This window comes from Acipenser ruthenus, chromosome 21 (genome assembly GCF_902713425.1).
Source record: "Acipenser ruthenus chromosome 21, fAciRut3.2 maternal haplotype, whole genome shotgun sequence".
In the NCBI taxonomy this organism is placed as follows: Eukaryota; Metazoa; Chordata; class Actinopteri; order Acipenseriformes; family Acipenseridae; genus Acipenser; species Acipenser ruthenus.
Window position 1 is genome coordinate 4,269,332 of NC_081209.1, and position 144,179 is coordinate 4,413,510.

General features: G+C 41.2%; 6 protein-coding genes across 8 annotated transcripts; 4 read left to right on the plus strand and 2 right to left on the minus strand.

The window, feature by feature from the left end:
* Nucleotides 1–1,766: 1,766 nt before the first annotated feature.
* Nucleotides 1,767–38,812, plus strand: LOC117428268 (coronin-1C). Of its 3 annotated transcripts, none has more exons than XM_058994416.1 (11): nt 1,767–3,563; nt 18,447–18,646; nt 29,375–29,497; nt 31,093–31,222; nt 31,681–31,862; nt 32,093–32,212; nt 32,414–32,518; nt 34,184–34,329; nt 34,901–34,958; nt 35,263–35,511; nt 36,461–38,812. In XM_058994416.1, the coding sequence occupies exons 1-11, from the start codon at nt 1,775–1,777 to the stop codon at nt 36,578–36,580; spliced, it is 3,222 nt and encodes a 1,073-aa protein (XP_058850399.1). In that variant the 5' UTR covers nt 1,767–1,774; the 3' UTR covers nt 36,581–38,812. The 3 variants fall into 3 exon arrangements, with proteins under 3 accessions (XP_058850399.1, XP_058850400.1, XP_058850401.1); XM_058994417.1 differs by lacking the exon at nt 1,767–3,563 and adding an exon at nt 7,710–7,858; XM_058994418.1 differs by lacking the exon at nt 1,767–3,563 and adding an exon at nt 8,099–8,198.
* Nucleotides 38,813–44,549: 5,737 nt separating this feature from the next.
* LOC117427758 (P-selectin glycoprotein ligand 1-like) lies at nt 44,550–51,808 on the plus strand. Its single transcript, XM_034046020.3, has 2 exons — nt 44,550–44,715; nt 49,141–51,808. Exon 2 carries the CDS (start codon nt 49,161–49,163, stop codon nt 50,301–50,303), a length of 1,143 nt encoding a protein of 380 aa, XP_033901911.3. The 5' UTR covers nt 44,550–44,715; nt 49,141–49,160; the 3' UTR covers nt 50,304–51,808.
* A 5,276-nt stretch (nt 51,809–57,084) lies between these two features.
* On the plus strand, nt 57,085–69,179 carry LOC117427979 (transmembrane protein 119-like). The gene is made up of 2 exons (XM_034046446.3): nt 57,085–57,561; nt 67,036–69,179. The coding sequence occupies exon 2, from the start codon at nt 67,051–67,053 to the stop codon at nt 68,089–68,091; it is 1,041 nt and encodes a 346-aa protein (XP_033902337.3). The 5' UTR covers nt 57,085–57,561; nt 67,036–67,050; the 3' UTR covers nt 68,092–69,179.
* A 9,519-nt stretch (nt 69,180–78,698) lies between these two features.
* LOC117426462 (iron-sulfur cluster assembly scaffold protein IscU-like) lies at nt 78,699–81,513 on the minus strand. Its single transcript, XM_034044042.3, has 5 exons — nt 81,358–81,513; nt 80,022–80,135; nt 79,802–79,912; nt 79,560–79,638; nt 78,699–79,271 (listed from the first exon to the last, which is right to left on the minus strand). Exons 1-5 carry the CDS (start codon nt 81,454–81,456, stop codon nt 79,195–79,197), a joined length of 480 nt encoding a protein of 159 aa, XP_033899933.2. The 5' UTR covers nt 81,457–81,513; the 3' UTR covers nt 78,699–79,194.
* Nucleotides 81,514–81,933: 420 nt separating this feature from the next.
* LOC131699032 (squamous cell carcinoma antigen recognized by T-cells 3-like) lies at nt 81,934–93,428 on the plus strand. Its single transcript, XM_058994419.1, has 19 exons — nt 81,934–82,407; nt 83,637–83,763; nt 84,589–84,693; nt 84,835–85,019; nt 85,171–85,276; nt 85,470–85,594; nt 86,175–86,330; nt 86,637–86,775; nt 86,926–87,033; nt 87,431–87,508; nt 87,610–87,668; nt 87,934–88,043; nt 88,358–88,470; nt 88,668–88,744; nt 88,943–89,099; nt 89,224–89,657; nt 90,179–90,331; nt 90,849–91,036; nt 91,409–93,428. Exons 1-19 carry the CDS (start codon nt 82,204–82,206, stop codon nt 91,596–91,598), a joined length of 2,814 nt encoding a protein of 937 aa, XP_058850402.1. The 5' UTR covers nt 81,934–82,203; the 3' UTR covers nt 91,599–93,428.
* Nucleotides 93,273–99,486, minus strand: LOC117428066 (protein adenylyltransferase FICD-like). The gene is made up of 3 exons (XM_058994421.1): nt 99,319–99,486; nt 97,753–98,087; nt 93,273–96,723 (listed from the first exon to the last, which is right to left on the minus strand). The coding sequence occupies exons 2-3, from the start codon at nt 98,015–98,017 to the stop codon at nt 95,648–95,650; spliced, it is 1,341 nt and encodes a 446-aa protein (XP_058850404.1). The 5' UTR covers nt 98,018–98,087; nt 99,319–99,486; the 3' UTR covers nt 93,273–95,647.
* Nucleotides 99,487–144,179: the final 44,693 nt, after the last annotated feature.

Sequence of the window (144,179 nt, forward strand, 5' to 3'; positions counted from 1 at the left end):
GTGACAGCCAAAGGCAAAAAAGGAAAGATTCCTCCACTGATAAACCAGAAACAAAAGGAAAGCTGATTTCCGTAGGCAAATGAATTCTGACGTCACGGTAGGGCTGAACATTAAGGATCACAAGCCTGACACTGGTGAAGACACAGCTCAACAAAAGGGCTCTGTGCTCCTGGACCGCTCAGTGTACGGTTGCATCAAGAAGGCTGGTAAGTGCATTCATACTGGACTATTGAATCATAACATGCTGATGGAGAGGTTGATGTCGTCCGCTTGGCTAATGTTGTTTATTCACTCAAGGATGTCATTTGCCTTTTTTATCTGCTTGTCTCCAGTGTTACAGGCTGGGTGGGACTGAAGCACATGAAGATCAAGTGATTTGCCTGAAGCTGACGATCACGCAATATAATTAGTCAGGGTAGCTAAACTAGGATTTTGAACCAGGCTATAGCATGAAGTCTTCCAATCTTCAGATATATCATGTAGAACTTCCTATGGCTCACAAAGGAAAGCAGGCGTTTAGGTCTGGGGGAATGTAAACAAACTGGACTGACAACAAGGTCTTTAAATAAGCACAGAAGGCTTAACAATTGAAGAATGCGCTAAAGCAGACAGCATGTAATCATGTTTCACTGAGAGTGAGCGAGCGAGAGAGAGAGAGTTAGCTGCTAAGCCCCACAGATCCTGTTGATTTGAAGAGATACTAAATGACCAGAATCATTGTAAGCTCATGTAGTGTGACACCCTCTGGTTTTACAGCTGAGCGCTGAGCTGCAGCAAGAAGTAGACAACAGTGTGAAAAAGCAGTTCAGGGAGTAAGTGTTTCTTTATAGAACCACTCAAGCCTGAAATGATTGGCTTTAGGAGAGGTAACCTGGAGTTACATTCTCTGCATTGGAGACTTGTAGCAAGATGCACACAACAATATGTTTAATATGTACATAAAGATAACCCTATGTACAGTAAATTGGTGGAAACCAATTGTGGAGTTCTATCCAGCTGTGAGGTTTGTCTGCACAGTGCAATAAAACCTAGCTAGTGCTTGTGCCAAATTTCAATTAACTTGCATTTTCTTCAGTAGTTAACAGTAAAAATAAATTGAAAAAGTAAAAAAAGCTGGCAGTAATTTCTTGGTAAATTGCGCGGGTCTCCCCTGAGTTCCTGTTTTTGTCATGGAAGTATGGGATCAGATACTGTATGCCAGCAGTGTCTGAGGGAGTGCTGTAAAAAGTGAACGGAGGCACACAGTTAGAGCTGTCTCGGGGGGGGGGGCTGTCTCATGCAAGGAGACAGCATGTTATACTTATAGCATGCTTTTTTTTTTTAATCACAGGACAATTATAGACAACCAGTGAGGTTTTTTGAAGGAGTGTTAGTTCTGGATCACCCTGCTTAGGTTAATGTTAAGAAAGAGTTTCAAATTAACATACAGCTAGTGGAATAAATAGATGAAATCATGTCTTAGTGCATTCATACTGTAGGTGTTTTGGTTTGCTTCCACGTATTTTCTTTCCGCTGCTGATAAAAAAAAAAAGCATCATTCACACATTGGAGACAGATCAAACCCTGTACCAGTTCCATGCATCCCACCGAAACATTCCCTCTTGCATTCTGGGTGGAGGTGCAGCAGTGGGAGTGAGTGTAAGGCGGTGAGGGGCATGTGGGGTCTGTACAACAGTCATTGCAGAGAAGCATGCATGCCTGACACATAGCATCACAGGGAGGGTGGCTACTTTATGTAAAGTGTAATGTAATCCCTGTTTTCATAGGATTGAAAATGGGCCAACAACTGGATACCGTCCACGCAGTCGGACAGATCCTTGAGGAGGCAGCAGCCACAGACTTTCAGGCAGAGATGAACGACGAGAAGCTGGAGGGCAGTTCAACCCAGGGGGACCCTGCTGGAGAGTGGGGCGGCCAAGTCGGAGAGGATGTGAGGCAGGAGAGTCTGGGGCATTTAGATACTGCAGACAGCATCCGTCAGGCTGAGAAAACAAACACTGAGGTCATGGAAACCAAACCAGGCTGTGAGCCAATAGGAACTGCTCAGGAGCAAGAGGAGAGGGAGGAGAGCTCTGATAGAGCCATGCACATGGAACGAAGGCCCCCCGCCAGTGATGGAATGGGAAAGGAAGGAGTGAAGGCAAGCAATGCTGCTCATGAAACGCCAGAGGAGATCGAGAGTTGTCGAACTGACTTGGAGGAACAAGACGTGGAAGCAATGGAGAGTGCTGGTTTGATGACTAGTGCTGTTCTGCATTCAATGGATGGCAAGGAGGTGACTGACTCTGAAGCAGATCATGCTGGAGCTGAAACTCAGGAGGAGGCAAATCAGAATAAAGGGGACAGCATGTGTGGAAAAGGAGAAGATCAGGCATCAAATGAGGACGTGAATACAGAAAACGTGGATCAGCTTCAGAACAGCCCCACACTAACTGGGCTGGTGCCGGTCCATCCTCCAATAAAATGTTCCAGAGAGGAGGAGAATGTGAAGAGCTGGCTATTGGAGCTGGCTGCTGAAGAGGATGTGCCTCGTTCAGGATTTGAGGTTAAATTTCCTCTGCAGGGGAAAAGTGAACCAGTGGTGGCTAGAGATCAAGAGGTGGTTTGTCTTCCCGCTTTGCAGGTCCACCAAGGGAAGTCCAGACTCAAGGATGACAAGGAATCTGACGAGGGTTCTGGGGTGCTTGAGAAGGTGGAAAGTTATGAAGAAGGTCCTCAATTTCAAGAAAGCAAGGAGATCCACAAGGACCTCCTTGGTGCTCCTCAGGTTGAGAAAATCAATAATATTTGTTTCAGTGGAACCCTTGAAGAATCCAGCTTAAATCTAGTTATAGACCAAATAGCAAACCCAGAGCATATACAAGTTACAACTGAGAACACCAAAGAAGTTGAATCTGAACAACATATCCAGGGGGCCCAAAGCATTACAGAGGCAGGGGACAACAGCTGGGCCTCCCTTGCCAAAGAGAAGCCAATTGAGCACCTGGAACAGCAGAGTGGGGGGAGCCCTAAAGATGCCAATGCTGATGAAGTGCTTTTCCAGAGTTGCAAAGACAAAGCTGAAGAGGATGCCAGTGCACAATGTTTAAAAGACAAAAATGATGTTAAAGCTGGAGGAGACCAGCTCAACAGCATCAAAGCCAGCCCATGTCCTTCACGAGCTCCAGAGGCTGGAGGTAGCGGTGCACAAGCTTCCTCCCAGTTTAGAAACGAGCAGCAAGGGGACAGGAACAAATCAGGAACGCACCCACCGAAAACAGTGAAGAGCACGTTGAAAGAAAGTGATCTGCGTTCAATGGGGGAGGAACCCCAACACCGGGCAGAGGCCACGCTGTCCTCCGGCAAGGCTGATCTGGGATTCGGGAAGGGGGCAGGCCAGCCTGTGGATGTGGAGGTCACTGTTACTGAAAATCCAAAGCTACTGGCTTCTCCGAATCCTAGGGAGAGAAAGCAGGGGCTCACGGCAGAACAAGGTCAAGCAGTGAAAGTGGCTTTGATGAAAATGGCATTCGACACCCCAAAAAAAACCAAGGCAGCAGAGGTGAAGAGCACACCGAAGAAAGGTAAGCACACAGACCGACTGCTGATAATTACAGTTAAACATTAATAATGTACGCATTTATTAACCCTAAACGTATGCATTGTGGGTATAGACAGATAAGAATGTGCTATTAAAGATGCAAATCTATTATGTCACCAGCTTTCCCATTGTCGTTAATTAACTGCATTTTCCATACACAAGTGTAACCACATTACCATTCGTTTTAGTCACATTTTATTTTGAATATGTGTATGTTTATTTCAGGTATGTTCCTAAAGTGATTTGATTTCAAATTCAATGATGTTTTGCTGTCAGATGGGGGTTAATGATTTAAAATATCAATTAAGAAATTGCATTAGAAATCGAAGGTTCGTATCTGAACAAGAAAAAAAGAGAAAACGTCACTCTAGTCTGTACCGATATTGAAAAGCAACATTAAACACTCTGACAGCTGGAGTGCTAATTTGTCATCAAAGTACTTGTCGCTGAAAAGAAAGAATGTTTCATATAATCAGCTGAAAGTGTTTTTCTAAAATAAAAACAGAAACAGCAGGCCTTCTTGAAACGCTGCCTTAACGGGTATTCTTTCATGAAGGATTAGCAGTCTTTTGACGCACATCATGACATTTAAAACTCGGAAGTGGTTGTTTCCAAAATCCGTTCGTCTTGAGCCAATGAACCAAGAGGCACGGTTGTAACAGGGGATATCTCTTAAGTGCATTCACTCCTCATGCTGGTTGAACGGAATATGATTTATTATTTAGACGGAGTGCACCAGTTTACTTAACATATTCTGTCATGGAGCTTTCTTTCGATATACTGATTTTTAGATATACTGTATGTTATTATTCTACGTCAAAATAATACGACATTTAAATATTGTTTAGTAAAATGTACAATATTTATGGCAGAACAGTAGTCTAGTTATAAATAAAGTCCAGCGTATTACTTTATTATATTTTCTCATTCTTATTGTGACGTCATAACATGTGACGTCATAACATGTTGGAATGCACATCAATTTACAAACGGCAGACAATAAAGCTATAGTTTACAATTATAAGGGGCTGATATGATTTCCCCTAAAGCAACTAGTGATCTCCCAATGAACGTAAATTGATCTATGTAAGCAGTCATATATATTTTTTTTTTATATATAACTCATTATGGTTTATATAACTTTATAAGGAAATATATAGATCAGTGACTGCAACTTGAAGTACATTGGAAATAAAGCAGACTACAAATATTGTTCAATTAATATTGATAACCTATTGCAATGCCGTTTTTTTTAAACAACATATATTATAGCTCTATAGCCCCGCCTAGTGGTTACAAAATCAATCCCACTGTAATTTGTGCACATGTAAAGGATTACACCATTTAACAAAGTGGATTTAATTTTTGCTGGGAAGCCTATGTAAAATATTACAACTAACTACTATTACGGCAACGGCACTGCTTAAAATAATAGCTGCACGTGTGATACGTGTAGTAGACAATATGAAGCAAAACTAAAGGCATTTAAACTGATACTCTTTTCTAGGACTATTTATCATGTATCATTAAAAACAAACAAGAAATAAAATCTGCACTTAATAACTAAGTGCTTCATTTAAATCATGTTCTAGTTTCAGGTGGTTAAATGTATTTGGGATGGGCCTAACACTGTCCCTAGTGGTAAAGCCTCTAAATACACGGGGCGGTGCAGCCAGTATGTCATGAACTGTCTTTGCTATGAGTGCCATCACCGCGTGCCACAGGAAGAGGTCGTTACCCATCTAACCCAGTAGAGAAGTGAGTAAGGAAACCCACAAGCCGTGAGGAAACCAGATACCCTGGCCTGCTGATGCACCTGCGCGTGGGAACAGAGCTAACCTGATTTATTTCTCAGTGGTTGTTTATTTAGCAGACGCCTTTATCCAAGGCGACTTACAGAGACTAGGGTGTGTGAACTATGCATCAGCTGCAGAGTCACTTACAATTACGTCTCACCCGAAAGACGGAGCACAAGGAGGTTAAGTGACTTGCTCAGGGTCACACAATGAGTCAGTGGCTGAGGTGGGATTTGAACCGGGGACCTCCTGGTTATAAGCCCTTTTCTTTAACCACTGGACCACACAACCTTGTGTGTGAAAGTGAAACACATTTGTTCAAATGCATCTAGAAGTATGATATGATTCTGACCCATTGGTTTGTCAATAACACTGACCACCTGGTAATAATGTCACATAATGGGACACTGTTTGCTATGCAAGTAGTTTGCTATGGGAAAGCAATATTGGAAACAAAATATGAGAACACCAGCCATAGCATTCAGGCTTTGCACTTTCCAGGTGGTTAGAGAAAGCAATGTTACGAAGTGGGTGTTGTGTTTGAGGTCGGGTACAATTATAAGTCCTGTTCAAGCTAATCGGTTCAATTAATCAGAGATGTGGGACTGTCTCTGTATGTATTGCAAAATGTATACACAGCCCAGCATATGTAGCTCAAGGTAATGCATTTTGAATATGTATTCCTTTCATAGAGATGCCTAATTGTCTTATATAAGGACCTGAATTTGCAATCTGGGTAGATTTTCTCAGTCATAGCAGATGGCATTCTCAATTAAAGTTGCATCCGCCCCTTAAAAATTATTAATAGAAGCCATTGCTCACTCAGATTACAATTATTTTGAGTAATCATGGGTGGATTCAGCGATTGATTCACCTGATATAACTGATTTGGTCGGTATATTCTAATGAAGCAGGCATTTTTAAATGTGTTACAAATTAATCTTTGATATAATTTGTGTACTCACTTAGCTGCAAACTGTTAATAACGGTGAAAAAAGCCACTGGCAGAAAATACTTTATGTGCATGTCAGCAAAGACGTGTCATTCAGATTTTTATACCTCCTATGAAATTGCTATTGAAGAGCAAGAGTTTGCTTTAGAGCCTATGCTGCAGTCCTTTTGTTTTCCATTGTGGCCTGGGGTGGTTGGTTGTCTGGCCTGTGTAGCGTGTAATTGAAAATATACAAAACAGTATTTTGCATGGTAAAGATATCCCTCCGTCCCTCATTCCAGATTCCTCATCTCTAAAACCTTGAATAATTGTGCAATTAACATCATGGGTTGAAAATTAAAAACAAAAACATAAGTTACAATGTGTAATTATCCCTCAGCTAAATACAACAGCCATTATAATCACTCAAAATCAATACAGAAAATGAGATCAGGGGATAGAAACACATACAAGTCATTGCACAGGCTGACCAGTAAGATGGAATTGGCTTCACACAGTTTCACTGGTGGCAATTTTAAAAGTTGCATTTAAATGCCCTCAAAGAGATTGCTATCTGACCACACGCTAAGTTTAAAATAGCACACTTTACGCCTAGCCTATATCACCTTCAGAGTGGCTGTTGGGATATATTTGCATTATGCAGAATAAAAACAAATTGCTTGGTTGAAGATAGATGCAAAAAAGTAAAACAATTTTACTTAATCTGGCATGGCAGATTGCAATGAGTCATTATATAAATACACATTTCAGATCTACTCAGGAAACGAAACTGCGGTTTGCGTGGCCGTCAGGGCATATAAATGAGCAGGACAGACCTGGGCTGGGCTGGGCTGGATCAAACCGAGGAGTCCCACACACTGCTGAGTCTGGGACTGGAAAAATAAACAGGAAGGAAGTGAGTGAGTCGTCAGTGAGACAGTTATTTTCTGGGTTACTGTTTAATGCACTTCTCCATGGTTTACCAGTTCATACCTTATTCGCTTTCCAGTTTGTTTGCATTCCCCCAAAGATGGTTTCACTTCCTACTAAAGTTTTCTTGACCTACATGAACTAAACAGACACATCCTTAAAAGGCGTTTCAGGTAAGATGTATACTGCTATATTTAGAGACACCTCATAACCACTGAAATGTGATGGCCGTCACGTCTGGAGGACAATGGGAATCAAATGCATTGCACACTAACTCTCATTTTAAACCAGCACTACAACAGGGTTACGTGTTTGGAGCGCCCATCCATGCTCATACACCAGTTCCCCAAACCATCAGGGTTCAAATCCCGCTAAATTATCATTGGCCAGTTAGGCTGTATGTCCCATGCCTGCCAATCGGATTTCGGCAAAGGGTAGGCGGGGGCGGGTTGCAGGCAGGGCGTTGCATCCGGCACTAGTGATCCGGAGAGAAAAGAAAAGGCGAGCGAGCAGTAACTGCGGCAGGGAGGTAGAGAGTGGAGAAGAGCGGTGTTGGGGAAAGTTATATGATTTTAAATTTATAAAAAACTCTTGGCAGGGATTATTATTATACGCAACCAGGTAAGGTTTGACGCCTTTTATGAAATCGTTTTTGTGTGGGTCTGGGAGACCGTTGTATATGTTAGGTTTTGATATGAAGGGATGCTGTCACGTTACATTCATTATGACTGAGATCCAGATCGTTTTGTGGAAACGGTTTATTAAACGCGTAAATTATATACCGGGTTTAGTTTAGGAAGTATCGTAGTCGCGGAGGGTGTACATTGAATGCATTGGTGACTTTTAAGCACACCGGGTGGTGTGAATCTAATGATTAACTAGCCGGACCTTGCTTTTTTTCAATTTTTTGGCAGAGATTCATTCACGTAGAGACGAGGGAATTCGCAACGTTTCCAGTCGAGTAAGTTGCTTATTTTAAAGAGAGAGAACAACACTCGTGGCGTGCTAGCTTGGGTTGTACATTTGTGTGGGAGACGGTAGGATCGTTCGAGTTGAAGAAATTCAGAATTGTTGAATGGACCTGTGAATCCTGTGCAATATGGAATGCGTGATCGGCATGTGGGTGTCTGCATGGACTGAGTCAGTGTGTGTGTTGTACCGTAAAAACTGAAATGGTCGTTTACGGTCTAACTAGTAGTATTAATGAATGCGTGAACATGGTATTTTTATTAAGCTAGATCGCTTATTAAAATGCAAGTACAGTATGCAGTTTGTAACCTAAGGCGGTCTAGTGGTGTAGAATTGAATAATACAGGCATGCTGTCAAGCGAATGCCCTGTAGCCTCTTTTTGATGTCGTGATAGTAAGGCAGGGGACTCTCTTTAGGCGAGCGCATGATTATTGATGTTGGTTGAGGTGGGTGTACTCTATAGCTGCATTCACACACCCAGCAGAATGAACGCTTATGTAATGGAACCGCCTAGGCTACATGCATTTCTGATATTGCATCTGCCAGCAAAATATGCCAGGAAGTCTCACACTGTCGTATGATCTACACAGCAACTTGCAGCGATTTATTGGAGCGGGTTTATATAGAGGCATGGTTCATTAGGGAACTCTAAAGCTGGAGGCAGAAGAGGAATACTCAAGACCAGCGTGGCCACTAAATGGTGTTTAGTTTTTCGGATTGGCAGTGGGAATATAACGAAAAGAACCACGGTATTCACAATGGACTGCATGCATGACAACCAAACCGAAACTAGCGATGCTGTATGGGCATCATATAAAATGATTTATTATTAAAAGGACCTTCCCTCTTAAATTTTATGTCGGTGTTTATTCAGCTAATGCTGATCTAGAGACTCTGCTAGGAAAATGTCATGGAGCTATGTAGCTAGACTCGAGACCATTTATATGCGAAGCGTTGTGGGAGCAGTAATTCTTAAATAAACACACTCAATTTAAATGGTTTCGTACTGCTAGGCACATGAGCCATAGAACTATTACATATTTAATAAAGAAAATCATGGGTTTCGTTTTTCCCCACTGTGTTGTGTGCACGGAATATACAGACCCCTCTCTCAAGCGTGATTGCTGCTGACCCTGAGCAGACCATCATTATTACTATGGTCTATCTATTACGAGCGCCATCGGACAAGCGCATTGGCGAGGCAGTTCGGTGGAAATAAAGATTATTGTATAATGAATCATTCCAAGGGCAGCACCTGTCATTGTATGCCGTGGAATACGTACAGAGGATTCCACCACAGTTTTATTGTTCCTCCTTGATTATTGTGTCTCCCTATTCATTTCCAGATGCGCTTGAACAAGGAAGGCTTTTGAAAAACCTTCACGGGGAAACTCCCAATAACAAAACACTTGTGTTGAGCAGTATATGGCACTGGGGGTGTGATGCTCAGTTTTTGCAGTATGTGAGACTGGGTGTGTGCTGCTCCGCTTTTGCTTTGAACGTTCCCATTGTGTTTTAATTCCAATAACAGTAATCTTTACTATGGCTTTTACAGTGGTTGTCTGGAGATGTTATGTATTCCAGAACCTCTGCTGCTCAAACAAATGACTGTTCTTTTAATTCAAGCATGAACTCCTGGTCACCTCACGTGCTTACACTATTTTTAGTAGCCTACAGCCTCAAAGCGCTGCACTGTTTTTTGTTTCTTTGTTTAGTCTACCTGGCATCATCATTCGTGAATAGATCCCGTCCTACTACCAATCCTAAAAAAGGGAAAGCAAGTTTAATCTTTATTCGCCCAACGCTTATTCCAAACCACTGCGACCTTTATTTTTGTTCGGATATCCTGCGCTGTCTGTCTGAATGGTGTTTGCGTATGAAGATCTGCTTGATCTCTGTTCTGATGGAGCCTGCTTAGATGACATCCGTGGGAGATGTATCGTATTCATCGTGGTCACAGCAGATCTAGACTTGCAGTGAAATGCTATTACAAGAAGAGAATATTCAGCTGTTCAAGTCGGCATTTTAAAAAGTCACGTCATATATGTAATGAAGCCTGTGCTGATGGAAACAGTGTAGGTGTCTGTAAGAGTAATACCGCTGTAGAAGCAAGTGTGGATTGATAGTAACTTTCACTGAAGAAACAAACCCACAGGGCTCCCCAGCCCTAAAGCACGTGCGCTGCTGTCTGCTAAGCATTTGTTTGTCGCTGTTTGCTATACTGTGCTTGTATACAAGGCAAGGTTTAAAAAATGCATATTCAATCTGACCTCCTAATGCAAGTCCTGCTTTAAATGGTTCTTGAGGGATCTTCCGGGATAGGTTTCTGCATTGCTGGATTTAAAGGGATCTACACACTGAGATTCTCAAGTCAAAGTTAGAGTGATGGAAGTAATTTTTCATTTTAAGTGGTTAATTTGACTTGGGATTAAGTTGTCTGTGCTGAATTACATCAAAGTGGGTTTGAGCCTCTTGTTTAAACATTGCCCGTCTTGATTAAAGCCACAGACGTGTTGAGCTGAAAATGTTCACAGGCGCTCCCTTTGAGGCAACCCAAGAGAGGCGTTGCACAAGTTCATTTCACACTGTTGTCCATTTCAATGCTGTGGGCATCTGCTGACCATCTAAACTGTATGACCTTAAATGGCAAATCCCTTGTGCAGCCTGGATTGAAGCAGTAGGGTGCTGATTAATGGCAGGTGTTTCTTTCTTGAAAATGTAGAAGGACCGGTGAAGAAGAAAATGACAATGTGGTTTACTTGTGAAAAGGGCTGCTATTAGCCATTTAGAGACTTTTCCTTGCTTGGTTGAACTCTGTTCTCTTCAATGTAACTATTTATTTCTTAGCAGACGCCCTTATTAGGGCGACTTACAGTTGCTACAAGTTATCACAGTACGAAGTATCGCATTATAAAATATCACCCAGGGGCTAATGGTCAGATGAGCATCTCCGGGCCCTTTCCAACTAGAGACGGGAGGTCCTTAAAAGCCAGGGTGAAACTGATGACCTTTGAGACTTGAGCTTCTTAACTGTGTCCTCATCACATGCTTTACTTGGGGTATTGTGTAGCATGGTTTGGGAGCATATGACGAGAAGCCCCTCTACACTTGGGTCTTGTGGGCTGATAGATAGATAGAAGAAACTGGGGGTGTAGTCTAATAGCAAATGGTAATGCAGTGCTAGCGAATGCTGGATGCAGGAATCTCGGCAGTTCTTTTTATTTTTTATATTCCTTGCTTATCGGTTCATATTCAGGCGTGTAGCAGTCAGGCTGGGATTTGCCTAGCACTCCTCCCACAGTGTGGGAGTGCCTGTATGTGTTGAGAGATCAGACTGGCAGATAAGGACATCTAGTTTGAGATGATCTGTCTGGATCAGGCCAAAGGGAAATCTTTAAGTGTTGTGTGAGTGATTGGCAGGACTGAGAGGCATGATTCAAGCAAGAGCACTCGCAGGGTCATAAACACAAGCAAGCCCACACCTATGATGGTATTTTTCTACTTGTGAGGACCTGCCATAGTGTGTTACCCAGTGCTGTATTATCATCATACAACCTGCTATAGCTTTTTACTGTAAACAAACTGAATTGATTTGAAAGTCACTTGCTTTATGATGGGCCATTATTTTTCATTACCTTCCCTCTTCTGTGATTTGATCAGCCTCTGATGCCAAACACACAATTGGGTTTATTTTTTGAATAACAGATGAGCGCCTGTGCCTCTCTTCAGAACTGGCAGGTGCATACATGAATGTCCATGTAAGGTAACACTACTGTAGCTGAAATCCGCTCGCTTCTTTTCTAATGTTGCAATGCTAGGCATTTCTGGGTTCAAGTTCCCAGACGTTTTCTGATCCTGAACTGAGCTATTGGCCTTTCTTGCAGAAATATACCGAGGAATGCTTGTATTTCTGTTTGTTGCAATGTAAAATGACAGATATGAAATTTTCAGAGTTAGGCTCGTTTTGCTTTTGAGTGATTCCATCCACCTCGCGACCTGCTGTTTTTGTACCCATGTGGAACAGAATGGTGCACTCGCTCAGATGATGTGTAGCTGGTATAATCCACCTGTCTGGCAGCAGACAACCGCTTGCTTTCCTCCAAGACTGGTTTATAAATAGCTCTTCACTGCCCATGGGATAACCGGCCATGCTGGGAGTGAGTCATACATGAGCTGTCGCTGAGAGCTGGCTGCATCAAAGATAAGGGGCTGTTATTTGTGTGTGTGTGTGTGATGGCATCCATGCTTGACTGAAAAACAAAACCTAAAAGTGTAATAGTGTGACTTGCATGTCTTCTAGATTTTTGAGCAATCAGGCACTTGAGGAATATGCTGTTTCAGGTAACTGGTTTGTCCTTCGTGATTGCTTGGATCCTGTACAGCAGTCAAATTGCTTTATAATACTGTGCAGACTGGAGGGAGACCTTTTCACTGTCTGGACAGCTCTTGTAGGCAGTCTGAACTTCAGCACCCTCTGTGCTAGCACTGTGATGGAAATTGAGAATCCGAGACAGAGTGTTTAAGAAGCCCTCTTGTAGATGTTGCAAGGCCTCTTTTGGAAAGTGTTAAAACTGCATCTTGATCTCTGCACTGTACGTAATCGCTCTTGGATTTGATTTCTGTATAACAGGTGGTGAGTGGGAGGTTCGCTGGATTTTCTAGCAGAACGTTTTTAAGACTGACCTCGTTGAGTGTAGTTTTTGAGTTTCTCTGCTTGTCACATTTGTCAGTTCTGGGTTCCTGTCCAAAAGACCAGGCTGGGATTCACCGCTAAAGGGAAAGGAGGAGCGTCTTGCTTCCGGAAGAGATGAGATCCCAATGAAGGGTGTACTGTAGAGGAAGAGAGATTGTGCTGGAATGTCAAGTTACAGGCTGTTTAAGGTAGTGTTGAGGACAGGGTATATATTGCCATGCAACTGTACTTTAATTGACTATTGTGAGCATGGCTTTAAAGGTGAAGTCCACCTCCTGTGGAAGGATTTACTCAGAATCCCCCATATATCACCTGGATATAATAATCTTACATTTCAAAACATGTTTGAATCCAGCTTCTGCGCTGTGTTGCAGTCACTCTAAAAATGACAATGGTGTGACTATAATACTAGTACACAGTACAAGGTGTGGGTGGGTGTGTGTGTGCGCTTCATCTAGAAACCAACTTGGTGTTGGAGTTGTTTTCTGGTATGTACCTTGAATGCTGATTAGTTCAAATTGGACAATTTTTTGCATTATTTTTGTAATGTTTTTTGTGGTCTTGGTCAATAAACAGTTTGCGTTCTGTTTCCACGCTCGTCTCTCTAATGCGGTTTGCAACAGGGGTCTCGCATGGAAACACACTGTACTCCATATGGCTGCTATTACCCTTTGCATTACGTGTACAGTCCATGTGTTAGATTATCCTTTGAAGTAAGGCAGATTCACCAAACGGGTTCAGACTTCCGCCTGCTTGAAACACTGGCTCGTCTAAATAGAGCCACAGTATCTTTGTCTGATTTGACAGGAGACTGAAAAGGACTTGGGAGGTTGCCTTCTTACTGTAGGTCAGTCCATAGGATTTGACATGCGATTTTACTTCCTGCTTATTCAAAGATGTTCTGCCACAAACACTAGTTTGTAAAGGTGGTTGCATTAGAAGTCAATGTACATGTTTCTAGTAAAATCAGTCTGAAAACACCATCTGCTTCCTGATCCAGCAGACTGATGTAAACACACTAAATCAAGGCATTCTCATTTGAGGTGAAGTGAAAGAGGATCATGGGGCAGCTCTCGGCAGAAACCCTTTGTACTGCAAGCACGACCAGCAGTATGTGAATTGTTGATTTATGGGTTCGCCTCGTACGGTCTTCAGAAGCTGCGTTCTGTGCACATCATTAGTAGGCTTCCTGGTGTTGCGCACGTCTGCATTGTTAACTTCAAAAGACTTCGAGTCTGGAGCACATTGCCTACACATGTAGTTCTCTGTTTTGGTGGGCTTGGAGTCAAGTGAACCACCTTTCCCTTTTTTTTTTAAATAAAGGAACGATCCAGCTTGTCGCCAGATCCAAGCAAGTTTGACCCGACCTCCTTGGTCCCATCCAGCTGTAAAATACTTGGTACAAGCTTTGATGGAAGCTCTTCAATGAGTTGCTGAAATGTTTGTGTGCCAAGACTGTCTTCAATGAAGCTCCTAGCAATCGTAATTATATTGTCCTGGTCCCCTCTGCGCTACACATTCTCGTAATCTAATTTCAATTTTTTAAATCTTCTGTCAAATAATTTGGATGCTTAAGAGTCTTTTGCCTTTTGTTTTCTAATGATTGAGCTTACTGTCACTTTCACCCCCTCAGCTAAGTCATGCTCTGATTCCTTCGATATCCCGCTAATCCCCCAGTGATATTAATTACGGCCGTCTCAACCAGGAGCAATCTGTGTGCTTTATCCAGGCTGTGACGCGTGGCTGCTCCTGCTGGTGATTTACTCTGATGCAAGTTCCTGGGTTTTAAAGGGGGTGGGTACTGGTGCACTCCCCGATCAGAATGTGGAGCCTGCTAATCGTACTGTGTGTAACGTGGATCTCGGAGCTGTACACTCACACAGTCTGCAAACCCTTCCAGAGAAGTGATAGTGTGTCGGCTAAAAGGGAGACCGTTTCTGACATGGCGTCTAGCGTTGGGCAAACTGTCCCAGCTACTTTTCTTTTTATAGCATTTGCAGAAGTGCCCCGCAGTAAACCAGACATCTGTGGGCCGGCTGTGGGTGATTTTCCATGCTAGCAGTATTGTGGAAGATGTTTGATGTGGCATCTTTTTAATGTGCCCTCTATTTGTTAAAGATGTCTCTCTGTTTTTTTCTTTCTTTTTTTGAAGTGAAAGCAGGTAGACCTGATGCTTTTAAACATGTTGTGGTAATGTAGTTCACTTTAATCTGCTTAACTCTGCCCCTAGTTCTGCTACTTTTGGGCTGAAGTGTTTCACTTGATTCATTCTCAAAGAGCACTAACTGTTCTCTCCCCCGATAACAAATCCGTACAGTGCTGTGAAGCATTAGCTGATCTTTGTTGTGAATGCAAACCTGCAGTACATGGAAAAGAATGGGGATGCGCAGTAGTGTCATCATGATTGAGAGATGTCTCTTTCCCGGTGAGATTTGCGACACATTAACTGTAAGTTGTTGCATTTCTTCTGTGCTGATCCGTTCTAAGATACCGTCGGTATACTGACTCTGCTGCTGAGTGGTAATTCAGGGGTTGGATTAATTGGGTTTCCCTGGAAACAGCAGTGTTTTGTTTTATTTTCTTTAACATTTTCCTGTTACATTTCCATTTAAGGAGTCCACTCTCCTAGAAATCCAGCCCTGGTTCTGGATGTAAGTGTTCTCATAGCATGTTTAGCAGGTTTTAAATAGCTGCATTTGTACGTACGTTACAACATGGAACTGTAGTGTTATCTGTTGGTTTTAATGGGCAGTTCCCTCCCCACATCCCACAGTTCTGTCTTTTTGTAGCTAAAGCCCTAATTATTGTGTTACTTCAAGGGAAAGTCCTTTTTAACCATTCTCTTGTTTGACTTGCCCCCTAGCAAAGAACCTCAGTTTCAAAGACATGAATGTTGGTCATGGCTTCTCTGTAAGCATGCTATAGTCCAGCTGGCTCAATACCTTTCATACTGTACAGAACTGGAGAAACCAGTTTCCTTTGTGATTTTAGTCTTCACTGTTTTTGTGTGCTTTTTAAAATGTCTTCACTACTGTAAATATTCTGATAGATGCCAAACATCTTGTGAAGTGTTACCCGGCTCTCCTCGTAAAACTGGCAGTGAGATTTAACGTCATTCTCGCTTCTGTGACGATTGCTATGCAGCCTGGAAAAGGAAGCCAACCTACAGTACTTACCTGCCTAGCTACCCACGTGAGGCATTGGGAGGGGTATTCTGGGGAATATGCTTAATAGTCTTTGCAGTACCACCCCTTTGCACAACTTTCCAGAGGGCAATTGAACAGGTGTAATTACCATTGACGTGAGCTTTGAACTTCCTGAGTAATGGCAGTAAAAATGAAGGCTAATCCTAAATTGGACATTTTGGTTTCCTGGTACAAAAAAGTATTCTGGTTTTATGATCCTGCCATGCACAAGATATGACACACTGTGATAAAAAGCAGCAAATTGTTATTGGTAAACTACGATAAATGCTACACGCATCTATTTATTGCCATTTATAATGCACGCTATGAACTGACTCACTTTGAGCAGATTCCAGGCTGTGGAGATCAGAATGAGGAAACGGGTCTACAGTATTTCAGTCTGTTTTGCACCACACTGGCCTCCAGTAGAGGAATGGGTATTTTATTTGGGTGACCTCCAGATTCTGTAATTGTTACAGTTCACAACTGTGCTGGAGCCAGAGAGTCTGTTAGAAAACCTTTAGTCTGCAGGGGTACTGTTCTGTAAGACAGGAAAGCAGCATGGCTTAAACAGATAGCTCCAGATAAGACTCCCAGATAAACAGCACTTCTAGTCCTCCTGCTAGGTGGCTCGCTCTGGCTGAATGAATGAACCTTGTCCCGGTCGCTTCTTCTCTCCCGCTGGAAGCCATTAGTTTTAGCTGAGTGACTGGGAAGGGAATCAGTCACCACATATGCCAGAGAAAGATTCTCTGCTCATTTCCAGGGCTTTCCTGTCCGGTCTCCCTCTGCAGGATATGTTTCCTGCAGCGTAAACTGACTGCAACCCCCCCACCCCCAGTAAAGTCTAGCCAGGACTAAAGATATTTATTTATATATTTATTTTAACTGTGCCCTGGTTTGAGGTGAGCAGATCATGCAATCCATAAACAAATACGCCTCTGCTTTACAAGAGCGACGGCGCTTTGTGTTTTAAAGTTTCATTCATGTAGTTTTAAACTTGTCTGGTGTTTTCACGGTGTTTGCCCAATGGCCCGTCATTCCGCCAGACTGTTGAACACAATGTACGAGAATCTTCAGCTATTTTGTTGTTTCATGCTGATCTTCAGGGGCAGTTGCGCGCTGGACTGAAAATATGTTCTGCACGTCCCTTTAAATAAGGTTTTTAGAATGTTTGTTAATATTTGTCCCATCCATGATTCCTGCTAAACTGACATTCCTAGTTGAAATCCTTGCTTTGTTGTCCCGGTCTGTCCTGTGCTCGATTTGCATGTGTCTCTGTGTGTACAGTATTTGCTCATGAAATATGGTTTGCAAAGCAGGCCTGCCCAAACTGACTAAGCCAGTGCCTCCCCCTGTTGAAGCTGAAAGTCAAAAATTGTTTTATGAGGCGGTGCCGCGGCAGCAAACTTTAAATAACTTTTTTTTTTAAGTGTGTTTATTCTAGTAGGGATGTGACCAAACTTTTTTTTTTAAAAGCAGGGAAAAAAAGCCGATGCAATATTGGAAATAATTCTTCACTTCCTAAAAGGTTGCTTTCAATTTCACGAAGTGGTTGCGTATTAAATGGGCTGTACATTTTTACATTGAACTGAGAAGCTGCACCTCATTGCTTTTTTATGTGGGCGTACATTAAGATAAAATCCTATTCTGGTGGTGTTTGAACCGTGTATAATGGGGCCATATTGTACATGTACAATTCCTCTCACTTAATTCCTGTAGCTAGCTCTTTCGCAAACTACTTAATAATGCACTGCACCATATGAATCCTAGTCTGTTTAATAAGCTATTTTCTCTGAGTGAATGAAAAGAACTGAGAACTAATTAAGCAGCTTGTGGCCGTCCCCTGGTCCAGTGGTTAAAGAAAGGGGCTTGTTACCAGGAGGTTCCAGGTTCAATCCCAGCCACGGTCTCACTGTGTGTGACCCTGAGCAAGTCACTAAACCTCCTTGTGCTCCATCCTTCGAATAAGACGTTAAACCGAGGTCCTATTGGAAGCGACTCTGCAGCAGCAGTTGTGATGCATAAATATGTAACTTATTATAGTATCTGTAAGTTGCTTTTGGATAAAAGCGTCTGCTAGGTGACTAAATAATAGTAAGCTGTAGTACTACAGTACCCGTATAACTCATTTCAGGTCATGCACTGCTTTAAGCATCCCAAATGAAAGCATCCAGGCATTCTCTTCCTGTCAAATTCCAACTCTCTATAAATACTGCATATTGATTCAAGAAAGGGGTATTGTACTGTCTGCATGCAGGCTGCACTAGCCTGTTTTCCCTCTGTTTTACTTGCCCTTACAGTTATTCAAATGTTGCTTCTAGATTAGTGCTGTGTCTCACCCCTGTCTCTCCCCTGCAGATATGTTCAGGCGAGTTGTGCGACAGAGCAAATTCCGTCATGTCTTTGGCCAGGCGGTGAAGAACGACCAGTGTTACGATGACATCCGGGTCTCGCGGGTCACCTGGGACAGCTCCTTCTGCGCAGTCAACCCCAAATTCGTTGCCATAATCATTGAGGCCAGTGGCGGCGGCGCCTTCTTGGTGCTCCCTTTGCACAAGGTAAGCACGGGCTCTTTATACAGTACAGCACCATTCTCACTCCCAGCTCACTGCCACCACACTGAATTGCACTGAATCAAATGCCTCGTTCCTGATCTACAGCTGCTTGCGTGGCCTTGGGCACGTTTTGAACACGGCCAAGCCAAAGCCTCTACTTTAAACAGGGCTGCATGCTTTGTTTGTTTATTGCTGAGATTGCTCCTCTGAAAGGACTCAATCATAAGCTGGCGAGACTCGAATCGCTGCTCAGGCTGTATTAGTTTCCTCCCATCTGCTGTGTAGTTTGACCACATGGGTAGCTGTTGGATCTGAGGGGGAAAAAACAAACAAAAAAAAACTTGATTTCTAATATAAATGTTGTCATTAAGGGTATGCATAAAGTCAGATTAACTAAGTTTACTATTTCTCTTATTTGAATCCTACTAAGTTTTAAAGTCCTATTGGCTTTAGCCAGTGACTGTAAATGTGGATAATGTCCCTTGTGAACACTGTAATGAACCCTGCATAATCGCTTGTTGCATACGAAAGGCAGCAAATCTTTTCAAGGGGAGCCTTAACTGTGGGATTTCCTTAACAGAAATGTGTAATGCTACAGGAAACGGACTGCCCTATTTAGTTTACTGTGTGTACAAAAAAAAAAACCCATTAAAGGATTAACAATATATTTAGCCACTTGCTTCCCAAAGTGTGCGTTTGTTTATATATAAAGTAAATATAGTGAAACTGCCAGGACAAAATGACAGCATCCTTATTTAGAATTCAAATTCCCGTTTTGTATTTTTTGACCTGCGTTGCTGTCAGTTTTTTGGATCGTGTGACATCGCTGCCCCTAATCCCTGCTCCCATGACAGTACGTCTCTGGTAATGAGTCTTGTCACAGAAGGTTTTAGCATGTGTATCTAAATCTTACTAATTTAATACAGCATGTAAACTGGAAATAAAACACAATGAGATACAATTTGCCTTTAACCTGCGTGTCGTGGGTCATCTGCAGCAACAAAACAAAACACTCACGAGAGAGATGATTTAAACATCTCTCTTGATTTGTCTTTTTAATAACAGTTACATATTTTCATAGGTTATTAAAATGTCTTCCACAGAATAGAGATTCCTGGAATGCTTTGGAGGGGAGGTGACAGAGTGAAGATAGTCGGTTCTGAATCATGTGTCAATTAAAGGGATCTAATCTAGAGGCAGTGTAAAGTCTTGCATTAGGGTGCTGTTTGCTCATTGTTTTTTGTACAGCTGGTATGTCCTTGAACACAATGATGGATAATAAGACACATACTTTTTGTGTATTGCTTTAGTTGTATTGTTAGGCTGTTAGAATAAACTTCCTGTGCTAGGGTGCAACTTGACTAATGAATAATATTTCCACTGGTGCAATATACTGCTGTCCAAATACAGCCACAGTAACAATTCCTTACTGTCCATGCTGCCGATAGCTGTTTGCATTTCTTCCCAGTCTACAGTAGAATCTAAATGATGCCTGTCGTAGATTGTAAGTTGCACTGCATACATGCTTTTTGCTGTTTGGTTCCCTCCTTTTTGTATTGCTTTCCTGCCTCTCCTCTGCCTATGGGCTGTAGATAATGTGAGCTGCTGGTTGGGTCAGATGACCTCACAAGCGCATTATTTGAGTAAGCATCTGGAAGCTGAAGATAATGCACATTAGGGACTTGTAGTATTCCTTCCTCCATGTGAAAGACATTTTAATTAGTATAGCAGAGCAGGTTCAGAAAGGGGAAGAATAGGTCTGTTGTAGTGCTGTACGTTTTCAGTGCAGCCTCCCTCTCCTCAGAGCAGGGCATTCATTTGTGTTCCTTTTTTTAAATGTGTTCTTGGATGCTCGGAACTCGTCTGTGTTTTTGTGACATTGTTCTGTCCCAGAGTCCTGTTCTGTTATTTACTGTACCTCCAGCACCTTCTGTTAGTGTCACATCTGAGCCTTCTGGCCCCTAACCTCTAGCAAGAGCAGCTTGTAGCTGCCTTATTACACATGCCTTTTGTTCTTAAGCCAGAATGTCGAGCCTTTTGTTGGGCTTCCCTGCAGCGAGCTTGTTGTATTTTGGGATGAGTGTTTGGGTTACCAGTACAGGTTTTGTTTGTAGGAATTTGCAAAAGTAACATTGTGTTTTAAATTAAAAAAAAAAAAGCTCCAGCTGTGTTGCTCGAAATGCACTCTGTGTACAGAGTGTTGCACAGAAAAGAGGAATTGGGCATTGTGTTGCAAGACCTGCTGACCAGCCGTGCCACGTCGCATTCAGCAGAACCCTTTGTTCTGCCTTTTAAAATTGCCATGTTCTGTCGCTGGTTCCACACAGTGGTGTGTTATTAGTGAGTGAGGCGGCTGTCTCATCTGGTCTGGTCTCTTGATTTGGGGTGTAGAAGGAGCATGTCACAATCGGTATGAGTCAAGGCTGTATTGTAAAGGCTCCTTGTAATCCAACAGGGAAACGGAATAAGAAACGGGCATCAGGTGCCTGTGTATAATCGTGTATTGTGTCGGGTGCCTCCGTTTGCTGCATTCTGACTCATTTGTCACATATGGGGGTGGGGGTGGGGGTGGGGGTGGGGGGGGGGGAGGGTATGTGTGGTGCAGAATGCATTGCAGACTGTGGTTCCAGTAATCCTGTTCAGACTGCAGTGGTTGTGTGCGTTTCAATGGAAACCAACCACACAATGTGTGAACAGGTCAGCTGTTTTTTATTATTATTAAAGCTGCCCATTATTGTACCCACTGTACTGAGCTGCATTAGAAACACTGAATGCTTTGGTGGATGACGTGTGTGTTCGTGAGTTTTGTTTATTTATTTCTTTCCTGAAGGCAGATCAGATTTGCTTTTGCATACAGTACTGATCTCCTATTCTGCTTTTTGTTGCTATTATGAAGATAATTAATTAAAATTGGATTTGTTCTCGGAGCAGGAGCCCACACTTCGGCTCCTGCCTGGGGATTTTAAATGTTGGCAGATGCCTAACTATACAACCCCCAGCCCCTAAGACATGCTGCTGTGTCTCTATTGTGTCCCCTCCCTGAGTGCTGCTTGATTCTCCCCAATCTGTATTCAAGTGGCCTGCTGCTACACTGGAGAGCCCTGCTGACAGCAGATTTTACCATATATGGCCATTCAGAGCTCTCGCCTGTCAGCTTTCCAGAGCAGTTTCCTCCCTGCGCCGCCATTGGCTGTGAGCAGGGCCGGGGCCCAGTGGATTCTGGGAGGTGTGGATACTGCACAAGGAGGAAAGTGTAAAAAGCAGCATTTCAAAGAGTCCAGTGTTAAATCCTCATTGTAGATGCTGGATTCTAACCTCTACAGAACATGCATGCATTTTGTTTTTACACCCTATTGAATTAAGTGTTAGATATGCATGCTTCCCTTCTCCTGGCTTTACAAGGTTTCATTTGAACAGCACATTGTCAGCCGTGAAATAGAATTGCATTATTTTTTTTTATTATAATTGGACACATTTTAAAATGACATGCGAGGCTGTTGAGAAGCTTTGTGCCTCCATGCACATTAGGACCTTTTTTTCTCAAATGAATAATACAAAGGAGCTGATGTTTGAATAGACCGATCCTTCATCTGCACATACATGCTAAACTGGAACGTACTGTTTCCACTGCATAAGAACCTTCATGAACTCTCCTCCCCTCAGGTGCCACAGAAACCTGTATTGTGTATTGGTGGTGTGAGCATTGCATAACACTGGAGATGGTGCTGACCTGTCTAATCCCAGTCCTCTCACTGCTGTGATACTTTATGTTGTGGTGCAATCGAGATGAGAATTTCTTGCATTCTGAAGAGTGTAGATCAAGTTCAAGCCTAGAATAGGAAGTTGCAGATCTAGAAGGATGAAGTTGAGTGCTCCTGTGCCATGCGCTGTAGTACTGTGTCCTGTTTTGTCTGAACACACTTACTTCCTTTACTTTTTAGCTGGCATACTTTTACACTTTGCTGAAACTGGTTGGAGAGATTCTCTCTCTTTTTTGGCCCAACAACAAAAGCAAGTTGCATAGCGAGGAGGAAGGCTGCCTGTAGCTGCTGCTGAATTGACCATGCCCTGTGTTCCCTTTTGCCACGAGGCGGGCACAAAGATTGAGGAAGTGGAATTTTCCATTACCGTTTATGGTATTGTTACCAGGAGCTCACGTGGTGACCGGGCATCCTGATCTTCCTCAATCCTCTGGGCTTTGCTGTGTGGAACAGTTTCAGCAAGCCTAGGATCTGCTGCTGTGCTAGAATATAGCTGGTTAGAGATTTGAAGATATATTAACATAGATACAGGTATATAGGCGATCTAATTCCCTTGTGTAAAATTAGCTTTTCCGACTGTGGTCTGCTTAACTGAAGCGGGCAGGGATAGAATTTTGCAGTTTTAATTGTGCAAATATGAAGCACTTGGACTTGGGTTGCGTGGCGATAGCCCTGCCGTGATGGATAGCTGTTTTTAAAGCCATTTCAAGTGAGCGCTTGGCTGCTGTAGTACAGATGGCACGCTGCCTCCTGAACCTGATACTTTAGTAGTTTTTCTAGTTTCTTTTCTTGGAATTTTCAAGGTTGGAGAAGTGAGCTTCGCACCAAAACATTTAAGGTTATGCCCCTCCAAGCAGAATCTCGCTTTGTATATTTTTACTGCTGCTGCTACAATAAGACAGATGTCTTTTGTCAGTTTTTCTGGGATTTGGTTCAAAACAATTCATGCAGTTTTATTTTTAATAATTTTTTTGCCTTTTTTAATGTTTATTCAGCGTGTTGACGCACAAACCAGATCAAATGCCTCTTTTAATGTGTTTCATGCTCCAGGTCCAAAAATAATGTCGTTTTCAGTTAGCTGGCTAGCACTTCAGCTGTGGCTGGGTTTGGAAGCTTATTGATGCACCTAAAAACATTTAGTGTTCTCAGGGAAGTGCGCTTTTCCCAGAGAGCTGTGTGCAGATCCGAGTGGAATGTAATGTCATTACTTTAATTGAAATGGATGCTACTGTATATTCAAGCATGAGCCACTCCATGGTGCTAATGTGTGCCTTGGATGTTCTTATTCATCAAATGGAAGTGGTGTGTCCTGCTTCTGTAGTTTCAGAAGAGGGCTGGGAACCTGGCATGAATCCCAGCTCTGCTACTGTCCTAAACTGTACTCTGACCCAGGAGATTTCCACATGCTGCAGCCTCACCCAGCTGTGAGATCAGGTGCAGGAAAGACCCAGTGGAAAGTGAATGTATTGCAGTGTCTGGGAGGGTGCAGTGCAATTAAACAGCTGGTGCTCCCCCGGCATTGCTCTAATGTCTAATGTGCAGCACCACAGGTAGTGCAGATATCTCCCCCTGCCTACAGTTGTATTACTAGCTGTTCATCACAGTGATTTGACAGTTGTATTCGATGTTTTTTGTGAATTTTGTAGTACGTGCTTTTATCCTGAGATTGTAAGCGCTGGCTTTTATTTTAATCTTTTGTTTTGTAGTGTATTCTGCTTTTTTAGAATTGAGTGTTAACTAATGATTTGTTTTCCCCGCAGAATAGCTGCGGTCTCCTATACAGGTGCACAGATGTGTGTTGTGTTCATCCAGGTGCCTGGTCGTGAATTTTTAATGATGGCTCTTTAGACCTCTAACAGATTGCAGCATGTTGCAAGGTAGAAGTGGATGGATTGTGTTCAACTTAATTTGCTCTCCTCAATGCCCCTGGAGACGTTGGTCCTGCCAGTGTCTATCAGTAACATTGACACCACGGAGAATCCAATAAAGTTTTGGTGCCTGAGGCATATGGCGGACACTGTTGTATACGTTATAGGTAATATACTGTATGCTTGTGGCTGTTTTTTTCTCTCTCTCGTCATTCTCATTGAATTCCCCAATTGGAGAACAGCGCTATAAATGATAGTCTTTCCAAGCCTGGCGGGAATCTTCTAATTTCCAACCATGGAACTGAACTGCAGATGCTGAATGCAAACAGACAGCACTTAATAGTTCTAGGAAGGGTTGAGCCAATGCTTTCACACTCTCTCTCGCTTTCCTGTGCCAGAACATAATCGCACACAGTGTGGTTTGTGGAACAATTTGCTCACAGATCTGCAGAAGCCTGGTGGCCTGGCAGGGTGTTAAGCTTGCCAGATTCTTCTGTAGTACAAGGTTTTCTTTTTTGTTTCCTTTAAATCTGCTTCATTAGATTCTCCTGTGACCTCTTTAAGAAGTCATGCATCATCTGACGTCTGCCAGGAAGCTTCACAAGACTGGTACAGTGTGCCAGTGTAACTGAATCCCTGTCGATCAGCGCTTTCACAAGACTGGTACAGTGTGCCTCTCAAACTGAATCCCTGTCGATCAGTGCTTTCACAAGACTGGTACAGTGTGCCAGTGTAACTGAATCCCTGTCGATCAGTGCTTTCACAAGACTGGTACAGTGTGCCTCTCAAACTGAATCCCTGTCGATCAGTGCTTTCACAAGACTGGTACAGTGTGCCAGTGTAACTGAATCCCTGTCGATCAGCGCTTTCACCAGACTGGTACGGCGTGCCTCTCAAACTGAATCCCGTCGATCAGTGCTTTGTTACACACCGTGATTGTGTTCCTACAAGCTTGCTGGGTAGCAATGGGGAAGAGGCCTCATAGCCCCTTACCTGTGAGGCTTCCCAGCAACAAAAGATTGAATCAAACCAAGTGTAGCAGAGCAGATGTTGGGGGGCGAACCGGCGACCCCCCCCCCCCCCCCCCCCGCCATCCTCTTAATCACTGTGTGAAAGAGCTGGACTCGCCTGACTTGGTGGTTTTAAGCCTCAACCTTCACCCCCCCCCCCCCACCCAGCGATCGGCAGCAGAAAATTTGAGATCAGAGCACCAATGTAACAGGCCACAGGCTGGAAGAGAACCAGCGATTCCCCACACACGGCAAGCAAGTGTCTTAACCGTAATACAAAAGAGCCGGGGGTCTTCTGCATTTGTGGTTCGAGAGCTTTTAACCTCCCCAGCAGGGAGGCTGTGTGACGGATTAACTCCCAGATTGAGTGTTTTTTTTTTTTTTTTCTTCTTTCTTGAAAGTAAGCTGCAATTCTGCTGGGATGCTTCAGGACAGGTCTGGGTGTAAAAAAATGCTTTTAACATTTGTGTTCTGTGCCGTGGAGTTCTTTATACTCTGCTGCGGCTCTTGTCCCTGTGCCATAAAATACTAAGCAAACACGTATTGAACCCTGCCTTTAGGGCCTGACCCTGGGGTTGATCACACAGCTGTATCCCCAGCAGGAATGACATTGTGTGTCTCCGGCTCTTCAGCATTCGTTCTGGATGCCTTGCACAGCTGAGAGGTTGACTAATGGCTAATTATCATGGCCATGAGTGAATGGTAAATGTGTCTGTATTATTGCTTGTTATTTCCAGCATAACACAGTGAAGTTTATGACCATCTGGGGCTGAGCGCTAATAGTCCACTTGATTTACCCTCCTGTAGTCTGTCTGTGTTGGTCTGGTAATGGAAATGTTAGTCGTGTCTTCCAGGCATGCTCTGCCCTTTTGGGGGAAAAAAAGACCATTAATCGCAGAGCAATGAAAAGAAATAGCAACCCACCGTCTAACTCTTTCAAAATGTGCATTGATGCTGTGGTTATCCCTCCTTTTGAAACCTCAGAAAGAAACAGCAAACATGAGCTTCTTTTTATCCTGCTCAATTGAGAATTTCCTTGTCCAATAAATATTGTAGTATTTAAATCCTACTTGAGTTTTTTATTTTTTTGTGTATTGTATATATGGCCAGACCTGCCACACAGCCCTAATTTGAATACATGAAAAGTAACTGCTGAAACAAAATCCTTCAAATATAAAGAGCAACATTTTGAAGGTTTTCTGTACATTCGGTCAAGGAGATTAGCTGGTATCCTGTTTACTCCAGACTTCCTCCAAGGTCTTTTACACTTCCTCCTTTCAAATGTGACCCCACTCCCAGCAGGGGGAGTGGGCACTGCACAGGCTGCAGTTACTCCCAGCACGGGGAATGGGCACTGCACAGGCTGCAGTTACTCCCAGCACGGGGAATGGGCACTGCACAGGCTGCAGTTACTCCCAGCAGGTGGAATGGGCACTGCACAGGCTGCAGTTTGATATCTGGGGCATCGCTACTGGATCCTAGCCACTTCATTTGCATAATGGAATTGCGCTGAATAGGCCTTGAAGCTGAACTGCCTTAAAACACAACCGCCTTTCCAAACTGCTTGGGGCAAAAGCTGGGGGATGGGCTAGGCGTTCAGAGACACTAGCAACTCCTTTCTTTTTTTTTCCCTAAATGAAGACGATTGCGTGAGGGACAATGGCACGGTAGGGTGTGGGGAGTGCTACAGAGTGCTGTGGTGTTCTCCACCAATGCACCTCTCCAAGTCCTGACTCACTCGGGCTCCTCCCCTGAGCAGACATCAGCAATAGTGCTGAACTGCAAGGTGGTTTTGTGATGCAGATTAGTTTTGGGAAGTCTATACTGTGTAAAGATGTGATTTTATTACTTTTTTTTTTTTTTTGCTGGACTTTGAGCTCCAATCTTGTAACCCACCCATGTTTTTAAAGCTTGTCCTACAATGTACACTAGATGTCATTTTTAGACTTCTGAATTGTTAGGTGTTGGCTGTATTGCAACATGTGATAGTGCTGTGGGTAATAAAGGTAGAGAGGTAGTTATAGTTACTCAGATTGTTTGTGTACACACACACACACACACACACACACACACACACACACACACACACACACAGTTGTGTTTTTAAACATTTTCAATGTCCATTTTCATGTTCACAAACGTCCAGGACATTGAGTCATTTCCTCGAATAATTCTCAAAGGAAGTTAGACAAAAGACTCTGAATGACTGATTTTGTTTTTCCTTGTAAAACTCAATGGCACGTTTCAGTACATACAGACCAAACAAATGTGAAGTTATGAAAAACAAATGCGAAGCCACATTGATTACGTCAGGCTCTACAGTCATCTGCACATGTTCTTTGTGATGTAAGAAATGCCGCGATTTGATTGTCTTGTTTGTTTAGTAACCAACACCACAAAAAATGTGTTGCCCTTTTTAATAGAATTGCTCTCGTTCGTACACACACAAAGTGTGTAATGCAGAACACTGGGCCTTCAAAAAAAAGTCGTGCTATGTGGTAGTGACTGTACTGCTGTGAACAGCGTGGTTGCTTTGTGGGTTATAGGCGGTCTGTCTCTCTGGTTGCTGTGATTCTTTTTTGATTTTTTTTTTGTTAAAAAGCTGCTTCATTCTAGACTTTTGTTGGTCACCTTTTTTAAATATATATCATGTACAAAAACCTAACTTTTGTTCCATCTGTTTATATTTGTATTTATTGTATACTGTTGCAAGTAGATTGCTTGCCTGCAGACCATTGAATTGGTAAATACTGATCTAACCAGAAGTGGATCTGTCTGTCATTGCATCAGTGCCCAACGTACAAAAAGCAGCAAAAGTAAGAATGGTAAAGTTGCAGAGTTCTGTAGTTTTTAATATCTTACATACAGAATGGTGTGACCCATGTATGCCGATACGGTTCACTGGTGCTTGTGCCCAGCTCCCTTGGTTAATTACTTCATCATTCCTTAAGAAAAAGATTTGATGCATTGAGAAGCAGCAGTTAAATTGGTTTGCACAATGAAACATGCATTCCTCATACTGAGAGTTTGCAATCTGCATTGTGATCAGATGAATGGCACCAACATGCATGTCCACACACCCTACTAGATTTACTTGCTGTACACAGTAATGTGTTCTACCTTGCTGTCAAACACCATTGCATGAAACAATGAACAGACTTTCTAGAATGGAGAGGGTGTGGAATAAGGGGCAGCTGGTACAAACGAGGACCGCCCTGTCCTCATGACAGGCTTTTGTAATGTCAGGCTCAAGTGATGAAGTATTTTGTGGTGAAGGTTGCATGGCTAATGGAATTGGCCAGAGAAAGAAGGGCCCTCTTTTCTATTAATCTAATTTCAGTGATGCTGTTGGGGTCACCAGTCCCTCTGCGGGGGTCAAGGGTCAGGAACAGCCTTCTGGCTGGCTGATGTCATCGCGCGGCAGCTGAATGGGGGGGGGGGGGGGGGGGTGAATAAGCCTCTGTTTGAAACATGGTTTGAATTTTGAAAGACTATTCTAGTATGAAAACCATAATAGTTTAATTTTGAACAGGCTGTAATTTTATTATGTAATTTAGTAAATTTAGACTTTTTTTTTTTTTTAAATGGTACCCCATCTATTTTCCTGGAATTAGCTTGCCAAGTAGTTTTGTTTCAGGAACATTACATCAGGCCTCTCTTGATATTGGCTAATGTATGTGTTTCCATGCTAGGTCGTGTGTGTGTGTGTGTGTGTGTGGAAAAATAATTGAAAACCTACATTTGGAAGCCTGTTGGCATTCTGTTTGCATGTGTCATTTACACCAAGCATTGAATGCTGAAATGCTCGTGTGCTGGCAAACCATATAACAAGAGCCCAAGGGTCTGCTTGGAATATGTGGAAAAGGCTTTGCTGTGATGCGTTTTATCCTGCATGCCTGCTGTAAGAACCAGCGCCTTTGTGTAAACGAGTAGCCCAGCTCAATATCCAGCCCTGCAGTGCATGTCCTGCATACAGATTGAACAGAAATAGGTTGTGCCTGTTCTGTGTGGAGTGTAGTCTAGCTCTGGGTTAGATCTACATATCTTCTGAATTGATGGTTTATTTTTTTTCCTTTTCTTTTTCTCTTGCAGACTGGTCGAATTGACAAATCCTACCCTACAGTATGTGGCCACACGGGGCCCGTGCTGGACATTGACTGGTGTCCACACAATGATCAAGTCATTGCCAGTGGATCGGAGGACTGCACCGTCATGGTACGTGAGTGGCGAGGTTTGCTTTTGTTTCTGTGTACACTGTATACATGCTATATAGGCTGGTGCTCAGAGCCAGGAGGATCACATTAAATAAAGGGTCATTTGCAGCCTTCAGTAGATTGGATGAAGTAGTGTGAGTGTGCATTGGTGTGAAGGGTCTCTCTTTAGGAGTGTGTTTGTGTGATGGTACTAGTGTGTGGACACATCTCTGCTTGGCAGGCCAGGCTGTGTCTGCAGCCAGTTAGTTCTGCTGAATTCCTCCTCCTGTTCCGTTTCACTGGCAGTGTCGTCACCCGTTTGGAATTCCCTCTGCCAGAGCATCAGCTCTGCGAGCTTTGCAGTTTCACACGGCGGAGCTCAGCCACAAATCTCACCGGGCAACACAGACTGACTACAGTAGCAATACAGGCTGAGCGCAGGCCATTCTTCCCATGTTCTGTGAAACCGGAGCTCATCTCCACATTTTGTTCATTTCATCACTTCTGTTTTTTTTTTTTCTAATGCTGCAACCCCTCCCCTCCCCCTGTTTCTCTTCAGAATTCCAGCTACAGTACACTGGTACATTGTGAAATGACATCATACTTGCACCTGTTTCTCTTTGACCTTCCACTGAATTGTTAATGTAAAACCCCTGTTTTATTTCTTATTTTTTGTTTTGTGCTAGAGTTTCATTAATGCTTTAGTGGGTAATTCAATGGAAGGCTGACGATTTTCCAGAGATACAGCGATCCTGCAGGTGTAGATTGTTCCTTACATGTCCCACACACCAATCACAGTTTATTAGGTCACTTTCTTTGGCTCTGATTTGCAAAGTGTAGTAGTGTGGAATCTATTGGAACACTCGCTTTCAGTGTGTTTGCCTTATTTGGCCTGGCAGCTGTGAATGACAGAACCATGGAAGGTATGAGGGCTTCAGAAAGGAGGGAGGGAGGGAGTGCTGGTGCTAGATGGTTTAATCCTGCCTCCTGAACTAAACCTGTGCACAGATAATTGATGGGTGACCTTTTAAAGGCGTGGTGATTTTGGCCACAATATTGCACAATGCTGCTGATACTTGCACATACTGCAGTATATTTTTAGCAAATGGAACAGATCAAGGTTTTGTTCAGCAACCCAAGGTTCCTCAAAAGTGAATGGGGCCCTTTTGTCTGACACTTCCTCAAAGTCTGCAGCAAAGATGCTTTAGTTCTCTAAGACTTAATTATGCAGAATGTATTTCCTATTTTTTGATTCCTGTTTTGAATCGAGCTGTAATGTAAACCCTTATTCTCGGCTACATTTGTTTAATAAGCAGTTCTCTTATGCCACCTACAGATTCTCCTTTGGAACTGCAGTTTATCATGATCGCAGCTTCACTGAAACACTCCTGCACAGTGCATCGGCTATTTGAAACTATTAATACAAGGAATGTGGTTTTTAATGGAGTTTGACTGATTTCGTTAGTTGTCGAGGTTGAACCTGTAATTCTGCAAGTACACAAGTTAATGTGCTTTACCTTTGGAGGCTGAAACATGAAATGGATGCTGCTAGAGTAACACCCATTACTTGTCTATGTGCTGTTGGTGCTGAGCCTAGTCCTGGTTTCTCTGTTGCAGGTGTGGCAGATCCCTGAAAACGGCCTTGCGCTCCCCTTGTCCGAGCCGGCCGTGGTTCTGGAGGGTCATTCCAAGAGAGTGGGCATTGTGTCATGGCACCCCACCGCACGCAACGTCCTCCTCAGTGCTGGTGGGTCTTCTACTGCCTCTCTGTTAGTGCTGTGCGAGCTGTCGGGCTGGGATTTCATTGATATATCACTGTGTAGCACAATGGCCAGAAAGCTACCCAAGAGATTTCATCAGCTGGCTATACCGGTAACCTTCAAACGCGCCCCTGTGTTCTTTTACTCAGCCTGAGCGTGGTTTTGCTTATCGCTGTTTTAATTAAAATCACCTTACAAGCAGAGTAACACACTTTCATTTGTGTGGAATAAAACTTTCATTGGATACAAGAATATATTCCACACTGTCAGTGTAGGTACAGACTCCTGGCTCGGCTGCTGAAGGCGATCTCTTGAGAACCCTGACATCTCTCCAGTTTGTTATGATTGGATATTCTACATTGTGAGTAAGATGTGTTGCTGACTTGCCTCACCTTGTTTTGTTGTCGTTCGTCCCGTCCCGTCCCGTCCCTGTCCCCCCCCACAGGCTGTGACAATTTGATCATTGTGTGGAATGTGGGGACCGGGGAAGCTATGATCAATCTGGAAGACATGCACCAGGACATGATCTACAGCGTGTGCTGGAACCGCAACGGCAGCCTGATCTGCACAACCTCCAAAGACAAGAAGATCCGCGTCATTGACCCCAGGAAGGAGAAGATCACTGTTGTGAGTCCCCTTGATTTTTATTTAGCTTCCTCCACTCAATCCGGGAGCGGCTGTATGGGTATTGGTGAAATTTAATAATGGCAACTGAAGAAATAGGAGGAATTGGTATAATTAAGTTGCAGTGATGCCGGAGTTTAACCTGAGGTCCAAGATGAGTAAGTGACCAGTGCATTGATTGCCTTGTGCCCTGGCCATGTACTTCCTTGACCGGATTCCTCCTCTTGATGCAGGAGAAAGACAAAGCCCATGAAGGAGCCCGCCCCATGAGAGCCATCTTCCTCTCCGACGGGAACATCTTCACCACAGGATTCAGCCGCATGAGCGAGCGACAGGTCGCGCTCTGGAACCCGGTGAGAACCAGCAGGCCGGCCTCTAGAAAGGATCCTTTCCAGGCTCTTATCCTGACCTGCTTGTGGGCCAGCTCCCCCTTCATCTGTAGCAGTAGTGGGGTGGGATGGAGAGGAGATGGTTGGCAGAAGTGTTTTTACACCAGTTTATTGGGCTAAACCTGTAGAGTTTTATGATGAAACCAATGTTAAAATGTCTTGCAGCAAAACATGGATGAACCGATTGCACTACATGAGTTGGACAGCAGCAATGGAGTGCTCCTTCCTTTCTATGACCCGGACACCAATGTGGTTTACCTGTGTGGGAAGGTAAGGGATCAGCTTGGGTTGCTGCCGTTTTCCTGATCACAGATTATATGTCTTGAGGTACGGCTAAGAAAAGGCTTTAAAAATGAACAATTTTTTTTTTCCCCCCATTTTCTGACCAATCATTATTTAAAATATCTAAAATAAATTGCCTACAATTCATTAAGATTGGGTCATTTTTATATGCATTCTGGAACCAAAAAAAAGGTCAGTCAGCACACTGATTTCTCCTACAAGAATTCCTCCTAAGGAATTAATGTTCTCTGTCTGTGTCCCTCATAGTTACTCTGTTTTAGAAGCAGTGTTAGCCCAACTAGTCAATTTTTGACCACTTACATGCAGCACATGTCGTGTTCACATCGTAGCAGGATTTCTGAGAACTGCCTGCTGTAGATGGTGTGTTTCCCGTGTGTTTTTTTTTTTTTTGCATATACAGGATATGATCGCTCGTTGTGATCACGTTTACTTAATCTGCTGGTACATGTGTGATCGAGGAAGTTTTTCTAAATGGAATGAGGTTTAAAAAACATTTGGAAGCAAACTTTCCTTTCACTCTGGGCGCCGACTTCTTCACGCAGTGTCAGAAGTGCCGTAAATGATACAAAACCTGACGAAAAACGGTAATGATTCGTCACCCACACACATGTCCGTTCCTTAAGCAATAACCCGTTCCTCTGGTGAAACAGGATCATGCCAGGTGTGTGTGCGCAACAGACAAGCCCCTCTGGTTCAGATCTCGAATATCCATATATTCAGACATGCCTAGACTGGGAAAGCTTTCTACACATTGGAACTGAAGTCCTTTTCCTTTCACCAACATGACCGCGGAGTAACCCCACTGCTTCAGTGGGACGCAATCCCAAATTAAAGAAGTTCAAAGGGACGACTTGCGCTGCTTCCCTTCGTACTCCCTGATCGTCCAGATTACCTTTTGAGTCGTTTCCACTACAAATAGGGTTTTGTTGCCAGGTTAAGTAAATCGCTGAAATCCAGATGTTGAGGCCAGCTGGTGCCAGGTACTTTTACTGCTGCAGTGCTACCAAGAAGTATAATGGATATAACTGCTGCTTTGTTTTAACCAGAACAAAAGATCTTACTGCAGTGTTTTTGCTACACAAAGCTTACGACCAGTGTTAAAATATGGTGCATGAAACAGATGCAGTTTTCTGAATTCCTTCCGTGAGGCCACTAAAGATTTTACACAGCGACACACTGAAGCTTCACTAGGATCGTGAGTTCATGCCTCCTGATGCAGAAAGTTCCCTGATTTTTTGGGATGCCTTCAGGTCTCCCGAATACAAATGCCAGGCAACCACGCTAACTGTGTGCATGGAATCCAAGCTTGACTTGTTTCAGGCAGGGCTTAGTTATTGTGCAAAGGGCCCTGAAGGGGTTACATGAATGCTGTACCAGGTGTAATGACCTGTTTAGGTTGCTATTGGAAGGCAAATGGAAGCTTCATGTACAGCTGTTTTGCACAGTAGCAGCCACTAGGTGGTACACAATAGCAGCACTGTGTGTAGGTTTTTATTTGAATTGTCTCCATGTGTAGCTCACACATGATCGATCTAAACCCTCTCCGCTTACTATACAGTAAATGGGAGCAGAACTAAACGGTGAGCAGTTTTAATCTGATTTCTCACATTGTATTGCTAATGTTTTCCACAGGGGGATAGCAGCATTCGCTACTTTGAGGTAACAGAAGAAACCCCTTATGTTCATTTCCTCAACACCTACAGCAGTAAGGAGCCTCAGAGAGGGATGGGCTACATGCCAAAGAGAGGGCTGGACGTCAACAAGTGTGAGATTTCCAGGTAACTGCAGGAATTCCAACCCTGCACTTCCCAGCATTCTTTTCTTCCCCCAGGGTCCCCTGCATCCTGTTGACTACTGATCACATTCCCTCGACGATCCCCTAGGGGGCAGTCTTGCACTGGCACTAATCCCTGGCTGCTGAAGCATCTCAAAGTCAGAAATGACAAGTATTTGATCCTGCAGGAACGTAGCAAAGAAATGCAAGAGGCATTCTTTGATGGACAAGAAAAGCTACCGCGGTTCCATTTTTATTTGAGTCACAGTTTTTAGAAGCCATTTTAATGACGGAAACACTGACTGTACATGTATTCAGTCACAGAAATTTGAGACAGAAATGAAATGATCGGTTTCAAGCATCCTGCTTCATAACAGGAGTCGTGTCATTGTTAGCATTTTGATGAGCAGTTTATAAATACTGTCAACCTGTGTGTGGGTGGAGAGGGGTTCTAAACAAGCAGCTAAGTGAGATGGAGAGGAAGGAACAACTGCAGAGATAACTTTGTGCAATAGTTTAGTGCATGTCAAATCTGCCTGGCTACTAGATTGATCCTCTTTTCTCTTCCTACTCAGGTTCTATAAACTGCAGGAGAGGAAGTGTGAACCTATTATCATGACTGTACCCAGAAAGGTAAGCAGGAAACTCAGACTAGAGTTGTGTGGTACAACCCTTCTCTGCGGTACATGGATACCACAGTGATCCTGTTGTCCCATCCAAGCTATCAATTTTATATAGACAACAAAGCAAGGCGTGGTGTGTGTTCTTTCAAAAATAGAAGACTTGGAAATAAGGTTTTTGCATGTCCCTTCAGTGGTATAGATGTGAAGTACTGTGCAAGTTGCAGGTTTGTTCCCCATGCATGTAGTGTATGTTGGGACCTGGCAGTTAAAGCAGCCTCACACTCCTGGTTTACAGCTCTTGCCCTTCCTTGCAGTCTGACCTGTTCCAGGATGACCTGTACCCGGACACGGCCGGCCCCGACGCTGCCCTGGAGGCAGAGGACTGGTTCGAGGGCAAGAACGCAGACCCCATCCTCATCTCCCTGAAGCACGGCTACATCCCCGGCAAGAACCGCGACCTCAAGGTGGTCAAGAAGAACTTCCTGGACAACAAGCTGACCGTCAAAAAGAAGACTGAGAACTCCGTCCCTGGGAGCAAGCCTGCAGCCGCGACACCCTCCATAGTAAGCACTGCAGCTCTTTACTGCTGGAGGAGCGTGCTGCTTCAAATGAAGACATCCAGACATGTAGCCAGACATCGGCTCACCTCTCTATTCTATATTTAACTATTGTGTGTTTTTATTATTCATTTCCTTCTAGTTCCAGTACAGTAGGGTAGAACTACATACCATTATTTGCGGCAAACAGCATTTGCAGATTATGCACTCCGCCTGTATTGTTCTGGTGCTGACTCTTACTGTAATGTGACTTTTTTTTTTTTTTTTTTTTTTTTTTTTTGCTTATTGGAATGCAAAGGCTTCCAGTACATAACCCTGTTTGATCAGCAAGCCAGCCTTGTGATGCAAGTTGAATTATACAGTTCATACATATGGCTGAAACAGAAAATCCTACTTTTGCAACATAGATTTATAAAGTGTCCCACATGCTTTGGGGTTGTAGCTGTGCTTGAGAATTGAAAAGACCACCCTGCTGCTGGTCTGCACTGTACAGCAGTGTTTCACCAGCCTGCCCCACCTCAAGCATGTCGGTTATAGGGTTTGGAGAGACCCAGCCCTCCTTAATCTCCACATACAGTTTGTAACTGTAACCCTTCATCATATGTCATGTGACCAATCCTGCTAGTTCAGAAGGGAGAATTGATCTGAACCCTTTCCCAGCTAGAAATAGCACAGCTGCTTGAGTTTTATTAAAGACTTTTCCATAGAGCCAACCTTAACTGCAATTGCTGGTTTTGTGTGTAGGTTGGATACCTTATTTAAACACGAAAGACACATTGATGAATAAGATCCTTGAGCACCAGACTTTATTTTTTACATTTAAATATAATATAAAATCTCTAGGGGACTTCCATAGTTAAATGAAAAAAATAAGCTAAATGGTGAGAAAATAAAGATTGAATCTGAATCCTCTGAACTGCTGTCCATTAAACAAATGCATTCTTGTCTTTACCAGCAAAACGAAGCCAAGCTGGATGAGATCCTGAAAGAAATCAAAACCCTTAAAGACCTTATTGGCAGCCAAGACAAGCGAATCGCCAAATTAGAAGAGCAAATGGCAAAGATTGCAATCTAATGACCAACAGCACCTGTCGCTATTTTGGGACGTTTCATTGGCTGGGATTGCGCCAGGTGGGCAGGACACGTCACTGCCAATCTTGATGACTGCGTTCCACCTGTGGCTTGTTGCCTAGCAATGATTCCAAACCACATTCCGATATGAACTTTCTTATCCCCACTAATACAGAGAAAAGAGAAATTCTTGCAATTGATATTCCAGCTTTTTATTGAAAGTTTTAATACGTGGCAATTTGACTGTCCTTTTTGTCAAGAGAATCTTCAAAAACTTTTTTTTTTAAATTTGTGACCAAGAAAATTGTTAGTGAAAAGTTTGTATTTACTGTGTTATACCCAAATGTTTTATATATAGTAATCCATCAGTATTGCATTTTTCTCTTCCTTTTTTGTTGCCAAATCTACAAGGAGTTCTGTTTTACATACCTCCTTGACAGTGTTTGTTTTTTTAATGCATTCAAAGAACACAAACTGGAGGACAATGCAATCAGACCGTATTGTTCAATAAAACAGAGGGAGAAGTGGACTTTTAATACAGAATGAATCTATTAAAAGTTTAAAAATACAAGATTTTATCATTTCAACCAGAATGTGCATGTTTACAAGAGTACTGAATAGAAAGAGGGTTACATCGTAGAATTTTCTTTTGCCCTGGTCATTTTCAGGTGAGTTTAAACATGAACAGATTCGCTGGTAAAGTCTGTGCTGTAGCTGTAAATGTGTTTTTGCCATTTCTCTAGTAGGCCACTTCAGTGCATCATGGACATCTTTATCGCAGACGTGTTTTTTCAATCACATATCGCATTTCATGTCGTCTCCATAGAGAGGGATCTACCTCTCTGTTTGGGCAAACAGCTTCTCTAGAAATCGCTAGCAAAGTCTTGCAGGAGGATCTTTACTCGCTAGCAAGATCTAATCCGAAAAATAAAATCTGCCAAAAAAAAAAAAAGTTTGTATTGAAATGTGTGTCAGTCAGCTTTGTTCTTTCACAGCTGTGTGATCAGGTGTGAAGGCTAAAGAACTGGTAGCCAGGCAGTGATCTTCTGAATTCTTGTTTTTTAGCTATTGCATTTTACCTCTATTTTAAAGGTCAGTTAAATGTATCCTTTTTACAATTGGTGGAGGAGAGAGTATATTACAGTGTCTGTTCTGAGGGAGATGTGGTTGGAGGGAAAGCCGTTAACACAGAGTGTATTGTCGCCCTTTTTTTTGGGGGGGGTCCCTGAGATGCTGTTCAGCCAATCACACACTCCTCTGCTTTGGATTGCGCGCGCACACACACACACACACACACACACACACACACACACACACACACACACACACACACACACACACACACAATACCAGCACTGATCCAAACTGCAAAGTCCCTACATTCTGTTCAGAATGTATTTAAAGGAGACCAGGGTAGAGACCATCCTAATTACCAGTAGTTCTGAACCTATTGTTCTACTGAGCCTTTTTTAAAATGTGTTTAATATAAAAGGAGGCTGCTGGCTGCTCTTCAGCCAGACCTGGGACCCTGCATCATACAGATGAATTGCATTTAAAAAAGGAAGACAAAATAATGCTGATCCTCTGAAAGAGTGGTGTTGTTTTTTATATATTTTGATAAATGATTAAACTGATGGGTGTTGGTTTTAATTTATTTTTGTCCAAATGTGTTCTATTTCTAGCCTGAACTGAAGTCGATGTCTTATTGCAACATGGAAGAGAATAGTGCTTGTGTAATGTTACATTTGCTTGGTGAGAGAAATAGCAGGTTATTGAGGATGGATGACATTTTAAAATGAGAAGCAACAGCTCCCCCCCCCAATAGTGCACGACTTACTAGTTATGCATTTGATCAATTTTATATGCATAGTCAAATAAAGAAGGCACACAGTATTAGCCACATACTGTGCCCGTGTTTTAGCTGCATAAATATACTTTGCATTGTGCTTGATGCATAGCATTAAATAAATGCACAAAGAACGGGTTTTATATTGCATAAGTACTGGTTTTGCAGTAAGACTGACTGATAAAGTGGTGAGCAGAACAGGAAAATGATGGGCATGAAACAGACTTGTATCTCAACTGAAAACATGAATTTGCGGGGGATAGGAGCAGGAGGGACTGGGTGAACAGAAAGGAATGTGTTTGTGTTTAAATATAGTGAAGCTGTCCTCCAATTGTGATGAAACTTAGAACACTAGAACAAACTGGGAGAATTGGAATGTGGAGCAGCGCTTCTCCGCTTGTCATAACTTTGTTACGACACCCTGTAGCTTGTGAGGGTGACGGACTATGTAGAAGGAGATTGCATGGTGGTCTGCTTTTCATGCATGGCTCTGGCTTAGTGTTTACAGCCATGGTGTGGGATGTGAGGAGGAAGAAAGGATTTGAACCCTGTGGGTTCTAGAACCAATAACTAGGGCTCTGCCTGAAGGAGTTTGTTTAATCAATACTGGAAGCGAGTAAAGGAACTGAAAGGGTTGGGGGGGGGGGGGGGGGATATTTTATTTTATTTTTTTTGGACTGTGTCAAATTCCGTTCCTACTCCTGAGAACTGTATGTCCCACTAAACTCTGCTACACAATACCCAGTTTTCCTTTGTTGGAGTTGTTCACCCTCGTTGGGGTAATAGATTCATGATGTCTTTGGTAGTGGATTAGAGCAATGCCATAGGAGGGTAATGCTTGTGTTGTGGGTGAAGGAAATGTTAAGTATAGAGAGAGATGGGTGTTTCAGTGCAATACGATAAGTAGGTTGAAAGGGGGTATATTGTTTTAAAAGAATGTTTCTTGTCTAGAAGGAAAGGGTTTAACTCAGAGGGATCAGACCGTTGTGTTTTTTTTTTATTTTTTTATTGCAATTCCTTGCATTGATGATTTAGTAGAGAACTGAAAAGCCAAACTGTGTTTTTAAAACAAATTAGAATCTGCTCATAATAGTCACACTGGTGTTCTGTCCAAACATCTTCGATTCACGAACTCATTGAATTTACTAAATAAATACAAAGTGAAGAGTGCTTGTGGGTCTTTGTGTGTTTTGTGTTGTCCTGACAAATCCTTCCAATGAATAAAATCAGCTGCCTTGGAGTCCACCAGTCGAGCACAGTGCTATGTGACATGTGGATCACTTCCATTGGTTCACAGGCCATGAACCTCGTGCTGATCCGAGTCCGTTTCACTTGGAGTGGATAGATCAAACATTTCACGGCCCTTTTTAGGGTAAGAGTTCTTCATAAAGCTTCACATTTACACATAAATCTGGAGTTTGGTGTGCTGGAGTTTAAAGGACAAAGAAGGAGCCGGAGGGTGATGAGTCACAGCATGAGGAAGTGGTGGTTATTTACAGCAAGCTTTCTACCCATCATGAACTGAAGTTTCCATTGTCTCACACGCTGAATGGAAACAGAACTGCGCAGGATGAAAAACTGAAACTAAAAATCTGCTTTAGGTTTGTTTTAACATGGTCTTTAAGAGCTTGTGCTAATCACATGGTCGTTCTTTTACAAACAGCTGTCTGCCACACCCTGTAAACGAATGCCTCCAGTCTGTCAGTATCATACTCATGTTTCTTAATAGTGCGTGTGTCGTTACACTGATAGCATACATCAGAAAGCAGCAAGCCAAAGCTGTCACTGTGCCAGACTTCTCAATGCTGAAAAGAAAATGATGCCTGAGATTGTTAGTGGGACCAACAGCAGCCAATCACCAAACTATCGGCTTGATAAAAATGACATATCAATGGCTGGGACAGTTGTAAGCTGATCACCAGAAACTGGAAGTAACATACCAAGTACTGCTCCCCTACAAGGAGAACAGAGAGAAAAGGGATAAGGAACTACTTCCACTCTATGGAAGAGTACAGGACCCAAAGAAACATTGCAAGAAAATAAAGCAGATGTAAATAAAGTGCGCATATCTTCATAAACATAATGATCAGCATTTCTATCACTGCTTCATTTCTGAAAAAATAAAAATAAACTGGTCCAGGGGCTCAAGTTATGGCCTCTGTGTCCGGTATTAATTACTGTATATTACTTAATCACCGGGCCGCATTCTTCCGAAGTCGTTAATTAATACCTTGCTTTGCAGATCTTTGATGGTGGCATTTCAGAGCTCGTCAGGGGGAGCTGCACATCATGTGGTTCAGTGTCCCAGGATATGCAGCCCACGTGGAATGGAGGTTAGGGTCTGCTGGAGAATCGTTCCAGCTGGAGCCAGTGGCACAGTCTGCTTGCCTTTATAGTGACCACATCAAACCATTCCAAATGCTGTTAGAGTTATCCAAAGCATGTTTGGGAAGCAAATACAACTAGAAACTTTTTTTTTTTTTAAATCTTTTTTTCTTGTTAAAAAATAAATAAATAAATAATGGCTTTTTAAAATTAAAAAAATGTTTTTTAGATAAGGGTGGTGTGACCAGCGAATGGTTTGAAGGAAGTTTACATTTGGAATCTTCAAAGCAAAGGCATGTATTAGAAAAACATGTCCCAATGCAGCACTCATGGCAAGGTTGTTTATAATCAGTTGGGGACTCAGTTGCAATGCTGGAGGAGAGGTATTAATCACAGAGCATATTGGAAGGATGCTTGCCAGATACTAAAAAAAAATCTGCCCTTACCAGTGAGAAGCAGACTGGGGATTTATGAGAATCAAGTAGACAGACGTTTGAGCTTGTGTCATCAGTGTAGAGGAATGGAAAGCAGGGGAAAGCCAGCAGGATGTGAAAAAGACAAATAGTAGAACACAGAGTACAATAGACTCTGAGTTTAGAGCACAGCCTGGTTTTAAGAAAGCGGATCTGTGCGATTTGTTTAAACGACACAGCAGGAGATGTGGGCTTCCAGGTTAAGAAATGTCCTCCTCAGGAGGACTCACTTTCATATCTGCCTTGGCTGTGTGTTTTACTAAATGAACAAGAAACGTGATTGTGTAAATCCTGCAGTGTGTGTCACATAAAAGGGGAGTAATATTCATAAACAATGTTTCCAATACACGCACTCCAGCGAGATACCCATGTAAATGAAAGTAATGCCATTCATCCATTCATCACACACATTCATATATGCATTCTCTTGATTGGTTTGCATTGGTAGAGTAGAAATTTATTATTCATAAGTGCCCTGGTATTTAAAAACAATAGACTGACCAAATACAGTGCTTCAGAAAGCTTTTTGGAAAGAAATTAAGAGAAATTGAGAAGTGTGAAGAAGAATCACCTAAGTTTAATTTCACTCTGAGTTGCTTTATGTTACTGTCAGTATTACTGCAGTTCTGCCACAGTGCGCTGACAAAGATTTCTAAGTCAAAGTCTTTTTACCCTCTGTAAGCGAATTCATGCAGTCCTGACACGCATGCCACTGGCCCCATATTAAACAACAAAGTGAATTGGGGCCAGCTTGCGTGTTTTCTTTCCTGTAATGGGCCTGTTGTTTCACAAAAGCATTGTCATTGGTTGATTTGTAACATCTCTTGTAAAACACCAATCAAAAAGCTTTTTACAACCTTGTGTGTTTTTGGGTACCAGGTATCGATATGAGAGAAATATGTAATTATTAGTTGAACTCTGAAAAGATCATTTGTCAGATAAAGCACAAATTTATCGTGAGTAGGGGGAACTGTTGGTAGAGGAATAAAGTTAAAACAAGCTACATAATTAACCAAAATTCCTAAATAATTATTAAGCTTATCCAGGAGAGGTTCATCCACACTAAACTCTCAGGGGTAGATTCAATAATTAAAATATGTAGAAACATTCTAGAAGTCCTTCATTTAAAACTGATATACATCAGGGAAATAACACTGCTGTCAGAACCAGTCAATCAGAAGATTCTTTATAACTTAGTTATAAAATTAGAGAAGCGTTTCAACAAGAAGTTTATCTTTAGTGCTCCCACAGTTTAAAGAGGGACTGTCCCTCACGATGCTACAATGATTCATTCATGGAGAAAATAGGAATTTCCCTATAATGTTTGTTTAGCATTAAAGAGGAATGAATATACTGTACCAACCAAAAAGCCAAGAGCGTGCCCCCTCTTTTTAATGTCTGAAAGGTTGGCATCTTAGTCTGTGTCATTTATAAAAAATGTATTATGAAATATATAATTTACTGGATACAATAGGCACTACTTATTCTACTATTAGTTGTGCTTCACTTTATGATGTATGTAAACATTAACCTTGTTCATCATGATATTATATATCAATAAGTATTTTTTAAAAGCCAATTCCACAACAGGGCATTTTTTAAATGAACAAAAACAAGATCAAATGAATGAAAGTGTGCTGTGATTAAATAAGGTATAAATGCTGCACTTATTTGTCTGTCTTGTCATGTCCTCGTCTGCTGGTTTAGAATTACATCATCTACTGGACTGTCTGTCACACATATTGATCAAGATAACTACCTTGAATATTCGACAAACTTTAATCATATTCTTCAGCCTCTTATAGACCTTTGGATCGATTTCTGGCATAATCCAATAAACTGTTTAAAGTTATACATCGTTGAGGACCCTCCACTCGTGTGTGCACTGGGTTAAGATTCAAAAAGCAACAAATCATTCATTGAATACACCACAATCAGTTCTAAAGACACAGAGCATGTCAAAACTAAAGGAATATTAGTCTGCGATACCTGAGCTCTTAAAAGAAATAATAATGCAAATACCGATCAAGTGAATTGTGCAGTCAGTACCGCTGGAGTGTTGGCCAGCGCTAATGGCGCCACAAATAAAAATGCCAAGACAAAAAAAAACAGCCTCAATTCTATGCTTATCTTTATAGTAGCATGCACACTAATACTCATCAAGCTTCTGAGGGCAAAGAGCTTCAATCTTTACCATTGAGAGACTGTTGTGTCAGATAGTCAAATGTTCATCTAGACTTCATGTAGATGTCAGTTAAGAGCAGTTCCAGGAAGTGCCATTGTTATCCTGAAGAACCCTGCAGTTTGAATTCACAGCTGTAATGTTTGCCTCACTCTGCTGTACATACAGTGATGTAAACATGGGAGTGATACTTCTCATATGCTAAGATTATTTCATTTTTAAACTACTCCAAACTCAATAATATTTATATGAACTCAACACAAAAACTATTCAATCTAGTATTCAATTGCATTCAAATCAGGGGTGATTTCTACATTACAAAGTAAATGAACTGAGTCACAGGGCTGGACAGATTTGCCGGCTCCCAGTAGCCAATACAGGGCATTTAAACAGCAGCACACAGGAATGACAAGGCAGTGACCGCACGTTACAGCCAGAGGAGCGTCCTGTGGTTTGAATATCTGGTTGGCAATTTCCCTTACTATTTTACAGAGCTTGTTACCATTCTGATAACACCATTCTGGCTTCTGTAGCTCCAACCCGTTTCTCTAAACCTGCCTGTTCTTTGCTTCAAACTTGCTTTGAGCTTCAGTTATAGAATCCTACATTCCATTCGAATCAATGCATTTGACAGTAGGAACTGGCAGAGTTGAAAGGTCACATTGTCACATGATTTGAATGGAGTGAGGAAGGGTTCTCCAGACAAGCTCAAAGCCAGGTAAAGACAGTTTAGGAGAAAAATGATAACTGCATTGAAGCAACGTAACCCCGAACCACTCAGAATGATTGCCTTCCAACAGTACAGCTTAAGCATAGTTTACTGAAGACTACCTAAACCCTAAAACTTAGTTTATATTGAATATAGTTGTGAAGGTAATGGTTTATGGGTGTAACTTTGTGTGCTTCCTGTGCCTAACTAAAACAAATGCCTAATGTTGAATTAATCTGAAATGTGAACATTTTAGTTAATTAATTAATAAAACAATAAATTAATAAACATACTCCCTGCGCTGTTCATTCAAAGCCTCTCACACAATCCTATGCTTAAAAGCCAATACACGCTTGCGTCATTTTTTTGCATCGCTACTGCATACGCAGAAAAGACAGAACTGCTTCTGTGTTTGTCTTTTTTTTAAAACTCAAACCTCAACTTCACTTCTGCGAAATGAGAAGCAGCCAGGCTTCCTGTGTATGTGCAAGCAGGTAATGCTTTTAAACAAGTCATGCTGCAAACCGACAGTCTGCCAATGACAAGTAATCATGCTCTTGGAACAGTCCCTTCTTATACCTTCTCGTGACTCTCTGCTAATAAGGTAAGTGTTGCTGTTTGTTGAATTGTACAAAGAAACAACTTTGACCTGATTTCAAAACTAATATTACCACCAAGTTTTTGTTGAAGGGCAGGGTGCTGAGATTAAAAATGTGGATGCTACTACCAAAAGACTTCGCCTGGACTTATTCAGTAGTTGATTTATCTTACAGCTGTTGGCATGGTTTTCATCATGAGCCATCCAAAAATATCAAAGAAATTATAATAAATATAAACCAAAAACTTCCCAAGAATCCACTGTATCTGTTGCTTTCCCCCCACCTTCATGTTTGCATGTCTGTGTTTCTAGCTTCACCAGGGAATACAGTATCAGCGTGGGATTTATATATATATATCATTTAGAAAAAATATTTATTTAAAAAAAAAAATAGAATGTGAAACGATAACACTGAAACAGAGACACGCTTTAAAGATTGCAATGTGTTTAGAAAGCGTTGGTTGTATAGTAGTTAATCCAGGGACATGTTGTGTATGCTAGCAAATGGAAGTGCATTTTTTTTCTGTCTAAGGGTTGTCCTGATGTGATATCCATGATGTTCTTTTTTTTTGCACTTTAAAATAATTGCTGAAAATTCCTCTCAATTCTATTCCTGTGGTCTTCCAATTGAATTGAAAATAAACAAGAAATCCTCAAGACTACAAAAAATCATTACAAAATAAAATAACAACAATGCATTTACTGTAGAGATGTTATTCCTATGAAATCCTATGAGATTCTTAGGACTTTGCAGTCAATATTTTAAAGTGTTACCATTTTCCATAACTTGAGTGTTCGCAGTTGTAAACTAACATAGAATCTGAATGCTAAACAGGTGGAATAAGGGACAACTTTAAAGCAGATTGCAATTGTATAAATGGGGGAAACATCAATTCAAATCAATGTGTTCTTGTCACCCTGAAATGTGACTATTGCAGGAGATCCCCTTGACAGTTAAAGCCTGTGCTGTTCCTACCCTGACCTTATAACTAAAGTACAGCATGGTAACAGAATAAAGGAGAGAGAGAATAACAGATAGGGGTCATCCTAGACAGAACAGAGGAAGGTCAGTGGAGAGTGGAGTTCAAGATGACATCATGAATTGTTGCCAATGAGATATACAATGTTGCTGATACCAACTGACGCCCTGTAGTGTCCGTCAGCCTTGCAAAAGAGTGTGTCAATGCCTACCGGCACCAGCGTGTATACATGTGTTGTTATTACAAGATGCTCTGCCTGCTTGTAGCAAACAAAGGATTTCCTGATTGCATGGTCAGGATTGGGAAAGATAAGTTGCATCAATAGTTCTGCCTTTTATTGTTATTTTTTTTAAAGGTAAATGGGAGGCTTGCATTCCAGTGGGCCAATCTGCAGAGATTGTGTTTTTAAAATTTAAACTGGCCCTTTAATAATGGTGCAAGCTAAATTAAGCAAGGGCTTGGTGCGTGGTGTTCTGTGCATCCTGTATTGAGCTTGATGTATGTGTATGTATGCACTATTATTAGAAAATGTGCATGTTAAAACTCTGTATTAAAATGTGTAAACAATGCGCTCAATCAGAACACACAGTGCCTGCGATATCTCCCTGTTCTGTGGCTCCAGTCAGTGAAACACCCAGATACACTTATTTATTTATATAAGCATGAAGACATGAGGGTGCTATATTACCATGAAATAAATACAAATGAAAAGATCTATGGGCGTTACGAAGCACAATCCTAAATCCCTGAGTGCCGCAGTTTTCAATATGTTCATTTTAATATCATTTTATTTCTGAGCATATTTGTCTGTGAGTAGCAAGGTAGACTATGGTCACAACAACCCAGTTTCTGCATTTGCATCCGGTTGAGGTGCTATTGAATAGATACAAACAGGAGTTCAAATACAGTTCAAATGAACCAAAGTCTCTGTTGTGTTTAAAAAGGTTGGTTGTAAAGTGTGCAGACAGACTCATCACAATACAGCAGTCTCTATTCTAGAAGACATGCAGAGCAAATCCACATATCAGCTCACGGTTAACAACTGTTATCCTAGGCTGCTCTCTATCTGATGGGTGTGTTACCGTGGAAGTGTGACCCACAGAATGATAATATTGCTAAAAATCATCAGATCCTATTTCTCAGAAATTTTTTATTTTGTTTTATCAACGGGGTGGTTCTGTTGATCAAATCTTATCAGTGATTTTATAAATTTTTTTTTTTATTTATCAGATGGATGGAAACTTGTTCTGTTGCCAACTCTGCAGTGCGTCTTCACTTTAGGAAATAGAGTTGACAGATAAAGAATGAATCTGTAGGCTGAAGCTTATAGCCTCATGTGATTGATGCTTGCTGTATTAGTCACAGCCTCACTGTCGACAAAACTGTCTGTTTCTGTTACTCACTGAGGACCAGTGAAGTGCTCCCAAGCACATATACAAACAGGGAAAAATGCTATGCGTTTTGATTTAATTCAGAACTTAATCACTTTGTGTGTATTCTAAAAAGGGTCCAACGGCAGTAACCGCTGGACTTACATTTAATCAACTACAACCGCTATCCTCCGTTCTGAGTAAAAGCTGCCCTTTCCCAAACTCATAATGACTGCAAACCGTACAGCTTGACTAATTTAGTCAACACAGCCGTCCGTTACAACCTCTTTCCGCCTTTCTAGCTTGTTTCTTAGACCACACTAGAGCTGATCTATGATCTGCGGTTAGGGGCAAAGCACATCATTTTAAAACACTTGGTTTGTCATGCGTGCCTGTGCCACTTCTTAAAGAGACAGCTTCCTTTCTCAAGGTCACTCCTAAAACAGAACACCGGTACATGCTGGCTTGGTTTTCAGCCGGGGTATTTTTTTTAACCAAGAAGGAAGTTACCCCCCCTCCCCCCCAACTAAAACATATTAATAAAAGTGGTTCAAAGAATATCTCTACAACCGTAAGTTGTCTGCATTTCCTTCAGCTTTCATGGTACAAGGTTGTGAGGACCCTGTATAAATTATAAAGAAGGTGTCACTCCTTTCTCTTTGTGGCATGAGACAGTCTTCTCACTGGTACTGTACCTGCAAGAGGACATGGTGGACAGATAAATCTTTTTTTTTCTAAATGAAGAGTAGGACATATATATTTTGTTGTACATGTTATTGAGAATTTTGTTTTTTTCCACGCTGCAATGAGCAGCAATGAAAAGCCAAATCCTTCAGTCTGGTAGATAAGCTGCTTGGTTTGAAACCACACTGAAGGAGGGCCTGACACTGTAACAGTAAACAGAAGATCATTGCATTGCCACGACAGTACTGTATGTGTGTGTGTGCAATCTAGATGACTTGATCTCTTTTCTCAGAAGACAGTTCCTGTTTTTAAACATGTAGGAAGCTGGTCAGATATTTTGATGCACGGCAACATGCTCTATAAATAAATAACTATGCCAAGGTGCAGGGTGCTCTTCCAGTTTGACACTTCTCATAACTCTTAATCATGCCATTGCAAAGAAGTTCCTTGTTGGTAATTGAGGGCTGCCAAGAAAACAAGCGTTTCAGAATGATTCAATACACACTTAAAAGAGAAGCAAGACTAAATGTTGGGATTTTTCTTTTAAAATACAATTCAACAGAATTTACATAGAACACTTTTTGGATGTGCAAACAGCTTTTCTGTGGGAGAGGCGTCAGATGTCAGGAGGGACTTTTTTAGTGTAGGAAACGAATACAAGTGAGTCACAGAACCGACTAGAATTTTAGGATTGAGACATAATAATAATAATAATAATAATAATAATAATAATAATAATAATAATAATAAACTATATTAACATCATTTAGATATTTTATTTAATATCATGTAACTATATGGAAAACTACAAACCTGTATGTAATTCAATATGTTAATGTAACATTATGCAGCAGGTTTCATTCACCTTTATGAAGCACAATTAGTTCATTCTATCGTGTGATCCAGAGCTGTATAGCAGTCCATTCTTCTCTATATATGACTGAATCTGTACGGTAGAATATCATTACCTGACCTTCAACCTACATTTCCTTTTCAGAAAATTACAAGAAGAAAAGGAGATGCAAATTGCATGCATTTGGCTTAAATGGAAAATTACTCAGTATTAATCCTCCATGAACTAGTTACAGCATCAAAACAGAGTGTAAAAGAAGTTCTCATTGCAATGCATTGCACTTTTCTGCCATGTCTGCAATTGCAGTGCTTAGGAGCCAAAAAACGCACACAAAGTAAATTGTGAGCACCCCTCCACTAATTAATTGTTTTCATTAGTTCCCTGTTTCTTGATGTGTAAGTTAGACGCAGAATGAAGAGGGAGCAAGGTATATAGAAAGCCTGTAGGGGTGCCTTTCTAAGAGTAGTCTTTGTGGGGAAAAGATTTGGAAGCACTGTTACCATGGAACTGATGAGTAACCACGCCTTTTCCTTTTCTATTACAGAACATAACTACTCCTCAGAGATGGCTTGCGTTTGGTTGACTCTGGTAGTTTTTGCACTTCTCCCACAAGCTCTTTTCCAAACCCTGACTGAGCCCTCAGATTCTACAGATACACCACAGACCAGACGAACCAGGGATCCAGAGGCAGAAAGTCCTATAATTCCGAACATTAGAACAGAAACTAAGGGTACTGAACCTCAGAGCACAGTCTCATCATCCATCACCCAGAAAATCTCTACCACTCAACCTGATGATGACAGTACTATGGATCCTGACGAGACCACTGCGGATGCTACTGAGGAACCTACGACTGATTCACCTGATCCTCAGGTCACAGTCTCATCATCCATCACTCAGAATATCTCTACCACTCAACCTGATGATGACAGTACTATGGATCCTGACGAGACCACTGCGGATGCTACTGAGGAACCTACGACTGATTCTCCTGATCCTCAGGGCACAGTCTCATCATCCATCACTCAGAAGACTACCCCTACAGTGGCAAGCACCACCACTGAATCTCCACAATCCAGCACAGCAAGAACAGATAATGCTACTAACAGCAACGCTTCTTTTGCTATTTTTCATGACACAGGGACAATCACACCATACACCGATGAAACGGAAACATCAGATTCCTCTGAGTATGACACAACAGAAACCACAGAACCCCCTGCTTCTTCTGCAGACTTCTCCACTATGTCCCAGAGCAACTCAACCAACTCCTCGGGCGTGGTTTTAATCCTCAAGAAGGATACCACCACGAGAACCAGCTTGACCACTGTGGCTGGAGAAGGCAGCTCCACCGGGACCACCACCCAAGCCAACCAAGGCAGGGAGTTCCCATGCTCGACCGCGTTCCACAGGAAAGGGGGCCTGGTGAGCCATTGCCTGATAGCCATCGCTGTGCTGGCTGCGGTGGCCACCATCTTTATCATCTGCACCATCGTGTTGTGCACCAAGCTCTCTAGCACCAAGCAGAAGTACAAGATGAGCGAATGCCAGGGCACGGAGATGACGTGCATCTCTGCACTGCTGTCTGATGCAGAGGCCTTTCCCAGAAACAAAGCCAAGGGCTCCAAATCCAACTGCCGCCTGATCACAAACGTGGAAGACAGCGAGGGGGATGATCTCACACTTCACAGCTTTTTACAGCCATAACAATAAACCTTTGAAATACAATACAATACAATACAAATGTATTTTTATATAGCGTACCTTCATGCCCTGGCATCCCAGAGCCCTGTACAAAAGCGCTCATATGTACAATACACTGCTGCAGCTACAACCAATTATATAAGAGCACATTCAAAGTATGTTTTCAATGCAGACTTACGATAACTTCACACAGAGCAATGAGACTGGCTGCCATTAGTTTGCTGTCATGTGCGTGTCAATATTAAGTTATGCTATACCAACAAATCCATTTCTTTACCTGCAACATTTGTTTTTGGATGTCTGGAAAATAAGTGATGCTGGAGTGAGAGAACAATTACAAAGTAAAATGCAAGTGGAAAAAAAACATGAACGTTAAAATAAGGTACTGTAGAACATTCAAAGACAAAACCAAACAAAGGGGTATTGTAGTTTAACCCACTTCCCATTTTAGGGTGTTGTTCTTTACCTTTGATTATAAATGCCATATTGTAATTGCAAAAGAGGAAGCAGAAGTCAAATTGTCGTTTTCTAAACATCCCTACAAAGCTGTACAAAGCCTGGTTCTGCCCACAGAAACATCATCTATTGTACTCACATAGCCTTACCGTGTCCGAAACATACAAAGGACTTAAATAATCAGAGAACCATCATTTCTTGAGATGATTTTGTTAACAAAAGTGGATAGAAAGTGATGTCCAGTTGGCGCCTTCATTGTCCAACAGCACATGAGCGGTAAACATGATAAGGAATGCTGGTCTAAGACACAAGAACAAAGCTACAGACTGTTTGGGACATTTTAACTAAGCTCCAGTGCAACGTTTTCAGCACTTTTTAATATAAGCTGGGGTCCAGTGTGATCAGTACGATCCACACCATACTATTTATACATAGTTCATTTGAACCTCATTGCTTCTGGGAAGACACATTGAATCAAGGCAATCAGGATGCCAAAGGACTATGGATAGTGTCTATGTGGATCAAGGGCTGGTGCCATTAGATGGCTGTCATTTCAGTGGCACTGAGATTAGTCCTCTGGTTCCCTGTAGTACAAGTGACACGCTCATGCAAGAGTGACACAGCAAGAAAGCACCACAAGATCACATAACTCATTTACATGCATTTATACTTATCTAATACTGCCTTTTTGTTAGAATGAAACAAGCTTATTTTTTAAATGCATTTATTCTTAACAAAAACTTTTTAGCTGTACTGTATTAATCTACACTGTTGTACAGAAACACAGTCTTGTAATTGTGGATCATTGTACAATACCCCTTACTTAAACAAACACTGTAATTTTCACAAATGTTAGAACCTTGAAGAAAAAGAAACTGGGAGATGGTGACAGTTTGGAATGCATGCCCAAATTACGTACGTGATCAAAACTGGAGATGGCTAAGCCCCTTCATTTTGTACAGTTAACCTCTTCTGTATTTGTACTGCAATGCATTTTGATTGGTTCAACGGAATTTTACTGCAGAATATACATAATAAATATACTAATTTAAGAGTGGTGTCAACACAGTGGCGGTCATTTTGCCAAAGCCTGGTGATATTTTTTAAGGTTTTAAGGTTGTGACACTAGAGAGAGAAAACAATGAGGACATCTATAGCATCACCTCCCTGTATTTACCGTATTACAGCTCTTCAAAGCTATGCTTTTGTTGTCTAAACATATAAAGTATGTACATATTTCAGTACTAACAACATCCAAGGTCTTCAATCCCAGTGATATAGATTTGCACTGAGAGGGTTATTTCGCTGGTAATCAGGAAATGGTTTTCAGATCATGTGTACAGCACACCATGTGCACCACCATCACCGTGCACATCCATGGTCTTGAGTTTCCTGCACTTTGAAGTACTCTCACTGGGGCTGTGTGTCTGGACCAGAAGAGAACAAACCACAGTGCCTATTAATTAATTATTACCGGCCCGTATCAAAGTTTACCACAGTATTTTTGCAGTCTTAGCATGCGTTTCCCCTGGTTATACTATTTACCATATTTTAACTGGTTTGCATTGTTTATTAATATGCTTCACCATACCTCACTATACTTTACCATGCTTACCTATGCTTTACCATGCGTTTTTACACTTTGCGATAGTAAACTTTAAAAGGGTGATTTCCGCAATGGAACAGTAAACATGATCTAAGGACAAAAATACATTTAAACAAATCTTGCTTTGAGTCAAAACAGTCTCCCTCCCACCACACACAACCAGCTCACCTCCCCCAGATTACTTCAGGGCAGACAGATGGAGACGTTCTGCTGTTCTGGAAAGAAACCATCTCTGTCATTCCAAGGGCAGGTAGTTCAGTGCTTCACACTGCTTAGAAAAACAACCATGTTTTATTTATTTATGCATTTGTTTCCTCTGTTTTAATATCTATATTGTATTAATAATTTAGCCACAACACAGCGTTTCAGCCTTTTCACTTATCAAGGGCTGGGGGATTACAAACACAACATGATCTACAAAAAGTGTGCCTCTCCTGCACAAGTCATATTGAACGCTGAAATCCGTGCCTCCCATCATAAAAAAAACTATTAATTTTAGATGAATAAAAACTGTAATCTGAAACTTTAATAAAAATGCCACATTGAAAGGTTTGCTTTGACATGAGCACCCTTCCTGTATGATGCATTGGGTGTACTGAGGATATTGTGTAACATTCCATTTTTTGCACAGTGAATGATGCAAGACCACATTGGTGCAATATACGGTAGTGACTGTGCTGGTATGGTTTGGTAAAGCTCTTTGCAACTCGTGCTTTTACAACGTACATCATGTTACCCAACTCCTCCCAGCAGTTCCCATGCCCCACACCACTGTTATTATTAACTTAGTGACAGTAGGTAGATTCTTTCAGTTTAAAAGCTTCACTAAGGAGCCATGCAATTAACCTTTACAGGCTTTCAATCAGTGCTGTGGAATTAGGGTGGAAAGCATGCAGCATTAGTGTCAGGAGCTGAGCAATTGATAATGCATGGGTTTGCTGCACACTGACGTACAGTAAACGGTAATTAGACAGGTCATTAGACAAAGATGAACCATCAAGCAGGCTCAGGCATCATGTATGAGCTTGTAGCTCCGCTGGCAGGATGTTCTAAAATTAGTGTCTTGGAAGAAATGAGATTTCAGATTCACCCATGAGTGCTTCATGTAAAAAATCTTTGTACCAAAGCTTTTGAAAAAAAAAATATAATATATATATATAACACCAACATGTTCTGCAACTGTGGGGTCGCACAATGCTTAATACACTTTGCAGTTTGATCCTTTATAAAAACCATTGTTACAGTAAGGACAGTTGCACTGCACATAGAAATATCAGTTTGTACAATGCAAAATTCAGTCTTAGAAAACTGCTCCGAAATATTGAATAAAGGGGTGCATCAACAGGGATTTTCAATGCATTTTGTGTCACCACTAAGAAACACTGTATAGACCTGTTTTTATTGAGGAACTAATATGTTTTGTTTTTTTGCATTTCCTTTAAGAAAATAAAAAGAATTCCAATGAATGTTGCTTTGGAACAGAAGCTCTGAAAAACGCCTTGCTAGTTTATGAGGTTACTTTATTGGCAGTAATGGCAACATCTGTCTTCCTGAAGTTGCTGCTGATCCTTCAATTGACCATACCCCATATGAATGAAGATCTGCCAATGCCAGCTTTTGGAATGCATATTCATCAGAGGCCCTTTGTCATAACTGTTTTCTCACAGTGGAGCAAATAAAAGAATGACTTTGTGCATGTTACATTTCTTTTAGTGCTAGTCTAGTTGCTAACTGTAGTTGTTAGCTGTGGGATATTTAACCTTCAGAGGAGAAGGCTGAGGACCTTCATCAGAGGCACGAGTCAGCTGAAAGGTTCTTTTATCAATGGTGTTTAGACGTCCGGACTTACCCTTGCATTTCTTGTGAAGTCATAACATCTGATTCCTGAACACAGTGACACAGGAATACACAAACAAGCACGCATCACATGCATTTATTATTTATCCTTTCTTTGTCTTCCTTTAGAATACACTTGAGAACTGTGTATCTCCAACTACTGCATGTTATAATATTCTCTAAAGCGATTCAATTATGTGCTTAAAACATATCCCCCCATTATATGCCTCATGTGATTTCCTAATAATGTTGGTCTTGCAAATGTGTAATGATAGTTAGAAATGAATAATTCTTGTGACAGGACAGCACTGTGGGCCCTGATGTTAGTTGGCAGGAATTAGAGACTCAGAGACAGAAGCTGCAGTGAAGCGCTGCTGTGCACATTTATTTAACAAAATCACACAAAAACAGGAACAAATAAACAGGCACAAGGGCCAAAATAAAAAAGGTTAAACAAAACAAACAGTACTACAGACTGGGCCTTCACCATCCCTAAACAAACCAAAACACACACCCACTCTCTCCACCAGACCGGCGATTTCTCTTCCTTTTATACACGTGGCCTCTCTCCCAATTAGCATCAATTACCTAATTGGGGAATGGCCACACCTGTGATTACTGGCAGGGACAGATTTAACCCCATCCCTGCCAACCTTACATTCCCACACACACTATTTCCAGCAGCAGGGCTTCTACTGTTCTGGGACGAGGAAATGACTTTATTGTTTCTCGCTTTTTTCTTTCTCTCTTATTATTTCTGAGCGAATCCAGACTTCATAGATAATGTCCAAAAAAGATGCAACACCTTCCCATCAAAACACTGACCACACGTACATGTACTTGGCTTTTTAAACTCCCCAATCACAGTCCACCGTTTCAGTAGACCAAGGCAATAGCTGTGACCCTGTGCCTGAGAAGTAACTATTTGTAACTGTAACTGTAACTAGTTACATTTTGTTTCAAGTAATATGTTACTGTAACTAGTTACAATTCTGTAACTGTAACAGATTACTTTTTAAAAGTAACTTTCCCCAACACTGTTTAGCGCACATCAAAAGAGGCAGATTGGAATGTAGGGCTCCTCCTTTGAATTGAAGTTTATTCAAGAAGAATTATTTAGTGGATGTCAGCTATGCTCTGTCTACACACTACAGCGACCTCTGCTGGAAGACACAATTATAAAAAATATCTGCAAGTTTCACTGAAATGTATTTTATTTTTAGGTATTAGATTTTGTGTGTGCATGTTTTTTTTTTTCATTTTTCAGTAATAAGCAGAGGCATTATAAAATATTCTGAGTTTCAATAACATTACAGAAATATTAAAATAACAAATCTAAGCACAAATGAAATTGATCTATCAGCGGGGTCAAGGTTTTACTAAAAACAAAATACTTTGATAAGTAAAAACATCAGCAGGACTATCAGTGGAGTATGCTTCAGAGTACTAAAAAAGGCATCATGCTGGGTCCTTTCAAGAGGTTTACAACACTACGCATTAGAGTTGCCTGGGTCGTTTCTGTAAATGTGGTGAAGGCAGCTGTAATCAGGAGGTGAAATTAAAGGGCGAGTAGGGAGGCACAGGGTTATAAAATGATGGGTTAGCAAAAGAAGCTCTTGGCACAGGGTGCACCCAGTGCAAGGACATATTCCACCCTTTAACTGTGATGAAGACATCCATGTTCTTACTTAGCACTGCAGCAGCATCACTGATCCCCTGAATACAATACTCTACTGGTATATTTCCCACAATATCAGCAGTACTGTTCTGTACTGCACTGCAATAGAAGACGTGTGTGTGCATCTTGGAGTCGGATGAGCAGCTCCTTGCAAAGAAGTTCCTTAAACGATCTGAACTGTGAAAGCAGGGTCCTGCTGGAAATGAGCTACCCCATGCTGAGCTTAAACAGAGACACTGTGTTACTTTCTTTGTGCTCTGCTGATGAGGCTATGAAGAACAGCAAAGGCCAATGTGCAACAGTGTGTAGGGACAGCCATCGCTAGAAAAGACAACTCTTATCAAAACGAATGATTAATACCAGACAGGTTCATCCCGTCATTCCATTAACACTTGCGATAGTAGTCTATGATGTTCTCCAACCCTTTAGCAATAAAAATACGCCTAAAGGGTAAAGTCATTTATAAAGGATATTGTAGTGTAAAGAATTGTGTTTTGTCAGAATCAGACAATTTGACAGATTGATGATAGTGCTCATTATTTATATACCAGCTAAAATGTTACAGACAGTCATTATTTGCATTTGTCTTTTACTGTTTGTATTTAATGTACTATGCCCTGTATTTCACTGTATTTAATGTATTATGCATTGCTCCTCACTATCTTGTAAAGCGCTTTGTGATGGTGGTCCACTATGAAAGGCGCTATATAAAATAAAGATTGATTGATTGATCGATTGATTGATTATGCATTGAGAAATAAAGCACACAAAATAATTGTACTGTCCACTATCCGAGGAACCTGCTGCCCTTGACATACCACACATGGGGGGAGGGGGGCTCCCTGCAAAAATGTGAATTTGTTGCCAATAACATGAGTGGTTTTGACATGTGTCCAATAGGAACTAGACTGCTGGCCATATTCACACACAACCCTTGAGTGATCAGTTAAGTGTGCTTTCTCAATGTGAGCAAACATTTACTGTGCCCCAGAACCTGAGGGTTTCTTCTCAATATATATTTTATGAAAGATTCTTACAATAAATAAATTAATAAATAAACTAAACCCTATCTTTTTTCCAGTTGTTCACCTCACCATGGTATATGCCACTGAACCCTCTCACGCCCCTTTGCCTGCATGACTCACACCCCATGAGGGGCAAGACATCAGCTGGTGGTTGGGGTGGGATACTTCCCCTCGGCAGTTTAGTGAAGCTCAACCCCACCAATAGCCGCCCCCTCCTTCTCTACATACAGATGTGCAGTTTAAAAGCTTGTGTCAGGCCTCAGGAATACACACAGAGGATTGGAGAGGAGGTCTGAAGCCTTACCACTGCTCCCTCTCTCTCGCTCTCTCGCTCTCTCTGCCACATTAAACTGAGCCAAATGAAAACAATCTGCTAGTTAAATACCCAGCTGGCTCTGCTCAGACTCCAGACCCAAGGAGAAGGAGAAGAAGAAGAAGGAGGAAGGAGGGGGAGGAGGGAAGCTCTCCTGACAGCACAAAAAACTTTTTCCAGAGGGGTTTTTTTTTTGGCAAGAAAATCTGAAGCAGCAAGCAGCAGCACTTCAGACAAAGAGGCTGAAAATAAGAAAAGATTGTTTTCATCCTGAAGGATCTCCTTCACTTCTCCAGCTCTCCCCACAGAGGAAAAACTTTCATCTTTTACTACAGCAGCTTGGAATTGTAAGTACTGAGTTACGTTCTACTTTATGAGGGAATGTCTACTAGATTAAAGCAAACCCACTTTATCAAATATGTAGATTTTTTTTTTATACAACAAAAAAAAAATATTTGCAGCTATTATTTCCCCTCATTTTTATTATATTCTTTGTTGTGAGTTTTCTGCAGCTGCTGAGCAATACCATATGATAAAGATGATTGCACTGCATTTCAATCAGGAAAAGTTTTCAAATACTGGTACCCCCAGTTTAGTTTCAACGTCCTACCCTGACAATGTGCATCCTTCTTTCTTATATATCTTATATCATAAGCTCTGCTAAACTATAGTATAGTGTATTCAGATAATGTGCTTCTTATAATTATCAGTATAGTGTATGCTTTTATGGGATATTCTATACCCAGTGAAATGGTCTATTTCTGTATATTCAGTGTATGTTGGCTGGTAGGGATAAATACCTGCAATTCCAAATGTACTGTGTGTATCAATCGACAGGACGTCCCATTGAATTCATATGAAAGAAGCACCTTCCTTTATCTCTTTACCGACATTAAATCATCATGTAGGCATGGATTTGAAATTGGGATCAGGAATATATTAATATCCCAAACTATATTTCATTGTAGTTAACAGAGATATGCAGTGACCAGGACCAAACGTTTTTCATATGTGCAATACGCGCAAGAGTCAGATTTAATCAATTTACTTCACAATAGCATCTTCATGCAGCAACCCTGTAGTTACCATTTACCTACATTAGTAAAATCATGCAGAAAAAGTTTATATATATATATATTTTTTTTTTTTGTGGGTTTTTCCTGTGGATCACTACTACTGGTTACTACTAGTACTTTAAATGCTATTATTAAATACAAAATCATCATAAATGTGGGTTACATTAGCATCAGCAGTAACTAAATATTTTGTAATATTAGGAGGATGACAAATAGCTGTTAATGTGCTGTGTTATAGGTATTGTAGCATCTGGTTTTGGTTTGCAGAAAGAGGAAGAGAATGGACTAATTTCATGAATCCTTCAGGGATCACCTTGTGGACCTTAGGGTAGAAGAGTCTGCATGCAGTTTGTATTACAGGGAAGTTTATATACAGTGTAGAGGGGCTTCTGCTGTAACTGTTCCTCACAAAGTTAGTGCGGAAAAATGAACAATGACAAAACATTGCCACGCATTCACTTTTTAAAACTCAGCAGGGTTTCCTATCATCGGCTGCCAAAAGTCCCCACAGCCGCAAAAGCACTTAAATGAAAACAGTTATTCAGTGCAAGACAGGGTTGTAAAAGTGGAGGTAATTACAGTGTCCTACTCCTATAAGGAACACACTGTGCATCCTCTACCAGACTTCACTGCTACGCTGTTCCATCCAGAGTGTGCCATGCTTATTAGATTGAAGCTGCTGCAGTGTGGTCTGAATTAACAGCAGCCAAATCAAATGAAATACAATACAAGAGCAGGGCTGACTTGCTTGCAGTTGTGTGTACGTGTGTGTGTCTGTGTGTGTGTGTGTGTGTGTTAGTGTGTGTGTGTGAGTGTGTGTGTGTGTAAGAGTGTATAAGAGTGTGTGCGTGTGTGTGAGTGTGTGTGTGTACATGTGTGTGTGTGTGTGTGAGTGGGTGCGTGTGTACGATGGGGGCAACTGGTGACTCCAGGAAAAGCTGCACAGTGTCCTTTTTCAGGATGTAATTAAATCAGAGATCTGGTTTCATTGCAGGATTACCAAAAACCAACAGGCTGTTTTATAAATGAAAAAAATGCTATTTCCTAAACAGTTCACTTGTTCAAGAAAAGCGGCTGGGATCAATTTAGCTCAAGCAATGTATAACTAGACAGATTTTCAAGGTAACCCTTTTTGCAAAACAAAACAAAACAAAAAAAAACGTAATAATAGCAATGATAAATGAACTCTTTCAACATTGCAGAAATATGCAGATCGAGGAAAGATAACTAAAAACTGTAGAGCGCTTTATAGAAAAGGAAAGAAGACGTCAATCAAACCAGTAGACCAGTAAAGTCTTTTTGTTTGTACAAAATGAAACTGTGATGAATTCATGTTAGGGTGCAATATGAATAGCAGTGGGAGGTATCATGAACTTGAGTGCTGTATGTTAGTTTAATAATGAAATCATACAGTATTTATCAACTGCATTTGAAAAAAAGAAATCCAAGGTAATCCATCTTTAACAGGATCGATAGAAGCTTCAACATAGAAGGTGGTGGTGGGGGGGGGGGGGGGTCATTGCCTCCAGAATTAACTGTGGGGTTCCGCTGATTGGGTCAGAGGTTGCCGGGGGTGATGTGACCTACCCCCAGGGCAGAGTGTTAACAGTAAGGGTCTTTTGTGTGATTCAATTCCACCACGATGCCGCACTGAGAACATGCCTGCTTTAATGGTTTCAATAATACATGTCAAGAGGTCATTCTGCATGATATGCGTGTGACTGTCCTTGCAATCCATGGGACTTTCCTATCAGACTACCTAGGCATCATTTATTTTGAGGACAATCATTTAGGACAAGCTATGAAATCTTTATTTGGATTGGTTCAGCGCTCCATTGATAACAGTATTGTTTATGAGTAGGGCTTGCAGTATGGAATTCGATCCAGTTTCACAGGAATCAGGTGATGTATTTTAAAATCATGCTGTTCACTCTTATTACAGCTTGAGGGTCATAATTAAATAAACTCAGATTAGTTCAGCTTGCAATAGCAACACAATATCATTGTGTCTGATTGAAACTGACAGTGCTACCTCATGATGAGGCACTTACTGTAAATGATCCATTGATTTTGTTGGCTAATGGAGCAGTCCGAATCATCTGTCAACAGCCCAGCTCCTAAATACCTAAACACCATAATGAAAAAACAATCATACATAATGCAAAACAACATTCTAGTAACGCACATGATGTAGTTTCAATGACAAAGGTTTATTTTTAAATTGATCTTATACATGCTACTGTGATTATTGAAATAATAAAACTAATAATTAAAAACCTTGTAGTTTTCTTAGTCTTTTTATACTATTCAGTTATTTTATGTCATCACTATTGCAATGAAGAACAGATGTGACATAACAGTAACTTATCTATTATTATTATTATTATTATTTATTTCTTAGCAGACGCCCTTATCCAGGGCGACTTACAATCGCAAGCAAATACAAATACATTCAAGTGTTACAATATAAGTCATACAATAAGAACAAGAAATACAATAATTCTCAAGTGTGACAAACCACAATTCAATAATACAGCAGATAATAGTGAAAGTTACATCAGGATATGATTAAGTAGTGATAGTTACATCAGGATATGATTAAGTACAAAATACTACAGATTAAACACTTGGGAGATTACAATATTCTGAGGTACAGGATTAAATGCAGTAAAATAGGGGGCAGATAAGAGCAAAATAAAGCATATTTAAATGAAGGGTGATAGTGTCCCAGGATACAACAGAGGAGTTCTACAGGTGCTGTTTGAAGAGGTGAGTCTTAAGGAGGCGCCGGAATGTGGTCAGGGACTGGGCAGTCCTGACATCTGTAGGAAGGTCGTTCCACCACTGCGGAGCAAGGGTGGAGAAGGAGCGGGCTCGGGAGGCAGGGGAGCGTAGCGGAGGTAGAGCCAGTCTTCTAGTGCAGGCGGAGCGGAGAGGTCGAGTGGGGGTGTAGGGAGAGATGAGGGTCTGGAGGTAGCTGGGTGCAGTCTGATCAAGGCATCTGTAGGCTAGTACAAGAGTCTTGAACTGGATGCGAGCGGTGATCGGGAGCCAGTGGAGCGAGCGGAGTAGTGGAGTAGCGTGGGCGAAGCCAGGTAGAGAGAACACCAGGCGAGCAGCAGAGTTCTGGATGAGCTGGAGCGGACGGGTGGCGGACGCAGGGAGGCCAGCCAGGAGGGAGTTGCAGTAGTCTAGGCGGGAGAGTACCAGGGCCTGGACCAGGAGCTGGGTAGCATAGTTGGTGAGGAAGGGTCGGATTCTTCGGATGTTGCTCAGGAAGAATCTGCAAGTGCGTGCCAGAGTGGAGATGTGCTGGGAATAAGAGAGGCAGGGGTCCAGGGTGACTCCAAGGTTTTTAGCTGAGGAAGAGGGAGAGAGTGTGGTAGATTCCAGAGGAACAGAGATAGAGAGATCAGAGGAGGGGGAGGAGGAGGGAAAGAAAAGGAGGTCAGATTTAGAGAGGTTGAGTTTGAGGTGATGCGAGTGCATCCAGGAGGAAATAGCAGACAGACAGGTAGAGATACAGGAGGAGATGGTGGAGTCAGAGGTGGGGAAGGAGAGGAAAATCTGAGCATCATCAGCATAGAAATGGTATGAGAAACCATAGGATGCGATGAGGGGGCCCAGGGAGCGGGTGTAGAGAGAGAACAGGAGAGGACCCAAGACTGACCCTTGGGGGACTCCAGTCAAGAGAGGGTGAGGTGTGGAGGTTGCTCCACGCCAGGTTACCTGGTAAGTGCGGTTGGAGAGGTAGGAGGAGAACCAGGCCAGAGCAGTGCCAGAGATCCCCAGGTCAGCAAGAGATGATAGTAGAATAGAGTGATCAACAGTGTCAAAGGCAGCAGAGAGGTCGAGGAGAATTAGGACAGAGGAGAGAGAGGCAGCTCGGGCACACTTAAGTGAGTTGGTGACAGAGAGAAGGGCGGTTTCAGTGGAGTGAGCAGAGCGGAAGCCAGATTGGAGAGGGTCAAGCAGAGAGTGGTTGGACAGGAAAGCAGAGAGCTGGCGGTGTACAGTCCGCTCGAGGGTTTTGGAGAGGAAGGGTAGGAGGGAGACAGGACGGTAGCTCTGGAGGGAGGTGGGGTCGAGGGTAGGTTTTTTGAGGAGGGGAGTGATAGAGGCTTTTTTGAAGGCAGAGGGGAAGATGCCAGAAAGTAGAGAGGTGTTGAGGAGGGAGGAGATGAAGGGGAGTAGAGCAGGAGCAGCAGCTTGAAAGAGGTGAGTGGGGAGGGGGTCCAAGGCACACGTGGTGGGTTTGTGACCCTGGAGCAGGGAGGAGAGGTCAGAGTCTGAGAGGGGCAAGAAGGTGGAGAGGGAGGGCGAGTTAGTAGGGGATGTAGTGGGTGTAGGGGTTGGAGCAGGAGGGGGTGCGGGGGAGGGAGAGGTGTTAAAGAGTTTGCGGATATCTGAGATTTTAGAAGAGAAGAAGGAGGCAAAGTCATCAGGGGAGATAGAGGAGGGAGGAGGAGGGGGGGGAGGGTTTAGGAGGGAGGAGAAGGTAGAGAATAGTTTACGTGGGTTGTTAGTGGAGGCTTGGATTACAGATTGGAAATAAGCACATTTAGCAGAGGAGAGAGTAGAGGAGAAGGAGGAGAGAAGAGTGCGGTAAAGGTCTAGGGCAGCAGGGAGTTTGGTTCTCTTCCATTTCTTTTCAGCAGATCGCAGTGTGATTCTTGCCGAGCGGAGCACAGAGGAGAGCCAGGGATGGGGAGGGGAGGGGCGAGCGGGTCGGGAGGTGAGGGGACAGAGGGAGTCGAGGGAGGAGGTGAGTGAGGAGAAGAGGGTGGAGGTAGCAGAGTCTACGGAGAGTTGTGAAAAGGAGTCGATAGGAGGGAGGTGAGAGAGAGCAGTGGAGGCAAGGACAGAGGGGGAGAGAGAGCGGAGGTTACGGCGAGAGGTGACAGTGGGGGTAGGAGGAGCAGGGAGAGGGGGGAGAGACAGAGAAAAAGAGATGAAATAGTGATCAGAGAGGTCCAGGGGGGTGACAGAGAGGTTGGAGGGGCAGCAGGCCCTGGAGAAGGTGAGGTCCAGTTGACGGCCAGCTTTGTGGGTAGGAGGGGACGGAGAGAGACAGAAGTCGAAGGAGTGAAGGAGAGGGAGGAATCCAGCAGAGTGGCTGGGGTTGGAGAGATGGATGTTGAAGTCACCCAACAGGACAGTCGGGGTAGACAGAGAGGGGAGGGAGGAGAGTAGATAGTCGAGTTCATCCAGAAAGTGAGTGAGAGGCCCAGGGGGGCGGTACAAAACAATGAGCAGGAGTTGACAGGGAGAGGTTAGTTGGACTGCATGAAATTCAAAGGTAGTGACAGAGAGGGAGGTGAGATCAGAGGGGACAGAAAAGAGTAAGGAGGGAGAGAGGAGAAGACCCGTCCCACCTCCCCGTCCGGTGAGACGCGGGGTATGGGACAGGACGTAAAGAGAGGACAGGGCAGCAGGAGTAACAGTGTTATCAGGGGACAGCCAGGTTTCAGTGAGAGCAAGGAAATCGAGCGAGAGGTGGGAGGCAAAGGCAGAGATGAAATCAGCTTTGTTAGCAGAAGAGTGACAGTTCCAGAGTGCACCAGAGAGTGTGCGGGAGGGGGGGAGAGGCAGAGAAATGAGGTTAGAGGGGTTGGAGGAGCAACAGCGGAGGGAGGGCAGAGGACGAGGACGGGAGGACAGAACAGGGATGTGAGAGACTTATCTACATCCTGGTTTAGGTTCCTCTCCCCCCACCCTCATTCCATGCTGCAGGTCACAGAGCTCCTATCTCCCTCAGTCCCCTGGGACCCCCAGCTAAGGCCAGCTTGGGCTTCAAGCAAACCCTAAACCTTGTTCCATGGGACAGTACAAAACTGAGTCAGTATTTATTGGCCTCCTTCAGTTTACAGTGTTTTCTGCTTCATATAATCCGTGGCATGTTACCATAAAAATGACCATCATAATATCCCTTTTGTTTTAGTTGGCTCTTTATGTGACGCTGTAATATACAGCACTGTGTTAATACCAGATCCAACGCATCTCCCTTCCACCATGCCCAGACAATTTGTCTGCGTTTTTCTTTCTGGAATCAGCTTTGTGGCAATGGTTTCTTAATCTCCCACCATTTCCTAAGGGAGGGTGAAGTGGCTCAAAGTTTGCTTCCACTGCTTCTTAAATCCACTTCCTTTGAATGTCATGCTGCCCAGTGCATCCCCAAAGACACCACGGAACACGGAACACGGAACACGGAACACGGAACACGGAACACGGAACACAGGAATCAAGGAGTCTAGAATGCATAGAACCTTAAGCTGTTGTTCAAGCAGGCCAGTGAGATGCAGTCGGATTCAGTTTGTGTTTAAATATTCATATTTAAAAACTAGTGACAGTAAGACTCGATAAAGGGGAACAGGACACCAGTTTTAATTTTACAAACCTAATTTTTTGTATTATACAGCCTGAGCATGACATATTTTTGGTTAAAGCACATTCCCCTTTAACAGTCAAAAAAGAATCCAGCATGGAAAATTCATCTACAGTACTTTTTTTTTTTTAAATCCCAATTTACTCATGAAATGTTTGATTTTTTTTGGAAGCGTAGACATTTTGTTAGTGCATGACTAGTTTCCCTCAGGTTTTTGCAATGTAAGCACAAGTAGATACCTTAATAGGTGTGTAATCTTAAAGTTAATAAAAGAAACACACCTGACTTTTTTACAGCCACATTCAAATCTTTCAGTATTAACCAGGACTGTATTGTAAATTAAAAGTATTCCTGTACTTAAAGCTATAGATCCCAGATATCCCAAATGAGTTCCCATTCTGTTCAGAGGGTCACCTGATAGGACACAAGCCAGCCTTGAAAAAGTCATTGTCATGCCGATCATGCAGGGTCAAGACTTTCTATTCTGCAGACGTCGTCCAGGACACACTTTTACTTGTCTCAAAGCGAGGCACACGTTTCCGTTTCTCATCCCACTTGGGTCATCTTCACTTTCGGATGTTGATCCTTTGCAAAGTTTCAAATCAACAGAAACTTCAGAAAAACCACAGGCATGAAGCCAGCATTTTGTTTCCATTCCATCCTTGCAGGCAAAAATATTCCTTTCCCAGACACTGCAGGTCACAGTTTAACCACAATCTAAACATCCCCTGCGGCCCTCTGTGGATCCTGTTTAGCTATAATCTATAAGCATGACGCGTTGTGTTTTAAACACGGACATTACTATAACAGCTGCACTGGCTCATTAAAGGGATGTCCGTTAATATGACCATGCAATTACATTACTGACCCATCATTGTCCAAATCAAACTGGTTACATTGGTGTCCATAGATACAATACTGTCCTGATGGGTGTATTAAAACTAAATCAGTTTAATATAGCAAAAAAAGTCTTGGACTACCTTACTTAAACAAACATAGTCCAAGATTAGCACTAAGATTGGAATCTGTAAAGCAAGCTGTCTATCTTTTACCTAGACCTCCTAGTTCTAATGGAAGCCTTCCTCTTCCAAACTATCACCATTGTACACCGTTCAAGGTCATGTTCCTATTTAAGATAATGAAGGCAGAGCAGTAAACTAGTTTTAATATAATAACAAGGAGAGAAAGCAACTGCTCTGTAGTTATTAGGCAGGGTTTTTGTTTCTGGTAATTGTAACTATTAAGGGCTGGCCAGTTGGATGCTGGACAGAAATGTGCTTCTGGTCACTTTGCGGACTGTGCCAGACACGGTCATCTCATCGCTAATCTGGACCGTGATCAAAAGCCTTCACCACATAACTGGCAGCCATTCCCCTGCTAGTCAACAAAGGAGGCATTGTTTCTCTGAGTGACTGAGGTTTTACTGCTCTTAAATATCCTAGTATACAGTGGCTAATAATGGGGACATGTGGGAAAACAATATTTGTTGCACATGATATGCATTATAGATGCATGCAAGGACTGTGTAATGTGAAACGCACATTGCGATTTCTGCTTGAAAATGCAACCATAATATTGAATACACTGAGTTATTACAAAAAGCATCTGTAGAAATAAAAGGCTCTGTTTTGATTGAGTTAAAAATGGATGTTCAATATAGTCTGTCTAGAGTGCAGTTGGCCTCTTGAACAGCACTTGTGAATATGAAATGCCATCTTACTGTCTAAACATACTTGAAAACATGGTGAACAAGTTTGCAGGTTTGTATTCTGGTCTGTTTGATAAGGACAAGGCATACAAATGAAGTATTCATGTAGCTCATAAGCATAACATGTTGTTAGCAATTGAGTAGGCAATATGTGTGTTAGCAATCATTGTTCGCAAACAGTAAATGGACATTGTGAATAACCTTTAAAACGAGAATATGCTTGATTCAAAAGCTCCTAAACAATCAATGACTTTGCTACAGAAAATGCCCTAATTTACACAAGTGGAAAAATAAACAACTTAAACCAAAATAAATGTAACTTTATCTGGCAGGGAAATAGGAAGTAGTGAAAAGATGTAGTTACAAATACTCTGCTTTGTGAAGCACCCGGGCTGCTTTTAAAATGAACAACATTACAAACACAGCTGGAGGAATCGGGTGCGAATGAATCAATTGAAGAGCTCATATCAAACAGATATAGATATTTCACCCACTCACTCACCCACTCAAGATCAGTGGCCACTCTGACCTGAAGTGACACGGATATCAGCTTGTACTGTACAATGCCATATACAATATTCTATTTATTTATCATATGTTATGTATGCATTGCAGAGTATGTTTGACTTTTTTTTCTTGTTGGTTCTTTAAGGTTTCTTGTGCAACTATGAGGAACTCTTTGGTTCTTCTCCTGACCTTGACGTCTCTTGTCCTGCTGTGGTGCCGCTGCTGCTACTCGACCCCCCTTGCCTACACCTTGACATCTGCAGAGCAGAGCGGGGATGATGAGTCTGAGAGCCCCACCTTCAGCGCCCACACCACTCTGAGTACCATCAGCATCTCCACCATCAGCATTTCCACCCCAAAGACCTCCAACGGCACCCGAATCCCGGTCAAGCCCTTCAACCTCCAGCTGATCGTGGACTTCCTGCGGGAGAACATGCTGCTGATCGTCGTGGTGGCCTCTCTGCTGGCCGTCATCATCTTCATTGCGTGCTGTGCCTCCATCCTTCGGCACAAGCGCAAAGGCAACGCCTACTACCCTTCGTCCTTCCCTGCGAAGAAATACGTGGACGAGAAAGACATGTCAGGAGGCGGTAGGAGCTTCAACGAGATCCCAGCCAAGCCTCCCAGCTCCCAGCAAGAGGAGCAAGTGGACTCCACCAAGCAGCTCCAAGCCGACATCAAAGCAGCCGCCCAGAATCTGAGATCACCCTCCAAGACCCCACTGTGCGAGCAAGAAACCAAACCCACCGAACAGAAGCCAGCTGCAGAACAGAAACCCCAGCAGGCCCCCCCTGCCTCTCAAGAACCAGCCTGCGAGCCCCACAATACTTCTCCTCCAGAACCCTCCAGTCAGCCTCTGGATCCTGCTTCTCAGCAGCCTCCCAGCCAACCCCAGATTCCTGCCAATACAGAGCCAGAGCAAAGCCCCAATCAACCCCAAGACTGCTCCAACCAGACGGTAGACTCAACCCCTCCAAAACCAAAGGAAGAGCCCCCTGCTCCAGCCCAGGCACTCAATCAGGATGACGCTCAGGCCAGCCCTACCAATCAGACAGCTCAGGAGGCGGTGAAGCCCGCCCCCCAGGAGACGCAAGACACCCCCCCTGCTGATCAGCAGCCTGCTGTTGCCCCAAGCGACCAAACACAAAGTACTGAAACCCTGACACCCCAAACTATTTGCGGGGAGACCACAGCATTTTAAAAAGGGACAACCGGTAGTCTTTCACAGCTTTCAAAGGCCTTGAACGCTAAAACATCTCCACTGCAAAGCAAATAAGAGGGACATATTCTGGACAGACCTGTATCATTATATTTTCCCCATCAAGGTCATGATTTAAATGTCTTTTTAATATTTTCCACTGTAAAGATCATATCCCGTTATGCAAGGCTATGGAAGGAAGACGAGACCCGTTTGCAGTTGTCTGTCACACATTGTATTAAATTAAAAGCTAATACCAAAACCTAGAAAAGCCAATTCTAATGAAAATACTGTGGCTGGCAGTGCCGGCCCTCTTGTACAAATCAGGATGCATTAGATTGCTTTTGATGATCCTTTTTTTTTCTTTCTTCATTGTTACATAGAAGAACATATCTGGCATTATCATTAGCATTTCTTATACATGGCAAGCCTGTAAAAGTTGCTTGATTTTATTCTTTATTAGACAAGTAGATCAGTATTATATTTAATTGTCGACAAAACTTTAAACTAAGTGCCTTCTGTATATTAGTGGAAGCGAGCATGAATAGTGCTGTTCCGATGGATATCTGTAAAGTTTGAATGTGTACCCATGCTAAATTATGTTAGACACTAATTCTAACCCTTGCCTGTTACTGATTTGCTCATTTCAGTACAGTCTGATTCAACAGGACTGCACTGTAAGAAAGACAAACCGATTGATGTAAGTGGTGTGGAACTTGCTTAGCAGCAGTATTATAGATAAACACCATGAAATGTGCTTTGGGATCGTGAAGGCAACAATTACTTATGACTTCTGTGAAAAAGATTACAAGCAGTACAAACAAAAATGTTTCACTCAAAACTCAAATTCCAACCAAAAAACATTTAACTTTGTTTTATGGCGGCGTTCCATCAGTATTAATTGTTTTTGTTATTTTATAATGTTTTTATTGTATTTTATCATTTTGTAATAAGTGTAACCCTGTTCTGTCTCCTGGAATGTTTTTGTATTTTCAGAATCATATGTCATTTGTGAATGAAGCAGGTTGTCTGTCTCCTTTTTCAAAAATATTTTCTGGACTAAGAGAAATAAAACTTTTTGTTGATTACAATTACTAGTTTGTTCATTTTTTATTCTTTTGCTATATCTCATCCCAAGAAGGGTCTTTCTCAAACAGTTTGAAGAATACAGTACTTCATTACTCCCAGCAGCAGCTCCACACACAGAGAAGATTCCTTAGAATTTTGACAGACTAATCTGGCGCTTCTTTTTTGTTTGTTTTTTACTTTAAAGTGTGCAATAGTAAACTTTTCAAACTATGCAGGCTTTTTAGCTGTGTGATCTAGAACGTCAGGGGGGGAGGGGGACCCCACACGTTTACCACGACCCCTGATCTCTGTGTATCTGTGTGTGTGTGTGATAGCAAAGCTATGTACATAAATAGACCTGAAAATACTCCTGAGACCTACAGTACATACACGCTGAAAGGAAATACAGTCTGATTTCATTGCTTTCAGTTAACATGATGCCTTGAGAAAAGAAAAAAGTATTGCATTCAAATTAAACCCCTGAATGAGTCAGTGCTTGGATAAACTTTAGCTTAAGCAAAAATGTTTGGGTGAGGTAGAGGAGAGCAATCCTGCCCCACACTTGAGAATGTGAGACCGATCGCTTGAGGTGTGCATGAGAGTTGAAATGTGTGACGGATCACTCGAGGGGTGCATGACAGTTGAAATGTGTGACGGATAATAATTTATTAATTAATTTATTTCTTAGCAGACGCCCTTATCCAGGGCGACTTACAAGATATCACATTATTTTTACATACAATTACCCATTTATACAGTTGGGTTTTTACTGGAGCAATCTAGGTAAAGTACCTTGCTCAAGGGTACAGCAGCAGTGTCCCCACCGGGGATTGAACCCATGACCCTCCGGTCAAGAGTCCAGAGCCCTAACCACTACTCCACACTGCTGCCATCACGGATCACTCGAGGGGTGCATGACAGTTGAAATGTGTGACGGATCACTCGAGGGGTGCATGACAGTTGAAATGTGTGACGGATCACTCGAGGTGTGCATGAGAGTTGAAATGTGTGACGGATCACTCGAGGGGTGCATAACAGTTGAACGTGTACAGTATCTGTTTTTCTTGGGTTTTTAGAGGAAGGTGTCTTTTCTCGCTGCCTGATGCAAGAAACATGACCCAGCCCTCAGCGGGCTTTCCTGGTAAAATAAACATTTTAGAGAAATGATTTTTGTATAGCATATGAGCAAAAGGAGAGTCTTTAAAGAAGACACCAGTATCTGGTTAGCTTATTATGAAGGAAAGACATGATAGTAGTACTCATGCTCAGAATTGTCTTTAAGAAGTATTTATCAGCAGGTATTCAATAAATCCAGTCATTAATGTGTTGATTTCAAAACAAGAAAAGCCATCCTTCCCTCACAATGCAGAAGTTAATCACCATTGATTGGTACTCAATTGTAAACATGAGGGAAGGACGTATTTTCTTGTTTTGCAAACAAAACAACAACAAATGGATTTATGTAATACCTGCCAATAAATATTTCTTAAAGGCAATCAGGAGTGCGAGCCCTGTTTTTTTTTTTTTTTTTTAGCTCAATGGGTGTTTTTTTCTTTTCAAGAAACGTTTTGAAGAGTTCACATTTGAACGCTTCACAGATTCAGATGCTTCTGCTATGGTTCCAGGAAACAACCCTTTGGTGTGCATTATCTCACGATATAAAAATAACGCAAAAGCACCATCCGTCTTTACTTACATTAAAGAGACTGCAAACCCCAAATTGGAAGTTTGGCTCACAAATAAAGAACATGGCAACCATTGCTTTCATCTGCCTTTAATTACAGCTCTCAGCTTTGTAAAAACACAGCCTTGAAACTGGAGCATGCACTAAATAAACCCTGTCTTTAAGACCAGGACTTTTTTCTAAGTATTTTTAGTTAGAGAATCAACCAACCGACCTTTAAAATCCAAGAAAAGAAATACTAGAGTGACAGTGTGGTTTGGCAAGGGCCATTCTTCCAAAGTAAAGCAGAATATCCCTTTTTCTAAGAGTTACCCTGAGAACGACAATGTTACCCACCAGGTCTCAGGAATTAAACAGTACTATTATTACGTGTTCTTACTAGCGTTTACTCTCCCCTTTCCTTTTTCTGATACAGGTAATGTAGGCTTGATCAGTCGTTATATTAGTAAATGCCAGCGCCATCTAGTGCACACAAGTGTACTGCCAGCAAAACAAAGGAATCCAGATCAGCTGATCTCTTACTCCTATACAGACACCTGGTTGGCTCCCAAAGCACCTCAGCACAGACTGTGGAAGAAAGTAATAAGACTCTTAGAAAAGTGCACCCCTGTATTTTTGCATGGTATGCCTGTAGTTTTAGCATGCTTTTCCCCATTGTTATTCTATGCGTTTACCATAGTTTTTTAATAGCTGGTTGGTTTTTACAATGCTTGGCTGTGCTTTACCGTGATTTTACTGTGCTGTATTACACTTTGCTATGCTTTTCCGAAGGGAAACTTTCATAAAGGGAACAGTATAGAATGACTGCAAGCATTTTAAAGTGGCAAGGGGACAGCGCAGTAAAAAAAGAATAAAAAAAGAGAAGGACTTTTCTAGCTATGAAAATTGGTTTTCATTTTTCTCTTTTTTTAAAACTTGGGTGGGAATTCACAAAGCCTTTTAGTGCTGGCAGGAAAACACCCAGTGAAGTTACAGAGCCTGAAATAAACGGGGAAATCAAAGGGATTGTCCACTGCGGGCACTGCTCAGGCACGTACAGCATTAACTATGGAGTGGCCTGCAATTTACCCACAGTGGAAAACACAGGCGGAGGAATTTAATTCAAGGGCGCTTAGGTATTCTTAAAATGTGAAGTCTCGGTTGTCATTAACAGTTTTTTTGTTCTCTTTTTAAAAATAGTGCTAATGACCCTTTGAAGTTTTAATGAAAGATGAGAGAGCTACAGTATTTGTTGGTAACCACCATGTGGGTGGGCAGTGTCTGTGCTTCCTCACAATGCACCTCGATCCAGCCTGTATAATCCCCCAGTTATTCATCATTGAACCTCTGCCAAGCAGTTGTTTTTTTTAAAAGTGGCTGAAATGTTAGAATTCTGGCTCAAAACACACAGTTATCCCCATTGGTAATAGATATTTTAAAACTGTTATGTGAACTGGTTACACAGACCCTGATTAACAGTGATCCTAGACTACCTTACCTAAAGCAAGATTGGGTATTCCGAGATGAGTGCTCATCAGGGCCTGTGAAACCTGTCCTAAGGGGCAGAAGTAGAACCTACCCCAGCAGGTGTCGCTATTAAGCAGCATTGCTTGGAGCCACAAAGTGGAGAAGAAGATGCGCCCTATAAACAAAGCTAAACCTACAACACTTTTACTCCACCTTTTCCTGAGAGTGACTAAACACTGAAGAAAGGCAATGCCAACTGGTCAGGATCTGCTATGCAAGCCGTCCTCCCTGAGCTCCTTACCTAGAGCCAAGAACTATGTGGGCTATTTCCTGCATTAACCTCTAAGGACCAATGCAATGAAAGACTTCTCCAAACACAGACGTTTTGTGCAAAATCCTCAAGGAGCCACATCTGTGAGCAGATGTATTAGGTTCAGATTAATTTATTAAACAAAATCACCCAGGGAATGGACTCTTTGCATGTACTAGTCTTTTTTTAACTATGCAAGGGAATTCATCTCGAGTCTTTGCAGGTATATATCTGCCTTTGAGGAATGCAAATGAACTAGACAGTTATTGGGGTCTGCTTTGAGAATGCACAAAGGGTGAAGTCAAGGAAGAATTTGGAAAAGGCGCATGATTGTGAGATACTGCATCTGAACTGGAGGTGTCACTACTGGAATATAATGTATTAACTTCAAGCCCTGTATTATGCATACTGCACAATGCATTCTGCACCCAAGTCTTTGGGGATAACACAACGAAACAGGACAAACAATGCAAAAAAGGGCGAGAGAGTTCATTTTAAACAGTGGTCAGACCGCTTTGTGTCATTGCCTTAGCAAGACAGGATCCCAAAGTATGAACTAATAGAAGTCAGCATGAAAAAAGGCTGTTTTCCCTTTAAATCAGGCAGGGGGTAACATTGGTTCAATCTACTGTTAACATCCTGCGGTAACACTAAATCAGCCAGCTGCTTACTGCAGACATTCTCCAGCGCTTACATTGAATTAAACAAAAACAGCTATTCAAACACAACCATTCAAGTTTATTGTAGCTGTTAAAAAGTCTGTACTGTCAGACGTGCCAGTATGGAGGGTTAACATGAAAGTCTGGTATAGGGAAACATCATCTGGGGGAATGGTGGTGTAGAAATGACATTACAGTAGCTTAAAGCTGTAACTTCCTAGTGCTAGTTCACTCTGATTGTTTCCCTGTGTGTGTTGTTCTGTGTTGTGGGTGGGGAAGGTCACAGTTCATGCTGACTATGTGGCATGGGCATTAGGGTCTGCCAATAACTTGCGCTTTGATGACACTCCACAAAGCAGGGTTAATAGGGCCTGATGAAAAAGTAACAGGGACTGCAAGCCAAGTCTGTTTTTTTGAAGGTCTCCCTCTTCATTACTGAATTCTAGAATGGCTCTTTTATTCATTATATGTAATCTATTAATGAAGATCAGCAGGTTTATGGATTAAACCAATTCAAGGATTTCCATGGAATATATATTGAAATGAGACTGTCACAGAAATGTACTGATAACCAAAGCTGTATTACCAGCAGGCCTGTGTTTTTGACTGGATAAAGTAGTTTAAAGAGAGCCTTGAGGGTTTTGAAAATAACCATCAAGAAAGGATGGCCTTCAGCAAACAGAGGATAAGCTGCCTCTGTGGAAACTCTGGAGAACATGTGCGAAACAGTTTGTGAGCTTCTTAACACAGTGGGCAATACCACATCATGCAGTATGCATGTACTCTCCATACAATGAGTTCAAAATGCTCCTCAGTGTGCAGCATGATGACATTCATAAAACAGAGTGGAAAGATGGGTTTGCAAACAGCACAGCCTCTTGCACACCATGCTGGGCTCAAATACAAGCGGCAGACTCTTTTTTATATAGTTGTATCACTTACTGTTAACTTCATGTTTATAAGATGCCTATCACCAGTAAACTATTTGGTTAACATTCAAAAGGAGAGGCTTGGCAGCGTGGTTGGCACCAGAATGCATCTTGGCAGCACATACCCAAGAGATTTGGAATGACCCAGACAACAGCGGGTAACAAAGCAGGCGATATTCCCACATTTTGGCACAATTTACAAGTTTTATAAATATTTCCGTAACCTATGAAGTTACATAGTATATATTGCACAGTAAATAATGCATAGTAGATTAAACCAGGTGCTTATACAGTAACTGGATTATTTATATAAAATGCTGGTAATTAGAAACTATACACTGGATAATGACCTGTACCGATCACACTGCATTCTGTTGCTTTGTTTTTCATAACAGTTGCTGGCTTCACTATGGTCAACTTCAAAGGGATTATTATGTTTTTTTATATTCCTGTTCGGATTAGACGTCCTGCATATACCTGCATGTCGATGTATGTGTGATATTTTGTAAAATGCCGGGTTGTGACATTTAGAATGAGTATTATTCCAAACGAGGTGTATCTTGCTTCCAATGTGTGCATGCGTGCGTCCTCCTGCTTGTACTGTATTTGATTACAGCCGTGGGACTGACACACACATAGCCAGGTCAAGCACCTTGCAAACAGATCGCTTAGCAAGACCGAGGCGGACCGTTTATTGATTTGAATCCAGTATTTCTAGGGCGAGTCCTCAGCTCTACCACTGACTTTCCTGATCAAACTTCCTAAGCAAACACTAGAAAAGGAAATTAAAAAAAAATCTAACACTATCTATTTCCTAGTATTCACACAAGACCCATTCATAGGGGGGAAAAACAGGAGCAAAAAAGAAAAAAAATGCAGCTACGTTCCAACCACAAATTGCACTTACAGAATCCAGCACATAATACAGTTTAGTGGCAGTCACAGTGCAGTTAAACAGCTGCTACTTACTTCCGGCCCTTTCACTGAAGTTTCACTGCAATTGTTGAGGACAATAAGCTGGAGAACATATTTCTATTACCAAAAGATTTTGCCCACATACTAAAGGAGCCCATTATTATGGTTCAGTGTTAGCTGTTTTGCAGCTGCGATCATCTGTTATGTCTGAGAGAGTGGTCCCTTTCTCGCAGCTGTTTCTGTGAAGGAGATGCCTGGAAGCAGCCCAGCTATTGGAGATGGAAACACATTCCAAGGCCTGGATGAATCCGTATCAAACTGTTTTAAAATCCTGAATAATGCAATTGCTAAAAATAGTAAAATAGCCATAATAGGAATTCAAAATTAGAAACACAAGCTTTAGATTTAGTAATTTCCACCATCCAGGAGATTTCAGCTATTTGTCTTTCAAGTATTTCTTAATGTTGGTTTATAAGTAAGATTGATAGATGTAATAAATACAAGTGAATTAAAAGTAATTTCCGGTAATTGTATATAATTGATAGTGTTATTACTGGTTCAGAAGCCAGCCACTAGCCCTGGTGTATGACTGAAGTAACACACTGCCCCCTTATGGGTACATTAGAGATTATGACAAAGCACCACCATAGAAAATGCTTGCAACATTGATTTCTAAACACAGCACTATTGAATATTGCTCTTTAACCACAATAACTGATATATTAATTAATTTGCATAAAATCTGCTCCCCGCGGTCTTCAGGCAGCAAGCACGGCAGACGCTAATGCTTTTTTTTTTTTTTGAAGATGCCTACAACATGAACGGCAGGCCATCTACCGTGACAGAGCAATCGATGCAGTTTTCTGAGGTTGTGATGTAACCTGGGAACCCGTTCGCGCGCTACAAAAGATATAAAATGAACAAAACATCAAGGAACAAAAGCAGCACTATAAAGAAACAAGCTCTGGTGTTGTACAATGTCTCGCATAACAATGGTAACTTTAGCATCAAAGGGTACCATTTCAGGGTCAGATTTCAAGTGTGTATTTGTCTGCAAGGTGCTAAATAATTCTGAAACATGTTGCCCGTCTGCTTTCTGTCCTTCCATATATATATATATATATATATATATATATATATATATATATATATATATATATATATATATATATATATCTCCTGTTGCTGTACCATGACATCTACATCAACTGATTCATGCAGATTTTACCATAATTTATAGAAACTGTGAAACTAGCATGGCTAAAAATCCTTCTGAAAATAAATAAATAAAAATTTTTAAAAAAAATGCACAATATCTTTAAAATAGAAGAGTTAACTTTCCAAATAAGATACCAGTGGTGTACCTTGTTTTAATTCAATTCATATTTTCTTTTGACTCAAACAGATTATCCTCACAGACTGAACTCTTGTGTTTGAACAAAAGCACTCAATTAATACACTGCTGGTAACAAAGACTCAAACAAGTAAGGGAACACCTTGAGACCACATTAAATTTTGATGGCTTGGTGCTTGGAATGGGTACAGCCCAGGCTGTTTCTTTTATAGTGAAGGAGAATTCATTGTGGCAGCAAAGAGAGCAAGACGCAGTCTGTGCCACACTGGATTACTGGCAGCCCCCAAAGCATCCTGCTGTCATGTTTTCAGAAAACAAGACATCCGTCCTGTTTGCAGTGAGATGGTATGGAAGCAAAACTTTTCTTTTTATATTAGAAAACATTGTTATTAAAATACATGAATGTGTGTATTTTTTGTAAATGGCATCCTGAAAATGTTCTACTGTGGTATGCTTGTAACACGTTAAGCACATCACACATGTGAAAGTGCATTTTTATAATTAGAGAAGTTCAGGTTTCATAGATAAAAAAGCTCAGGTAAGCTAATTGAAATTGAAATGTATTTTGCAACCAGACCACACTTAAAGATTTCACAGATTATGAAAGGAATGGTTAGCATGCAATGTATCACCAGGTACCCTAGACTGCATGTGTAATTCATTCATAAATGTAGTTTTAATCCTTCCTTTCTTTACAGTTCCCCAGAGTAAGCGATGCTCGGTCCTCTCTGTGCTGTTCTGCTGTTTCTGAATGTCACACAAGGCTCTCGCAGTAGTAGAAGATGCCTTCAAGCCTGCTGTTGTGTTGGTCCATTTGTAAACTGCAATGACCTTGGATTGGAAAGACTCCCTGGTGCCATTCCTTTGAATACAACAGTTCTTTCACTGGCAAGGAACAAACTCTGTAACATTGACCACCAGCTTTTCACCTACTTGTGGCTGCAAGAACTTAGCCTGAGCCACAACGACTTCAGTCGCATTCCTAAGGGGCTTCCTTCAAGCCTTGCAGTTCTTATCCTGCAGGCTAACAGAATAACCTACCTCACAGCCAACGAAATGAGAAGACTGGAGAACCTAACCCGACTCGACCTGGGGGCCAATCGCATCAGCGTGATCCAGAGCGCCACATTTAAGGCCTTGAAAAAGTTACAGGTTCTGAATCTTAAACACAACAGGCTCTCCAGCATTCCCGATTCTCTGCCAACCGCACTGTTTCAGCTTGACGTGTCTTTTAACTGCATTTCTAACATATACCAGACCTCCCTGGCAAACTTAACGAACCTGCAGATATTAAAGATAAACAATAACTGTCTGAAATATGTCCCAGACAGGACCTTTGACAGTTTGCCAAGACTCACAATGGTAGAACTGAATAACAATTCCTGGGTCTGCGAGTGTGAAATGATGCATCTCTACCGCTGGCTTTTAAACGGCAGACTAGAGGCAGCTGCTGAGCTGGTTTGTGCAGCCCCCCTTCACTTGGCAAGACGACGACTCCTTACTTTGTCGGTGGTGGCTATCTGCCCTCATATCCTTAAGCCAAATGACACAATGCAACAGAACATCACTGTTTTGACCAAGAAGTCCGACGAAGTAAAAAAACTGGATAAGGTTTTAACTGCCTGCCCACTTACAAGTTCCCATTCATCTGAAGGTTTATTTCAAGCACACACTAGTTTAGCCAATGAACAAGAGAACACATCAAGAAGGAAATTCAAACTGAACGCCGCAAACCATCAATACATTTTGGACCAGATGAATCTTAATGCCTGCCAAAAAGTTGACGGAAGTACAACCCCAGCTACTGAACCTCCAATGCCTGAGAACTCAACTCCTGAAGATGTTCCAAATCATCCAGAGGATCCTACAAGCCCACGGAATGTTACCTCCATAGAACCCACTGCTACATGCCAGTTGGCTAACAAATCTAGTTTCCAGCCAGCAACACACCTCCACCCAACCAGCAAACAGGGAGCAAGCATGCTCACTGCAGTCTTGGCGGTTCTCTGTGTCCTGGTGTTTCTGGTGCTGCTGGCAGTGCTGTTAACATTGAAAAAAATACTGGAGAGGGACCAAAGGGTGGCTCCAGCAGAAAGGACTCCTGAACCTTCCTAATGTAGTATGTTTTAGCAACGCAGCCCATGAACAGATCATTAACTTCGGGGGGTGTACTGTACATATATATACACACCTGTATATTACATCTCAGTTTTCATTGCATAATCTGTATAAAGAAACACACTGCTTTAAAGCAACAGCATTTATTGTTATCACATCATTTGTTTATAGATACATTGAAGAATCTCGCCAGCATGTTGTTATAATGTCAATTTTACGCAAAATAAATATATAGTTGAATGTTACACATGTTTATTATTGTTGAAGACAAGCCCTTCATCAAAGGCTGGCCGCATGTTAAATTCACAAATCTAGCTGCGCTAAATTATGCCATGACTATCTTAACTTTTCACAGGTGACAACTCTACTATTCAGGAAATATTTTTAAAGAACCAAATTAACACAAACCCAGTTCTCAAAATGTATAAATAACAAGTACATGTTTTCCAATGATAAGGCTTATTACTCCACAATAATGATTCAAGCAGCTATATTGCATTGTGCATTCCAAGTTACAGACTAAACTTGTGCAACTGTTTCCATTTCTTAGCCTCTATGTGGAATTACACAATTGAGTACAGGAATGGTAGTTCATTATTTGCTACTTATAAGCCTAGTTGTGTCTAATTGGCTGTTGCCTTGACATCTTGTTTCAGTCTGTAGTCTGCCAGTGCAGCTTTTATTGCATCTTCTGCAAGCACTGAAAAATAAAAATATATTATTATATGACAAAGCATGAAATGAGGGTGGGGGGGATATTGTGGGCATGGTGAAACTAGATTTATTACAATTGATTTATTTTCAGACTCTGGGATACCTTATTTATTAGCAAGTCCAAAATCAGTGTGATGAGAGTAAAAATCACTTGCAAGTAACAACAAAACAGCTACTGTACTAATTAAATACATTTAAAATGAAGAAATAATTTGCAGATTAAAATAAAACAAAACCAACAAAAAAAGGAACTGGCGCGAGATTGAGAACTTACTGGAGCAATGCAGTTTGACTGGTGGGAGGCTAAGTTCTTTTGCAATCTCAGTGTTCTTAATCATAAGAGCTTCATCCACCTGTGAGAAAAGTAAATGACAATAAATGGATAAAACATGAAAGCCAGTAAAAAGTATAAATGAAGAACTCTCACTCTCCCGTGATATTGTCAGGATTCTTGCTACAAATAAGGGGACCCTGGGAAAGCAAGCTATTTGTTTTAAAATACCAGTGGTTACCTACCGTCTTTCCCTTAACCCACTCGGTTGCCAGCGAGCTGGATGCAATGGCAGATCCACAGCCAAATGTTTTAAACCTGGCATCAGTTATCTTCCCTTGCTCATCCACTTGAATCTGTGAAGAAACAAGAATTTTAGGAAAACAAATCAAACAGAACTGTACAGTACTGCACAAATGAACAACAACGATCCAAGCACTGGGAGGACAGACACAACAAACCCACTTGTAGTTTCATGACATCGCCACAAGCGGGCGCACCGACCAAGCCAGTCCCGACATTCTTTGCACTCTTGTCAAGGGATCCTACATTCCTGGGATTTTCATAGTGATCAACCACCTTTAAAATGAGATGATCAAACACATCAGGAAGGGACAAATCATCAAAAACAGAACACAAACTTACAACCATCAGTTCAATCAGGTGCCAAAGGTCAAATTCCCACAGAAACACTTTGGAAATGATTAGGCTATTGATTCACTTTAGCTCAAAAAGAGAGTTTAATTTGAGATAATAGACAAGCAAAAAAAAAAACAAAAAAAAACATGCAGCACTGAAATCAAGGTCGTGGGAATTTCTAGGGATCACACTAGTCTATGTCCTTCAAGTTTTATCTCAAGGGCATCTTATGCTGTTGTTTAATCTGTGGTTTGTTTAGTTAATGACTATTTGACAAATACAATGAAATGTATCGTCTGCCAAGGATTCTGGAAATCATCCCAGAAATCGCATGACTATTCCAGTTCCAAATACGTATTACACCAGGACAACGCAAAACGGTTGCTGCGTACTGTGCAATACCATTCTAGTTTGTTGGTACCTACTGCTATTTATAACTGATACTTGCCTAGTCATACATCCTATTGACAAACAGGAATAATTCTAGCACTTCTTCGATCTCACTATGTAGAAAACGCACGCAGAGACTGCGGGGATATGCATCACTAGCAGAAACCTGTACAGAATGCATCTTTTTATTCCCCCACCCCACCCCACTTTTGTTGATTCCCTTTGCAGTGGTAGCCGCTGAAAGGCGCACTCCCTGCCAATATAGCCTCATTCTCAAGGCTCTTAATAATAAGCTTTGAGCTTCCACCCCTGACTTTTAGTTTGTCAAAATCTACTTAGCTGCTAAAATTAAATACCCATACTTCCCCCGATTTAGTACTAGCCTGAGGAAGATTTTAAATATAGCAGTCTCTGAATTGGCTTAGTCTAGTCTTGTTATGTATGCACAGGTATGAGTTACAAAACAGTGTTGTGGAAGTAAAGCTTCGATTCAAAATTACATACAAATCGTTTAAAGCGGAATAATTTGTTGACTTGCTTGTTTAAAATGTGTTGTTAAGTGTGCAAGTTAAATTAATGTTAGCTACTAGTATTATGAGAATAATACTCTGCGTTGTTAGTAGTTTGGTTTCTGAAGAGGTCATTTCATAACAAACACAGCGTGTCCAAAGTTGCACACACTCTGCGCACCACGCTAAATTGGCGTATGGCGCAGTGAACAAAAACATATTGTCAACACAATTCAATCACAGCTACATAGCATTGAGCTTACCTTTTTGTGATAACAGCTGTGTGTGGTCAATTCTGGTGCAGACAATCGTCTAAATAACATCAGTGGAGAGCAACAACGCTTTACAGCCGCTACCGCCATGTTGTTCAAGAATGTGACGCACTGTGCTAAACATCACATGGACGCGCACGCGTGACCGAATAAAGCCAAGGGAAGTGCGCGTAACCTAAAGGGGGCGGTGTTCGCATTATCCCCGGGAACGCGCATATACGCAAAAATTAAATATTGTGAAGTAGTTATATATATATATATATATATATATATATATATATATATATATATATATATATATATATAGCTTTTTAATTCTATTTATTTACAGATACATTACAATGTGGCGATAAGGACATGAAACGAGGCACATTTATATATTAATGGTGTAAAATTAAATAAAAATAATAAAAAGCATAACATTTATTAGAACATTATACTGTACTGATCTCTCTTCTGGTATTTGTGGTACATTAAACCAAAATATTTTAGATGTTTTGTTTAAGAGCGTTGCTTAATACAGTACTGACCCTCACAAAGATGGCGTTGCTCTACTGTCGTCACGTTGCTTGCTGCGGTTTTGCAGTCCTTCGTCGTGACGATGTTGCTAGGAAACACCTCCAGGATCGCCTGTAAAAATGTTTTCTTTAAAAAAAATGAGATATGAACGTAACTAGCTCGCTCCTACATGCCGTGTTTTTTTTTTCTTAATGTATTTGTATTGAGTACGGGTGAAGTTTAATCTCTTTCGTAGGAGATCGGTTCATCTGTAGGGGTTTGGGGTCAGGCATTGTTTTGGGTCAGTCCTTCGTGTTACCAGGCAGATCGAGTCCCAACATGGCGGCAGCGGTTCGTGAAGAGGAGACGCAGTTGCAAGAGATGGAGGAAGAGACGGAGCCGTCAGAGGCTGTCGGGGAAGAGAAGGAGATGGAGTCCGAAGACGAAGGAGAAATGGGACCCGACGGTTCTGATGCAGAGGGAGACGAATCCTCGGATGACGAAAAAGAAAACCAAGCGGAGATCCAGCGTTTGGAGGAGCAGGTGAATGAATGGGGGCGGGGGCGCCTAGCAGCGCACCAACAGCAGATAAACGCAATTTATGTAGCCGGCCAGTGTACATTGTGTAGCTTTAACGCACACTATAATCATTTGTCAGAAATGTTTTTTTTAACCAGACAACGGGTATCGCACCCGCTTCGCACAACTACGTTTCTGCACTCATATTTCTGCACTGACTACCCAAACTGTGATTTAAATACTGAACAGGATCATCCTAGTTCGTCACCACAGGTTCAGATGTACATACTGCTGGTATTAATACCGGTATATGCAGCGCACAAACACTCATGTCTGTTACTCCTGCTCTGGTACTGACTCTGGTCTATTTAGTCTAGTGCAAAAGCAAAGAAAGGGCGCCAAGTACTAAACACAAGTCAATAGTACGCTTGAGTGCTAGGTAGTGTAGCAGCAATCATGTTTTTATTACTTATTATTATTATTATTATTTATTTCTTAGCAGACGCCCTTATCCAGGGCGACTTACAATTGTTACAAGATATCACATTATACATTATTTCACATTATACAGCTATCACATTATTTTACATACAATTACCCATTTATACAGTTGGGTTTTTACTGGAGCAATCTATGTAAAGTACCTTGCGCAAGGGTACAACAGTCCCCCATTGGGGATTGAACCCACAACCCTCCGGTCAAGAGTCCAGAGCCCTAACCATTACTCCACACTGCTGCCCTACTTGTATACAAAAGCAATGTATTCAGTGAAATCAGTTGCATGAAATCTGATCAAATTCCATTAGCGTTTTTGTAGAATGTAATCTTTGCAATGTACATCACGTTTAATAAGAACATCCATGATCTTTAATATATTTTTACATATGCTACATTAATGAACGCCACCCAGAACCGCATTTAAGAACATTATTTTGAAATTGCTATAAGGCCGATGTAAAGGGTTAACTGGTTTACAGAGTATGTCTTTGTTGGTGCATTTGTAATGTAAAGTTAAAGCACCAGTTTTGAACTTTTGAACCACAGTAATGAATCCACTGTATTTCAAGTGTATTTCCAATGCACTCAGTGCTGCTGGTATCCTTTAACTACGTCATCACAGGTACTGTAATCTGCACAACATCATGTCAGATAAATAAAACGGGAGTAGGTATTTATTTTTAACTTCCCCCACTTGCAGCTAAGGGTTAACCCAATGGTGAATTGCTCATCACTGTATGTTTATATATTGACAGCTGTCCATCAATGCATTTGATTACAACTGCCATGTGGACCTGATAAAGCTACTGCGCCAGGCAGGGGAGCTGGTGAAACTCCACCGGGCTCGGCAGAAAATGAGCGAGCTCTTCCCTCTCACTGAAGGTCAGTCGAGATAGAAAACTTGCTTCCACTTTAGGGTGCACATATTACACCCCGGGGAATCACGCTATTACACGCCTGCGTAATTTTACACATAAAACATATCAACACGCATAGGCATGTAATATTACATCATATCACTGTTAACAGAGAAGGACAGGGAAAAATGTCCGATCACACTGAGGGTGAAGGGAGCAGTGATCGACAAAGGTCCCACGTTACAAATATAATAAGCAAAAGAGAGTAAAAGATTTGCTTGGCCAGGTATTTGAAGACATCGACGTGTTTTGGACAGCTGACCATCTTCCCACATAAATGCAGTAACAAATACAGCAAGAGCTGGTGTTCCTTTATTTCAATCTTGGAATTTAGAAAGACTAAACTCCATTGGTTTCTACTTAATGATGCTTTAGTTTTTTTTTTTAACTTGCGTGCTAGTATTTTGGTATCCAGAATGAGAGAAGAACCCAATACAACTGCACAAAAATGTTGGTACTTTGCACATACTTGTACAGGGATACCACATCATTTTGCATAATGTAGTTTTCTTCTGAGCATAATTCCCTGTGGTGTAACACATTGAACAATGTATGAACAAAAACAGTTTGCGTTAAGCAGTAGAAGCACCATGAAAGAAAATAGTGTAACCCCCTTATCCTTTTAAATTCATGTTCATTATATATATATATTTTATATAATGCTGTAATAATCTCTTTAGTGATTTCTGCTCAACTCATCTTAAAGCACAGTACAGTGTAATATGAGATCCAACGCTGGAGGTGGGAGCTTGTTTCAATAAGCCCAGTGAAAAACAGATTGTCTCAACAGAAATCTGGCTGGATTGGCTGAAGGATGAGATTCGCATGGCAGAGGAAGAGTCTGACCGAGAGAAAGTGTACGAGCTCTTTGAGAAGGCGGCCAAGGATTATATCTGTAAGTAATGTATTGAAAATGAATTCTACACCTTCTCAGTTCTGTGAGTGAAAGCACAATGCATGTCTCACTGAACTGGATGTAAACACATGAACGAGGACGGATCAGTCTCTAAAACCTTGTCTTTGGTTTTGAATGCAGGTCCTGAAATCTGGCTGGAATATGCACAGTACTCTATTGGGGGGATTGGAAGTCAAGGTGGGATAGAGAAGGTACGGGAAATCTTTGACAGGGCTCTGACTGCTGTGGGGCTGCACATGACCAAGGGAGCAGCTATCTGGGAGGCCTACAGGGAGTTTGAGAATGCCATTTTGGGAACTTTACAGGTAAGACTTCAAATCAAATTTAAACAAAAATTGGATATAAGACTGCAGTTTGAAATCAAGTTAGTCAGTCTATAGTACGCTGCAGAGTTTTCCCCCTGACCAGAAGATTTTTTAGGGGGCATACCAAGTAATTTGTTCTCCTTCCCTCCAGCCAGCACCAGGTAGAGTTCCCACTCCAGAACAGCAGGAGGTGCTGAATGCACAGCTGAACCGAATCCACACGCTGTTTCGACGGCAGCTGGGTATCCCTTTCCTTGGTAAGTCTTTCAGGTTCAATGGAAAGGGCGGTGCTGGTGTATACCGATACTATCCTGGGAGATGTAATTTATTAAAAACTTGACATTGTCTTTGAATGTACTTCAGAAACGTCTAGAGAAATGAGAAATGTGAATCTACTATGTGGTAGAGATTTTCAGTATTTAACCTGCTTCCCCCCCCCATCCTCATCAGATATGGAGGTCACATATGCAGAGTATGGAGAATGGTCAGACAAGCCCATCCCAGACTCTGTTACTCAACTTTATAAGAAGGCACTACAGCAGATGGAGAAAAGCAAGCCGTATGAGGAGGCCTTGGTAATTATCTTCCTTTTATTCCTTGTCGTGGGTGATCAGCTGATCCCTTGCTGAGCAGTCTGAACTTGTTTATTTGTTTTGTTGTCCTCTATTTTTAACTCCGGTGGATGCTGGTATTAGCTTACCGTTAAACTCCCCAGTCAGTGTGATCTCATAATACACCTGGTATCACCTTTGGGCTTTAAATTAAACGCTTCTCTGTTTTCCTAACACAGATGGTTTAGGATTTAAAATCCATTTGGAAGCGATTCATTTTGTGCAACACCTGATATACTAAAGACGTGGCCCAAAACAAGAACTCAAGGAAAGTCTTTTGTTCAAGCACCAACATTTAAGAGGCTCTGGTATGAAACAGAGAAAAAATGACACCAAAATACAAATCAGGTGAACTGGGACTAAGCAAAAGATTGCTAGACTCTCATCTCAGCAAGTCTGTCTTGGGTAAACGAGGAAAGGCAGGCGTGCATCTCGTGATTATCCGGTGACTGTAATCTGATCCCTTTGATGGCTTTCAGAGAGTGCACTTGCCTGTAAAACTGCCTGCAGGTATCCTCCTAATTCTCTTTTTTCTTTGTTGAAGCTTGTAGCTGAGCCACCCAAGCTTGCTGAATACCAGACCTACATTGATTATGAGCTGAAAGAAGGCGACCCGGCTCGAATTCAGACCATCTTTGAACGGGCAGTGGCTGAGAACTGCCTTGTGCCTGACATGTGGGCCAAACTGACCCAGTACCTGGTAAGAAACTGACCTCAAAGCTATTACTATTATCAGTGAAGAACAAGGGCGTTGTACTCCAAAGACGTCTTTCAGTGTTAAATTCCTGTTGCATGATCCATTGGTTTGAGAAAAAGCTTCCATGTTTCCAATTGGATCAATGAAATATATGATGATATAATTGATTGAGCATCATTTCTAACAGCATTGCAAATGCAAGCCAGATATGAAATTGCTGATTAGTAGTACGATTCATTGTCATGTTGGATAGGATTGTCTTGCCATTATATGTGTTAAAGGATAAAACTAATCTTTCTATGTCTTCAGGACAGACAATTGAAGATTAAAGACTTGGTGCTGTCCTCTCATGACCGGGCTGTTAGGAACTGTCCTTGGACGGTGGGACTCTGGAAGAGTTACCTTCTAGCTTTGGAAAGGCATGGAGCTGAACATAAAACCGTGTCAGGTAACAAACGGCATCACCTCTCAATATATCTTGTGCTTGTGTTAAACGTACTACCTGATTGCGGTGTGTATCGTGTGTTTATTTCTCTTTTTACTATCTCCTTTCCCTGTAATGAATCTACAGTTTATTTAATTACATTTTCATCCTTAGAAATCTTTGAAAAAGCCCTGAATGCTGGCTTCATCCAAGCAACAGACTACGTGCATATCTGGCAGGCGTACCTTGACTACCTGAGGAGGCGAGTGGATTTCACCAAAGGTATGGAGTAAATAAGCAGTGTTATATTTAAAGGCAGTCCAACGCACTCTGCCTTTGCAGCGTAATGCTAAATAGGTTCTGAAACTGACTCTAACATAGTCAGCATTGTGTGCAATGTTATTGAGCAGGGAGAACTAACCCAGTGAACAGAGTGACAGGTTCATAATCCACTTTTACTATAGTCCTTGTAGGCGGAAAGTCAGGGCCTGAGCAAAGTATATTGGATTTTATGAGTTCTGCTAGGCTGTAATATGAAGGGCCCAGTGGTGACATAAGCTTGCATTGCTAGATTGCAAATTGAAGACAACTGTTTATAGGGGTGGTGGTTGTGGGTTTTGTCCCCTCTTTTGACAAAGCGAGCTGCAGAAGTTGATGCTTTTTTTCAATGTGTTTGTAGAGTCCAGTAAGGAGCTGGAGGAGCTCAGGTCTGCATTCGCTCGGGCTCTGGATTACATGAAGCAGGACGTGGAGGAGCGTGAGTGACACATTTGTTTGCTTTGTTCTTCATCTTTTCACCTCAATGGCTCAATTACCCTCTGCAGCATTTTTAAATGGTATTTTCTTGTGTTTCTACAGGCTTTAGTGAAAGCGGTGACCCCTCTTGTATGATCATGCAGAACTGGGCAAGGGTGGAGGTAACCCTTTCAATCTCTCACATGTTCTCCTGCCAGTAAACACTGGAGTTTGGTATAGGTCTGATTTGTATTGCTTCTCTGCGAGTCATGATACTGGTCTGATTAAGAGAACAGTCAGGCAGCACGGCTTTGCTTTATGCCCTTGGTATGCAATGTATGGACTAAGCATAGTATTTCTGGTCACTTTGCTGTCTGCACTTTCTAGTCCTACTGTGTGCATTGATTTACAGGTAATACTTTTATGCTTTATCTCCTGTGCCTCCAGGCATTGCACTGTAAAAACATGCAGAAGGCCAGGGAACTGTGGGATAGCATCATGACAAAAGGGAACGCCAAGTTTGCCAACATGTGGTTGGAGTACTACAATCTAGAGAGGTAACCACTACCCTGACGTTTGTCGTTTACCAATTTGTTACATTGTTCTCATTTTGTTTACTATGTGTACTAACCAACAGCTGCCTTGAAATGAGCTGTGATGAAACTAAGTTTGATTAGTAATTAAGGATGTGCTTGGATCACTATGGTTCTTGGTTATCCTTTGTGTATTGTGCAAAGCATTGTGTTGTGTTGCAGGATGAACACTAGTCCTTCATTAATATACATGCTGCTTAGTCACAGACAGCCAGGCAGTCACACTTGAGGCTGTGTCTTTCATTTATAAATTGCTGGTGTATCTGTGTTAATCCCAGGTGTCACGGGGATGCTCAGCACTGCAGGAAGGCTTTGCATCGAGCTGTCCAGTGCACCTCTGACTACCCTGAACACGTGTGTGAGGTCCTTCTTTCCTTCGAGAGGGTGGAGGGTAAGTACATTCAGAGATCAGAGAATCTATTCGCATCCTAAGAACTTTAACGCAACATTTGATAAAATTACCGTCGGTCTGGTTTAGATGAAACTATGCAAAGGAATTTGTTGATGTGATGCTGGCACTTGTTGTTTATTCTCTTTTGTGTGGATATGCACGTTGCTGACATGTTACACTACTGTTTAAAACATTAGGTACGCTAGAGGACTGGGACACGGCTGTGCAGAAAACAGAAACCAAACTGTCCAGAGTCAAAGAGCAGAGAGCCAAAGCAAGTACTTTCACTTTATCATTTTCACATGGCATATGCGTGAGTGTATAGGGGGGCACACAGAAAGGTATGTGAGGTGGTACAGGTGTTGGGCAGTAGAGGGAGTGGTATACTGCAGTGACAGTAGTATTAGAGTGAAGTTTTCTCTGTTGAGAGTTGGGGTCCTGCTTTTGCCTGTAACGACTTGTCCAATCTCAGGAGACAGAGAAAGAAGCTCTCCTTGCCAAGCAGGAGGAGGAAAAGGCTGAGCAGAGGAGGAAGAAGAAAGCACAGAAAAAGAAAGCGGGGCGGGCCGGAGAGAAGAGGAAGGCTGAGGAGGAGGAGGATGATGAGGATGAGTGGGGAGATGAGTCAGGTGAGACAACACAAATTCACTTCAGATTATTTTGTTTTTACTGAGATTCGAAGTTGGATATCCTAAGTGATAACCAAGATTATATACACAAACAAGCGTAATGGTTGAATCTTCTCTGTTTCAGAACAACCCGCCAAGAAGCACCGGGGAGAGGGGGATGAGACGATGGAGACGGAGAGTGGGATGTTCAGTCGGAAGGCTCCCTTCCAGAAGACTTCACAAGTGCCCGTAGCTCAGAAAGCCAGGGCTGCAGCCAGGCCAGTCCAGCAGGTCCCCCACGACAGCAGCAAGGACCATCTGAGCGTCTTTGTAAGCAACCTGCCCTTCAGCTTGCAGGACCCTGAGCAGAAGCTGCGGGACGTTTTCCAGAGCTGCGGGCTCATCGAGCAGGTCCGCCCTGTCTACAACCCCCAGGGCACCTTCCGCGGGTACTGCTACGTGCAGTTTGAGAGCCAGGTCTTTGTGCAGGAAGCGCTGAAGCTGGACCGGAAGGAGATTGATGGCAGGCCCATGTTTGTCTCACCCTGTATTGACAAGAACAAGAACCCAGACTTCAAGGTAATGGGAGGAAATCTTCCAATAATGAGACAGCTGGAGTGCTTGGGGACTAGGAGGCAGTATGGTCTGGTGGTCAAAGAGCTGAGGGACATGGGTTCTGGATTTTACACTGCCCCTTATTAACTTCATTTAAGTTAAAAAATAAATTAAGGGAAATACAAAAATATGTTGTTTAAGAGTAAAATATAAATATGAAACAGGTGTGATTTTATAGCCTACATTTTGACCTAACTAAATTGAATGGGTCATTACAGCGCAGTGGGAAAATGGGGCCTGTGGTGATCATTTTTTGGGCTGGTTTATTTGGGACAGAACTTTTTTTTTACAGGACACCTAACAACATTTGTGAAGTTTTTTGAAGTGATCAAATGATCTGTATTATTGATCGCCAAGAAAGTGGTGTTCCAAAAACTTTTCTTTTGGCTCTGACTCCAGGGTTTGAAAGCTATTGTTTTCAGCGTGCCCTGTCAAGAAGAGGCTCTTGTTTCAATGGTTTCCTTTCTGTTTGGCCTCCTCCACAGGTGTTCAAATACAGCACTTCTCTTGAGAGACACAAGATCTTCATCTCTGGCCTGCCTTTCTCTTGCACTAAAGAACAGCTGGAGGGGATGTTCAAAGAACACGGCACTGTCAAAGATATCCGGCTGGTCACTAACCGTTCTGGGAAGCCAAAGGTAAAGATGAAAAGCAGCATCGTGCTGGAGTCATAAGACCCTAAGTAGAGTTGTCTCAGTTGTGCAGTTACTGAAATACTCAGATGCTTGACTGAAAAGTGTCAGAGAAAAGAAAGATTTCAGGAGGTGTCATAGCTAATGTGTTTGTTCTGATTTAAGGCATAAGAGCGAAACTTGGATATCATTTCACTTCCTCTAGTTTTTGTTATTCAAAACATTATATGCAGTAATCTTTTTTCCAAACACACAGGTGTAAAACCGAGGTCCTATTGTAAGTGACTCTGCAGCAGCAGCAGCAGCAGTTGTTGATGCTTAGTTCACCTCCCAATCCTCTGTATGTTGCTTTGGATAAAAATAATAAGAAGTAAATATAATGCTCATTCTTTTTTGTATTCACCAATTCAGCTAATTCACTGTTGTATGTGCACAATTGTCCCTTCGCTGCCCTTGATGGTGAAATAACGGAGTGCTGTAATGGAAACGCCTGGCTTGGAGAATAATAGTTTTTCTTTTGCAGGGCCTGGCATATGTGGAGTTTGAGAACGAAGCGCAGGCCTCCCACGCGGTGCTGAAGGTGGACGGGACGGTGTTCCAGAATCACACCCTGAATGTGGCCATCAGTAACCCGCCCCGGAGGAACCCCTCAGACAAGCCGGAGTCCAGCAGGGCGATGGGATCCATGATGCCACCACAGGTCTTTGGAGCGTAAGTATCCCAGTTAGAGCTCTCTGTGGTTCAACAAACCCTTTGGATCTACCTCTTAACCCTTTAAGGTACAAGGGACATAGGTGACTATATGATGCTAACTTTCTTATTTTTGCAATGAGGTGCCATGAAACAGGGATTAAAAATGTACTGACAGGTTGGATCTGGTCATCCAAATAGTCAGATTCCTCGTAATACTTGAGTCGCTCTCAAATGTATTGTAAGAAGAAACCATATGAATAACAAGCGCTCAGCTCCTTGTCCATCCTGAAGGGGTTAAAATCCTTCTAGTGTAATCGGAGGTAAGTGGAATGGAAGGATACAGTGTGAAGAGGAGCACTCTGATTCCACTGTCTCTTTTTACCTTGGCAGAAGAGGGAGGGGCCGCACACAGCTGTCCCTGCTCCCAAGAGCGTTGCATCGTCAAAGCGCCCCGGAGTCGAAGACTGAGAACGGGACACTGCAGAGTCGCCCTGGAGAGCCTGTGCAAGAGACCTCAGCGACGGCACCACCTAAACAGATGTCCAATGCAGACTTCTCCAGATTATTAATGAAGAAGTAACAGGGGTGGACATTGAGTGGGCTCAGCCTGGAGGAGCAACGAGAAAACTGCCTTTTACCGAAACCATTCTGTGTCCTTAATGAAAAGAAAAACATTTATGTTGTGATTTGTGCTGTAAATAGTTCAAAACCCCTGTAGCCAAGTGTATGAAAAAAGGCTTAGTTAGCCAGGGCTCCCTGGGGACTGAAACCAGGGCAGAGGGGGTACGATAGAGGTGGTGGGGGCAGAGCGGAACAGTCTGTGGTTAGTATTGGTAAGCCTGGAGAAGCCGAGGATTGGATGTGCTTTACTATTGGGTTCTGTGAAGCTCAACTTGGAATAAGTGAAAATCAGATCAATTTGAAATCAGATTTTATTCCCCTTGTGTTTTGTTTCTTAAGCAGTTATTGTTATCTTTTTTGCTTTTTTTTTAATGGCAGAAATTTTTAAAGGGGAAAATCCAATCTGAATTTTCTGTGATGTATTTTTTTTTCCTATTTGATGTCTATTGAAGCAGAGCCTTGACTCTCTTGGGCCGCTGAAGTGGCTACATTGCACAAAGATCCAGCAATGTGTGAGGGGACATTGCTGCATGGAGTCAGGCTTGCCATGTGTTTTTGTTTTTATCCTGAAACAGGTGTTTTCTTAGCTCTTTGTGTATGAAATGTGAATATTTAAGAGTGAGTACATCAATGTAAGCTTACCTATCTCTAACTGTGATTCTGCAAAAACATAATAAGATTGAAGAGAAAAATGGTTTGGGTGAATGAGGTTGTTCAGTAGGGAGATCAAGTGTGTCACCTTGGGGCTGCAGTAGCAGATGGCATTAACACTTCATAGTAATTAAAAACAATTCTAAAATTGCAACCCACCCCCACCCAAGAAAAAGTGCCGTTATATAGGACTGTGTCAAAACAAGTTACTTCTGTCCACTTAGAAGACAAGCATGCTTGATCAAAAGGGGGGGAACCTCCTTCAACACACTTTCAAACGCTACCTTATTTTGTCTCTGCTACTTTGTGGTGGTATACTAGTTACAGGCTGATGTGTGTTTTTTGTTTTTTTGTTTTTAAAGCCTTTCCATTAAAATCCAGTGTCCAGGCTGGTGATGAGATCTCTCACATTGAGGGGGTTTATTTAAAATAAATCGTATTAGTCTTTAATAACTAATTAGTATTGCAGAGGTACAATCCTAGCAAGGGCCACTTAATATGAATGCTGTCAGTATAAGTGGAAGCCAATTACACCACGCATGGTTTGTTAAGCTTTCTTGGAAATTTAGCCAATTGTTTTGAAGCTTTTCCCAGAAGAAATTGTGAAATGGCTTCAGCAGCTAGCCTTTTTTGTTTTATTAAAGAACACTTTTAGAGTCTGTTTGAATCGGGTGTTCAGTGCTCGCTTCACCAATGGTTGGCCGTAGTTTTGTATAGCATTTATATGTTTTAAAAAGGAAAACGGACAAATTAAGCGATTTGCTAACTATTGACATTTTTCACCGCAGTGGCCTATTTTTAGTACAAAAAAAATAAACAAAAGAAAACAAGTAACGCTTATGTTTGTTGTTCGATGTTCCGTATAAGAGGGTGATATTCAAATTGTATTAATGTTTGAAAATGTAACTTTTGTTCCCTTCTTTTGTATTTAAATATGTTGGTCCATTTGTTTTGTGTTGACCTTGATGTTAAGAAGTGTACCGGCAACCTAATTATGAATTTATTTAGCTTTTTTTTTTCTTTTTTAAATGTGCCAACTGGTGTACATGGACCATTTTTAAGTGTGTAACTCCCCTCCTCCCCCTTTTCACTTATTTACTTTTCATGATGTGAAATGTATAAAAAATGAAGACCATAATCATGCCCTGTGTTTGAAATCTGTTGAAATCTGTTGTTAAGCTCTGTAGATGTGTCTTCCTGATTTTATATTTCAGTTGCTTAGCATACTGGCCCAGTGCCTCTTTAACCAATAAGCAATTGTATTTCCCCTGACAGTCTTATTCTTAGTATTATAGATTATGCGTTACCCACCTTTACCATGTAATTGCTGATAAGCAGCTGGTGCAAAATCAACTGATCCCAGTTCCATTGTAAAGGTGTCCACAGGAAAACAAACACAGGGTTTGTAAAATAGTTTTTTTATTTTGTACTTCATACAAAGTTCAAATCACGATTGTCCTACCAGGCAAGGTAACCCACAACGCTCACACTACCTCTTTTAGTCGAGTCATGACTCTTCCAGATCCAAAGCTGGTTGCAGTTAAAGATACAGCAACCTTTATGTGCACTGTGCTTCAGTGCAGTACTCTACGTCTTTTAGTAAAGCTAGATGATGCTCCATAACACTTGTGCAAGAAAACTGAAGAACAATAAAAAAACAAATTCACTTCACTAGGTGCTACTGACTGCACTGCACACTATATTTATTGTCATATTCTGGGCAATTTAACAGAGAAAGATACTGGAGGAAATGACACCTTACAAAAAGTAATGCACCAGGTATAGGGTATACTACAAAGTTGTTTTGTTAAATAAACTATTATTCCATACACTTATTACAGAAGCAGTGTAGTCTGTAACGAAGGAAGAACAACTTAAGTTCCCATATTTTTTTTAATTGAACATTGACCTGGAGGGTAAGCAAGCATGTTGAGGTTGTAACAGTAAAAACTGTTTTTATCTTTTTCCTCCATTTGTTAATAAATAAAGCTAGACACCCAACATTTGCTGTAAAGTACAATACAGACACTGATGCCCAGATTAATAATAATAAATAGTAAATATGACAATTTATAAGAAAAAAATGTTTCCTCCCCGTTCCATATATTTGACAGACCTTACAAGCTTAACAGTCACAATAGATGCATTTTTATTTGTAACTTAACCTTTGCTTTTGGCTTTTCAGACAGGGATTCACAGAATTTTTCAATGTCGCTGTAGGGACATTTGTGTGATGTGGTGCCAGGACTGTGCAATCTGCAGGTACAACCTGTTCAATAAATGATTCCATTTTACACCCTTTATAAATACAGTACCATCAGTATATTAACTTGGAATTTCAATTTAAATAAAACACACTAGCAGGAAGATGGAGTGTACTCTTTCTACACAGGCCAAATAATAATCTGATTCTCATTTCATATAAGATTTTCCAACAAGAAATAAATAAAGCTATATAAATATACATGTGTTAAGCTGAAATGCTGTCCCCGCAGGTGGAATGCATGCAGGAGCTCCCCACGACATCACCTGTGGTCATTGTGTGCAATCGCACAGCAACACCACCACACTGCTCAAACGAGAGAGCTACGGCACTCCATTCTGTTAGTAACACCAGCACTCCCATGATCCAATGCCATTTGCACTCCAGCCACTGTGTACTGTTCATACAGGTTTGGCACCTGAAAACACTATAAATGTAACATTTTTCAATGTCTTTCACTTGGATTCCAGTTTCTCTATCCTTAAATGAAACCTGTTTTGCTTCAGTAATTGTGTGATCCAAACCCAAGCATGGCCAGGTTTTTATTCAATCTGGATACACCCTGCTTGACTGATAAAACTGGTGATGTATCACCAACTATCATTTTGAAAATCTTATATGCCACAAACAGCTTTTAGTGTTGCCTTTAACTGGAATAAACATTTATTTTCTTGGTTACCCAATAATTGGTCTGTAATCAACAGCATGGCGAAATACTGTTTTATTACCTTGGCATAACATTTAGAAGTAGAAGTGCTTTCTGGATATTAACACCCAGTTAATATAAAGCATGACCACTGCTTCAATTCCTAAAGTGTCATAAGTGCAAAACAACAATTTTCTATTTTGCGACTTTGTGACAATTTGGCACAGTGTAGATTACGATATTTGTTATACAAACTGCCAAATAGTCAAATCACAAGAAGTAGGCAATCTTTTTCATGCTCTATCCTGCTTGGAAGACAATGTGTTGTTTTCTGTGAAATAATACGAATCCCATTAAGAAAATCAACCCACTTGCCTGCTGTCTGCCCAAACTTGAGTTTTGGTCAAACTCTTTTACTACATTTTGGATCCCCCCCCCCCACTCAGTTTCAGTTCATGACTGGTATTGTCTGCTTGCAGTCTGAGCAAGCGTTGCTGTCATCAGGCAGGCCCACAGAATGCTCAGTGGTGGCGATGAGTAAAGTGTCGAGGGTCATCTCTGTGCACTTGGCGATGAAGCGAATGAAAGGACGCACGTCCCCTTCGTTGGCCATGTCCAGGGCGTTGTAGTACTCTGCCCGCTGCTCCTTGCGGATGGTGATGGGCGGGTACCTGGCCTGCATGAGGATGAGGTTCATCAGAAGGCGTGAGGTGCGCCCGTTGCCGTCCACGAAAGGGTGGATGTAGACCAGCTTGTAGTGAGCCAAGGCAGAGAACTCCACAGGGTGCAGGTTCATGGCATCTTCAGAGTTCAACCACTGAACCAGCTCCTGCAAGTGCTTGTCCAAGTCCTGGGGGTGAGGAGGAATGTGGTGCCCCACGAACACCTGGCTGGTCCTAACCCTGCCAGCTTCTACGGGATCCACGTAGCCCAGCACCCTGCGATGGATCTCCAGGATGTCTGTGATGATGACAGACCCGACCCTGGACAGGAGGGTGGTGTTGAGGTACTTCATGGCAGCGTCCACCCCGATCACTTCGTTCTGCTCGAGCAGGCTCTTCCCAGGCACAGCGTATTGCGTCTCGATGATGTGACGGATCTCCGACAGCGTCAGCGTGTTCCCCTCAATGGCCACGGTGTGGTAAATGTGGTGGTAATAAGTCTCCTCCATCACCCTCCGCAGCGCCGAGTTCCCTTTGGGAATGGACATCAGCTTGCGCACCTTGCTGTTGATGATGCTGAAGAATCTCTGGTCGATCTCTTCTACGAGGGGCTGCGTGCGGTCCCGGTTCACCAGCGCCCTCTCATTGCAGGGAGAGATAGCCAGCGCCTTGGAATAGAGGTGGTCTGCCTGGATCACGTCTTTCTCCTCTTCCAGGATGATGCCCAGCTCCGTCAGGGCATCCACAAAGTCCGGGTTCATGTTGAGCGAATGCAGCAGGAGCTTGTGGGCTTTCTCCCGCTTTCCCAGCCGCTTCATTTCCAGTGCCTGGTGGAGAGCTGCTTTGGCTTCCAAAACATCCTCTGGTAAAAACAACAAAAAGAAATGTTCGGTTTTCAAAGCGCATTACATTAAATCAACACTCCAGTGCTGTGTAGAGCAATTGACCAGGGGTACAATACTTAAAAAAAAAAAAAAGGATTAGCATTTCAGTATCCCAAGTCTCAGTAAGTAGAAGGGGCATTCCAGTTTTTTTTTTTTTTTTTTTTTTTGTTTTTTAAGGGCCCTGAACCATAGGATTAACAAGACTGGAGCCAGGGCTTCAATTAAAATATGCATCAGAAAATATTCTGCAATTGAGGGCTTGTAAAAAGAGCAAATAAAAAGACAATGTTTAAAATCTGCAAAGTTCAAGTTACTTGATGTCGAGATGCAAAAGAAAACCAATTTGTTTCTGTGCCAGCTCAAATGTTAACTTGCAGCTAGCAGAGAGCTATTATATCCCAATAGCAGGTAAGCAATAGTGAAACCACTGGGTGCACATACATGTATTTAATTATTTTAGCGTCAAACTTCCAACATATTTTTATGCTTTTATGTTTTCTCAAGTTTAAAGCACAGAAAATGATCAAAAAGCTCAGATTTCTTGTACTTGATGTCAATACTTGTTTCCTATTGTGAATTGTGACCTAAGACTTTTCAACTGTAGACATACACACACACTACTGACCAAAGGGTTACTGAACTGGCAGCCCTTGTATGAACACTGTATTTAAAAAGGTCATTTTTTATTTGCATATGACAGTAGAATGGAGCTCAACAGCTGCTCCATCAAGTTTCCAGCACAAACAAACTGCTATCGTTGAAGCTCTTGTTTTTTTTTTTCTTCCTACCAGCTTCATAACATTGCTGGTCTATGCTTGCAGCACGAGATGGACTGCGGGCCTCTTTGGTAGTGTTCTGTTCTGCATTTCTACAATGTCGATGACTTCAGCCGTGTTGCAAACTGATTGTTTTTAAAAACCTGCTCTTACTTTAACACCTCCCAATTTGAGCTTGATAATCATTACTTGGTCGCCAGCATGAAGTGATCCTGGTACAGCCTCTCTTACCTGCATTGGGTTTGGGCTTATATGAAAGGATGTCGATCTCAGTGTAGGGAACAGTGAGGCTGGTGGAATGAGCAGTGGAATGCATACCACTTCCCCAAAGGTGGCATCTGAGGAGTGCCAATCCCCTCATGGTGGCTCGGCATTTCTCCTCCACCCCAGCCAAGGGCAGCAGCAACGCCAGAAATGTGCCTACCAGCAGACAGAGCAGTGGGGTCCAGCCACAGAAGACCCGGACACCAGCGCATCGCAACACCAAAACTGCCATCAAGCATGACCTTGACCTGTCTCAGGGAATACAGCTGGCATTTTGCAGACTTCAATGTTGCATGTTCTTCCTAGAAGAAGAAAAAAATAGATGCTCTCCTCAGACTGGGATAACAGAAGAAACAGAAAAGACACCAAGCTCACAGCCTCCAGCCTTTTAGCCAACATACTTTATTTGTTTGTTTTTATAAAAGCAGTGTGGAGTAGTGGTTAGGGCTCTGGACTCTTGACCAGAGGGTTGTGGGTTCAATCCCCAGTGGGGGACACTGCTGTTGTACCCTTGAGCAAGGTACTTAACCTAGATTGCTCCATTAAAAACCAAACTGTATAAATGGGTAACTGTATGTAAAAATAATGTGTAAAAAAATAATGTAATTGTATGTAAAAATAATGTGATATCTTGTAACAATTGTAAGTCGCCCTGGATAAGGGAGTTTGCGAAGAAATAAATAGAAATATGTAAAAAAAATTGTGATATCTGTATACTGTGAAATAATGTATAATGTGATATCTTGTAACAACTGTAAGTCGCCCTGGATAAGGGCGTCTGCTAATAAATAAATAATAATAATAATAGCTCAGAGGATGTGTCATACCCTTACACAAGGGATCGCAAAGGTGAAAGTTTCAAAGCAGCTTGCTACAGTACTAACTTAATACGGAGTGACTCGAACCAGTAGAAAATCTACTGGTTGCAGCCTTTTGGGGGTTCTTAATACCAGTACAAACTCTACTGCCAGTAAGAATCCCTGCTACCAGTAGTTTAACATCAGGGCTGAAGAAAGAGAAACATTTCTATTTGATTTTAAGTTTAGAAAAAGGGGAGGTGGGTACTAGCTATATTAAGGGTTTTGATGCAACTACTGGCAGCAGCGAATTCAGCTGAAAACAATTTAATATTGTCACGTTGATTAAACAAACTTGGCCACATGTCTTACTTGAAACTTATTTAATGAAAATGGACTGCAAATAATGAAAATCAAAGCGAAGTAAGCCACAAAGGTTATTTCCATTTTCAACTATACTGCTGTAGCACGGTGGTACCGGTAAGTTACATTATTAAAAATGTCTCGTCTACAGCACTACGTTGTACATATTGTATCACTGGTTTTAAAAACTAAAATGAAACAGAGAAAACTACAGACAACAGAGGTATATTAAAAATAATAAAAATCTATATTGTTAATGTGTAGCTTACATAAATAACACAGCAACCTGAAAAGTATAATGTTCGTATCTCTATGTATATAAGTTACTATAGAAAGAGCGTACAGTTTTTATATACATTAATAAATTCCTTACCTTAATCAATGTAACTGATACTTCCTCATCATTGTACACTTATTATAAGACGGGTACGCTGTTTTTTAAATGCCTCTCTTATTCCCCGTAAGAACACATCATCAACTTAAACAACCGAACTTGTCAGACAGGCGTAGGCTTCCTCCACACCTTTTGTTATTGGTTCGCTTTACTTCATTTCTAAATACTGATTGGTTCCTTCACAAGGGCAGTGCCAGAAGCCGTCTCGTGAATTATTGCGATTGGCTAACGAGTTTGTATGCGTTTTCTGATTGGAGCATTAATGAGATTCGTCAGGTTTTTATTTTCACATCCTGGTCTTTTCTGGCCCCTGACGGGTTTGTGTGGAAGTGACGTTGAAGGTTAACGTCACGGAATTCCGAAGTGGGGGGGGGGGGGGGGGGGAGATGCAGTGCATCTCTTTTTGCACTAGTACAACCAATTCAAAGGGTTCTTGTAGACAATACACGATTCAATTGGACTGAATATGTTTGATGTTGTTATTTATTTATTTTCTTCCCAGCATTAATTCACTGCATCAACAAATAGTTTAGACACTGCATATTGTAAACACTGACAAGTGGTCAATATAGAAAACAATTAAAAAATAGACATATATAATATTAGTGTATTTTGGCGCTGTAATTGATTGATGTTGACAGTAGATGGCAGTGTTGTCATTTCTTTAAATTGCATTGCATGATTTGGAGTTGTGTAGTTCACACGGCCCGTTGTATTGTAAGTATTATCAATAGCCTGTATCATTGTAATATATCATTACATATTATGTGAAAAAGAGACATAAACTGTGCCAGAGAAGTAACTATTTGTAACTGTAACGTAAGTAGTTACATTTTTTGAAAGTAATATGTTACTGTAACTCGTTAGAATTGTGTTCAAGTAGCTTGTAACTGTAACATGTTACTTTTTAAAAAGGAGCTTTCCCAACACTGGCAGTTATTATGACTAGAATCGTATTAAGAAAAAAATCGATTTAAAGGGGATTCTATTTTCTATTTTTGTTGACCATAAATCATTATTCTTATTTGATTAAATGGCAATTAGTCCATGCTTGATTGTGTTTGAGTTAAAAGCAATAACAGAATAAGCTAATTAAGAGTTCATTCAAAGTTTACATTCAATACATTGCATGAAGATTTATTTAAATGATTATTTTTCAATGGTAAAGCCTTTTTTGAATTCTTAATGGATTTAAAATCCTGTTTGAATATCTGTTTCCCATGATCCCGAACGTGCTGCATAGTACTCATGGTCAAAACACCTTATCACAGACTTAGCAAAAAATAAAACCACAATATTTGAAAACTAAGACAATATTATCTGAAGCTACACTAGTATTATCCGATTAAAAAGATGAAGACACAAATACTGCCCATGATAACATAACTCATTGCTTGAGCATATCCGACAACGTTCTTATTACACACATTGTAAATGACCCGGTGCTGTAATCACAAACCCTGAGAAGCTTCGCAACAGGCTCATCAAAACGCACGAAGTGTGGCGTGCTGATGTGCAAACACAGCTAGGCAGAGCAATGAAAACGCCCTCCCGCAAAGTGACAGCCTCTCTGTATGAAGCCTAACGTTTCATCACACTGGTGCTCATCCTTCAGTCGGCTGCAGATTAAACAGGGAATTCAAAGACTGAGCGGAGCTGGAGTTATCCGCACTGAAACACATGATTGCGAAATTATAACTGAATTATTGCATTGTGAAGTTCACAGTATAATCGATGCTTTTGCATCTATTTGAGGCACAGTTAGGGAGGCCTCCCTGGGGATATTTGTATCAGTTGTGGCCAGTATTTGAAAATGTCACTGATCGTCTAAATCATAGAAGAGGAAGTCACTGGCTGTTAGTAAGCCTACAACGAATTGTTAACTGGACGAATATGGATGACACCAACAGATTATGCGCCATTTACTACCTGCTGTAAATTGAGGAAAAATTGTCCTTGACCTCAGATTTTACTGTACTGTACTGTTGTTGAGCTAAATCTGCAGGATTTAACAAAACACGCAAATCACAATGTAAGTTTACAGCAATGTAAGTTTACGGCTGCAATTGAGAACTGCGCGCTCTTTGGTCACGTAAGAAATGGTTTATCTGTACATCCCATTTTCCAGTGCTCTCTGCCTTCTTGATCCCCCCCTTTTTTAAATTGTTATTCTTAGGCACATCTTATGGAAAACAAGCAAGCAGTTCTGAGGGTACTGGTTTGGAAAACACGACTGATGCAAATTGAAAAGTAAATTGAAATGGGCAATTCCGGTTTTATTGAAACGCGCTAGCTGCTGACAGCTGCATCTTCTTCAAGTGATTCAGAAAGGATTCTCATGTAGTTTATGCAGACCAATGCATCAGGTTTAAGGCTCCTCGTATGCTGTGGAGGGCCTAGCTTGACGGGGGAATAGCAATTTAGTAACAGCAATCTCATCAGCCTCAATAAAGCCAGTGACCTCGACTTGGAGCAGAAATCCTGAAGCGGCACGCAATCACGCCGGGGCCGGGGAACGGAACATAAGCTCGTCAGGAATGAACGCTACCTCCAGGCTGTGCAGAAGATTGCAAATTCATTAAACTCTCACAGAAACCGATTGATGGACTTTTATGAACATCAAAAAGAGAGCTGGTTGTTATTTTCTGTCTTGTGCTCTTGCTTTCTCTTTCGCTGTTCACGTGCCACCCCCATCTCGTTTCACAGGAATTCGTGGACTACCACAAACATACTGTGGACTGGTGCAGAGGCAGTAGTCAGACTGCAGTTCAGATGCACTGTACAGTAACTCACTTTCAACTCAGACTGCTAAGTATAAGGCAGTCTTGTACTTTAAAAGAGAGTATCACCACAAGGGCCCTTTCTGGTGTTCATACTGTTCACTACAATACTTTCAAATACACACAACACAAGAAGCTGGTTTTCCTAGCCCACTGTTCAGGTTTAACTGCAGCAGTGGCACTGTTAAGATCAATCCTCATTCGAAGTACAGGAGACGCTCACATATCGAAAGGCCCATGGCGACGCTCAATGTGTTTCTTATAATTGGGTGCTTCTGATATTCAGTTTAATACAGTAGCCTCTGGGGAATGGCGAAATGGCTGCAGAGAGTCTTTCAGTCAATGTATATAACTTCTCATTTGAATGTTAAAGGGTCATATTACAGACAATACTTACTTACTAGCATCACAACATATACCTGCCCTATTGCTTTCTGAGTTTTAAGAGAAATCCTTCAGAAACTGAAATAATCTTTCAGGAAAGTTGTTCAATGAATGTGCTATACGTTGTAAATCCCACAACATCTTATGGGAATCCTACATAAACCCCATATCATTGTATTATTATTGTTGATGTATAGCTATCTTCTCTAAGGCTCAGAGAGATAACAGATTTCATCAAGCCCTGCTGAGGAATGGATGAAATCCCTGGTAGCCGAGTCATGCTGATGAGCCATATTCTCCAGCTGCTACCGGCTGTTTCAGGGAGTGCACTTCTCTACACAATCACCAGGTGGCAGTCTTTACAAGCGAGCAGCAAAATAAAATAAAAAATACTGTGCTTTTAAGAGCGGGAGCTAAGAGTCCTTGTCCTGCTTTAATACCATGCTCAATGTTACCAGATGACTTAGAATGTGGATTTCAGTCCCTTTGATAAGTGCATGACAATTGTCCCTATTCCTTTGTAATGAATGTCAGTTTCTCTTTTCAATCTTTGTATTTTCTTCCCTGCGGTCGATCCTGTCAAGCGTTGCAGAGTTTGAATCCGTTGGGGGGATGTCTGGGAGCTGGACTCTGGCAGGACAGGCGTGCATGGGGTACTTACACAGCCGAGTGGCTGGGAGGCACAGCAGCAGCAGCCCCCTGTTTCTGAAGTATCCCGGAGCCTCCAGTCTTCAAGAAACAGTGACACATAAATCTATAGACTCTGGGCTTTCTTCCCCAGGCTCATGTTTCACAAAGTACTTTCTTTTCCTTTTTTTGCAGACTACTGACAGTGCCTCAAAGTCCACAAAGCCAATTAAATCATTCTTTAAATATAACCTTGCAGTTCCTTCACCTTTACCGGCCATTTGACAATCACAGAGGTCTGGCTACAATGAGTTGGTGTTATAATTACAGGCCATGCAGCCTCTCAGTATCTAAGGTTCTGTTCAAAGACTTGCCTTGTTCTCTCTGTATGTTTTAAGTACCACAAGCTTTTCAAGTCTAGAGATCCTTTTTATAGCTGTTTATCTCTTAAAGGGTTACGTCATGTCATCTACTTAACCAAAATAGATTCTAGACTTTTTTTTTTCTAAATAAATTTAAAAAAGTAACTTATCTTCGCAAATTTGCGTCACAAATTATGTGGGGGAAAAAAATCAGATGTATATTTTCTCTAGTAAGCAAATAGTGATATAAGCTGAATTAACAATAGAGAATCACACGCCAAGATATTTACATTTAGGATAAACTAGATACAAGTAAATAAATATTGACATTATGCTTTTTAGGGTACCTGATGATGCTATCTTTGTAATATATCACTTGAAACCTTTCTTCAGTAAAAATGATTCCTGATGGCCATTGACTTTACAATGCCTGACATTCCAGTGTCAATCTTTCACTAAAGTGTGGCTCCTTGTCCTTGAACACCACTGCCCAACAGTGACACCTCCTGGTCGCTGCCGGAATGATTGCTCCATGGGTTTGTCTGTAGAAATTGCTTGGATTAGCCGGCTACACTGGCAGTTTGCTCTCGTTAATGATTAATAAATACATACCTGAAGCTTACAGTACAGACCGCATTTGATACGCTCTGTTGCCTCGCTCTGCCATCATCGATGAGTTTACTGAAGTCATTTATTAACTGCAGAGCTGAGTGCAACAGGACTGACCGTTTGTATTAGTCATATTGATCCCATGCACTCTGCTAAGATGATTACATTCCCACTGGCTATTTGTATTAAGATCAATATCGTTCCACTTTTCCAATATGATGCAGCCACAGCCTGTAACGTACTACACAAGGCCTTAATATCTGTCTAAAAAACAAAGTGACTATTGAATCATGGAGCCATTCATAAGGCTTGCAGTCGTGTCTCTCACAAGCGCAAGTATTTAAGCAATCCTATTCTGTGTATTATGTATCTATTTCCTGTAAAATTGCATCAGTGCAATGTATATATTTCTGTTTTGCTTTGACCCCCATAAGGGCTGTGCACCTTTAAAAAAAATCCAGAATCCAACATCAGTGTGTTAAAAAAATAAATCAATGTACAGGCTTACTGAAGTGGTGGTGTCAAGAGTACACGGAAATACAATAATCAAAGCATTCCCCATAAATTTGGGGCAGCAGTGTGGAGTAGTGGTTAGGGCTCTGGACTCTTGACCGGAGGGTCGTGGGTTCAATCCCCAGTGGGTACACTGCTGCTGTACCCTTGAGCAAGGTACTTTACCTAGATTGCTCCAGTACAAAAACCCAACTGTATAAATGGGTAATTGTATGTAAAAATAATGTGGTATCTTGTAACAATTGTAAGTCGCCCTGGATAAGGGCGTCAGCTAAGAAATAAATAATAATAATAATAATAATAAAGTCAAGGATTTAACTTGGGCTGCAAGAGCACACACATGCACTCAGACGTGCTGTGATTGTACCTTCTGAGATCCAGTCATGGATTTTTTTATAGATTCCTCAGAATGTACTGTATAAATTCGGAAAATAACTGTCACTTGTTACTCTGTTGTAGACATAGCTTTGGAGCCTCACGGTTTACTTACCGTGTCGTGTTATCTTCGTTATTCTGTGGAAATTACCTGTCAATAACTTATCTGTTATTGCGCTGAAAATCCTATAAAATAACTGTGAATACTAACCTGTGGAAACCTGAGGAATAAAAGTTGCATTGCTTTATTTTACTACGGAGTCTGTGTGGATTGGATAACGTTAGATGGATACGCGTCAGCCATACCAGCCCAAGCTATGCAAATTTGGATGTTATACAGCTGGCAAACCAGGGAGCCCTGCAATATATATATGAATTGCTGCACTTTATGTGTCAGGTTACAGCAACACAATCCAGTACAGACTCATTGCGTTGGGGGAGGAATGGGAGCCTCTGATTCATATTTCTTAAAGCCTCAAGTTTATTCTTCGTACAGTAAATCCCTGCTCTGATGCAGACCTTTGTTCACTGTATTTTCTATTGCATTTAGTGAAGTTAATAAGGGGCTCAATACATGACCTTTGGAACAGCAGCAGGGTTAGTACAGAGTTAAAACGCAGCAATATTTACACCCAATGGCTGCTGGGTAAAGAGTGCATGCAAACATGTGCCGTTGTAAACACACAATTCACACGCCAGTCTCTCTCTGTACATTGGGTTGCCTCTCCTTGCTTATCAGCCAGACCTCTTTAGCATATGAGTTAATATGTACAGTCGACTCTCTTGTGGTATAAGAAAGTCTTCTCAAGAGCATTTTGGGTGCGCAAGAGGACCGTGAAGCGAAGCTGAGCAGAATCCATATTAAACGCAGTGTCTTTAGAATTTCTGTCAGTTTGCAATCTACTGTGGGCAAGACGACACCTATAGCAAAATAAGATGTACTGGAATGAAAAAAACAAACCAGCATTTAGCAAAGAAGGCAAGTTCAGAGGCAGTCAGACGCAGGAACAAGAAAGGCTCTAATGGAGCGCAGTAGAAAAGCTCTTCAACAAACACAGTTCAATGATGACAAGTGGTTGGAGTGACAAGGGGATTTCCTTCAAGCGCTTTGATAGATTTCTGCTGGCTGTAGGGGGTAATTCTGATGTCAATAATGTCACAGCTCGCTGGCGGCTTCATCTTACAATGGACAATCCACCTCTACATCCTGCAGTCCCGTGACAGCTAATGACGCCCTCCTGTGAATGCTGGTGACTGTGTGTATGACTCAGAGTGCGCCGCTCCCTGTAACCCCCCATCCATCGCCAGCACTTGAAATGCAGCAGAGGCCTCTTAGCTCCATCACATTACAAGGAAACTGTTATCAGAGGGATGTGAAAAATGAGTCCATGCTTTCAGAGTCTGAATGTGCCAGTGCTGAAGCTGGAAGTTAAGGAGCAGTGATATTAGATAAACACTCAGGCTCCACAGAGCATTATTAAATCATAGAGCTCTTTTCTGGTGCTTTAAAATAATACACAGTCCCCAGTGAGTGAGTGCATGGAAATCACATCAGATAGAGAAGCCTGTATCAAACATAATTGCAGTTTCTACAGATGGAAAATGATATTACATTGAGAGCAGAGCACTCAGACTGTGTTGTTCCAGTAGAACCACAGTATAGACCCATTATATAATAAAGTACATTTTCTGGAACCTGTTTATTACAATCCACTATTAATTCAGGTACATTTAATAACTACAGAGAGATGTATTACCTTAATTGTCCAGCAGGTGGCATTAGTGTTTATACAGTACTAATGGGCAATCCTGGGCATAACCTTGACGGGAGGGTACAAAGCCATTAACTGTACACTAATGACTATGAACCAGCTGGGCATTTATTGCAGGTATGAAATGAATCACTACAAATATAGATTCCACTCTACCCACAATCCATTAATAAAGCACTAGTTACAAAATGATAAGCTCAGTAAGCTTTCACTGCAGTTTAGCAGAGGTTATTTTGATAGTAGAACCAGTTGCTCCTTGCCCGTTTGCACCAGAATCCTCCGCTTGCCAATGAGAAGAAAGGCACTGAGTCAGTCGTAAGATGAGACATTCTTCAGTATTGGCACGATCACTCCAAAGAAGTACATAAAGCATAGGGGGCAATGGCTGTTTGATAAATTCACAGTGGACTTTTCAATGCTATAAAGATCCCTCTCTGCGTGCCCCCTATGGGTAGAAATGGCATCTTAACAGACAGCCAAGCCAGGATGCTATGAAACGCTGGCTTCTGAATAAGTGTCTATCTTTCAGCAGGCTCGGCGAGGATGGTAAATGTGGAGCAGCTAGATTACAGCACTGTCTACAATTATAAATATTAACATTCAGCTTCTGATTGTTTCTTCAGACACTCGAGCTGAGCCAATTTAAAGTCTTATTCATACATTAATACCCCCATTGTCCTTTTTTTCAACGTTCTTGATTTCCCTAGCTAGACCGTTCCTCTTTTATTTTTGTAATTATATGGCTGTTAATATAACACAAAGACTGGTCTCCTCGCCTTACTGTGAAAACATGCCACCGCCAGGCTTTGATGAGCAGAAGACGCTGGCAGCACAGTTCTGACAAGACGGCAGTCAGGGGTAGTCCATGTGGTCCACTGTCATTTATTTATTTATTTTCAATTTTGGTGCTTGTGAATTTAAAGCCCAGCTCTGTCAATCCTGCAGAGACTGCAAACATCTTTTGAATTGTCTGGCTGTTTTTGAGATGTGGTTAAATATGTACTTTTTAAAAGATTGGGGGCTAAAGCAATTTAGAAGAGCTAGAAGCAGGGGTTCCCAAACTGGGGGGCCATGAGATTGTATGGAGGAGGGGGATGGGGGCTTAGCACATACTTTTTTTAAAATGAAATAAATAAATAAATAAATAAATAAATAAATACATGCAGCATTTCTGCTAATGCATGGTTTAGCTGCAGATGTACTTTCTCCCACCTACATGAACATAAACCACACCGCTCCCACTCCACTTTACTGCCAGGTTTATGTTGCATTTGCAGTGAGACAGCGTGCCACTGAGTACAATAATTATGGAGTGGTAAACAATAACGAAAGCAGCAGAACCTCTACCAGTACAGACGAGCAACCACTCTCACTGAAGGAATCCCAATCTAAATTTCAAGTGCGGGTCCTCAGTCAGAATGCCTAATATCATGATCCAAGAAAGTTTGGGAAGCCCTGAGCTAGAAATACTGTACAAACTCGAAGTGCTGGAAAAACACTAGCAACAGAAACTAGCAAGAACCCAGACCAGTAACCCAAATCCTGAAGTATTTCTTGCTAGTTTTATGTCTTGACAATTGTATGATTCCAATCAGAAATGTTGCCTTTGCATTTCCTCTGACTCTTAAGCGAGTTAACTTGGATCTGCTGTAAGAAAAGCAATATCACCTTGTGAAAATACCCGCAGGAAGCTGTCCCCGCTCTGTGTATTAAAGACATATCTGGCAATAGTCATTAATAATCATAAAAATCCTCTCCAAAACGCCCAGGCTGCTAGACCTGTGTTAAAAAATGATATAAAGAGGCTATCAAACCGCTTGGGAGCCCATAAAGTTCTGGTTCAGCATAGCCAGTGTTGCAGACAGGGAATAAACTGGGATTGAAAGTCTTGTTAAAAAGCAGCAATCTCATTAAAGAAAGACCTGGTGCAGTGACTTCACACAGCAAACCGCTCCAGTCCATGTCCCTTTGAATTAGGAAGATATAAAAACAAGCTGACATTTTTTACCAGTCTGTCTGAGCGTGGGGGTAGGGCAGGGAGGTAATAGCAAGGCAGAGACAACACAACATTGTCAGTGAGCATAGGTGGCTTAGGACACTTTCCTTCACCTCTGGGACCTGGTTCAAAGTCAATAGTTAATTAACACCAAATAGATGCTAAATTGATCATGCAAAATGCAATACAGAGCTAACCCTGTCAGTAATACATCTAAGAATGTGTTAACAATACCAGACAGTTGTTTTTCATTGTAATAAAAGGCTAAAGCAATACAGCAGTAACTAAAGCTGCTGTATGACATCTTCAATGACTTTAGTATGTGACATGAATGTTTGCACATTGTTTTTGTAACTTTTTTGTTCCTTGTTGATAACTCTCTACACATTTAGTAATAAATGTATAGGTGTTTTATAAATGGAAAATTACAATGTGACCCCTATAAGGAGGTTGCACTGCGATAAGCAAATTATACAGCACATTATTAAATGCAGCAACAGCATTCACATCCCAGTAGTCTCTATAAATATTAAAGGCAATGTGTTTTACATTTGACCAGATTTACTGGGAGAAAGCTATAAATCAGTATGCATTTACAGGTTTGCATTTCAAACCATTAATACACACTGGCGCACAGAACAATACCTTTTTTATTAAAGTACTGTGGGCTTGTCGGTTTCATTTGGTAGCAGCAGGACTTTTAAGGAGACAAGGATGATCAAACTAGTGTTTCTCGCTGAGACTGGCATCATGCAAACACTGTCGGCGGTTCAGATATCTGAAAAGCCTCCCGGTAAATAAGCAAAGAGGAAAGTGTAATTTGATATCAATGCTGAGTAATGGTACTTCAGAGAGTTGCACTCCCTGCACTCTTGAAAAAAAAAAATAGCAGAAAAGGGCTAAAATACTGTTATTACACTGCAAATAGTGGCCCTGCCGCAGACTCGATGGTGTGTCGAATACTGATGTGCTCATCTGGATGCAGGGCTGGTGCTCGTTAACTGCAGAGTCCTTGAACACTCGCTTTGTTTTCATTGTTTATTTATTCTAATGCACTCAACCAGCACACCATCTGATGCATACGAACGTTACGCTTTATGAAGGAACAAGAGCCCGAACTAATAACACAGAAACTGAGTCTATACATTATACATGCATAACAATTATGAAGGTAACAGTTTATTAACAATTAACCCTCCCTCTCAGCCATTTACCCAAAAAGCACACAAAGGGATGGTGTTGTTAGCTGGAGGTCCCAGTTTTAAGCCATTCAGGTTAGATAAATCTCAAATGCAGACACTACTAATGGTTTTCAATGGAATTGCAGTGGCTCAGCAGTGACAATGCACTGCTTCTGCACTGGGTGACTCTACAATGGCAATGCAGTGATGCAATGATAAGAGACATTGGTGGATCAATGCCACATTGGTATCATTCTGACATGAAGCACTAATGATATGAACCACTTATACTTACTGGTATCCCATTGCAGTGCTATGGTATCATATCCACTTCAATATGAAATAGACACCTGCATCCATTGTGTGACATTTGTGGTAATAAGGCTGGAGTCTGGGGACACATGGGGGGCCGCATGATGTTTCTGGGGAGGGGGCTGCAGCACATGCAGACATATTCTCTCAGAAACGACTCTAGACAGCCTGTTCCCAGGCTGGGGGATCATTTCAGATTCATGACCACTGCTTAATATAAATATCCTTGCTGCTTCTCCACATGTTTTTTTCAGGGTAACATCCTGGTACTGTAATGGTATCACAATGGTATATAACTTGTGCTATGCTTGCAAGCATTTTGTGACAAGGAACACAATACAAATGAAATAAAGCAAAAAAAAAGACAATACACAACGCATAACAAGGCTAATTCTAAACGTAATTCTACGGCTTTATGCATGGTTCATGTCTCCAGCATTCACAAGAGACATTGTTTCCAGCTCAGCTGATTAGAATGCTAAGGGTTACAATGGAAATACATCCTTAGTTTGGTCTTAATTACCTGACAGATTGAAAAAATTGAACCCATTAAGAAGCTGGCTTGCAGAAAGTGTGGGAGGGAGGGGGTGGGGGTCTATAGTGCTCCTCTATCTATGCCATCTAGAAGATGACTATTTCACAAGATCTATATATAGATCTATATACAAGATCAACAAGCCAATTCTGTGACATTGGATTATTATTATTATTATTACTATTATTATCTCTTCTTCTTCTTCTTCTTCTTCTTCTTCTTCTTCTTCTTCTTCTTCTTCTTATTTTTGAAAAATAAAAAAGTTCTAGTGGTTAAATGATCTACCTCAGATCCCTGAGTGTCCTATTCCAGATTTTACGCTCCCTGTAAGGGAGTCGTGACGTTCCTTGATTGAACACGCATGACATGTAATCATGATCGAATTTGAAGCATCACCGCTTGCTGTTGAGACTCAAAATAACCTTAGTTCCTGGGATTTAACAAAACATCACATTTTTGTCTTTTCCATGAAATCGTCAGTTTCATCAATACAGCATGATGTATATATTCCAAAAGTAATAGACAGTAGATCACCTAATTACCCCAACAATATACCATTAAAGTTCTTTGGGGGGGCAATTCATATTCATAAGGGCGCACTATAACAATGAATTCATCTGCATTTAAAGACCATCTATAGATGTGTGTGTGTATCACACTGATTGTCATTTAAATTACCCTGCATTACTGATAATTTCATTGTGATTGCTGTAGGTAATTGCTGTAATTCACTAAAGGGATTGTGAGGCATGGTTTGCTAACAGAATGACTCTGTCTAAATGAGATTTTAATTGAAGGATAAAAGCTCTTGCTAATGGTTCAGAACATTGTGAATGCTACTCCAGCAGTCTGGGAAAGCGTATCTCTTTTCATGATGCACTCTGCTCTGTAGCTTTTATTATGGAAAACAATGAGGCTGTTACAGTTAAGGGAATTGATCATCCCTTTGGAAGAAAATGTGCTAGCATGAGAACGCATTGCAGTTTAAACTAGTAAAATAGAGTGTGTGGCAGGAATTCTGTTTTCTAATAAAATCTAGTGGATTTCAATACATGAGGGGGCACTGTAGCTTGTTTAGAATGTGATAATTATATACAGTATATTCTTTAATTTCTTATTTGAGTAAAACTATATATATATATATATATATATATAATCAGTGGCATTATCAGTGTGATTACTTTGTTGCAGTATTGCAGAATGTGGAGGAGTAAGAGAAGGACTCTATTCATTACCGAATGATGAGCTATCTCTGTTTAAGGTAACAGCCCCTTTATTATCTGACCTACACTTTCACATTTCACTTTTCCTTTAAGATACCTGCAATGCAAAAAAAAAAAAATTTTTTTTTTAAATAATCCCAATAAAAGTGCTTGCTCAAAGGGCCGTCTGCCTCCTGATCCCACTGCTTCAGTTGGCGTGTGTTAACAGTCTTTTTTTTCTGTGCAGGTTGTCCTCAGCAGAAGCTGTTTTCTGTGCTGCCAGCCACCTAGCGAAGTTTTTTGACACACTGCCAGTCATTTCCAGGGAGTTGTGGTTGAACAGCTCTCAAGGTTTTTTGAAATGGTTTCAATTTTCCAAAATCTAATCAGTTTACTTTCCATTAAAGCATGATATTTGATTTTCTCCTGATACCTGACCTTGACGACTGTCCCATGAAATGGTGATAAATGGCTTCAGGTGTCCCTTTTTACAGTATTATTACTGACCAGATTTTCAACCATCTGCTCCGTCTTGATGGTTTGATTTTTCATCTGTTCCCTTCCACTCCAGTAAAAACACATTTTACACTTCTAGGGTTGGTTTAGATGCCAGTGCTCTAATTTAATAATGTTTAGGAGATTTGGACTTCACTCTTTGGACTGAGAACATGCATTATCTCAACAGCTGAAAAGACTCAAGAGTCAATGTTTTAGATCTAGCAATATATATATATATATATATATATATATATATATATATATATATATATATATATATATACACGCACACACACACACACACACACGCACACGCACTCACACACACACACGCACACGCACACATTTTATACATACATTTCCGTTGATGGAAATCGTAGCCGTATCAGTCCAGAGATGATAGACAAAGAGAAGGAGATGTGATCCCTTTTATTGGACTAACCTAACTATAATTAATCACCAATTGATTTATTGTTTAGTTAGTCCAGTAAAATGTATCATACCTCCTTCTCTTTGTCTATATATATAAATATATATAAATTATTATTTGGTAAGGGTGTAATACATACCGGTAATTAAGATGGTTTAAATTATTACTGAGTCATTTTGTATTATTTAATTGAATTACCTTAAACCATAATTTTATTAAAGCTATTATTAAAAAAAAGAAAATTACAGACACATATCATTATTAATGTGTAATTATTGGATCTGTACCAGCAATTTGAGCTCACTGCAATCATATTCAAACGACAGTTTTGATGCAGATTCAATTCAGTTGTAGTTAGATGGCAGAGTTACTATGGAAGTGAAGAATGGATTGCATTACATTACCTCTGCGTTAACAGGTATTTCTTACCTGTGTGTATTGACAGTAACCATTGATAAATAGTCACTTATGCCTTGAGGTTAACCTAGATAAAATGTAATTCATGGCGGCGCCATAGCCATTATATAGTATAGCAATAGAAGCGCCATAAATGTTGACTTAATCCATGTCAAAGTCTCTTGCTGTGAACAAAATCATTGTCAATTCTTTTCAGTATGTTTCTGCTGATTCCATGTGCTGATGAATAATCCCCTCAGAACCCTAATTTAATTCACACTCAGTGATGGTCCCAGTGACAATTCAGTGGATTAAGCCCCTTAAGGCATCGCTTAGCATCATTAACACACCGCCTTGTTAACCTTGATACCAATTTCATGAATACAAAGTAGTCGCATCATTTAAATAGGATCATCATTTCTCCCCTATTTCAATAAAATCTATTAATTTGCCCCTTAGCAGCTGGTGTTGATGCATGCTATAGCATTGGACTGTTGATTTTCTTTATAAACAGGTTAGAATTATCTGCACTCAAAAAGGCAGTCTGCGTAATGAATTATGCTAATATTGCGGCAGTGTGCATCAGTGATTGTTTTACCAATTAGCATTTGTTCTTGCCATAAGTGTTGTTTTTTATATTTATATTAAAGATGGATCTAATATAATATCACAGTTATTTTTCCTAATGCCTTTTTCTTCTCGTTTAAAGTACCTCTGTGTGCTCAATATACAGTAACTCTCGCTCATGTCTAATCTCCAACTGCAGCTTGAACACCTTGAACAAATGAACCTGCCCCCCCTGCCCCAAGTGGATGGAAGAAATTGCAGGGGAACAAGCTAACTGTTACACTCTGGTGTGCCAGCTGTACTTAGTGAGAAGACGTATTTGAGAGCTCTCAGAGTTTTTTAAAGGTAACCAGGATGTGATGGAATTCGCTGTTTGTGAGAATTTCAGTTTTTAGATGAGCAAGGAAGTTTCGTGGTTTACTGTGTAAGTGTTGGCACCAGACTCCTCTGCCCATGCTACCTGTTTGATGAAAGTGATAATAATTAATGAAAGCATAATTATTATTTTTTTTGCCAGGACAGACTCATCGTGGATGAAATAGCTGGAGTTGCCTGAGGCAATTTATCAGGTAGAGCTGAAATGAATTGTAGTCGTCACGATCTATTTGAAGTGGCAGTTCCTTTTGTAATTACAGCATTTATGTGTGTACTCTAGTTATGCTAAAATGATTAAGACATCGCTAAGTAATTTCACTGAAGTTAATGATACATTTAATTATGGCGTAATGAACGTGTAAATGTGTGAGTGTAAGTGAGTGTTGCTGTCTGTTTGTGTTTTTCTGTTTGTATAGGTCAGTGTGCACATATGCACACTTCTGACTGGTGATTGGTGACTGTGAGGTTTTGACAATCTGAAATGGAAACTTTGCCAACAAGGTGGATTTAATCTGATCACTCAGGGGACCATTGAACGGGCTTGATTTATAACCTGCTGACAAGTTAGAAATTGGATATTCACAGGATGTTTTTCAAACTATCAGAAGTAATGGACAATTTTTTTTTTTTTTATACCAAGAATGACTTTCAGATAATTTTTTTTAACAAGAATCTGTACATGTTTAATAAGGTTATCAGGGCTGTCTGGAATACAATTATTGTATATTCGTACAGCTAGGCACTTTATTGAGAGTTTGTTTTTTAATACACAAATTAAAGTTTTGAGGTTCCATTGAATTATACTGATGTTTTTGTGTGTGTGTGTGTGGAGTCTATATATCTCATAGCTGTGTTGTTTTCTGAGCAGGTTGCAGTTCACACGACACACTCACACACTTTGAAGAGGGGTTGTATTAAATACTCTCTTTGAGTTCATCCTCGACTCTGGAGCAGAGGAAGGTCCTCGGATCTCTCCCTTTCATCTTTCTGCAGCTGCTTCAGTCTGGACAGCGTCTGCGTCTCGTTTTTTAGTTTGCACCAGGCTGGGGGTCCCCGAGTGGCTCACCTGATAAAGGCACAGCCGCCTGGTGTGCAGGGGGAGTCATACAGTCAGGGGAGCGCAGCTTCACGTCCAAGTCGCTGGTCTTTGCTGGGGATTCCAGAGGGAGCGACATATTGCCTCTGGTGCGGCTGCGGGTTAGGGAGGAAAAAACAGCAGGGTCTGTTTCTCCTCATCGCGCTAGAACAGAACCTATCTGCCTTTGTCCTCCAGACGCTGGTAGCTCGCTGACATCCGCTCTTGAGTTCCTGAGTGTAGAGGAGGAAGCTGGCTTGATCGTGGGATCAGATGACTCCCACCAAACCTTCAGTGCTGCGGTGAGGGGAAAAAAACAGTTGCACATTCTAAATGATTAAAAAAATAAAAACAAAGCAAAGTCACTGAAGTCTCTTTTAATGATTTAACAGAATATAAATACTGCCATCTTTAAACTTGTTAACACTTTTTTTTTTATTGTAATTGGTGATGTTAAAAAGAAAGTCAATATAAAATAGATAGGGAAACCCCAGCAGGTTACTATATAGTGTTCAGATCAATTAAATAACCCCATGTGACGGCTTTAAAGAAAGGAAGTGTTTTAACTCCAAAACAACACCATATTTTGCAATAGTAAGGGTTGCCACCTGTCCCTGTTTTGCCTGGATCCTCATGATTTTTAGAAAGCTGTCCCTGGATTTCAATATGCCTTCCCGGGACACTACAAGATCACTTTTTTAAATCTTATGCTTTGAATCCATGTAGATTACTTCATTGACAACACAATGCCAGTACTGTACGTTGGGCACAGGTTAGACACAAATGCAATCCAAAATGGTGTGGCTGTAGCCAGGGGAGCCTTAGATCGATAACACTAGAATCAGCCAGGAACTGAGAGTTATAGGAACCAGAGACCCAATACGCTGTTCCTTTTACAGCCCCTCTCTCCTCCGAGCAGGGCTGAAGACACACTCCATCTTGTCCAAGCAAACGGTTTTCAGGTATGAAGAATGGAGTTACTGATTTTCATAAAATGGTATTATAAATCATACAGTGCTCTGTGTAAAAGCTGTAATAGGTGTAGTACACCAGAGAGCCAATATAAAGTGAAAGTGTTGCATTAATCAGCGTGTGAAAGCAGCACAGTGTGGTGTTCTTCCTGATTCTTTTGTAGTCACTTTGCTACAAACTAAATGGCCTTGAAGTTAGCATATGTGGCAGAGAATTGTTAAGCGAGGGGCTTGATTTACTGTATTAATAAATTGTTGAGTTTCAGTCAATATCCCAGGATTACCTTAAAATGTTAAGTCTACAGCATATGCTATGATATATTGTTACTTTAAAATTAGTGTTTTAACTAGGGAGGCTTTGTGAAGAAAGTTTATCTTTTCGTGCATCTAATTCTATTACAAAATGTAGAATCGGCTCACCAAAATATAATATAATTTGTCCAACAAGGTTAAGGCATGTGTAAGTATTGATCTAAATCTCCTTTAGTACATGTACTGGCATAATCTTTCATATTAAACCCTAAATAGGCAAACCCTGACCCTTACCTTTACCCTTATCCTTACCCTAAACTAAACCTAGCCCTAGCCCTAACCCTAACCAACAGTGAACTGGTCAGTGGCTCTCTTTTACAGCTATCTCGTCATCAAACCTATCCCAAACCCTTACCCTAACCCCAACACTCATTTTCCAGTTAAAAAAAGATAACTTTAAAAAAGGGACACAGATTCATAATGGTTTTAAGTGGAATACCATGGCAATAACAGCTATTCTCATGAGTTTTAAATATACAATTTGGGATTATTATAAAATTCTTAGGGTATGCCAGCTGTGGTGAAATGCATTGACTCCAGTGTAATCCGGATTTGTTCACTTGGTTTCCCTCCCAGCCAGGGGGCACCACATAGTGGATCAGTGGCAAGGCTGGGATTCAATCCCTGCCCTTTGTTCCAACTACTGTCGGAGGCTGTTGCTAAGACAATATTTCCTTCACATCAAATCATTTTTTCTCTCCTGATGGCTCATATTGATTTTTCCAATGGCAGTTCAATCAAAACAGAGTCTGACATGATTATAAAGACAAAGGAAGGACTGCTCCAGGTTCAAGCTTGGAGCTTGGAAAGAGAGAGAAGGAGATGGAACTGCTGCCTACTAGCATCTAAAAAATGCAATGCACTGTATAAATCCATGTGCCAAGTCCTTCTCCTTTGTCATTGATACATCGGTCCTGGTGAGAAGTTACGAGTGGATGTCATGTGTCATTAACCCCTGTAGACAGTTTGTAACCAAAACCTCAGAAAGTTGCACAGAATAATTCAGATCAACCAGGAAGTCGGGCTTGGAAGTGGCTGGAGGAGCAGGTGGGCTCTAAACCTTCAAATCTGTGTTGTATGTAACAAAGTCTTTGCTGTTACCCCTTTAAGAATCACCGGTACTTAACTTTATGCATGTTGTACATTACCGTTGCCCCTTTAAGTGACCCTCTGTATAGTTGGCAGATAATGGCTGTGCACCAGGTAGACCTGACCCTGAACATCTGTAGATGTTTTCTACCTTTGTGTCTTGTGTTTAATTCGAGAACGCAGCATATTTGTGAGGGACTGTTTTTGAGCTAGATGAACAAGTGGAGGTTTACACCAGAAGGCCCTTACATGTAGCAACATTTTGCTTCGGTTTGTTTTCAAGCTTGAAGACAAAGGAAGCGCTGAGAGAGGGGAAGCGAGCGAGGCAAAGGGGAAGTGAATTGAGAATTCATTGGCTTAACAATCTGTCTTATTGAATAGCATGTTGACATTATTCCTCATCAATAAGGCATCTGTTTATTAGTGAAATGTTTTCAGTTGTGATGTATTTTATCAGAGAACTAGTACGACAGTCTTGGTTTTATAAAACTATGGCCTAAAGTATAGAGAACAAACGATATTGTTCGTAAAATGTAGATATACATTTTATTAGTTTCTGGTCGCCCAAGGGGAAATGTCTTAACTTTGTTAAGTTGTTTCTTTGCAATAAATCAGCCCAGCAGCTACAAGCCGCTGTCGTGCTAATTATTTGTGGTGCGAAGAAGTTGCTGTTTTTCATGTTTCATTACCTCTGAAAGCCTCAGAACTTCAAGATGAAACAGAATCTGATTTAATTAAGTACAAAATATTGTCCTTTCCTGTCATCATCCGAGGGGAGAAATAAATGAAAATACCGTGCTGTGTGACTCCAAATGCTTTTTCTTACATAATTGTTAGCGGCGGATGAGACAGCTGTGGGCTATATTATTCTAAAATGGTATTACATTGTGAACGAGTTTAAGAAAAAATGAAAGAGGGAAGAGTTCCAGTAAATAAAACAGAAACGACATATGGTACACTGGCTCTGAGGATTTCACTTTTAATTTTGATTACAGCTTACGGTAAACTATTTATTTTTTTATTTATTCATTCATATTGAAAGTGCTTGATTGATGGACCTGCATTGTAATAAATAAATACATAAATATATACATCAATATTTAAAGCAATTGTAATATATTTTAATTAAGAACTAAAATTCAGAAATACACAATATTCCAGAAATAGATTTTTTATATATTTCAAGAGTGTAAAAGCTCATTAAAAGTCGACACACGGTTTGCAATTATGTTTGATCTGAATTAGCTTTGGTTATTGGTTTATTTTGTACACTCTATTCAGTTCAGTGACTGCAGACAGTGTGCAAATAAACATCTGTAAAATATTAGCAGTTTGGTTACAGAACATATGTTACAGCCATCTATTAAGCCATTTACCAGCCTGTTACTCATACCAGTGGAATCTATTCCAATCACTGTGACAGCAGGAATAAAACCTGAGCTGCATTCTTAACTACACAGTGAACACGCCAATGTTTGATTCATACCAGCTTGAGAATCTTCATAGCAAAATACTGCAGGTTAGCAGTCCCTGCAGGGGAGTAATGTTAAACCCCACAGTAAATTTGATCTGACAAAAAAAAACATGATCGCTAGAGGGTTTAGAATCAATCAATCTTTATTTTATATAGCGCCTTTCATAGAGGACCACCATCACAAAGCGCTTTACAAGATGCAGTAACAACAAGAAAATCCATAATACTTTAAATACAGAGAAATGCATAATACATGCTATACAGTAAAAAAAATAAAAATTAAAACATGCATAATACAATACAGTGAAAAATGCATAATACATGATATAGTACCATAATACATTAAGAAGTAGCAACAACACAGCAGCTAATAGCAGATATCAGGCTTAAAGAGCATGGAACGCAAGAGAGAACAAGTGGGTCTTGAGAGTTGATTTAAAGCGAGCGACGGTGGGAGCATCACGCACCAAAGCTGGGAGAGAGTTCCAAAGAGTCAGAGCCATGAAGCTAAACGAGCGTTCTCCAAGTGTGGTGCACTTTTGCTTGGGGCTAACAAGCAGGCCAGAGTCGGAGGACCTCAGCTTGCAGGCAGGGACATAGCAGGTCAGCAAGTTGAGGAGGTACTCAGGACCTGTGTGATGAAGGACATTGTAGGTGAGCAGGAGAGTTTTGAAAGTAATCCTGAACTTTACAGGTAGCCAGTGCAGCTGGGCAAGACAGGGGGGTGATGTGTTCACGTTTTTTACATCTGGTAAGGAATCTGGTAGTGGCATTCTGAACTAGCTGCAGTCGGTTTATGGTGCGTGCCGGGAGACCACCATACAGAGAGTTGCAGTAGTCGAGTCGAGAGGAGACAAATGCATGACAAAGTATCTCCGCATCTGGTAGGGAAAGGTAGGGACGGACTTTAGAGATGTTTCGAAGATGGTAGAAGGAAGATTTGACCATGGAAGAGATGTGGGCATCAAAGGAGAGGTTGCTGTCAAGAAGTACACCAAGGCTTTGTACTGTGGGGGGAAGGCAGCTGCAGACAGTTTCTGAGGTTCAGGACAGCTATATTGAGATTCTTAAGTTGAGTTTTAGATCCTACTAGAAGGAGTTCAGATTTGCTAGTGTTGAGCTGAAGAAAATTGGCAGACATCCAGGCTTCGATGTCTTGAATGCAAGCCGAGACCTGGGCCATGGCAGAGAGGCTTCCAGGGTCGAGTTTTAAGTAGAGCTTAATCATGACTTATGACTTATCTTTCGAATGGGGAGGTTCAATGTGTAATAAACCTAGCCTTGCTCTATTAACAGCCAGCATGAAAGCACACACCTCAGCCACTGTGCATTTCAAACTATCAATGGTTCATGAGGTTGTTTAATAAACAAAAATGGGCTTCATTCTTGCATGAAGATGGGTGGCTGCAGAGGGGAAGAGGCCGTTCAGTCTCCTCTCTGGAATTAGGAGGCCATTATTGAGCTTCACGAGTGTTTAATGCTACAGAAAGGTCAACCCTTTAGCAGAGTCTCGGAGGAGAAAGAGGTTTTCCTCCTCAAAGCTTTTCAAAATGCCAGCAGAATTTAGAGAGTGATAAAAGGCGATAAGGCCAGGAGGGAGGCGGTGTCTTTTGAAAGGTCTTTTTTTTTTAACTTAATTTGCGCTTTCCTTCTCCTTCTTTTGTATCTCGCTGTCCTCTGGAGGTTTGGCCACATTTCCATCAATGCTCACTTAGACAGATAAACTGAAGACAGATAAACTGAAACGCAACCATGCTTCAGTTTTACAAAACTGTATCTGCATATCTGAAATCTGTTTGGATTAATTACATACAGTTTATATTCATGAATGTGGTCTAGACTGCTGTTAATCTCAATCTCAGTATCATCACCGGCTCCTTTATTGTTGTTCTGAGAAACTTCTCTTCTGTTTCCGATCGTTTGGTGCTTTTGAAAACATTTCAAAGACTGCACTATACAGCAGATGCAAAGTTGTAGTTCAAAATCACTCCAACAGTCTATCTGCAATCAGAGCATACAGCCAACAGCAAAAGTACCAGGATGCAGCAGTTTATCAATAATGTTGTGTTTAACTGTCCCCGGTCAGTCTTTTTAAAGTTGTATTACAGCACCTGTTTTATAATCTAATGAGATCTGCCCTGACAAGCTATCCTGGGTCTCGAGCCTAGCACCTCGCAGCCAGTGGATGAATAATACAATGATTTTCAAAGGACTGCGGACTCACAGGCAGAGCAGACAGAGCACTTACAGAAATGCCTTGGGCAGTCTGGATTGGTTTGCATGCTGGTGTCTCCATTGGCTTAGTGTTCCCACTCGTATCCTGTGGCTTTTCTTAACCTGTGCTGTAATACAGCTAACTGGTTAAAACCCAGCTAACTTCACCTTTTACAACCTCAAAATTCCTAAACAAATCAAACTCCCTCCCTTTAGCGCTGGGGTAGGGCTGCTAAAACTCTCCTATTATATAAGAATGCTGCCAATGCCATATGATTTAAATGCCACGGCCCACAGCTCACATTGCTGTCTGCTGTGAAATGCACTGTTATATTAATACAGTTTAATGTAAGCACCCATGTTAGTTAGAAAATAACGAAATGGGTCCTCAGAATCCACTGTTAGAAAAACAAAAGAAAAAAACACATTTTATAATTCTGTCGTAAACTAACTGAAGTCTGGATGGGTTATCTTATGTATAAAGTGCCAATGACCCCTGTGGTTAGCTGGCACCCTGATTAGAAAATTACCTTCATTCTTTCAACATGTCTGAGACAGTGCTGTCAGGAGACTTCTATTCATAGCTGTAGTGATAAGATTAAGCAGGGCAGGATTTGTTTGCCGGTGAACAAATGTGACTTGGTGTGAACTCCCCCCAGCTCAAAGTGACCGAGGGACGTTATGGAATTGCTATGCCAGTGCAAGTGTTATCAACAGAGAACAAACACATTTACATCAAAACATCGCACATTTTGTTCACTGCCTGATCTGTAAAGCTCAAATCTAATCGGAATGAATTTTCTTGCCTTTCCCATGCAATTTTTATGATGTTTGCTGTCACTCTGCGTGGTTCTGCTGTCTGTTGCTTCAGTATTGAGGTGCCATCCTCTTGCTCTACAAATGTCTCTACCTGGCTTGGAGCTTACAAGACCAATTGCTGTTATCGATTCCAAAAACGTCTTTCCAACAAGTCTTAACAAATTTTAACTGGGTTGGCCCCAGCTGCTCTACGGTATATAAAAGTTAAGTTCTTTTGGTATTGTTATGTCATCTCTTATAGCACATGCACCCGTCCTCCTACTATTTGAAAAAGGCTGCGTGTTATACTCTGAAAATGCTGTATACCCTTTGATGCAAGTTAACTTGAACCAGTTTGTAATGTGGCGTGTCTCATAGCTAAACTAATCAGCAATTCCGTGCTACTGTAGTATTGCAATGTTTTTTTTTAATGTATTTCAAACTAATGTTTGAAGTGCAGGTCCCCAGTGTATAGAGACTGACAATCTCATCTGACTTTTCATGTGTATACAAATGTTTAATGAATACAAATGAAAATGTGCAGCAACATCCTACACTGTTGCATCCAACCTGTTTGCAGAACCTGTATATTGAATAATATGAGACTGTTTTAATAATTACAATTTAAAATATATATATTTTAGGGGAATCTTAAATAATGTGATAACTAGATTTTCAAGCCTGCAGGAACTGAGCACCTAGTAGAACTTATTTTGCACCTGATATGTAAATCACACCATATGTTGTGTAAATAACATGCAGATGCCTCACAGAGAGCCTTTGCTAACTGTCACAGACCTCAAGCATGATGAGCTCAGCATGTGCATACCTAGGGAATACTGTGTATGTTTCCAAGCTATCATTTCTTACATTTCGAGATTTGTTTTAAACAGACAGCTAGCTGATCTTTGCATAGGGGTTGATAATACAAAACAGATGGCCTAATATTGTGCTATCAAGGGAAAGTTGGCATTAAGGATGAACATAAAATACTTTGTTCAATCATTTTTACCCAAGCAATGCTAGGCTTCTACCCTAACTTGGCTGTGAGTTATATTGAAAAAACATTTATCCATCAGAGATAACATCAGACCTTGTTGTCAACGAGGCTTTAGGACAAGAAAAACGGAAGTGTCCAGCATCCCATAGAGAAGAAGTACCCAATGAGGAGGAGAGTCTCATTCTAATTCTAATTCTAATTGTAGTTCTAATTCTAATTCTAATCTCTAATTGAAGAATCTTGCCAAAAGATCCATTTGTTAGTCGTTGGAAAAATAATGTAAAAGCTCAATCATACTTTCTCAAAAGATGCTTCTGAAAAATTAGGATAAACAATAAGAGGCTGATAGGTAGGGATCCATATCAATAAGAGGCTGATAAGTAGGGATCCATATCAGCATGGAATTGGAAAAGAAAGTTAATGTACTGCTTTTGCCATTGATGCATTCTTGATTTGACACCTTGCTATAGCCACTTAAACTGCACTAAAAGACTTTACAAGTGCAAACCACAGCACAGTGTAAAACATGCCATATAACTGAGCACTATCCCCAAATGAAGGGAAGAATATTTAACTGGAGCTTAGCATTGCTTGCTTTGAAACCTGTTGCTCTCAATTCAGCTACATGCCTGCTTTAAAATCTAAATAATAATACAGAAAATGTTTAGTTTGTCTTTTTCTTAATTTTAATTTCCAATCTTTGTACAATGAATGTGGCAGCATGCATTCCCAATAATAACATGTGAATTCCTCTGTAACACAACCCACATGCAAACACTAGCTCTGTAAATATAGTTGTTATATCTGTGTTGTAAAGATCACACATGCATACACATGCTATTTGACTTCGGACCTCGGGTATCTAATTGTGTGTATCACACTTGCCATGCAATGCAGTGATTTCAGGGATCATGTTTTGCAGCAGTGCTGCTGTGTGGAGTTTGCATAGCAACCAGAGTCACCTTGCGTCAGGCAAGAATGATGAGATCCGAAGGCCAGCTCCCTTAGCAACAGACCAAAGCCCTATCGGCAATTAGTGTTTGTCTGCAGAAAGACAAAGAATGAAAAGGAATTAGGCCACACTGGATTTTCCAGTAATTTACACTCTGTCAAAAAACACTTTTACAGAAAGTGCAAGATGTCCCTTGAAGACATTTGAACGGTGACCAGCTTGTCACTATGCGCATCACTTGCAAAGACTGAACGCCCTTGAAAACATATTAATGAATCCTAATGCTGCCTCTTGCTATCATTAGGCACGCTGGCGTTGTCAAAAGGGACCGGTGCAGAGCATCACAGCCTGGCTTAGCATTGCTTGAGCCCTGACAGAGATGTACTGGTACTAAAAAGATCAACGTTATGATGCTGTGTGCATTTGAATAACTGCCAATCATTTTATTTTGGTTTGTGTGTTGTTGCGAGCACCATGTGACTATAGTTTACAAGCCACTGATGCTGAGTGTCTCCCAATCTGTTTTATACACACGCACACACACACACACACACACACACACACACACACACATAAATAAAAATGAAAGAAATATCATGAAGTTGGATTTGTGCACATATTGCAAACATTTATAACCTGTATTCTAAAATACAGTGATCTTAACAGTCTATTCCTATCCTATGACCTCTGGAGGCAAGACTTGCAGCCCAACTGTCTTAATAATTTATATGAAACAAAATGAACTGAAGACAAACTAAATGGGGTGCTGCAGTGGGGAATGTGAACACTGGATCTGAAATCGATGCGGACGGCTCTCAAGGGTGAAAAGGGCTGAGGTAGCAGATTCTCATAATCTCACCATAAGGTCAGTGGCAGGTCAGCGGATATGAATGGTGAAGTCAGGTTCGACTCTGAAAAACCTGACTTTGAGTGCTGAAGCTAGTAGTGGAGTTAAGGGTGAACGCAGGTAAACTGAGCTTACCCACTTCTCATTTAAGGAATAAAGTGTTTACTCACTCCTACACTCCGGTGATCAGCAAATCCTGGTTACATCTAAGGTTAAAGCCAAGGCATATTCCAATTTATTATATAAAGTGACTCAGGTGCATTTAATGATGGGCAGAATCTCTTCTGATTAACCTTTAACCCACAATTCTGTATGACCACAACTGATATGCGCACCCTTAGTGCCTACCATACCCAGCCGGGAACACAAGTAAGAAGAGTCTACCCACTTCTTGTCTTATCACTACACTACTGGCTGCAGTGTCCATTGGAACAATGGATCCCAAGGCAGAACTGTATCCAAATGACTAAGTGGTTCTTCACTGTGTAGACATGCAGACAAGCTTATACAACTAGGGTGTATCCATCAGCCATTACATGCATACTGCCTGAGCTAAATTAATCAGTTTCCAGAGGTGTTTATAGTGCAGATGTGTATGGTGATACCGTATACATGTGCTTTTGATTGTAGTTGTAAACCACTTTGAATGCTGTGGCTATTGATGCATCAGCTGGGAGAGCGAGTGCAGTTCCACACATGGATTTTATGGAAGTGTCGACGGGCCCTGGCTGTTCTTCAAGTGGTCCTTGTGGAAATCATGACACTGGAGCCATTACCTGGGCCTCATGATTACTAACAAGTACTCCAGAACAGGCTTTTTCATGCTCTTAATGGACAAGGTGCAAGTGCTATCAGCCTATTGATTTGTGCATTTTTATATACAGATCCTATTAAATGAACTCCCATGACCCACTTGTTCTCTTTTGCTTTCAATGCCCTTTAAGCCTGATATCTGTTATTAGCTGTTGTCTAAATTGCTATTTCAGGTTTTTCACTCCATCTTATTCATATGATTCTGTATGACACACGCATCCACAATGTTTAGAATTCACATCCTAGCCTTGTAATTAATGTAATATGCCTGTATTTAATGTATTTGCATTGTTTTTTACTGTTTGTATTTAAAGTACTAGGCCCTGTATTTCACTGTATTTAATGTATTATGTATTGATCCTCACTATCGTGTAAAGCGCTTTGTGATGGTGGTCCCCTATGAAAGGCGCTATATAAATTAAAGATTGATTGATTGATTGATATTAAACGATATAAAAATATATATATGTAATTCTCGGAAGTGGACCAGCACTACATTCCTAAAATAATGTTGCTATCTTTGACCCTAATACAAATAATATAGTTCTTCACATTTACTCTAAAAGTGTGATCTATCACATGTCATGCTAGTCTTGTGATATACTGAGATATTTCGAGCGAGACTGGCCTGGCTTGTGATATTACACAGCACACCAAGATTAACAATGCATATGTATCTTCTTTTATCACTCTGATGAATTCAGTAAACACATCTGAAATCTTGGCCCTAGCACTCGATTTTCAAAGATATGGGATAGTCACTCCTGCACGGTGTCTGGTAAGGACCATACGACTCCACTGAGTTTAGTTGTTGTTTTTTTGCACTGCCAGGTTTTTCACAGAATGGAAACATCTAAGGCTATATGTATTACAGCTGGAGAGGCTCTACCAGACAGACAAAGGTAAATTAAATGACTTCCTTAAAATGTGTGGCCCATTTATAAATGAATTGTAAAAATAGATATATGGTATATATTACTGTCAACTTACTGCAGTGACCTTTTATTATACTATTCATATTATGTAATAATTATCAATGAAGGTATGGGTATGGGTTGTGGGTTTAGATTCATACAAGTATGAATGTTAAAGTGATATATTTGATAATATTGTAGCGTGCACGGGGGAAGGCAGCAGCAAGGCTGATAGGTGACGTAATCGCACACTGAGACATGAGCCCGATATACGCTCCTTGCAAAGGAGCTGGCTCTTTTGTACAGTGGTATCGGCGCTATGCTTTAGTGCAAGAGGTCCCGGGTTCGCGCCCATCCTCTTCCTGTGTGTGGATTGCTTTGCCCTGTGTGATGCGCCTGCCTGCATTAACCGAGATCGCTACAATATGTTTGTATTATTTCAGTTATGTTATTTTTTTAAAAAATCACTGCTGATAACCACTGAGCCATTGGTCTGGCAACACTTCATTCTAAATCTAAAGCTGATGCAGGAGTTTTTAAATGATTGAGAGTGAGCTGCTCCAGTTTAATAAAAGAACCCCTGTATGCAGACATAAGTGCTGTGCTGCTGCTGTGTAATTCAGTGTTTCCTAAGAGGAAGAGGTTAATGTCTAAGAATCCACCCTGTCTTCTGTGTCTCGATTGCCTCCGTGGAAGCATTATTACATTAGCTTGGCTGCATGGTTCAGTAACTGGCAGCCCTTAACCTAATGATGGATTTTTATAAACGGCTTTACTTGCCTATTGAAGAAGGGGATGAGAAGATGGATGCATGCTTTAGTCATAATCTCTTACAAGATTTAGTTTCATGAGAATATATATAAATATATTGTGGCAGAGTGGTGTTGCGGTGGAAGACTGCAGGTCAGCGCTTTTGCACGTTTTTATTAAGCAACATAAACAATTAAATAAACAAGTCCAAAACACAAACAGCTCCCAAGCTATGCTGTGCTGTGCTGTGCTATCAAGGTGCAGAGACGGAGCCCAACCTGCTCCCAGTCCTTTCCCTCAACTAACTAACTCAGTTAAGAGCGCTGCATCCCCGCTCCTCTTCTATATGGGTGGCCATCCCCAAATTGGCAATCAATTAACCAGTTTAGGACTGGCCACATTCCACGCTTATTTCTACAGGGATGGGATGTTAACCCCGTCCATGCCAAACTTAAATTTGGAATACACAAACTTTACAATAAAAACACAACCAATCAAACTATTTACAAAATAACCTGTGCAGGACCCCGGCCACAGCTGGAGAGGCTCTACCTGCTACAATACATATATATTAGAATTCCACAGCCTGATCACACTGGCTTTCTCATCCTCGTTCCTTCGGTTATAGACTACAGCATTCCTAAGTGTGCTTTCCACAGCCTTGTTAAAAAGAGGAGCTCTGGGTGCCCTGTAATAAACAGAGATGTGTTCATTTCTTTCCATTGCTGCTTATTATTTCTCAAGTGGGTAATTAATAAAACATACACACACACACGCATTCACGCACGCACGCACGCATGCACGCACGCAAGCACGCACGCACACACACGCACGCACATAAATGTGACTCCTCTGCATAAATATGCTTAGGGTTTGCACTATTCCAGTATGTGTGTAATTGGGAATTCCTGGTCTCATATGGCAGTGAATAAAACCACCCATTCATAAATAGTGACAAAAACGTTCCGGTTTTAAGTGTAATGTGTCCGAAGGCAATGGGAGATTTCCAGGGATGCGCAGCCCGCTCCCAATGGCACATCATTTCCAGATCGACACAAGCAAAAGAAACATAAACCCCCCTCTGGGCAGAAACAAAAATCAAAACAGAAGAACAAAATGGGCAAAGAGGAAAAGAAAAACACATGGGGCACTCTGCCTGGCAGTACTGGCAGCCCCCAGCATGTGTGCAGGAAGCATGCAAATACCCACTGATTCATTCACTTAGTCACCTTATGGGCTTAGAGCTGATCAGGGATAAAGCTTGTTAATGTAAGGATTAAACACAAAAGCATGTTTGCCCATCTGTGGTTATGACTAGGGACAGAAAGCCAGTTCGAATCGTGGAGTGAGTCATTCGCACTGCGATCCACCTGGGATTGAACCCACGACCCTCCAGTCAAGAGTCCAGAGCCCTAACCGCTACTCCACACTGTTGCCCTGGAAAGATAGTGGGTGCGCATGGAGCAGGTGTCCCCCTGCAGGTGTCCCCCGTCTTCAGGGTTAGAGGCTTGAAAGACGTGGAGAATCGACTCAGCCGTGGTTTATCATAATTACTAGAGCTCCACAATGAAATCCAAAAGGAATGGGCTTTAAGGTCACATATCCTCTCCAGATGAACGGCTGAATTAATGGGCAATGCAGGGGAAAAAAAGAAGTCCAGAAATGGAAAGGGAATGAGAAAGAGAGGCAGGGTCTGTATGAATAGAAAATAAAATAGATCACTAAAACACAGCTGACCTCATCCAATCGTTGCAGCAATGCCATGGGTATGGTTTAGTGTTCAGGTTTCAGTAATGGGCACATCCCCAAATGGTCACCCTGCACAAATACTCTTGCAAGATAACATTTTGGTGGTGTTTGCTCTTTAAAGCTTTGGATTATAACTGAACACTATGCCTGCGCATACAGCAAATCAATTGATAACTGTGCATTGGTGAAATCACTGGTGTCCAGCTACGTGGTTACCTTATGTAATTACAGTGGGCTTTTTTTTTGCAATGGGACTTTATATGTTCTCACGGCACTGACCCTGTATGACAGCCATTTGCACTTTGTTTCTACTTTGCCAAGTCATATCTATAGCTCTGACGGGTCTGCATCGCTTCGGATTTCTGTCACACGCTGCAAAAATCTTTAGCACAAAAGCAGCACTAAGCCCATTTCCAGACATGGCTTCAGGCCTCACTGGCTGCTGAAAAGTGCATCTGAATCCCAGGCGAGATCTGCAGTGACGCAGAAACACCACAGGGGGGAGACCAGCTGATTAGAGCCCAGGAGAAAACAGACTGACGTAAAGAAGAGGGGGCTTTGTTCTGCATTTAAACTGCCGTTACAATCATTAGGCTGGGGAATAAGTCATCAGTTTGCAAGGTTTCCTCGTGAGGTCTGTGGTAATACCATGCTTCTGTACACAAGCTTTCACTGTCATTTAAATGAGCCTTTATTAAAGTTTGCTGTGATTTTTCCATGGTTTTTGCATTGTACAATTTATTGCAAATACAGTGAAAGCTGCAAAAATTGGAGCAAAGTGTCATTGTCTCAGTAAATGTCTTCCAATCATACCATGCTATCTTGTGAGTTATTTGGATAATTAAGTGTTTGAAGCTGTCGGTGGCTTTTATACCAACAGTATAGAACAATTTAATGAATAACGGTACCAAATTGCATTCAATCAGTCAATGCAGACTGCTGATGCAGTTCACAAGGTGAGAAAGGTGACCTACACAAATCAAAGTTAGTTTGTGGCCAAATCATACAGTTTGTTGCAAAAGAAGAGAACGTTTACCCCATTATGAGAGAGAGACCTACATAGGCAACGGCAATGCTGGCCAGATATGATTGATGGAATTATTTTATTATCTGTATGTTCTTTAGGCAGCACAGACCCATTTTAAGGTTTTGTTAGCATGAGGAGCCCTGTTGGTCATATTATCAAGTGGAACTGTATGGACAAATCCAGCCTTCAGTTTTGTTTAAAGAAGTCACAGATCTCATCTTTGAAGTAAGCGCTAGTAAAATGTCATCAAGATAAATGGAACACAGAGCTGTAAAAAACGACATTCCTAATTACATTTGTTAGCGAACCCATTTGCATTTGGAGCTGCGTGTACTGGAGTTTAAATGGACATCGGATGACAAACTTGGTGCAGCTCTAATCATCCATGAACTTGATACAAAAAAGAAAAGCTAAATGGATGTCTCCTGCGATCTGTCTTCATTTTGAGAATGGCATTCATTATTGTGAGCTGCCTGAGGACTATTAATGACTGTACGGGAAAGAATGAGCCTGAAATAAAGATTGGATTGATATTATTCACACGTTTCGAAATCACTACTCCTTACTGCAGGGTCCATGCTGAAACTGTGAGGGCCTATACCATTATATTGGTTTTCACTTTAAAATAATAGCTGTGGATTCAATGAAATCCAATGTATTTGCTGTTATTCCCATCATCTGCCACTTTGGGATCTATTAGCTTTTTATTCTTTTATAATAATCTCCAGAACTAATGGAACTCCAGTGGAATCCTATTGCAATGTATTTGTGGCCATTATTTTCTAACTGTTGTAACTGTATCCTTAGAGCTGACTGCATTGGAATCACAGTTATCGAGCGGTGCATTTGCAGTCTAGCTGCACTGAAAAGGTGTTATTGATTTTTTTTTAAATCTCATTTTAAATATATCTGTTCTTAACTGCCATGTCACACTTGCTCGGTTCAAGCGAACCTGTAATAAAATAATAATAATAATAAAAACTTTCACCTCGAGGCAAACATAGAAATATACCTTCAAATATTGCTATGATTAGCCTCCAGGTAAAATGCCCTTTCTACTGAAGACAGGCAATAACACATGAAAGGGTGACTAAAGAAGACCTCACATTTAAACATTTGAAACAATACATTTCAGCACCAGTAGATGGCAGTGTTTGTACACCACACTCAAAAAAAAAAAAAAAAAGACAGGTTTAGAGCAGGTGTTCAGCTCCTGTTCCAGGTGACCCTAACACTCCAGGATTTTGTTATTACCACGGGTCTACAAAACATAACTGTATTTGAACCAGATTTCAGATGAATATACACCACAAGTGATCTAAAGTCTCAGTGGCTGTGCGACTTGTTTGTAAACCCTGCTGAGAAGTCTAGCAACTGCTGGTGACTGGTTTACAATAATTAGGTTAATTTAACAATATTAATTCTATTGTAAAGGGACCTTTTTCCTGAATCGACGTAATCTGTTCAAACAGCTATACAGTCATTTGAACCAGCAGGTCCTGCTGAGAACCAGAACACTAGCAGCTCTGGCCAGGGTATGCCAGTGCTGCTCATTACAGGAAAGACCAGTATTATGGTTCTGGTTAAAACAAAAACCTGCAGCGGATACGTCCACCAGGAACCGTACCATTGAGGAAGGAGTGATTAATAAACCCACTTCTTTGCGCTGCAGGTTTTGAATTTTCAGACCTTGCACTGTGCATGACGGCACTAACTGACTGGGGAGAAATCACCTCCAAGATCTTGAAGAGCATGCCAACTGGCAGTGCCATAGGTGCCCCACATCAGTGAGTGTAGGAGTGTGGGCTGACTGCTGTCTCCTGTGGCTCATGAAGAGAAACCCATTAGTCAGGGCCCAAAGCGATTCCATTACCAACACTTTTACACTTTAATTAGCAGAATGTACGTTTCTCCCCGAGATTGAAGTGGCAAACAGGCAGTTGCACTGCAACCTTGCCAGGGGTAATGTCTACTCTTGCTATCAGTACACACACACACACTAACACACACACACACACATACACACACACACACACACACACACACACACACACACACACACACGCGCGCGCACACACACACACACACATGCAGCATCTGTCTTTGACACAGTACTGTTTTATCTTATTATTTCAAAGATGGACTACATTGGTTATCCTTTATTATAATGGTCACTTTTTAGTGTATTAACCTTTTAACAACTAGTTCGTTAACTACTGCAATGTTAACATATTAAGAAACATCTCGTGTTTCAACAAATTGAACCCCATTTTAATGATATGAAATGTCTCTTCTGGAGTTGATAATCCCTAAGAAGCTGTCTTATTCTCGCTAAACATTTTTTTGCTAAACTTGTTAACCTGTTTTTAACCCTTTTCTGCCCAGTATCCGATATGTTTGACATTGAGAAAATAGGCATTCAATAGATATGGGAACATACCCAGGCTTGCAGGTTGTATTGTACAGTATACCGGAGGGGGTCTGAATATAATCTCTTCACACTGGTGTGTGATGCAGCCCCCTGCTTTGAGGTGGGACTCCATGCTCGGATTCTGCAGTCTGCATTAATGAGCTGGGGGAGGCCTTGTGGGGCCGAAGCCTGGTGGTGGTGGTGGGCTGGGATCAGAGCCTCGGAGCGACACTGTCTGCAGGAGACGTGTTTAATCTCCTGTCTTTTTTTTAATGCCTTCAAGACTAGTGTCTGATCTGTTGGCCTTGTCAGTTGATTGCGTTCCCCACTCAGCAGCTATGGTGCCTACTCCACTTGTGTGTTTTCTGTCCACTCACCTCACTGTCTGGATGATGAAGGGCAGAAGAGAGGCAAAAGGCCAACAAAAGTCCTTGGGTCACATGTCCGGCAGTATCTGGCTAAGGAGACCTAGACAGACGTTGGCTGCAGGAGTTATTTTGAATGTTGACCAGAAGGGGGGAGATTTTCAGCTGTTAAGAGCTGTAGTCTATTTTGTACTATTTTATAATATTCAGCAGACACTGATGTTGATACAGCCATCTCAAATTCTATCAAGTGGCATGTACGATATCAGATAGCTTGTATCAGATGGAAATGATATCAAGCAGCTGTACTGTTTAATTATCTCTTATTTAACTATGAATAAAAAACTGCTGGTTTTCACCCACTAAAGTCATCCAAAAAAAACTCTTTATGTCAGCTTGTACCATACAGAACCCTACTCAATATTCTGTATGTAGTATACAAAGTATTGTTCATCTACAGTATGTAACAACTACAGCACTTACACTGACTGGCTTTTACATATGCTGTGCATAATAGAACGACTGGGTCACATCTAATAAAGAAAGCAGTCATATACATTATTGCTTTTTATACTTGGGATGTACAGTATTCTCCAGCTACTAAATAAACAGGCATATTTGATTTGACTTCATACATATAGGGCCAGACTAACATGCTTAGCTCCAGCCAGGCAGATAAAACTCAATTTTCCAGTGGTTACGTTCAGTACATGACAACTGCATGCCGTTCCAATGGTTAAAACCTCACGGCTCTTGAACAGGGAAATTAGTTATTTATAAGAGTCTGGATACACTTCACAAATCTGTTGGAAGAAGGTTTTTTTTTCCCATGTGGTAACAGTATTGCTATTTTGTTTTTCAGACCAATACCTATAAAATGCATGAATTCTCGCCTAAAGGTCCCATCCACAGAAGGTTAAACAAGGCTCCAGTAAAGGCAGCCATTGATCGCTGGAAGCCTCCGCCTCAGGCTGAGAGACTGCAACAAGAGTCAGAAATGAATTAAAGAAAAAGGGACCGTCCTTATGCATTCTATTACTGCGAAAAAGGAATTTCTGAAGAAAAAAACACAGCGTTTTCTCCCCTCTTTTGTGTAAAATTCTACTTTTTTCTTTTTGGTGTTTGTTCTACCTGCTTATTCTAAAGAATGAGAATTAAACCAAGTTAAGGATTTGTTAAAATGGCAGCGCATGCTATTATTCTGTGCGTAGATGTCCCATGGCTTAGTTATGTTTAATAGTAACACAATACACTAGTACTGAAATTACAATGCAATGCTGATCGATGCATGGTCATTTAAATCAATAGGAACTTAGAAATGTCTGTTGTGTTCGGTAACCATGCCTTAACTATTCAATAGGATGATTGAGAAAATAAAAGGGAATTGAGACACTACTTTTATCAACTGCAGGGAAACAAATCCCACCTCTTTGATTAATGTCATAAATCCCCTTCCAAAAAGGTTGTCTGATTCATTGTTTGAAACACACATGGATTGAAATTCAGCAGATGGATCACAGGAATGGACTTTGGTGTTAATGCAGCTGAAATTACTTTCCCATTCTTGGGTAATTGAAGTCTTCACAATCAAGGTATAACGGAGGAGCAAAGATAAGACACTGGCCTGCATTTGCATAATCATTCTACGGCATGTCTGCTTGCATTGAGCAACGCATTAGTCATTGAATTAGATGTCAGGAGCAGGCGACCTTATTGGATCAGATATGGCATTTGATTTAAAGATGCTCTACGTCAAAAGACATTTAAATGAGAAATCTTCCTTCCAGCAGCGTTTTATTTTCATGTATTATTATTATTATTTATTGAAGATGAATACCAAAATAGGTTAAAAGAATCCACTATTTTTATTTTTTTTTGTAATGTTTGATGAAGCAGCAACTGGAAAATTCATAATAATAATATTAATATTAATAATAGAACTGCTGCAGTTTATGATGGAGGAACTTCGATCAACTTTGAAGACTTATCATTAATTCAAAATCAGCTCAGATTAAAACTCTGCCACTGCCCGTGAAAAACAACGTATGGATAAAAACATGCAACCCGCTGTCATTTTAAACACCCCCCCCCCCCCCCCCCCAAGCCCTTGTTAGTGTTAAAAGCTAAGTGGAAGCACAGTTTGAGGGATGTTTAAAGTGTTCAAAGACTGACTCATTATCAAAGACGATGCAAAACAATTGCTATCCCCTAATCAAATCTTCCCACGCCAAACTTTACCCCTTGTCGGTTTGTTAAATGTAGCTCCTGAGTACAATGTTTGTGATTTGTAGTAAGTTAATACGGCTTGTGTCGGGTGTCTTCTATTATAACAGAAATCATGTTGCACAGTTTGCGCTGCCGGGACTGTCTGACTTCACTTCTCGGTCCTCTCTCCCAAACCGCATTAGATGATATCTATGATACCATGTAACCCAATTCCTACCTGCTGTGTTTCAAATGAAGTGTCGCACGCGCTTCCCTTAACTCACTAGCATCAATCACCTTGCGCAAGGGGATGGCTTCGCTAAGGAGTTGCCATTATTACCTGTCAGATAAGCAAGTCATTGTTATTTTTAATGAGTTTTTATGTAATTATCTACTGTGCACTTGCCTGACCTGAGCACCATGTTACTGGATGCTCAGCTGATGCACTATCCTTTGCATTACTATTATGTCATTGTAGATACAAATTGTTTTAATCCTAAACTTGTTACTTCTTATCTCATATGGTATTCTAGTAGTATTTGCACTTACTGTAAACTATTGTTTTTGCACTCTAACCTTGTATTGCCCTGTAACACCTGTACGTCGTCTAGGCACTTCTGCGCATTTTTCTTGTCGATTTCTTGAGCACCGATGCAGCTACCAGCCAGGATTCCCAAAGTGATGTGCACAGGCAAGGTCTTGGAGTTACTGTGTGCTTGTGCGTGCTTCTCTGTGAGAACAGGGCCATCCCATGATCAAAATGAGTCCTCGACACAATGCTGTTAGATGATTTGATGATGTTGATGCAGGAAGCCCTAAGGTAAAAATTAACCCTGTCCTAGCCTAGCTTCAGTAGATTGTAATAAATCAATTCAGGGTTGATGCATAGTCTGGTGTGTGTGTGTGTGTGTGTGTGTGTGTGTGTGTGTGTGTGTTTAATCATTAGAACAAAATGAATCGTACAGTATATACAAAAGACTAGAACTGTAAATATATTTACAGAAGAGCTGCTATAAAAAAATGTGATAACATAAAGGGGATCATTGTAATGATCTAAATTCTACCTCTCATTAGCTCTATATGACTCCATCTGGGTGTAATCCCCTGGGGTAATTGACATTACTACAGACAATGCATATACAGTGGAAGGAAGTGTGCAGGACCACTGTAGTATTTAGATCATTAAAGCAGAACCCACAGTGTTTCAGGGCTTGGATTTCACCCTGTTACTCCGCACAGTAGAAGTACATGACACAGGGTCTTGTAAAGCCACCGCGAGTATACTGGTTCAATCATATTAAGCTGCCCGAGGATAATGGGAGTCTGTGTTAGGGTAAGCAACCTGTTGAGATGAGACAGACATGGGCTGTCTGTATGGAAGGAAAGGAGAGAGTCTTTCAAGGCTACAGCTGAGGGGAAGTCGAAAAAGATGTGCACAGTACAAGAGGGCTGTGTTTGTGTTGTCATGTTGCCAAATATTTGAACTGCACAGAAAGCCTTCTGTCGCGGTACATGGTGGCAAGGCAGTAAAAAAAAGTCCGACTACGGCACTTGGTGGTAGTGGGCACCAGGATCCAATATACAACAATAAAACCATTAATTTGCACAGGTTTGTTTAATTTGCAACATAGGTGGGAGAATGGAGACCAACCCACCCAGAGAGAGACAACACCAGCAACGTAATCAAAACAAGACTTATTAATTATAAAAATGTCAAAAACAGTTAAAACTTCAGCAAAACGGCCACCACCCACTAATTGGCTAAGGTGGGAAAGTATCAATATAAAAAGAGCGCCCACCACTGGGCTATGGTGCAACGTATCAAAACAACAAGAGGGAAAATACAACTGATGATGCAGAGGCCCCGCCCACCAGACTCCGGCCAAGCTGTCCACTGCTGAGTCCAATCCTCCTGGGTGTGTAGAGTCAGTGCAATGATCGAGTCCAGCAGATCCCGAGGCTCCTCCACTGCATCTATCAGGGAGGGGCAGAGAAACAACAACGCTGGTAAAAGGCTTTAAAAATGATAAGTCCCTCGCCACCTCTTCTTCCCTCTTTGCCAAATCGACACTAAAATGGCTGTTTAAAACACATTCAGTTAAAGTGCCTCGTTTAAAAACTGTACTAAAATCCCAATAAAAGCGCTCTCTCTCTCTCTCTCTCTTTTTCTCTCTCTCTCTCTCTCTCTCTCTCTCTCTAGAGACACTAAAAACTGTTCAAATACTAATAAAACAGTATGGATAAAACAGGCTAAACTAGCATAAAAACAAAGTGCAAAAATACAACTGGGAATAAAATGGCTGTGCATGCACACGATGGACACTTCCCTTTATGATTGTGGATTTCCTCTTTATCCAAGGTAGTTCCAGTGCCTCTTGCGTCTCCAGCCCAGTCCAAGTCCAAGTCCAGAAAGAAAAACGATTTCCCACACTGCTTCCTCCTGCACTCTGCTTCCAATCCGCACTCCATCCATCTCCCAGTTGCTTCTGTCCCGCCCTGCCCTGCCCTGCCCTGCAAGTCTCACCTCCAGACCCCCCTTCACTGGCTCTCGCTATCAGGGACACAGTATTCAAGGCCAGAGGCTCTTCTGTGGATCCTGGTAGCAGGTTCTCACTCAACTGCACGCTGGACACTGAAATAAACCAGCACATCACAAAGCCCCCTGGACCTCCACACTGACTGCAGGAATGAGCCCTGAGGCATCGCAGTGTGGGCATTCCCTCCCAGCTGGTTTCACTGGTGCTAATGCAATGGCACACACCACACCAAGCTGACATCAATGTAGCCACGTCTGTCACCTGACAACCACCCAGGAAGGGTCCTTTCCAAGACAATGCAAGTAGCACGAAACATTACTAAATAAAATGATTACCTTACATGAATTTACATTACATTACATTACAGGTACTTGAAATGATTTCTTTTTTTATTATGTTAGGGGTGTGGGAGGTTCAGGTTTGGTAATCAGAAATGAATGAATGAAAAGTCTGTCAGTGCTCAATATGTTGTCCCAGTCCAGAGAGGAATGATAAAGCATATTAAAAAACATGACAAACCATATTATTATTATTATTATTGTTTATTTCTTAGCAGACGCCCTTATCCAGGGCGACTTACAATTGTTACAAGATATCACATTATACATTATTTCACATTATTTTTACATACAATTACCCATTTATACAGTTGGGTTTTTACTGGAGCAATCTAGGTAAAGTACCTTGCTCAAGGGTACAACAGCAGTGTCCCCCACTGGGGATTGAACCCACAACCCTCCGGTCAAGAGCCCAGAGCCCTAACCACTACTCCACACTGCTGCCCACTAAGGCATTGTAGTTCTGCGAAAACAAGTTAAAAAGAGCTCCCTGTATAAATAGCTGTACTTCCTCATTTCTCATTTGAAGAACATTTTATTAATGCTCCCAACCACTTCCCATTGTTAGCATGAAGGGTATGTCAACCTCTGAAACAATATCCATCCTGCAGACAGAGAATAGCATGCGAATTCAAATGGACTCCACTGCATGATAGAGAACACAACTGAATGGGATTCACAAATCTTTGAACTGCGGAGATGCAGATAAGAAATGAATAGAGTTGCTGCTACTGTGCTGTCACTCTAACAATATAGTTTATAACAAGGGAAAAATCTCACAACATTAAAATTGGGACCAGTAATAATGTTAAACACGCACGCACATGATAATTGTTCAGTACCTGAAAGGTTACAAATATTTGTATACAATCAAGAATGTAACAGTTTATAGCCAACGTCTTAAAGTTTTGTTAAGATTGATGCAAAATAAGGCAGTTATAGTATGTATACATATTTCCAAATAAAGTAAGTATAATACAAAAGTAGAGTTTTTCCTGTTAATGTGTCATTGTGACAGAGAAAGAATGAATCTTGGTTCTAAATCTCTCTCCCGACCTGTGAGGTTGCTGTGTAAAGGGAACAAAGTGCCCCGGACTGGATGGTCAGACAATTCATTCCAAGGGTTAGGTGGAAGTCGGCCATCTAGAAAGGGGGCGGGGCTACGGTACACCAAGTCATCGCTCTAGAGGGAAAGCGAAGTGGCAACCACGGATTGGAGGAGAAACGGTTGCACTCGCTAACCAAAGGGGCGGGACTGACGGTACAAAAGGGGACGTGGCTAAGTGATCTGTTCCTTTGTTTATGGTTAAGAAAAACGCTGAAGGATGAAAGTAAAATAACCGTGAGTGTTTAGTGTTTGTTTGTTTTGTCAAGTCTAATTGTTTGGTTTGGACACTGAAATCACTTGTTTGTCATTACTTGTGCACCACATCACTTCCACACCTGCGCACTGCAACCCACTTGGTCACAGTCATCCATTTCTCTATTTCACAGAGCACACAGCAGTGACAGTGGCAGCACCAACACAAAGCACTGGATCACCACTGGCATCCCGAATATAAATGCAAAGGGCCTTTGTGTTCCTCACTGTGAAGTTTGTGACCCAGATCTGACAGGGTCCTGCAGATAATTACCTGGGCCATTCATCTCGGGTCCACAGGCTTATTTGAAATGTGTATCAATTTCTACAGACTTCAGAGTAAGACACCTCCAGCAGCAGCAGCAGGTCCTGGTTTGCTAGAGCTGCGTTGGTCTCTGAGCAGCCACACACAGGAGCATACCCGTCAGCATAGTGTTCAGATGCAACATTAATGAGCGTACGTTACTGAATGTATTAGACTATTCAAGGAAATGCTGTAGTAAATTTGTAGCACAGTTTAAAAGGACTATTACAAGTGTATGCCGACAGGCGGTATATATATACTGTGTATACATATATATATATATATATATATATATATATATATATATATATATATATATATATATATATATATATATATATATATATATTTGCACGCAAATAGAATGTTTGTGTCCTGCTATGTCACTGTAAAGATGACACTTTTACATCATTCTATTACGATCTGCTGTCAGAAGTTTAAGATCTATAGTTCTCAACACCTTGAAAATAACCCACCAAAACATCCTGGTAGCTAATTGAATGAAGGTTATCATCTTAATAAAATGCACTTGGCTAAATCCCAGTCTCTCAACATCAGAGGTAGCATTAGATGTAATAAATTCAATATCGCTAATGATGTGAAGCTATTCTCTGTTGAGGGAGGATTCATTAAGATAAAATGCTGCAGACCACAATCAAGGCTCCCATTACACAATAATGCTTTTTTCTCTCTGCACGATACTGCATTAAGACTTGAATGTCCGGCTTAATGGACAATCCATCTGTTCGTAATTGAATTGTTCTTGACAGTCTCTGATTTCCCAGGGCAGTTCCCTATTGCAGTGAACACATACATGCAGTCGTCAGTGCTGGTGATTTATGCACTTGTTAGATGAGGTTTTACAATGAATTAGTAGATCAAACTATTAAGCTATTGGTTTCAACTATACCACGCGTTGTGTCTAGATAAGCAGAGACATAGTGTCTCTTTCTTAGATTCTTAGAAGACTTTATAGAAAGCTTTTGAGGACAGCTTCACTGTCTATGGTAAAAAACAAAACATACAATAGTGAGATATCTCTCTCAATTTCAAGAGCCGCTCACAGTAATTTTTCTTTTTAATATTACAGTATTATTATTCAGGACCCATCATGCTCTAGTTTACATAGGCTGCCTTTGATCCTTTTATTATTTACTTAGAGTAGCCCCGTTGGATGTAATGGTTTATCCTCTCTCTCTCTCTCTCTCTCTCTCTCTCTCTCTCTCTCTCTCTCTCTCTCTCTCTCTCTCTCTCTCTCTTTTTTGCGGTGGGAATGAAGCAGAAGGAAGTCAAGCGAGTTCACACAGCGGGGTGAAATTGCTAAGCTTTTACATCCTGTGCAAAGTTACTAAAAAGGATAAAAGCTGAGACGGTTTAAAAACTAGAGGGTTCATTTTAAGGTCTATGCATTGTACGCATGTGGTTTGTTTCTGATTGATAGCTTTGTGGCATTTTTAGAACACCACCACACAATTCTGCACATTCAGGCACCACTACAGAGAAAACAGAAGCCTGGTATTAGGAGGGCATCAAGACTCTATTCCTCCCAGGGTTAAGGAGATGCACATTGCCAGGGACTGCACTCTGGATAAAGCCTTCAGTCTCCTGAGCTGTCAATCCAACACCAGCACTGAATGATTTAACATCCATGGGTGCTCCAGATATCTGATAAGAATGCTGCCTGAAACTCTACTTATAATTCATAATCGCAAGTAAACCTGTGTCATATGTAACCTTGTCTGTGGGAGAATCTTAAATAGAAACCTGACAAGGCAGACTTTGGCTTTCACAGGCACTGCAACAGCCGCAGCTGGTTAATGTATTCCTGTTGCTTTCACTGATTTACATGTTTCATTTATTGTTTAGAGCTTTAGTTGTCTTTCCAGACCTTGTGTCCTTTAGGGAGCTAACACACCGTAGCGGGGAAGAGACTTTTTAATTAGCTTTCCCTAGAAAACGAGGAAACGCAAGTTATCATGCTTACCCTGAACTTGTGCATCTAACTTTGTAAGGCAAGTCTGCCGCTGAGCAGACCTTACTTGTATTAAGTGAGTAATGAGCCAGGAAGGCCGTATGAATAAAGAAAGTGTCCAAGCTGTTATGCAAGGTTACACGTTGTATTTAACAATGCAGATGTATTTTTTTGTAGTGAACCAATTAAAAGGATTGTAAAGTGCTGTGCATGGAAAATCACAGGTAGGTTTGGTAAAGCCATTAAAAACCTGATATCACTGTGGAAAAAGCATGAATATCTGCTAAACTGCTAAACGGCGTCTGGAGTCAGTTCCCTGATCTCAATACAAGCATGTTTAGAATGAACCTGAATAAGCCAGTTGTCATCATGCATGACACACCCACCTCTCTGCAAAAATTGCTTGAAATAGTAATGGGTTAGCATACTTTGAGACACCTTCCAGAATACTGTGGTGTCTATGCATGTCAGGTCAAGGTCCAACCTGATATTAGGTACAGCAAACTCACAATACATACCACATCACAATCACGTTACCTCTCTTCTCCCAATGGTGATCTGAGGCCAATAAATGACAAAGGAACAGAGGTTCCCAAATAACGTAATCTGTGCAAGCCAAAGAGATTCAATTAAGAGATGCTGTTTATATGCATTCCCTAATAGTATTATAAATAGGTTAACCCTGTACTGAGCTCCATCACACAGCAATGATAACCTGTGCTAAAGAGCATTTAACCACATTAAAAATAAAGCGATGAAATTGTGCATATGGTATTTCGTTTATTAACAAAACTTCACATTTCATTACATTTAAAGAACAGCTTTAATTAAAGCAACACTTCAATGAAAGCACTTCAAATATTTTAATTAAAATAAATCGTTGAGCAGTTGAGTCAACACAACAGCCATATCAGCAACAATAATCTATTGGGATTGGAATTGGATTTACAATCCTTATGTGCACATATATACTGTTTATATAGAAGCCTGTGTGGGTGAATGTATATGTTGTGCACATATGTGAAGTGTTGAGGTATGATCATGGTCTGATATCTCAAATTCGGTTTCGCACGAGGTCTAGATATCTGACATTACTTCAGATTGCGGTTCATGTCTCTATTCTGAAAAAGGCGTAAGACTCCCAGAAACATCTACCATTCGGTTTCACCTCTGTCAGCTGTGCGTGATGCATATCCGCAGTGTTCTAGCTCAGTCTTAATTCTGGAGTGTCCTGGATTGGGATTCGCACACACCTATTCCGGTCCTGTGGCTTTCTGAAAACACAATGCAGTTTAATCAAAGCATTTCGAACGTGGCGTGCCATATCCAGTTCAGTGCTCATCTACAGCAGGTGGTTTAGCTGTACTCTGGGTATCTGGTAATACGGGTTTTGGCAGCAGTTGTTTGAGGTAATTTGCCAGTAATTAGTTTGGAAATACTTCTTCCTCTGTAACGTGATATCTGCAGGCAGCAGTGCACTTGCAGTTGTTTTTTTTTAGAGAGAACAAAACCCCATTATGTATAAAGAATAACATATTTGGAAATGGGAGTTTAATGCACCACCATTAAGCCAGGTTGCAGGGTTTCTACAGTCTATAAAGGTAGTGGTATGATACATTTTGGTCCCACAGAGCCATGTTCGTTCGTTGTCTTTAATAGGTGGTCACTGAAAAGAGACAGTGTAACATACTGGACTGCCACAGCACATTGAATCTGTGACAGCACTCTAATGGATGGCCTTGTTTTTTAGGGAAATAGCTGTGGTGTTATCCATTATCTCAGCTCAGGATACATTAAGAATGTCTTTTGGTATTCAGGCCAATTCTCAAACAAAGGCTTTTAATTGTTACTTGTTCCACATGACCCTAGCTTTTATAAATCATTGTTTCCCAGCTCACAGTTTCTAGTGAATGTACTGCATGCATTCTACCGTTGTTGTTATGTTTAAAAAAAACACCACATTTTGTCAAAGATACACTGTGTCAAGACTTTTCTGTTATTTTTTTAAATTTTGGTCTAATGGTAAAAAAAAAAGTGCCATTAAAAGTTAATTAGGACTTAAAAAAGTACATTCATGCAATTTCATTATTGATTTAGCATCTGGAACTACAAGGTGTCAACACTTGGACTGTACTGTATATTTAAAATTGTCCTCATTCCCCAACCTACACCTTCTGCAGTAGTCATTAGTGTGATGCACGGTCCTTCTCTGTAGTAAATATTCTGTATGCACAGTACATGTAATTGGTTTGTTATTAATAACATTTTTACAGGCAGCATTGTACACGAAAGGGTTGGCTGTGATCTGGGTGCAATGGTGATAAAGTGCATATCAACTGCCTCCAGCCCTTATAAAATCCTCTTTCCAGAATATGAAATCATAGCCTCCCCAAGCTATCATTCTAATGTGGGTGGAGTGCAGTTACTGTGGGTAATAAAGGGTACAGTTA

Bases quoted from the DNA above. Each gene is read 5' to 3' on its own strand.
- LOC117428268 (XM_058994416.1), top strand. From the start codon at position 1,775: ATGGGCCAACAACTGGATACCGTCCACGCAGTCGGACAGATCCTTGAG. The intron at 3,564-18,446 runs GTAAGCACACAG...TCTCCCCTGCAG, and splicing joins GAAGAGCACACCGAAGAAAG to ATATGTTCAGGCGAGTTGTG. The intron at 32,213-32,413 runs GTGAGAACCAGC...AATGTCTTGCAG, and splicing joins AGGTCGCGCTCTGGAACCCG to CAAAACATGGATGAACCGAT.
- LOC117427758 (XM_034046020.3), top strand. From the start codon at position 49,161: ATGGCTTGCGTTTGGTTGACTCTGGTAGTTTTTGCACTTCTCCCACAA.
- LOC117427979 (XM_034046446.3), top strand. From the start codon at position 67,051: ATGAGGAACTCTTTGGTTCTTCTCCTGACCTTGACGTCTCTTGTCCTG.
- LOC117426462 (XM_034044042.3), bottom strand. From the start codon at position 81,456: ATGGCGGTAGCGGCTGTAAAGCGTTGTTGCTCTCCACTGATGTTATTT. The intron at 80,136-81,357 runs GTAAGCTCAATG...CTCATTTTAAAG, and splicing joins ACAGCTGTTATCACAAAAAG to GTGGTTGATCACTATGAAAA. The intron at 79,639-79,801 runs GTAGGTAACCAC...CTTTTCTCACAG, and splicing joins AGTGGGTTAAGGGAAAGACG to GTGGATGAAGCTCTTATGAT.
- LOC131699032 (XM_058994419.1), top strand. From the start codon at position 82,204: ATGGCGGCAGCGGTTCGTGAAGAGGAGACGCAGTTGCAAGAGATGGAG. The intron at 83,764-84,588 runs GTCAGTCGAGAT...TTGTCTCAACAG, and splicing joins GCTCTTCCCTCTCACTGAAG to AAATCTGGCTGGATTGGCTG. The intron at 88,044-88,357 runs GTAACCACTACC...TGTTAATCCCAG, and splicing joins GAGTACTACAATCTAGAGAG to GTGTCACGGGGATGCTCAGC.
- LOC117428066 (XM_058994421.1), bottom strand. From the start codon at position 98,017: ATGGCAGTTTTGGTGTTGCGATGCGCTGGTGTCCGGGTCTTCTGTGGC. The intron at 96,724-97,752 runs GTAAGAGAGGCT...TGTTTTTACCAG, and splicing joins TAAGCCCAAACCCAATGCAG to AGGATGTTTTGGAAGCCAAA.